Consider the following 144,179-nt stretch of genomic DNA (forward strand, 5'->3'; position numbering starts at 1 on the left):
TTGACACCTGGAGATCTTGAAAGCTTGTTCATGTTTTCCGCTGCCCTTTTGGTTGCCCCTAATAAAGATCCGTATTAATAAAAACACCTTTTTCCTTCTGGCCAACGCAGTTCCGTTTGCTTTCTAAATGACAGATGGTCAATTACTTGCCTCGCCTCGCTGGAACCTGAACAGTCCGTTTCTGAACAGCTTCTGAAATTCCCCACATATCTCAACTCAATGTGCAGCCATATGGACTTGAAAAAATTATAGTTTCAGTCCAGTGCTTTGCTTTCAGTCTATTTTTGCACACCAGTGCCAATTAAGACAGCTACATCTTCAGCCTGAGGGATATTGGGTCATACGAAGATGCTGCTGGGAGATTAAAATATAAAGATGTAGATCAGTGTTTCTCAACCTTCCTCATGCTGCGACCCCTTAATACAGTTCATGTTATGGTGACCCCCCAACCATAACATTATTTTAGTTGCTACTTCATAACTGTAATTTTGCTACTATTGTGAATCGTAATGTAAATACAAGGATGTATTACGAGGATGTATTTTCATTCACTGGACCTAATTTGGCACAAATACCTGATACACCCAAATCTGAATACTGATGGGGTTGGTGGGGGATTGATTTTGTCATTTGGGAGTTGTAGTTGCTGGGATTTATAGTTCACCTACAATCAAAGGGCATTCTGAACTCCACCAATGATGGAATTGAACTAATCTTGGCACACAGAACTGTCATGACCAAGAAAAAATATTGGGTTTGGTGGACATTGACCTTGAGTTTTGGAGTTGTAGTTCACCTACCTCCAGAGAGCACTGTGAACTCAAACAATGAGGGATGTGGACAAAACTTGGCATGAATACTCAATATGCCCAAATGTGAACACTGGTGGAGTTTGGGGAAAATAGACCTTGACATTTGGGAGTTGTAGTTGCTGGGATTTATTGTTCACCTACATTCTGAACCCCACCAACAATAGAATTGGGGAAAACTTCCTACACAGAACCCCTATGACCAAGAGAAAATACTGTGTTTTCTGATGGCCATTGTCGACCCTTCTGACACCCTCGCACAACCCCCAGGTTGAGAAACACTGATGTAGATTATAGCATGTGTATGAAATGAGACTTAGAGAGATTGAACACTTAAAAGCCCAAAGAAACTAAATGAAGTGCAAGAAGAAAGGAAGTCAAAATGCAGAGTAAGGGTGTCAAGTTTTGTTTTTGTTTTATAGTTTTGTACAGCCGGAAAGATAGCTGGAGGAAATGACTCAGATGCCGCAGTTTAATTCATGAACAAAACACACACACAAACCGTTCTGAAATGATTAATGTGAGGTCACAAAAGACCTGAGAATGTGGTGTGTGTCATGGTTATTAAAGGAAAAAAGTAACGCATGCAACTTGTAGCCAGGTCAAATCTGATTTGCAGGGGTTGGTTCATTTCAAGTTAGGAAAGCACAACCAACAAAATCTTAGTTCTATAATAAACCTGAATATTATGTTCCAAGAGAAAATTGTACATAAGGATGTTGCTTCTGTTTTGGCAGAGTGTGATGGAGTATGTAAAAATCAGTTGGTGAGTATGTTAACTAAAAAATGCAAAGCACAAATCTGATAGGTTGGGCTAGGCCCAGAATGCTAGCTGAGCCTGGGAGTTTTGGCAACAGTTACATGCTTAGGTTTTCATTGCAAGAGCTTGCCAAGACAAGTTAGTTTATATATTTTTTGCTTCTGAGCTGTTGGAAGATTTTTCATGTGGACACTCAAGGACCATTTGAATTTCTCTCAAAGGACATTGTGTGAGTCAATGTAACTGCTCATATGACTGTATTCATGTTACTCTGCATAACAATGAGAAAACACATTGTTTACTGAACATATCTGAATATCTTTTCTCTAGCAAGACAGTGTGTGAATTACTTGTGATTTACATTCCGTCACAGAGTTCCTCCTCTCAAGAGGTCCCACTACTGATAGCACATTGTAATATGTATAAACCTAAACTAGAAGCCTGAGTTGGACTATACATCCCAGTAGTCTTAGCTTTCCAGATGTTGGACTATAGTCCCAGCAGCCTTAGCCAGGTAAAGCAATGAAGAATATCAAGAACAGCATTTAGGCAGCAGCTGGAGAGCTGCCTGCTCCCACCCATGCTCTACTACATCATATACCCTACTAAATAATTTATTCTGTGCACACATTTTATTAACTTTAAACTTCAGAAGTGGAGAGAGAAAAGAACTCCAGCAATTGAGAACTGTATTGTCGAAGGCTTTTATGGCCGGAATCCTTGGGTTGTTGTAGTTTTTTTTGGGCTATATGGCCAGGTTCTAGAGGCATTCTCTCCTGACGTTTCGCCTGCATCTATGTCAAGCATCCTCAGAGGTAGTGAGGATGCTTGCCATAGATGCAGGCGAAATGTCAGGAGAGAATGCCTCTAGAACATAGCCATATAGCCCAAAAAACCTACAACAACCCAATTGAGAACTGGTTTATTAAAATAGCAGACTATATGAATATGGACACACTGGTGCAGTTATTAAAAGATCAGAGCAAAAAGCGCAAAACCGTTTGGAAACCTCTGAGAATGTATCTTCAGGAGAAAACAAAACATAAAAAGGAAAAGGGAGTGAATAATTAGAACCAAAGTTTTCCAAAATATAAGGTTGCAGAACATGAAGAAAGAAATGCAACATAGGAATTATATCTCCCTGCGGAATCGACTGGAAGACTCAACCTCTGCCTCCCCTCCCCTCCCAATTCTGTTCTTTACTCATACCTACCCGACTCCACCCCTCTTGCCGATTTACTTACTTCCCACTACCCTACTTTCCTACACACCTATATGTTTCCCCTCTTTTTAATGTACCTTGAAAAGCTCTAATAAAAATACTTATAAAATAAACTTTAAATAGTTGAGTTGCTTTGAGTTTTCCAGGCTGTATACCCATGTTCCAGAAGCATTCCCTCCTGATGTTTTGCCTACATCTATGGAAGGCATCTTCAGAGGTTTTGAGGTCTGTTAGAAACTAGGCAAGTGAGGTTTATATATGTGTGGAATGTCCAGGGTGGGAGAAAGAACTCTTGTCTGCTTCAGGCAAGCGTGAATGTTGCAACTGATCACCTTGATTAGCATTTAATAGCCTTGCAGCTTCAAAGATTGGCTGCTTCCTGCCTGGGGGATCTTTTGTTGGGAGTTGATTAGCTGGCCCTGATAGTTTCTTCTCTAGAATTCCCGAGTCTTTTAAGTGCTGCTCTTTATTTACTATCATAATTTTTTGAGTTTTTAAATACTGGTAGCCAGGTAGCCTCTTTTCTGTTGAAATTGTCCACATGCTACTGGATTTCAATGGAAGCCCTGTGTAGTCTGACATGGTAGTTGTTAAGAGTGGTTCAGCATTTCTGTGTCCAGGTTGGTTCTACAAGTGCTCTACTATGGCTAACTTCTCCGGTTGAATTAGTCTGCTACGTTCAGCAAAGAACAAGAGGGATCCTCTCACCTCTGCAGGAATCTACCGTATACCATGCAGCTGTGGGCAAGTCTACATAGGGACCACCAAACGCAGCAGCATTGCCCAAACACAAATCAAAGAACATGAAAGAGGTACTGCAGACTAACTCAACCAGAGAAGTCAGAGCTGCCAATGAACCAACCTGGACACAGCATATTATTTGAGATCACAGAAATGCTGGACCACTCTAACATCCACCATGTCAGACTACACAGAGAAGCCATTGAAATCCACAAGCATGTGGACAGTTTCAACAAAAAGGAAGAAACCATGAAAATGAAAATCTGACTACCAGTATTTAAAAAACACTAAAATTATAACAGTAAATAAAGAACAACACTCAAACACAGGGGAACTCCAGACAAGAAAAAATCAGGGCCAGCTAATCACCTCTCAACAAAGGATTCCCCCAGGTAGTAAGAAGCCAGACCTTGAAACTGTGAGGTCATTAAATGCTAATCAGGGTGGCCAATTGAAACATTCACTTAGCTCCAACAGACAAGAGCTCTTTCTCCCACCCTGGATATTCCACAGATGTATGAACCCCATTTTCCTAGTTTCCAACAGACCTCACAACCTCTGAGGATGTCTGCCATAGATGTGGGTGAAACGTCAAGAGGGAATGTTTCTGGAACATGGCCATACAGCCCAAAAAACTCACAGCAACCCAGTGATTCCAACCATGAAAGCCTTTGACAACACTTTAAATAGTTGTTCTGTTGATCTTCAGAAAAACAACGGGGAATCTGGATCTTTAAGTCCAAAGAGAGTAAGCATGTCTTTCATTTTGAAGTAACCTGTTAAAGAAGTGGTTAGGGATTACCAATGGCCCTTGGTAGCAACAATACTGCAATAAATGAAGTCTGCATTGAAAGTGGATCTTCCTGTTGCCTGTGATCTGGGTCCCAATTACTGCTGACAGTGATCAAGAGAGGAAAAGCAGGCATGACTCACTCCCATGTTCTGATTCTGAGCCCCCATGGAACAGCTAGCGAGCCATTTGGAACACAGATTTACATAAATCTTTGGTTGGTGTGAAAAAAAGCAAGGGTGTTTGGGTTTGTTTTGTCCTTGACATTTGTCTGGCTTGACTTAACACTGGCTAACAAACACTCAGTGACACAATGAGATCAAAGACACAGGCTGTCTGAAAAGGACCAGTTTATTTTATTGTGGAAAATAAGTTTTTGCATCTTTAAACTTTTTTTTTCACCAATTGAACTCTGGACATAAAAACAGCATCTCTCCATCAAACACAATGCAATAACTCCTGTCTTGCACCCAGCGTATATATTTAGTTCAAATTTCAAAACAGACTTCTGTGTGTGGAAAGGGATGGGGACGAGAGGGGACAGCGGTTGCTGGTGGGCTTTCCTTGACAGAAACCCTTAGTTTTGGCCCTTGGGTCTCCGCTGGCTCCTCCTGCTCCCTTAAGAACAATTTGTTATCCAGATCGGAAAGAGAAGCAGTAGCCCTGTAAACTTGGGCAAAAGACAAACACAGATGACATGCCAAGAGAGAGAAATCATCAGGCAACAAGTGGTACGGGTAGTGACGCAGAACTGTGGGATCCAAGCAAGACAAGAGAAAATCCTTAAGTCAGACTCCTGGTGCAGGACATGCCTTAAAACACTCTCCATTCACTGGAAAACATGTACAGTGATGTACAGATGTATGCTCCTAGCTTCTGCCTCGATTAAAGGAAGAAAGGCAGAGATACAGGCAAATTTGGAGCACTTTGTGGAGGGAAGAAATGATGCATCACCAGCAGTGCTTTCCCCTCTTTCTCTCCAGCAGCTGTGGCTTTTTGTCTGGGTCCAGGAAGACAGAAAGGGAAGAGGAACAGCATACATTGCCTTGTCTCCCTTGAAATCACTATGAAGTCTACTAAAATGAGCTGCCCATCCTCAAAGGTGTTCCTTTATCTGCAGCGGGAATCAGTCTGAACATGTACTCAAAGGCGATGGCACCCTAGATTTGTCTTTTCTTTATATGCCACAGCTTCCAACCTCCCAATTTTTGGCAATTTTTGAATCAGGCAGTTTTCAAAAGCAGGGACTAGGGCCAAACAAATGTGCAAAAGGAAGACAGTGCACTATCACCACATGCTTTATCATCTTCCTAACACAGTGGTTCTCAAGCTGTGGGTCCCCAGGTGTTCTGGTACAACTCCCAGAAACCCCAGCCAGTTTACCAGCTGTTAGGATTTCTGGAAGTTGAAGGCCAAAACATCTGGGGACCTACAGGTTGAGAACCACTGTCCTAACATATATGGTAGCTGTTCTCAAGCTCCAAGTTTCCAACTTCTGGATGTCCCAGTCATCAGGGAGTCAGCAAAAACCCTAGCCCTTGGAGGACCAACATTTGAAGATGACTTGTGAGAGATCATTTTCCCACTAATCTTTCAGGACAGAGGAGAACAAGGTACAGCATATCCGATATATGTACCCCACAGGGCAACTAGGGACCAAGAAGCTTGTGCTTTCAAAATGCCCTTTGGCCAATTTTAGTTTCAAAGAGAGGTCTTGCTTTTAAAACAGAAAGATAACAGATGTTCCTGTTGCCAAAAAAAAAAAAAAAAAAAAAGACTTCTCTGGGGACTAAAATGGTTTGGTCTCACCTAGCAAAAATGTCCCAAAACTCAATTTCTTCTACTAGGCTGAGCCTCCTAACCTCTGCCAGTAGCACCTCCCTCCCCCAGTGAAGAAGAAATTGGGGGTGCCTTCCATGGATCCAGCAATATCACATACAAATCAATTTCTGCCTGCTTTATTGTCATCCCAGGAACTTTACAAATATGTCTTCATTCACAGAGGAACTCCTCTGAGAGAATCCAAAACAATACACTCTGAAAAAATTACAAAACCACAAGGTGAGGATCTTCAGTAGAACAGGTGTCTCCCCAACACATCTAAGGGCTCCGTTGCTGTTTTCCAGAACACAATAAAGCAGATACATCAAACTCATTTCGTTTTGTCCCCCAAGGCACCATCTCCTGTCTTCTCATCCACACTGACTAGAAGAACAGAGACATGAAAGGAAGGCCTCCAACACCCATTTCACTTAAACCTGACCCAGGAAGGAAATTCTTAACTAAAATTAGCCAAGAGAAGTGTTCTTCCTCCACTCACCAAGGAGAGCGTAGTATGTATTTTTTTTTGTTTTTCTTTAGAAAAAAAAAGGACACACAAAAGTAATACAGCATTGGAACCAACAAAATACACTACCCTTTGGTGTGGTCTGAATTTTGGCCAAGTGAGGTCTGAAGTCATTTCTCAATGCCTGCTGCGAGTAAAGTGGCTGTAGAGCAGCTCTGCAGCACCTCAGAGGCAAAGATGGGGAAGGCAGAGTCCGCACCACTGAGTAAGGCTGGGCTCCTTTTCCAGAAAGCCCCTTCTGTGGCACGTTCTGCTGTCCTCTCAGGAGTGTTTCCTCCCTTGCCTTACTCCTCCCAGACACGGCAGTGTCCTGTTCTCATATGGCAGCAACAAACAAATGATACAGTTTGTTTGTGTGTGTGTGTAATCCTTTTTTGGACAACAATCCCCAAGGGCAAGGGTAGTTGGCCAAAGAATTTTTGGATTTTTAATATTAAAAAAACACATTTTTTATGCTCTGGGAAATGCCACTAAAATGACAGCATGCTCCGAAGCTCAAATTTTAGGAAGGAGAAAAGCTTTTCCCTCCAAAAAAGAGAATTAAAGCAGCCTGAGAGGGTGGGAGGGAAATCTTTACTCACTTGGGAAGAAAAAAACATGGCATCTCTGATAGGCCATAATTAAACAAACCAGCCTCTTCTCCTAAATATCCTATAAGAGTGAGCCACCAAAAACACTTAGAACAACAGGGGAAAAAAACTCTAACCGAATGCAACCTGGTGCTATCCAAACAGGATCAATTAGAACTCCTTGCTCTAGAACAAGCCTGCATAATCCGCTGCCCTCCAGGAGTTTTGGATTTCAGCTCCCAGAATTCCTGACCATTCGACAAGCAGGTTAGGGCTTCTGGGAGCTAGGAGGCTCAAACACATGGAGGGCCACAGGTTGTGCAGACCTGCTCTAGAACAGTGTTTCTCAAACCCTGCTCCTCCAGGTGGCTTGTGGACTTCACCTTCCACAAATACCTGGAGGAGCAAAGTTTGAGAAACACTGCTGTAGAATGTAAGAGCTGTAGTTCACAACACACAGCTGAGGAAAGTGGATTCTTCATGACTGATCCTGTACCACCTCAGTCTGCAAATGGGGCCCCAAAAGTCTGCTAGCTTCTCTACATACATCAGTCAGAAGCCTAAGACCTCAGCATCACTCTGTGAGTTTTGCAAATGCAAGGAGAATTCCATGGTGGCAGGGTGTACGTTTGTGTGCTTCCAAACATAATCCACCTGTAAGTTTTAAGGCTTTGGGTCAGCCTCCCTCAGCCTGGTATCCTTCAATGGACTCAGACAACAATGTCCACCATCTTTTAGGCTTTCTGTGAGTTGAAGGAAGCAGTTTGGCAAGGGCTGAGAGGAGAGCTGCTGAGCAACCATCATGTCCTTCTTTTAGCTGGGTGGATGGGAGAAAATGTCTACCCCTTTTTAAGATATCATGTAGGCTCAAGACAAAACAGAGGTCCAAAAAGTTACTCTCTGGATTACAATTTTAAGAATCCTTCAACCATGCCAGCATAGGACATAATGGGAACTGTAGTCCACAAGTGTTTTATTGCTCTGTCTCACCACAGCTCTGTAACACAATTCCATGATATTCCCTTCCACTTTACCCTACTGTTCCTGGTAAATACAAGCCAGAATTTCTTACTTTGCCTCATCATTTCCAGAGCAATCTTCATGTCACTTGAATCAGCATATGCATCCAATCCCAACTGTCCAATACAATGGGGCTAAAAATATAAATTATCCAAGAGACCCATTTTTAAAAGGCCAATATGGTCAATTAAAATAGTCCTTTTGAATGGGCCCAGGGCTCATTCACAAGACTTTCCTATCTTCCAGGCCAGGCCAAGTGAGAACAGAATAGGCCAACCAATATGTGGGGAAAGGACTGAAATTCTTCCCTGTATTTTGAGCCTACAGAAAATGTGACCCACCAGACTGAATGTGGCAGACCAGCTATGTACAGTGAGCTATTGGGAACTTTCTAACTCAATCATTTTCATTTCTGTGAAATCATAAAACACAAATGGGTGAGTAACTGAGCCCCTAACAGACCACACCATAGAGCTGATGAGCTGCATCTGGCATGCTGGTTCAGAAGCCACCCAGAGCCTGTGGTAGCTCAGTAAAGCTGGAGAAACCTTAGTGGGTTTTGCCACTTTGGTCTCAAAATGCACCCATTTGGAGGAGCCACCAAAGAACCAACTGAGTGGACACTCTGCCATGTCAAGGAGGAGAATAGGCACTAGGGAGGTAGAACTGAGAAACCCCAGAATGCTCCGCCTCACCCCATCTTTTGGGGGCATCAGAATCACCTCCACAACGGACCCCTCCAACCCTCATATTTTAAGTGCACAAAGCAACCCTCATCCCTGGAATGCACTCGAATGCCACACAGGAAGAAAAAAATACAGAGTTTTGTCCGCCCCACCCACCCAACCCCAGCACCCCTTTCCTTGTAAGGTCCAACATGCTTAAGGATCAACAGCTGCTAACTCCAGCTGGGGTCGTAACCTGTCCAGTCCGAAGGAGGCGCTAAGTAAACACGCCGCCCTCGATAAAGGAAGCTGACAATGCCCTGGTAGCCAGCACGGGGCACTCCCGACTTGAGGTCGTCCATGACGCCCAAGGCTTTCGCAAAGGCCTTGAAAGAGTCCCGAGTGGTATACTGCACTCGGACTGTGCCCAATTCCCGGCGCTGGTTACCCTGTAGCTCCTCGACTCGAAACTCAGGGGCCCCATAGACCTGGGCCAGGAAAGAGCGATCATACTCTTCCTTCTTGAGGTAAGATAGGTCCATCTGGGTGAAAGGCACGAAGCGGTCATTGAGCTTGATGAACTTCAGGTACTGGTCAAAGAACTGACCATGGCTCACACCCTTGCGGCCAAAAGTCATAGTGCGGGACACCTCGGGCCTGATGCATGAACGGCCCTGCCGTTGTTCAGGCTGCCGCATCCAATCATCCCAGAAGGCCTTGGGCCACTTGGGCTCTAACTCATCCCATAGGTCAGAGAGCAGAAGCCAGCCAAGACCAGGAAAAAAATCCGTACGGTAAAGCAGCTCCGGGTGGGCAACGTCGACCATCTGTTCCTTGCCATTATCATTCCACGCAGAGATGCACCAAAGGCCTGGGTCAGCTAGCAGGAGTGGAAAAACTGCCTGGAAGTATTCAAAGAAATCTGGAGCGACTTCCAGGTCATCTTCCACCACAATGGCTGCTTGGTACTTGAAGGTCCGGAAGACCTGGCTCAGAGCCCAGCGATAGTGCCGGGCAATCTTGTAATAGCCTTGGAATTTGCGGTGGTCAGTGGGCACAGGGATATCACTCAGGTTGGGCTGCTTGATGTGCATGATAGCGTCTCCATAGGAGGCGATGACCCTGGCTGTCTCCTCGTGTCCGCAGTCCTGGCTCACAATGATGGGGAACCGCTCCTTCGAAGGACGGTAATGTAATAGCTTGTCTAGGCAACGGCGGACTGTGCTGCGGTCACAGGCAATGACGACCACCGGCAAAGTAGCATCCGGAGAGATCTGACTGCGACGGGACGAGGGAGCGGTTGTGGAAGGTTTGGCAGACGCTGCAGCAGCTGACAGGTGGAGCTTTTTGGCCTCATCAGCCTTCCTCCTGCTCCAAAGGGCACTGTAACGGTAGATCTGATGCAAGAGGTCCTTCTGGCGCTCGAGTTCCACTTCAGCGTCCTGGGCCAATCGGATGACCTCTTCCGTCAGGTGGCTATGGTCTGAGAAAGACTGAGGCCGTGTCCACAAGAAGAAAAGAATCAGGGCATTCCAAGCCACAAAAAGCACCACGCCCCAGAGAACCAGGCTGATTTTCTTCACCATCCTTCACAGGCACAGGCCCCAACACTGTCTTCTTGTGCAGTTCCCACTGATAGGTGTTAGACCATCACCATCAACCTGGAAAATAGTGGGGAAACATGTCTTTAATTGAGATACCAAAAATAACAAGTTTCTCTATTTTCTCTTTGACCCTTATCACTCCGGTCTGTTTTTTTTTTTAAGTTACCCACTACTCTTTATTTTTCATACTTTAATCTAGATGGCAAAGTTGCATTTTGCTAGAAAATATAGGGCCCTAACTGAAGATCCAACTCAGCAGTAATCAATAGAGGCCAATGGACCTGCTTCCTCAATGGTTCTCAGATATTGTACGAAAAGAAGCCATCTAGACATGTCTTAGTTGCTGTAAGTTTTCTGGGCTGTATGGCCATGTTCCAGAAGCATTATTTCCTGACATATGCTCGCATCTAAAGCAGGCATCCTCAGAGGTTGTAAGGTTTGTTGTAAACAAGGCAATGTCCAGGGTGGGAGAAAGAACTCTTGTCTGTTGGAGGCAAGTGTGAATGTTTCAATTGGCCACCCTGATTAGCATTTAATGGCCTTACAGTTTCAAGGTCTGGCTTCTTACTGCCTGGGAGAATCCTTTTGTTGGGAGGTGATTAGCTGGCCCTGATTGTTTCTTGTCTGAAATTCTCCTGTTTTTGAGTGTTGTTCTTTATTTACTGTTCTGATTCTAGAGGTTTTTTTTTATCCTGGTAGCCAGATTTTGTTCATTTTCATGGTTTCTTCCTTTCTGTTTAAATTGTTCACATGCTTGTGGGTTTTAATGGCTTCTTCTGTATAGTCTGACATGGTGGTTGTTAGAGTGGTCTAGCATTTCTGTGTTCTCAAATAATACGTTGTGTCCAGGTTGGTTCATCAGGTGCACAGCATATTATTTGAAAACACAGAAATCCTGGACCTACCAGTATTTAAAAAAACCCTCTAAAATCAAAACAGTAAAAAAAGAATAACACTCAAAAACAGGGGAATTCCAGACAGGAAAGAATCAGGGCAAGCTAATTGCCTCCCAACAAATGATTCCCCCAGGCAAGAAACATCTAAGCCTTAAAGCTGCAAGGCTTTTCAATGCTAATCAAGCTAGCCAGTTGCAGCATTCACACTTGCCTCAAGCAGTCAAGAGTTCTTTCTCCAACCCTGGACATTCCACAGATATGTAGACCCCATCTGTCTTGTACTGTCGAAGACTTTCATGGCTGGAATTGCTGGGGTGCTGTAAGGTTTTCGGGCTTCATGGCCATGTTCCAGAAGCAGTCTCTCCTGACGTTTCTCCTGTATCTATGGCAGACATCCTCGGAAGTGTGAGGTCTGTTGGAAACTAGGAAAGTTTTCCTAGTTTCTAACAGACCTCACACTTCTGAGATTGCCTGCCATAGATGCAGTCGAAATGTCATGAGAAAATGCTTCTGAAACATGACCATACAGCCGAAAAACTTACAGCAACCCACTTGCCTTGTCTCACAACCTCTGAGTATGCCTGTTATAGATGTTATAGATGTAGGCAAAACGTCAGGAGAGACTGCTTCAGTATGGAAAACTCCCAGCAACCCAGTGATTCTGGCCATGAAATCCTTCAACAACAAATATCTTGTCTTAATTCATGACCCAAGCATTGGTTCCACATTACATGTACATTCACCTCAGTCTTGTGTTCTATGCAAGTTCAATTTCAGAGACAAAAAAAAGAGGAAATAAAAGTTGCCTTAAGTCAAAGAAGAGAATGACACAAATCTATATCTTTATCTGGCACTGTTTTCATTTCCTGTAACAGTCATGTGTTTTCAAGGCACTGTTACAAGAAATGAACAGCTCTACATCACAATCAACATGGAATCAAACGAGTCAACTTAAACAAGGTTATACAGCTTAGTTTGTTTGCAACTCACACATACAAAGCCACTATTATTCATTCAACAATCTCTGCTGAGGGACTGACCTATCCATTGAGGGTCATCTTATGACCAACCACTTGAGGGCCATCAATCCATAGGGGAAAGTGTCACAAGTAAGTGGAAAATCTTGTGGTCAGGTCAAACCAGATGTGTAAGTCAGCTCATCATAGCTAAAAGCCTGTGGTACACATTTACGACCCTGCCTACACCAGTCATTTGTCAATAAGTGGTTTTCTAACCAAATTTTAAACGCTATCACACTTGCAAACACATATTTCCATTCAAACACTCAAAGAGCTCCTTTCATTCATCACAGACTGCCAGCTTCCTCCCACAATTCTTTGCCTGGGCAAGCCAGAAGAATACTTGGAATAAAGCAGTTCTCCAGCCAAGCTTCAATCCCTACCACATAGGGATTTGAGTTGGATGTTGTAAAAGGCAAAGAACTGTTTATTATCTCCACATTTTTTAATCGATTATCCAGAGATTAAGATCTTGAGGAAGGATCATTTTCCCCATCTCTGGTTTGTTGTTATGTGTCTTCAACTCATTTTTGATTTATGAGAACAATAAGGCGAGCCCTACTGAGAGGGGTTTTTTTTGTTGTTGTTAAATGTGTTAAAAGGGGTTCTAAAAGTGCCAAAGTTCATCCAATAGGTTTCTATGCCTGAGCAAGGATTTTAATTCTGATCTCCAGAGGCATAATAATCCTGGCTCTCCCCCATCTCTATTAGGCCTCCCAAATAGGAAATGCACCCTCAATCCTATCACTACTTAAGAGTGAAAAATAGTTAAGCAATGCACAGACTTTTTATTTATTTATTTAGAACTTTTATATCCCGATCTTCTCTACCTCTTTAGAGGGACACAGACCAGCTGACAGCAAGAATTCAATGCTAAACAGGAAAAATCTAAAACAACATATAACAACAGTAAATTAACAATACATATAAAATAAATACACAAAAGCCATTTTTCCATGTCAGGAATGATCTGAGAAACTGCAAGTCACTTCTGGTGTGAGAGAATTGGCCGTCTGCAAGGACGTTGCTCAGGGGATGCTTTGATGTTTTACCATCCTCTGGCAGACTTCTCTCATGTCTCCGCATGAGAAGCTGGAGCTGATGGATGGGAGCTCACCCCGCTCCCTGGATTCAAACCACCGACCTTGTGGTCAGCAGTGCTGCCAGCACAAGGATTTAAACCCACAGTGCCACTGGGGGCTCCTTGCATAGACTGTATACTGGTAAGATCAATGTGTATGTTCTTTTGGGAGGGAGGAATACACAGGAACCCAAAATTTTGTGCCCTTTCTGTATGCCGTCATCATGTCCTTACACACTCAACAACCAATTTAACCAGACCTCCTTCATGAAACTTTACAGGCCTATATTCTGAACAAAGCAAGTAACTTGAGCTGTTACACGCGAGACAATTTTGTACCAGTCATTTGCATAATTTATTTGGAAAACAGAACTTGAGCATTTGGAAGAATGAAGTATGAATAGCTCCTCTTTCAGGATAAGAAAGAGCAGGATTAACTTCCCGAGGAAACCACAAAGTGGGGAGTAGTGAATGTTGGTCTAGGGCCCGAGTTGGCACATAGCTCAACCAATGCTGCTATGGAGCTGTGCAATAAGGGCCAGGACTAATTGATGCCAGGCTAGTTCAACTAGTAATTGCTAGGGATTCAAGGGCAAAGCACACTTCTTTCTTTCTTCAGCCCTAGGTGCCTCTGATCATAAGGAATTAAAGGAGACATGTCCAAGTTGGCTTCCTGACAATGAGCACTAGTTTTTATTCAATCACAAAACATCAAGAAAGCTAACACTTAGAACAGTGCAGGGAAGCAATGCACTAAAAATAATAACATTACTCTTAACAGGTAACCTTGGCAAAAAAAGGACCAGTGCCTATTTTTTCACTTTGAACACTAAAAGGTTAAGGGTTAGAAATGAGTAACTGATTTTTTTCAGGGTCATGGAAGAGTAGTTTGCCATTTTTTATTTTAAGAACCTTTTCAAAATAAATTAAACCTTTAATATCACTCTATCCTCAAATCATATCACTAAATCAACGCAAGCCTGCTGAAATTCCACATAGATTTCCCTTTATAATTTCAGATTTTTCAAGCCAGTCATCACAGATTTAATAGCTATGGTGGGCAAGTAAAAAAGGATGGTAGATGGGTAGCTATTAGTCATGGGCCTGGTATCTATATAATCCGTTTAATTTCCGTTTCATTCCATCCATTTGGATGGCACAATACAAAAGATCCCCTCCCGGAATTGAAAGTAAACTCGATAGTGGGAAACAGCATCAGCCCTACAACTACGGAGAAGGGGAGACATTGTATAGGATCGCCTGCCCATTGCTATCAATGGGACAAAAATATTCAAATTTTTTGGATGTGGGACAAAAAAGCTCATTTGGGAAGGCGCCATTTTTGGAAGTGGTACTCAAAAACGAAAACAGGAACATACAAATCAAACAAACAGAAACAGACAGCGATCCTATACAAATGCACGAGACTACTAGCTATTACCCAACTGGGTCAAGCTCTGTTAGGAGAAAGGGACTCAAGAAATCAGAGGAGTACTATCTCACAAACCATCCTGTTCTACCACCACTAGCTCATTAAAGTAGAAAGGTAAAATATACAAATTATTCTAACATGAGTTATTCCAATGGAATAAGTTGATACATAGAAGGAAATCTTGGGAAATACCAACACAGAATGAACTCTTTTGAGATCTAGTAAGTCCTTTAACTTATTAACTCTTTGTTGGGGGAGTGAGTGAAAGATTCTCAATAAATGTGAAGCTGAAAAAAAATATCAAATACTTGTAGTGACAAAGTTGAATCCATTGACAGAGCTGCATTTTTCAGTATGGAAAAATGCATATGGGAATTGAGAGGGGGAAAGGGGCCTTGTTCAACATGCTCTTTTTCAGTTTTTCACACTTCCAAGCTATGTGGCAGAAGCTGGAATGGCCTATAAATCCTATCTCTCTCTCACACACCCATTCTGCAATTGACTCCCAGACCCAGTCAGTTCCTTAGACATTAATCCATGATCCTCTAATCCTCTTGACTCCCCTTTGGCCCCTGCAGCTTATCAGTGGCATCAGTAGCCTTCTTAATCCCCACTCAGGAAGTGCCCTGGTTGTGTATTTATGACGGAAATATATTTATCATATACATTTGCTCTTTGCTGCCAGATCCTAGTTAGAAATATGCAAAATTCGTCATTCAGAAGTCCCGAGAAGCTCACTTATTGACTACCTACACCAGGCAGCTGTTATCAGCTGCTTCCAGTTTTTAGGTCACAGCCAAATAAAGGTGTGATGAAATGTAAACTGCAGTAGAGCGGTGTAAAAACACAATCCCGTAAGAATACTCTGTGCAGATTGACCATGGGGTATTGCTGGTGCTACCATGCTAAAATACACATGTGTGCATGCACACACACAAACACACACACACACACAATCATGGTCGTTTCAAACACAAAGTGTACAAGTTCCTTAAAAATCAGAGATGCCTATTTAAGAATAAACATGTTTCTAATGAATGCCAGGTAGTCTAAGCTACATTTTAGAGGAAGGAACTAGTAAAACCACCTCCAGGTAACCCTATGAAATTAATTGAGTTGCCATAAGTCAATAGGCAACATGAGGGCATACACACACATACACAATTCTTACTATATGAGCAAGGCAAAAAGGCCACTAGGATTTCCAAGGCTGAGGAAACTGTTGCTCATTTCACAGTCTCTCCTCAGGGACTTTTTCATCAACATTGCTGTCACACAAAACAATAGTCCCTCAAGTTATTCGAAGCCATGTTATTTTTTGTTCCAAGCTCTGCAAATTATCTACAGGAGACAAAAGCATGCATACTATACACATAATCATTTTCTACTATATATCTGGAAAATAGTTAGTAACTGCAAACTACTTACCTACTGAATAGCTTTACAAAGTATGGAAACCTTCATAAATGAGCCTCTACTGCTGGGGCACAATCATATGGCAGGTGAAGCATCTGTGTGTCCACCACAGATGGTTTGAGATAGGTTTCCACACCAAAAGGAATGGTGTGGAAACACCAACTGGCATACAGAGAAACATTTTTAAAAGGATTCAGGAAAAATTCTGTTGAGTCTTGCAAGGGGTGGGACAACAGGTTCCCATTGGAGAGCAACCAAGAAGGCAAATATTGATTCTAGACAAAGCATTTTGACAGTGAGGCTTACTCACCTCCCTTTTCCCACAAACTGCCTTGGATGCCCTTTTTTTGGCAGGAAGGGGCAATATAAATTAAAATAAATCACTGACACAGAAGGGGGAACCCTACTAGCCACCTGGCGTATTGGAACAGGCTTGCACTAACCTCAAGAAACTTGTCAGATTTTATTCACATGAGTAGAGTTCAATGCCAATGCCAAACAGACTTTCAGCTCCATTCAGAAGATGACTTGTCTGTAGTAATCCAGGCTGAATTGCCCAAATACACCCAGTTCCTGAAGCAAGAATGCTGTCTAAGAATACTGAAGAGCTTTTTTGGGTCTGAAAGTAGAGATGCTGCATGAAGGTCCTCAAGATCTGAGTTAGACAAAGGCATGTCTAAGCGGGGTCTACTGGGGTCCATCTGTCCTGCTCAGCAAAGCTCTCAAGAGGATTCCTACAACATCTGCTAATGTCAAGTTCCTTACATGACCTTCTTGTGCCCTGTCAGGGGTTAAAAAGAGTACAGCCAGCCTGGCTGGTACCTAGACTGATCGATTCAGAATACATGCTACTAAGGGAGGGGAAGAGGGAGAACAAAAAGGTCACAGAATACAAAAGGGAAGGTTCGACCAAGTTCATGGGGAAAGATGGCAAGTAGACAGATTTTTAAACGATTCTGTACTTGAGAGAAACAAGTGTAGCAAATGCTCCAGGGACCTCCACTCCGAAGGACAAACCTTCTCATACACTTGTGTGACAGTCACAGCCTTTTTTTTCCCTCCAAAGTTTGGGCACTTGAAAAACAAAGCTAAATTGGCTGTTTGTGCCACACAGCCCATCAAACTCTGTCACCATAGGGCTGCCATTCAAGTGGATCCCATGGGAGTTTAAAAAAAGAGTATTTTGGATCAGGTTCAAGATAGATGAAGTTAGGTGCTGCATACAGATTTCATCAGTTCAGGATCAACTTGTTGTTTAACCTCTAGGTACTATAAACATAAAAACAGTAATCCAAATATTGAAGAAACGCCTACATCCTATGTATTCTCGAAATTGTTTCATAAGCAGTTTCATGCATGTGTTAAATGCAATGGGAGATAATAATAATCCAAATTGAACCCTGTAATTCTCAGAAGTAGGGAATTCTCCTCCATCATCATAATCACACAAATGTTGAACCACTGCCACATGGGAGGAAAAAGAGAGCCTTCTCAATGAGAAAGAAGAATGTTCCACTGGAAAAAGTCATCCAGGATAATCATGGCAGTTTTCTTTACTTAGGATTGTTGACACATGCCTTCAAGTTGTTTCCAATCTACAGTGTCCCTATCGCAAGGCAGGGCTTTAGCAAGGGCTGGGCTTTAGCAAAGCAGGTTAAGTCACCAGCTGTAGTAAATCTTGTCAGTCAAAAGGCTGCCAGTTCGAAGCCCGGGTCAGGATGAACTCCTGGCCTTTAGCCCAGCTTCTGACTAACTAGCAGTTCGAAAGCAAAATATGAATAGAGAAATAGGTACCGCTTAAAAGTGGGGAGGTATTCTAGGGCACCCATAAGGAATGCCGGAGATTTGATCAAAGGAGGAAGTTACAAACAATTTTTTTTGGCAGGGAGATGGAGCGACAGCACCCCTTGTGGCCGGAAGCAAACACAAAGCCTCCAAGATGCTGAAGATGGGGAAAAGCCAATATATACCTCTATCGATGTATAATTCCCTGTCTTGTTTGTGTATAAAATGGCATTGAATGTTTGCTGCATATGTATGTTCTGAGTGAGAAGGGCTGAGTAAATAAATAAATAAATTCTAGGCTTGAGTATGTGACTTGCTCAATCATACAGTGGGTTTTCATTGCAGAGCAGGGATTCAAATCCTGGTCTCCAAAATCATAGTCCAATACTCAAACCACTGGGCCACACTGGTAGTCAGGCAAAAACCTGCTCCAGAGCGGAAAAAATAAATCAGCACAAGAGAGATTTCACATGACAGATGTGAAACCAAAACTTGGGTTCTTCAAAAATGTCTTAATAATGGTCTTTTCCATTGCTTCACCGCACAATGAGTCCAGATTCTCAAGTATGGGGTGACGCAAATAATGACACAGTTCAAAATGCTTAAAGTTCTTAGACTAGAAACATCTGTATGATTTTAAGGCTCTTTTCTGAACAAATTTGAGGTATTGGTGGAAGACCAGCAAAGAAACTGATTTCAAAGGAGCTCAGGAGCTGGCAGGGCATCTCTCTTTCTAGACAAAGAAGACACCCAATAGCCACTATTCTTGATTTGTGGCTATTTGATCCCTGGCACTGTGATGCCAACATCATTTATATCCGTGTATTTACATTAGTCACCAAGATTGCCATCTTCACTGTTAAAGTACCCACAGAAATGACATGGTACACTCCAAACTATTTGGTTGGAGTTTGTTTGAAATATCCACAGCTTGCAATCACCCCTTCATTTTCTGCAGTCTTAAAAAAAAAACCCAAACCCAAAATAAAAAAAACCAAGCCTTTTGTAAGAACCTAGCAGAACTGGGAGGAAACCAATGACCAATCTCGATAAGATAGTGAAGAGTAGAGACATCACACTGGTAACCAAGCCCCTATATTCCCCATAGTCACCTACAGATGTGAGAGCTGGACCATAGGGAAGGCTGACCGAAGGAAGATAGATGCTTTTGAACTGTGGTGTTGGAGGAAAGTTCTGAGAGTGCCTTGGACTGCGAGAAGATCTAACCAGTCCATACTTCAGGAAATAAAGCCTGACTGCTCATTGGAGGGAAGGATATTAGAGACAAAGTTGAAGTACTTTGACAACATAATGAGGAGACAAGAAAGCTTGGAGAAGAAAATGATGCTGGGGAAAATGGAAGGAAAAAGGAAGAGGGGCCGACCAAGGGCAAGATGGATGGATGACATCCTTGAAGTGAGTGGCTTGACTCTGAAGGAACTGGGGGTGGTGACGGCCAACAGGGAGCTCTGGCGTGGGCTGGTCCATGGGGTCACAAAGAGTCGGAAGTGACTGAACAACAGCAGAACCGAATACATAAGAGCTATACCAACAACTGGTTCATATTCACAAAACCAACCAGCTTTCAAGACCTACAAGAAAAACTTCCAAGGAGCAGTCCATAAAAATAACTGATCTAGATACTACTACATCAGATAATTTAAATAGGTTTCCTTGCCTTAGTCATGAACAAAGAGCTAAAATTCTTTGCAAACACAAATAACTTTTTTTCTCATGGCTCATGGAAAAACAAATAGAACATGCGACTTGCGTAGCATGTGGGGCCCAAATGAATTGTAACAGTCCTCTGGTTGTCCTGAGTTGTACTAGAAAAGAAGATTAGCAGTCTCAAGGACTAATAACGTTGGGGTCCGCAAACAGGAAGTTCATTTGCAGAGTAAGTTAATAAGTGAGATAGCTGAAACAACAAAAGATTCAATCTGTTCTTGTAGCTGAAAGCATGAAAAACACATTCTATAAGCACCCTTTGCCAGACAAGGCACCTATGCAATATGGTGGAATATTTTGCCAGTTCCTCCTCAGCATTCAAGTTAGGCTGGTTCCTTCATATAGGATTAGATCCTAAATTAAAGTACTGTAATTTTATTTAAGGCTCATCAAGCTGAATTGGCAACGGGAGTCAGTACCAATAGAGAAATGGTTCTTAACCTGTGGGCCAAGGTCCACGAGGATGAAAATCTGGTGCGCAAGTCTCCTTCCTCTTTATTTATTTTATTTCTGTTCCTTTCGCACTGCCTGCCATACCTTCCCTGTAGCTGACCATGGTATATGTTCTGTATCAGAAATAGTCTACCAATGCAATTTTCTAAATCAGCACCCCAAACCGAGTCTAAAGTTGACCAAAAACTGATTCCTAATCCTTTGGTACTAATGTTGGAGAGTGGTTCCTGGTCAAAGTGGTTCCCTGGTCAAAAAAAAAAAAAAAAAAGGGGGGGGGGGTGGGAACTATTGCAATAGAGGAAAGACAGGAAAAGGATGGAACAGTCATTGGCTGAATCGACACTCTATCAATGCAGTTTGACACCACTTTAACTGCCATGGCTCAGTGCTATGGAATTATTGCAGTGTGGTGAGTAACCAGCACTCTTTGGCAGAGAAGACTAAAGACCTTGTAAAACTACAATTCCCAGGATTCCATAGCATTGAGCCATGGCAGCTTAAAGGGTAAATAATGGAATGGCCTCAAGTCCCAACAGAGCCTGGATGAAGTCTCTTAAAAATGAGCCAGAATTAAAACAGCAAAACTAAAAAGCATTAAAAGAGGCAAAAATAATTATCTCTTCCCACCCAGTTACCATTACTCATTCTATCAGAAACTCATTACCAAAAGGAAATATATTTCATAACTCTGCACATGGTCATGAAAGCAATAGAACAATACTCACTTCCAGACCACCTCCAAGTACCCTGCATTTCCATGTAACTGCTAGGCAGTTCTGTGTAGATGGGTAGAAGAGCCATCAGGAGAACAGGTCTAGATATAGCTGTAGGTTTGCCCCATGAAATCTCAGTGAAGGTCTAACACCAACCAAGGCAAGTCTGATGCAACAGAACTGAGATTTGCTTTTGGACATCCTTTGCGAAACTGATTTTTCCCCAGCTAGAAACCAGGCTGCACTTCCTTCACAGGACAGGAAGTTGTGTATTTTCTATACGCCTTGCAAGCAAAGATTAGATAAGAATCTGGAAGGGGGTGGTTGCTGACATAGCATTGTCCTTCTAGACATTTACAACAATACCAGATTTGAAGGACAATTCACTTCAATGAACTGGGGTGACACAGGCAGCAGCTGAAACAATATGTTGGCCTGAGAAGGAACAGGACGTGAGGCTTTTGCCAAGGCAGCCATGTCTACGGATCATGGTACAGATGAGCCGAGATTGGAAACAGTCACACATTTTCAATTTAGTGAAGCAGAAAGATGAGAAAACTGTTCCATTTTGGTATTCCTCAAAAAAAGTGAAGCCTGTAGACCACAAGTATAGTTTACATTCCACCTGTGGTTGCCAGAAACAACAAAAAGAAGCACGAATCTTTGGTAAATTCTCAGTTGCTTGGCAATGTGAAAGTCAGAAAAGAATGGTCCTGATTGAGATGTATACCGATTCAACTTCTTTCCAATCCACTGCACAACAGAACAGAGGGAGCTACCTCGTACTGAGGATGCATCTACACTGTAGAGTTTATGTAGATTGATACCACTTTAACTGCCATGACTCAATACTATGGAATCTTGGGATTTGTAGCTTGATGAGGCACCAACACTCTTTGGCAGAGAAGGCTAAAGACCTTGCAATACTACAACTGCCTTGCTTCCATTACACTGAATCATGGCAGCTAAAGTGATGTCAAATAGTGTTAATTCTACAGTGTAGGAGCAACCCTGAATCAGATTATTAATTAATCTGATTTAAAAGTGTCAACATAAGCTGGCAACAGCTCCTCAGAGTTCCAAAGCAGGGCCATTCTCAGTCCTACCTGGAGATGACAACGATAAATGGCATACTTTTTTCTATAAAAGGTCCCAAATTCAGACCTTTGGTATAAAAAGCATGTGCTTTGACCACAGAGTAATGAACCCACCCAATGTGCAAGACATAAGATCAACTTTACAAGGAGATAGAGATAGATTATCTTAAGTACTCTCACTGGATATAAATGGGGCAGCAGGCCAGCCATATCCCTTGTGGCCCCTAACTAAAGCAGCACAGCTTATAATCATAGAGGGAAAGAACGGTTTACTTACAAGCAGAGCAGGGAGCAATAACGCACAAAGAATTGCAATCCCTGTGGGAAGGAATCTTAAACCCTACCCTGGAAATGACGGGGTTTATACAAATAAAGAAATTGCATAACTGATTCTGCCTGCAAAGGACTGTACATACAAGCTATACACATCATGGTGGGAAGAAAGAAAATAACCAGTTGAGAACAATAGATAATTCTGGTACAGTTTTACACAGAGAAAATTTCATTTCTCTCCCTCAATGGAACTGGTTCTCTTCTTAGAACCAATTGATGTGCACCTGGTTATGAGCAAGGCAAGAGGATGGAGCGTCCATCATTGGGATTTTGGTCCCATCTACACTGGTAATTTAATGCGGTTTCAAAAAGATATTAAAGAAAGGTTTTGCTGTGCAGATGATTACACAGGAAATCCTGGAACCAGTTTGCGGCCCGGATGGTGATTACACAAACTAGAGAGCACTGATGTGTATTCAAGGGCCTTATTTTGTGCAGTTTGAATCTAGCTTTATAGTGCATTAAATGGTCAGTGTACATGGGGCTGCTGGCACTATTTGTTATTAGGAATACAAACTTCTCAGTACTTACTAGCAGGTTTTCCAACTATTGCTATACTGTTCTCTAGCTACGTTATTCATACATTTCAGGAGAATTGCTCTGAAACTGTGAGATGATGTCTAAAGATTGAAGAACCATTTAGAGCAATGGATCCCAATCTGTGGTCCGCAAGAACTAAAATATGGTCTGTGGCCTCACCATTACTACATCGTGACTGGTCTTGCGGAACCCTCTTATAGTGCCGAGGCTTATTAAATATGGCTTTCTATGGTCGAGCAGATGGTGACTACTGAATGGCATATGTTCTGTATCAGAAACTAGAGCTAATGTGGTCTATCCAATACAATTTTCTGAATCAGCACCCCAAATAAACAAACCGAATTTAAAGGTGACCAAAAACTGATTTGTAACCCTTTTGGTACTAATGTTGGAGTGGTCCCTGATCAAAGTGGTCCTCAGTCAAAAGTGGTCCGTGATTTAAAAAAGATTGGGAATCACTAATTTAGAGTGTCTCCCTTTTCCATCGCATGCTCTCTCAGTCCTCTTAATACTCTGCTAGTGTTTACTTTCCTGCTACTAAATTGCTCCTTGCCATTCCTCTGTGAATGCTGAACACAATGTCTGAGTTTTCTATAATGTAATTCAGCATTGGTGGGGCGAGGGCTTCTATTTATTGATTTGCATAACTCTTGAATTTTCCACATACAATAGGAACAGCTCTGCTATTAAGAGAATAGCCGTAGGTTAGTGTCTGGGTAGACACTTTGAAAACAGAAACTTCCAGGTGCAAAGCCTGACTAGTTAAAACAATCTCAGGTGAGTAGCGGAGCGAAGAAAAACACAAAATTCTTGATGAGTTGATGCGAACAGAGTAGACACTGTGGGTATGTGGTGTCTAATAGTCTAATGGGCGTATAGGAATTATTATTCTAAAACTTTAGATGGTGTGACACATAAATCTTCATACAACACAGTACCTGTCATTCTGAGCAAGCAAAACCTTGTCCTAGAAATATTTTACAAATTTAAAAAAGAACCCCTATTTCATTAGGATTTTTTTTCTAATTGTTCTCACTGAAGCCAGCAATAATCGTGTTTATTAAATTTCATTTAAAAATTGTATTAACAATACAACTGTGAAGGCAAAAGGAAAAAATACCTCAAAGTAAAACACACACACACACAAACAACAAAGCACTTATACATAAAAAGATAACTTTCTGCTTTTCTATTATAGATGTATATTTTAACAATATATTAACTACCACTATGTTTATACATTTTTTCACCTTCTCAACTCCTTAATTGTGAGCGAAATTCAATGTTCCAAATTAGCAGCAGTCATCTTATTCCTACTCTCTCTCAAACATACAACAGACTTAGCTACTCTATCTATTTCTGAGTTTTCAGATATTTTGTGGATCCATCTGTTCACCGAGAGGATCTCTATACTTTCCCCCCTGCAGGCATCGTACTTCTGCCACCTATACCATTTGAGCGATCACCTTACCAATCCCATTCAAAACACCTTGCTCTGAAAGCCTCCTCAGAACAAGTCACTTGGGTACAGTTGGGCTCTGGAGACCTTGCAATGTGTAAACATTGCCAGCTGTTTCCTGCTGCAGTCAGAGGGCAATGGAGCTTTCTGGAGCAGGGAGCAGCAGGGACAGGGCTCTTTGGGAAGCCAGCTATCTATTGCTCCAGAACATCCACCTGACTACTTTCTGCCTGTGGCATCTACAGTCAAACCAGATTCTCAGAGCAGCACCAAGGGTCCTTCCACCCACAGAACATAAAGAAAATTCAGCTGTCCCTCCACACTTGCTGTTTTGACTTTTATTCATTTGATTATTTACCGGTTTGAATTTTTAAAATCTCTAGGTCCGCCACTGTGATTCTATTATCAACTTCTTGAAGTAATGCTGGAGGACCTAGCTATTTCTAGGGAGAAGACTTCTCTAGGACTCTTTAGATCTTCCAATGCAAGTCTATGTTCAGTTTCCAGTGGAGGTTGACCACAGGGCCCTTAAAAACAGTTATATCTGCTTTGAACTGGGTCATTTGAGTCCACACTGCCATATATTCTAGTTCAAAACAGATAATGTGGGATTTTATTCAGCTTTGTTGAAGGGGTCTCAGAGATTTTTTTTCAAAAAAGCCATTTCTTTATTCATGTTTTTTCACTTTCACTGGAGTCCTGTGCCACATAAATTTTGTGTAACACATAAATCTTCATACAACACAGTCCCTGAAATTCTGAGCAAGCAAAAACCAGAGTCCTGTGCCCCTCACCATAGCAGAAGGAGAAGGAAAAGAATAGGAGGAGGAGGAGGAGGAGAGTTTATTTATATTCCACTCTATCTCCATAAATGAAGAGAGATGGTTGAACTCAGGAGGAACATTAAATGTACATTGTAAACTAAGGTATTTAACCTGAAATGTGATGTGGAACTCTTAACATATTCTAAGATCAACATCTGAAGCCCTTCTCTAAAAGCCCATCTGAGGCAGGTTCAGAGGACTGGGAGAATAGAAAGGTTTCTTTGGCTAGCCAACTTTTGGGATGGCTTATGGAACCTTATCCTCAGTGATGCCTCCCTATCTTCATTTTGGTTCCCATGCATGTAATCATATATAATGAGCCGCTTTAATACATCAGCCTGGTCTGTTGTTTGCTTAGGCTTTTCACTGGCATTTTTATTATGTGAGTGTGTGTATATTTTATTTTAATATGATGTGAATTTTCACTTTAAAATGCAAAGTATTTAGAGCAATGCTATGCTGCCCAAAGTACTTTTTAAAAAGTTGTGTAATAATGTGGATTAATAATACTAATCATCATCATTATCATCACAAATTTGTACCCCATCCTCCTATAAAATAGGGACAGTCCACTTTCTTCATAGTATCATCATCATCCAATAATTCTTCTTGCATCAAACTGAAACTGTTCCACACCAGATAGGATGCACTTTAAGAACACGTTTATCAGCTTAATAATACTCCTTCCACCACCTCCAACTTCTTTCATTTCAACCCAGAGGGAAGGCAATGAACGATGAAGCAGCAATGAATGCAAAATTGTTGCCGCTACTCATCTTCTGCCTTATTTCCCCAACTATATTTCCTTTTCCCAATGACGTAAACAAGTTCATGAACTCTGGGATCTTTTCTTGAAATACAAACTGTCATCTGGACTCTGCAAAACTAGGGTTGGGCATCTTTTTTTTTTTCACTCTAATAATGAAGAACTGGGTACAAATTTGGGAGCACGCAAGACATGCCATGCAAAGTCTACAAAACCATTTTGTAAAGGACAGCAAGTAATAACAGACATAATGAGACTAAAACTACAAAACCGGCCCAATACCATAGGGAATTTTGCACTTGTTTGCTTGGCATCCCTGAAGTGTTTACTGTTGACACAAAAGCTTAATATTGGAAATTTAGGAACAAGAAAAACACATGCACTGATCCAGAGAGGCCTATTTAAGGCCCCAAAGTAAATAGAGAAGTTCGGGCATGATTCTAGTTTTACAACTTTTGTGGAATTCAAATGATTTCTCCTTGTATCCCATCTTGGGAGAAAGGTGGGATATAAATCCTATAAATAAAGAAATACCTTGCTTCTTTGGTCACCTTGTTAAACCTTTACTCCTGCTGTAAAATCAAACTTTAGATCTACGCTTCCAAGTTCAGCCAACTCACCTGGCTCCAACTTTGATTAGAAAATACCTTTGACTCCATCTGAATGAAAAGGGGCTTGATATGAACAATTCCTTTAAAATTGAGCACAGAGTGTTTCCTCTTGCTGAGAAAAAAATCGCTTAGGAATAGGAGCAAGAAAGAAATGAAGACTACTCCTGCAAGATATTAATTTAAAATTCATAGAGAGGTCCAAGTTTAAGTTGGCATCAAAATACCAAAAAGAACTTCATAAAGATCTTTCCATTGTAGATGAGCTGAATGAATAAACAGCATAAGAGCAGATGAGATTAAAAGAGTAATGAACCGTGCAATGGGAGAAACAAAATTCTAGCGCTCTGTACACTAATGAGATTACAACTGGTTGTGACTACCTCAGATGAAATCATGAATCATGGTGAAAAAATCACTAAAGATTTTATCTTAGTAGATGGCGTCAATTAAAAGTAAATGCTGCAATTAGTCAGGAAATAACAACAGTGGGCATCACAATTCTACCATAAAAAAACACAAGATAATGTCAGTGGTAAGAAAATTGTGCCAATTCTGTGTCAAAACATTCCAGTTGCCCCCAAAATGAGAAAAACGCAAAACAGAAACATTATGACCCCCATACCAGCAGGATGGTACCTGCTCCCTAAGAATTTTCTACATATTCCAAGAGATCCTGTGGTATGCTTCCACAAGAAGTTGCCATAGAGTTTTGTTGGAAGACCTATCACATTCCTATAAAGTCTACATCTCTAGGAATTTGTATGTTTTCCAACACTAACCTCTAGTCCAGTGTTTCTCAACCTGGGGGTCGGGACCCCTGGAGGGGTCATGAGGGAGTGTCAGAGGGGTCGCCAAAGACCATCAGAAAACACAGTATTTTCTGTTAGTCATGGGGGTTCTGTGTGGGGAGTTTGGCCCAATTCAATTGTTGGTAGTGTTAAAAATGCTCTTTGATTTGATCTATCATTGGTGGGGTTCTTTGATTGTAAGTGAACTATAAATCCCAGCAACGACAACCCCCAAATGTCAAGGTCTATTTTCCCCAAACTCCATCAGTGTTCACATTTGGACATATTGAGAATTCATGCCAAGGTTGGTCCATATCCATCATTGTTTGAGTTCACAGTGCTCTCTGGATGTAGATGAACTACAACTCCAAAACTCAAGGTCAGTGCCCACCAGACCCTTCCAGTATTTTCTGTTGGTCATGGGAGATCTGTGTGCCAAGTTTGACTCAATTCCATTGCTGGTAAAGTTTAGAATGCTCTTTGATTATAGGTGGACTATAAATCCCAGCAACCACAACTCCCAAATGAGAAAACCAGTCCTTCCCCAACCCCACCAGTATTCAAATTTGGTCATATTGGATATTTGTGCCAAATTTGGTCCAGTGAATGAAAATACATGCTGCATACCAGATATATACATTATGATTCATAACAGCAGCAAAATGACAGTTATGAATGAGCAACAAAAATAATTTTATGGTTGGTGGGGCGGGGGGTCACCATAACATGAGGGAGTGTATTAAGGGGTCGTGACATTAGGAAGGTTGAGAACCACTGCTCTAGTCGCTTCCAAGAGAAGTAATTCATTTTAATAGGATTTGCTATTATCCATGGTTTCCTGTTTCCACAATACATTCAGGAAAAATCTCCTGAGGATACAGGGATAGTACTGTGTTTAAAAGGGATGAATGAACTGAAATCAGAAGCATTAATGATATTGGAAGAATGGAAAACTGATACGTAATATATGGAAAAGTCCTGTGCACAGAATAGTCCTTTGCACATCCCCTAGGCATCCTCAAGGCATCCTAGGGGATGTGACAAATTCATGGAGAATAGGGGTGTGAATCATGATTAATATATGCAACCCCACAATGAGAGGTAGTATATTGCTGGAGAAGAACAGCACAGAAAGACTTGTAATTTTATGGACCACAAACTTTACATTTCTTACAGTTTAGACTACTGATTATACAATGCAGAATGCACATACAGATGAACAGGCCTGGGAATCAAATTAAATTATATGTTTAAGGTTTTCTCAAAGTAGTCTTCTGGATGCTTATTGACTTCAGCTCCTAGAAGCCCTAATAATTGGCAAAGATAAGTCGAAGCTTCTGGGAGCTAAGGTTCAAAACACCGGGAAAATGAGAGTTTGGGGATCACTGGTTTAAGGTCTGTACACATTAACATGATCGGTCTTAATTTTAAAACGAATAATTTTAAATTTTAAATTTTAACAATTTTAGCCTAATTTCAGAGATTTTTAATGATATTTTAAGGACTTAATACATTTGTAATTACGTGTAGTATTGTGTTACATCTGGAATACTTAAGTCATTTTGTAATTTATTGAGTTGTTTTTTATTTGTTTATATATTACTGTTGGCACTGAATGTTTGTCACTGTGTATTTTGTTATAAGCCACCCTAAGTCCCTTCGGGGAGATAGAGCAGGCTATAAATAAAATTTCATTCATTCATTCATTCATTCATTCATACTAACATTTTGGAAAGACCTCTAACTAAGCAGTCTGTTTTTAACATCTGAACACAGTGGGGTTGATCTATAGTAGGCCCTTCATATTTGTGGTTTTGAGATTGGCAGCCTTTAGGAAGAGCCTGAAGACCTGGCTGTTCCAGTGTGCCTTTCCAGAGTAGGTAACTCCTGGCATCAAGTCCCAAATGCACTTTGTTTAGAGATTTAGGATTATCTGCACATTGCACCTACCTCCAAATACCTCTACATATCACTTGTCAAATCCAGCACTTTTAAATTTTCTCTATTATATTTGGCCCGGCCTGAGGTTTTAAATGTGTCACAGTGTCATTGTTTTTACTGTTTATTGTTATGCTTGATGTTTTATTATTTGTTATGAGTTTTATTGTTGTATTTGTATGCTGTTGTTGTTGTGGCCTCGGCCTTTGTAAGTCGCATCAAGTCCTTCGGGGAGATTTTGCGGGGTATAAATAAAGTTAATAATAATAATAATAATAATAATAATAATTTGATTATTCACGAATTTACAGTAATTAAAATGTTCTATATAGGAACTAGGTCCTCCAATGTGATTCTATGCTCAGCTTCCAGAAGAAGTTGATCATAGAGTCATGCTAGAGGGCCTAGAAATTCCTAGAAATGTGTTCTCTCAGATGAAAAACAGTATGTTTTTTAAAAAATTATAATTATTGAGGGTTTTTTTTGTGTCAGGAGCAACTTGAGAAACTGCAAGTCACTACTGGTGTGAAGAATTGGCCATCTGCAAGGACGTTGCCCAGGGGATGCCTGGATGTTTTACCATCTTGTGTCCCATTTATATATTACCAATAGACAAAAACATAATAAAAACAGTAACTTTTAAGTCATAGTTTCAAACTTTCATGAGGTTCTGTGCCATTAACCCCAAAGAACGTGGAGGGCTGACTATATTGTACTTTTCTCGTGACTAGGCCCTCCATAGGAAATACCAGTTTACCCTACTTTTGATTTCCCTTTCCTAGAATTCTCAGCTTTCTATATCACTGAGAGGCAGTCAATCAACAGAAATACACTATCCATTCCTTGTCTTCACGTCTTTTATATACACAAATGCAAAGATCCTTTTGGGAGGGACCTTCAGGCAATAAGGATGTCTTTAGCTAAGCAGGGATGTTAAACTGAAAGGTCTCATGGCCAAGCTCCAGCATTGCTCACTAGAATGGCTTCTTGAGCTTGGGCTGATATATCTCCCTGGAGGCTATCTAATGCATTAGCTTCTGTCCCTAGCATAAGGGAAACATTCCAAGTTCAGATACTCTATGAGTTACAAACATTTGACTTACAAACGGCTCACAGTTACAAACGGGGGTGGGACAATAGGAAGTGAAAGAAATCTACCCCTAAAGAAGGTACATTAACTCCTGAAAGAGTTATCATGGGGGAAAGGTACCTCCACTGAAGTTTTATCATTGTTTCCACGACAAGATTTTTTTTCAAAATTCGATTGTCACAGGGACAGAAAGTGAGATGAAATCTTCTGAACAGGGGCACAGACAGCAAAATAAACACCACAGGGGTGTTAACCCTTCCCTATGCTATCCAAAGATAAAAACATTTTGCTTGGATTTACACTTAAAAATGTACCTGTTCCGACTTACAAACAAATTCAACTTAAGAACAAACCTACACAACCTATCATGTTTGTAACTGCCTGCACATGAACACATTTTTCAGTGCAAGCTAGCAATTCACACGTCTTGACGCACTGAGATTTGGAATCATAGAAAAATTGAGTTGGAAGAGACATTGTGGGCATTCAAAGCACCTCGACAGATGGCCATCCAGCCTTTGCTTAAAAGTCTCCAAAGAAGGAGTGTCTACCACACTCTGGGGAAGAGAGTTCCACTGCTGAACAGCTCTCACAGTTAGGAAGTTCTTCCTAATGTCCAGGTGGAATCTCCTTTCCTGTTGTGTGAAGCCATTGTTCCGTGTCCAAGTCTCCAGGGCAGAAGAAAACAAGCTTGTTCTTTCCTCCGTATGACTTCCCCTTACATATTTATACATGGCCCACATCATGTCTCCTCTCTTCTTCAGGCGAAACATGCTCAGCTCTTTAAGCCGCTCCTCATAGGGCTTGTTCTCCAGACCCTTGATCATTTAGTCGCCCTACTCTGGCAAGATTTCCACCAGTTTCATGTTTCAGGAACATCAGGCTAGTTTTGCAACTAATACTAAGGGCCCTTCCACACAGCCATGTAACCCAGAATATCAAGGCAGATAATCCACAACATCCGCTTTGAACTAGATTATCTGAGTCCACCCTGCCATATAATCCAGTTCAATGTGGATTTTATACAGCTGTATGAAAGGGGCCTGGGAAGCTTCTTCCTTGTTTCTCCCCAGAATCTCTTGGCTTTCCTCCAACAACATGTATAGGCAGACACAGTAGAATCTAAACATCTTTTCCCTCCAAGAAATGTGAACCACACCTTATACTCCCTTCTGCCCCCAATTCATAGGGGAAGGACCACTGCCAAGAACCTGAGCTACTCACCTGATCGACTATAGCAGTGCCAAATCAACGAAAGAGTACAAGGATTTCAGATCAGCTGGATCTTTTCCAGCCTCGGCACAGACAGACACCTTGAGCAATCTGTTTCTAGTAATAAAAAAAACAAAACAAACAACCAGAGACTGATTGAACACAGCTTGAGCAAATAAAGCCAAGCCTCCATTAAACTGCCAAGAACCAAGGTCCAGATACCTCTCTCCCATCTCCACACTCTGTTGCTGAATTAACAACTCACACTACAATATCATCCACAGCACAGATTAAGTTGCTAATGAAAATCTGTGAACAAACGAGTTTGACTGCCTAGAGCCGAACCCTGGCCTGGTTTTCAAAAGAAAAAATGGAAGGTCAACAAGTCCCTGTCTCTGTTTAGTCTAGCTCCAGTTCTTCCTATAGGACGAAACCTCTGGCCTCAAAGGGAGCCCTGGGACACACTCTGGTTGCATCTATACTGTTGAAGTAATGCAATTTGACATCACATTAACTGCCATAGCTCAATGCTATGGAGCACGGGAACTGCAATTTTAGAAGTCCTTTATTTATTTTTATTTATTTGCCATTTTTATACCCCGCCTTTCTCTACCCCAGCACGGGAACTCAAGATGGCTTACAATCCTCATCTGCTAAAGAGTGCTGGGGTAACACCAAACTACAAATCCCACAATGAAATGTACCTTCTGAGGGTCTGACAATCTGAGTCTTCTTTGACTCCTTTGAAATTTTCCTGACAGAAGATGGGGAATTCTGAAAGTTTTTTTTTTAGTGTTTATTACACAAATATACATAGACATACACACAGATGCACTAATATAATTTAGAGCTAGACAACTTAGTGCCAGATCCCCAAAATCTTGAACACTGGCCATGCTGTCTGGGGCTGATTAATTTATTTACCTTATTCGTATACCACCTTTCTCTACCCCAAAGGGGACTCAAGGTGGCTTAAAAGTGGTGCTTACGTAGTGCCTTAAAATATACAATGTTAACTTAAAAATAAATTTGATTAGAATACATATTAAACAGAATTAAAATTCATTCAAATGTTAAAAACACGACATCCAGGGATCAGAATCTAAGGCCATTCTGTAGTCAACTGCACATATTCCACATTAACATTGTTGCACTGCCTTATTTTTCAAAAGCCTGCTCCCAGAGTCAGGTTTTTACTCTCCTTCTGAAGGCTAGGAGGGAGAGGGCTGATCTAATATCGCCTGGGAGGGAGTTCCACAGCTGAGGGGCCACCACTGAGAAGGCCCTGTCTTGTCCCCACCAGCTGCGCTTATGAAGAAGGTGGGACCAAGAGCAGGTCCTCCCCAGACAATCTTAATCTCTGAGATGGACCACAGGGGGAGATATGTTTGGACAGGTAGACTGCACTGGAACCTTTATGGCTTCATAGGCTAAAGCCAGCACCTTGAATTGTGCTTGGTAGCAGACTAGCAGCCAGTGGATGTAACGGGGGGGGGGGGGGGGGGTTGTATGCTCCGCGTACGCCGCTCTGGTGAGCAACCTGGCTGCCGCCCGTTGGACCAACTGAAGCTTCCTAACAGTCTTCAAAGGCAACCCCACATAGAGTGTGCTGCAGTAACCTATATGGGATGTAACAAGAGCATGGACCAGTGTGGCCAAGTCTGACTTCCCGAGGTATGGACACAGCTGATGGGAGCTACAATTCAACATTGTCTATGGGATGCAATGTTACCTACTTGTAGCATAATTGTGTTTTAGCTTTGGATATGTGCTCGAAGGCTGAGTAATTACTGGAATCGGTACTGGGAATCTGATAATATTTATGACTTTATAGGTACAATACTCCCCTATCCTGAAGGCAAGTGGGAAGAGTGGGATCCCACCAGGTTTCTGGGATCAAAGGCCTCTAGATAAGAGAGACAAGCTGTAAAAGACACCTCTCAAGACCAGCTGTTTCAGATGATTGAGTCTCAAGAAGAGAGACCTGATCTGCTGTAGCTGAGAAAATATGCCCAAATCCTGTGCCAACTGCAGAATAACTTAATCCATCTAAATCTTTATTATAAAACATCAGAAGAGGGAACAAAACGCCCTTTGGTAGTATCAAGAAAAAGTCCCTATTCCACAGGAAATAATAATATCCTCCCACAACGGTCTTCTTCCAGCAAGAGATTAATGACAGGCACCCTTGGACTACTAAAACATTTTTCAAGCAATGTAGCTGGAGACCTTTAGTCATCGGTTCTGAGAATTCAAGTCACTTTCATTAGTATTTCAGAGTTAAGGGAAGAGGCATGTTTAAATTTCAGACTATGGGGCATTTCTGCACTTCTAAAGGGAAGACCCCAAATTCAGGGCCAGGGCTGATCAAGGCCATCAGACAGAAGACAAGGAAATCAAACACCCAAACTGAAAGAATCGCTGATTTAAAAGGTTGACCAAGCCATAATCCCTAGATTTGTGGCTTTTTTCATTTGAGAAATAAATGGACTTTTGCCTTGACTGGAGTATATAAACCCAAGTATAAAGGAGGTTGGTGCAAATTAAAAGGCATTGAAAACAGCTCTGTATGACTGGGAACTTTGTTTTTAATCCAACAACACAATTGGGGTGTCAAGGTAAAAACAGAATCAAAATGTATACACTGGACGTCTAAAAAACTTGACTCACTGACTTAACCATGTTTCACAGAGTCCACTGAAACATTATTGACGGACTGTAGACCTTTAGGATTCAATGAGATTATTTAAAACCAGAGGTAAGAAATTTCCCATTTAAATAAACCTTAATGGTAACGACCTGCAATTCTGTTTTCACACTTTAGTGAACCTGAATGCACTGAGCTGTCTTTCAGGAAGTCAGTGCAGCTGCAGATTCATGACTATTGCTATCACTGTACACAGAACAATAACGGTTAACTCCCTCTTTCATGCTGGTTTTTATATCTACAGAAACCAGGTCCTGCTTTCTCCTTGACTACCCTTATGGGTCTGGAGAAAAGGCAAATCAATTCAGTTTTCCCCAGCTAAAAGGTGAGAATGACAGCCTTGCAAACTCTGTAAAGTCGCAGAAATAAAAAGCGTTAGACTTTGTCCTGACACTTTATAAAATCTAATGTTCATATTGTACTGGGTAACAAGATAGATAATGGGAAGCAAAGCTACCAGTAAAAGAAGATGCAAAAAGCCATGATCAGTCACTAATCTCAGGACACAACAGTCTAACAATCTATCACCACAGTGTTATCATTTAACCTTGGACTTAGAGTTGGACTTGGACAATGCTCTGTACAGAGAGATTAGCAGGCTCAGCAGGTCTGTTACAACAACAGCTCAGCCAACACTGTGTGCAATTGTGAGACCTTAAGACAGCTTCTGAAATATTAAAAGAATAGTATCTTAAAGCTTCCCTGAGGAAGCTCATTGGGATTAAAAGGTGTGGGGTGCTAAAGTTTCTTGAAATCCATTTCTACCATCATCAATTCCTTTGGAGAAGAAAAAACACTAAGAGAAGACAACCAAGAACCATATCAAAATAATTACTTTTCCTTGAAACAATTCTAGGGAAAGCTTTAGTCCATTTTACAAATTTGTATATGCAGTTATTTGTTAACTGGGCGGGAAACATACATAAATCATAAACACGCACAATTAGTTTTTATAATCATCTATGTTGTTGAGTGCCTTCAGGACATTTCTCACTTACGACAATGCTAGGGTGAACTTACCGTGGGAATTTGTTCAGAGGGGGTTTGGCCTTGCCATTGTCTGACGCTAAATGCATACAACTTGCCCAAGATCACCCAGTGGCTTTCCATGGCCAAATGGAGGCTCAAACCCTGGCCCTGTAGTGTCATAGTCCAACACTCAGACTACCGTATTATGCTGGCTTTCATACACACACAGAGAGAAACATACATTTTACACGCACATATACGACCTAGTATTTATATGACTGTATTCACAGCCACCGTCTATTAAGTTCATTATGTGTGCATAGACATCTAATTATTGGAAACAATTAAGAATTTATAAATTTTATGTTGACCTTACCACGTTGAAGCTTGACTGCAATGTTCTTTACAAGCTCCTTCTGTATAAAGCAAATGTTCCAGTCTTTTAAAAGTTCAACTTGTAACTTTGCCACCATTATCTCGCTATGGTCACACGCTCAGTGCCAGAGTTCCTTCCTTAATCTCACACTCTGCGAAGCCAAAATGTGCATACTGTTGCCCCGAGCCCATTATAAAGTCCGCCTTCGGTGAGACAATTCCTGGCCCATGACACAGAGATAAGTCCACCTCAAACACGCTGCTGCTATTAAGCAGTATTTAACTTTCCTCTGGCCCACCTTTTATCTTACTCCAATCAACAGCCCTAATCCAATGTTATGAACTTGCCGTCTGTCTCTCTGGCAGGTTTAATTGCTTGGGGTGGAAAATCTTTCTACCAGGATCCGATTTCCAAATGTGGGAGGATGGCACTCTGTCAGACCCGTTTGGCGGCACAAGCAGAGAGAACTGGAGAGAACGGCACGCTGCTCTGCTGAAGTTTGAAGCTCTGAGTGATAGTTTCGCTCCCTCCCAGATATCTGAAACTGTGACTCCTCCTTTTAGGAAGGATGTGGGCAGGGTTAAAGCAGTTGCTATAGGGTGGCCCTTTCTATCGGGATTCAGGAAGCTGGGGGGCCTCTGCTCTTCAACCTGAAGGAGGAAAGCTTAACTCGAACACACCCAGAATCAGTGCAAATGAATCATTCAGAAGCTAACAAATGTTTAAAGAGTGACTACAAAGGACTGGAGTTTGCCCTTGTGTGTCTATGTTTCCACATAGGACACTGTGAGCCTGAAAATGCTATGCTAACCAGTATGGGAAAACAGGAGGACTGGATTCTAACCTCAGTTTCTTAGGATATTCTTCATTCATAAGCAATGTCCACTGAAGTTAAAGTAGGGATTAGATTCTGAACTCAGCTACAAAAGTCAAGTACCATTTATGCCAACCGACAAATGTGACCTCTTTCATGGCCAGAATCATTGGGTTGCTGTAAGTTTTTCAGGCTGTATGGCCATGTTACAGAAGCACTCTCTCCTGCATCTATGGCAGGCATCCTCAGAGGTTGTGAGGTCTGTTGTAAACTAGGCAAGTGGGATTTATATATCTGTGGAATGTCCAGGGTTGGAGACAGGGCTGTTGGAGGTAGTGTGAATGTTTCCATTGGCCACCTTGATTAGCATTTAATGGCCTAGCAGTTTTCAAGGTGTGACTTCTTACTTCCTGGGGGAACTCTTCATTGAGAGGTGATTATCTATCCCTGATTGTTTATTGTCTGGAGTTCCCCAGTTTTTGAACCAACCTGGACACAGCATATTATTTGAGAAGACAGAAATGCTGGACCACTTTAACAACTACCATGTCAGACTACACAGATAAGCCACTGAAATCAACAAACACGTGAAGAATTTCAACAGAAAGGAAGAAACTGTGAAAATGAAAAAAAAATAGCCTGGCAACCAGTATTAAAAAAACTCTAAAATCAGGACGGTAAAGAACAACACTCAAAAAACAGAGGAACTTTAGACATGAAACAATCAGGGACAGCTAATCACCTCTCAACAAAGGGTTCCCCAGGCAGTAAGTCAAGTCACACCTTGAAAACTGCTAGGCCATTAAATGCTAATAAAGGTGGCCAATTGAAACATTCACACCTACCTCCAACAGACAAGAGTTCTTTCTCTCACCCTGGACATTCCACAGATAGATAAACCCAATTTTCCTAGTTTCTAACCGACCTCACAATCTCTGAGGATGCCGGTCATAGATGCAGGAGAAACATCAGGAGAGAATGCTTCTGGAACATGGCTATATAGCCTGAAAAACTTACAGCAACCCAATGACCTCTTCTGTTAACAGTGAGGTAGAACTGGACAGGAATATCTGGAAGGAACATGAGCTAAGGCTGAAGGATGGTTGCTAAAATGCTGGGAATAATCTTTGGAAGGAAAGAAACCAGATTTCCTGGAGATGATTAGCTAGCAAAGCAAGCAACAACCACAATGAGCTAATTTCTGCTGCCACGTTTCCCCACAGAGGAGTGTTAACCATTAACTGTTCTCTTCCCAGCCTGCTGGTTACCTGATCTCTGCTGGGGAAGGAGAGAGAGAAGCAGAGAGGTAAACAGGATACAGAAGAGGGAGGGCAGAACCCTGTGGAAATCAGTGAAAAGACATTAGTCGGCCTGTGCATTAGGGGGGTTCAAAGACACTCCTACATACATAGACCTTCTGTCATGGGAAGGGGATTAAAGAGAAAGTATTGGCAGGCTCCTCACAGGTCCCAATGGGGGAAGACTGGGAAAGCCAAGTGTCACCTGTGGCTGGGAGTAGTTTGGTCTTTCACATACTGTAGATAAGGGAAGAAACTGCTTGGAAGGAAGGAAACAGAGATAAAATGGTAGATAACATATTGGAGCTTTACAGTGGACACGTTTATATGCAGTTCCTGGGTTTACTATAAACTCTCCTCAACCAAAGGTGGAATAGGGGGAGGAAAAATCCAATTAACTGCACAGGAAGCCGATGTAGTTAAAAGGACAGAGGTTAAAATCCCCACTCACTTCCCCAACTCACTTGGCCTCGGTGATTTCATGATGCCATTAAGGAAGCAAATCAGATTGTAGTACACTTAGAAGTGCAACATGTACAACACCGACAATGAAAACGCTTTATTGCTTCGGCAGATCAAGGCTGCAAGTGAACCCAGGAAGAGCCAGACACAAAATTAGGACCAGCTCATGCAATCCATCCTTACCGCAGCTGCCTAACCCTTAATCAGAAACAGAATTTTGTATCCCAGCCCGCCTAGTCCTTGCATAATTATGTAAAAGGAAAGGGGAAAGGAACAGAGTGGACCAAACAAAACAGGAAGTTAGCACAACCAAATTCAGGAGGCAAAAGGAAGTTCTAGGAAATAGTTAGAACCAAAGAAATGTGGAAGGAGCTAAATGCTGATGTTAAAATTAAGGATTCTCAAATACTCCCTCCCAAATTTTCCTTTCACAAAGAAACTTGCAGTAGCATGCATAGGGTTTTAAGAAGATCCAAATCCATTTCCTTTCTACAATGTATGTCTTGTGCATACCTAGAGCAAATCCAGCTAGGCAACCATGGTCTATTATTCTTTCACAAAGTTACACAGAGACATCACACTGGCAACGAAGATCCGCATAGTCAAAGCAATGGTATTCCCCGTAGTCACCTATAGATGTGAAAGCTGGACCATAAGGAAGGCCGAGTGAAGGAAGATAGATGATTTGAGATGTGATGTTGGAGGAAAATTCTAAAAGTGCCTTGGACCGCAAGAAGATCCAACCAGTCCATCCTTCAGGAAATAAAGCCCGGCTGCTCATTGGAGGGAAGGGTATGAGAAGCAAAGTTGAAGTACTTTGGCCACATCATGAGAAGACAGGAAAGCTTAGAGAAGACAATGATGCTGGGGAAATGGAAGGAAAAAGAAAGAGGGGCCGACCAAGGGGAAGATGGATGGATGGTATTCTTGAAGTGACTGGCTTGACTCTGAAGGAGCTGGGGATGGGGATGGCTGACACGGAGCTCTTGTGTGGTCTGGTCCATGAGGTCACAGAGTCGGAAGTGAATGAAAGAATAAACAACAAAGGTTATATAAATATAGTCTAGTGCAGGTAGACTTGGACCCTCCATCCAGGTGTTTTGGACTTCAACTCCCACAATTCCTAACAGCCAGTAGGCTGTTAGGAATTGTGGGAGTTGAAGTCCAAAACACCTGGATGGAGGGTCCACGTTTGCCCATGCCTGGTCTAGTGATTAGAGCAGAAAAGCCAAAGGACAGGATGAGAAGTGGAAACAACCCATCATCATACAGCAGAAAGGTGCAATTTCAACACAGTATTTTCTCAACCTTTCTCAATTTTGGAACCTTGGGCTGGTTCCAAAACAATCTGAGGGAGAGACAGGTAAGCGGCAGAGAGAACTCAGTCTGAAACACAAAGGCTTTCCATCTGGTCTCCAAGGCCAGCATTCCTCATTAGGAAGCTCAGTCACTTTCATCTATGAAAATGTCAGGCACTGACAAACCACAGGTCCCTTGAAAAGGGCAACGTAAGGCTTTGGCAGAGTTCTCTTGAACTTAGCTCTGTTTTGGCCCTTGAAGGGGAATATGCAGATGTGACACATCATAAGGAGAGAGAAATTCCAAAATCTGTGTTCACACACTGAGACAGACAGGGAGGGTTAAAGAGTCTCTGGCCTAGAGCTTAACTTGTTCTGGAGCAATGCAGTGGGGACTGGCAAAATTGTTTAGTAGACAACTATTGCTCACTTCAAAATGTATCCCCTGGTATGACGCAAAATGCAAATCTGAGCTTTTGAGATTTCAAGCAGTCTCTTCCTCCCTTGATGGCACCCGGCTCGTTCAGAAGATTATTTTCCTTATGAGTTGATTCATATTTTGGCAACTGCCAAGACTAAAATTTGGAAAGTTACATTGAGACTAGCCAGAATAGGTGATTCTAGAAACTATCATCCAAAATTACATGTCCAAATTCTGACATCATTTATCCTAGGGAAGAAACAATGCTGATCTCCAAACTGCAGTTTTTCAGAGCATGGAAAGAGCACTTGAAATGAATGCCAATGAGCAGAGCGCAACCCAGCCACAAAATATGGCTTCCATTCCAAGCATCTTTAAATCCAATTCCAGGGCTTGAAGACTACATATCTAGGAGTCAAACAAAGGAAATTACAGACCATGTGTTCCCCTGCCTAACAATGTCACGGGATCCAATGACCTCAATTTAGCCTTGCTTTCCAAATATGAGGAAACTCTTAAGGGAATAATCTTCTGGATAATTCTGGGAATAATCTTCTGGACAAACTGGATGCTGTCAGGAGACCACCCTGAAAGCTCACATAGAGCTAAGCAAAGCAACAGTGTCAGCCTTGTTCACAGGTGTACAAAAATATGCCTTCCCTTGAGATTCAAAGGATCGGGATGTTTTTGTCCAGCTGGTTTGCTCAGGATGCCAAATTCACTTTTCTACGACTATCAGCAGCTTAATCTGGGAAGAGTCAATATAAAATATTTTACTAAAAGCAGTAACACAAAGCCTGGATTTCCATCTGAAGTGTGGCAAACAGAGTAACAGAAGGTGAGGAGAATTCACTGACCAAAAGTTGGTTTGTTTTCAACATGGCTTGGCTTGGTTGATAAGTGGAATCAAACAATACAGCATTTTTGCACAAAACAGGAGGAATCCCCAAAATAGCAAGTAGAAGAAAGAAAAGATGATTTGTCATCTGCTCACCAAGACCAACAAGAATGAGGAGGACCAATACTACTGCTACAAGGATAAAAGAAAAGGGAAGAAAAATTGTGTGGGCAACTAAAGAGATCTGGGAATGCCCTATGAATACTTTTTGTTATGTCAGCTTTGTGAACCAAGCAGTCCTTCAAATGCTGAAACTCACAGCAGCCTTGGTCAATAACCAATGCCAAATATTGTGAAGTGTTGAAGCCCAAACCATCTGGGGAGACAGATTATTCTCACCTGTTTTATTCTTTTCAGGAAGGTTCAAGTTCAATTGAGCTTCAGGATAAAAGAAGAGAGACATGTGAAGGCTATGAGGGAAAAGCTTCTGCCATTTCCTAGCTTACAGATTGCTTCCCATTACAGAATAGCTACTCACCATGAGTTACGGATTACCCCAAAGAAAAATAATCTCAGAAATTAGTTCCTGCAATAAATGCAAGTTTCAATGCCAACCTCTCTATGCAATATCACCTCAGACAACATTATAATGGGACCTAATAGATGCCTTCACTTGCCCTTGAGTGTACTGCAGAATTAATGCAGCTTGATACCACTTTAACTGCCATGGCCCAATGCTATGGAATCAGCGATATTGGAAGTTTTACAAGATCTTTAGCCTTCTCTGCCAAAAAGTCATTGTGCTTCTCCAAACTACAACTTCCAAGATTCCAGCGCATACAGCTATGACAGTTCAAGTGGTCTCAAACTGCATTATAGTGTAGTTGTAGCCCTTGATATGCCTAGCAGAAAAGATGTAGGTAGCCAGGACAAGGAAGCCCATATAACCCATCCCTCAAGTGTTTTAGCAGTTCTGCTCCACTGGTTACAGAGCAATCTTTCTGCATTTTTATCCACACCAACAGATACACAGTCAAGACACAAAATAATACACATTTGTATATAGAAAAAGGTGCTTCTGAATGTTCTCTCTGAATAAAATGTTTTTATTTGCATCTCTTTTGTTCTCACCCATTATCGGCACTCCCACGCCCTTCCTCTGTTAGATTCACAGGAACTGCTTCATATACTTCAATGGTGAAGAATGCAGGGAGTTAACATTCAACAACACCTGAGGGTCATGATTCCTATCCCTATCAAGAAAGGCACAAACACCAAACAGAATCAAGTTTCTCCTTCTGGCGCTTCAAGTGGGACTGCACAGCAAGAATTCTTTCTAATCTCAGTTGGCTATTGTCTGCAGGCTGTAGCAAGCTGGCAGCAGGTCAATTCATAATTACCCCCTCTAGTAGTGTGTCATCGTATTTCTGTTCTGTTTCTGGCAATCTATTTAAAAATACATTTTTCAGCCACACACAGAAATCTCCCTGTGCAGAGCAGACAGCACGCACGCACACACGGTATATGGGTAAAGAGCACTTCCTCTTTGATATTTCCTTTTTGAATGTGTGCCTGTTTGGTTCCAGGACCCCCTGCTAGATACCAAAAGCCATGGATGCTCACATTCCATTATATAGATAATAGTGCAACAAAATGCAAAATAGATAACGTCAAAATTAATGCTTGCTTTTGGGGAAAAATCTGGAATATGGAACAACAGACTGGTTCAAGATTGGGAAAGGCATACGGCAGGGTTGTATACTCTCACCCAACCTATTCAGCTTGTATGCAGAACACATCATGCGATGTGCAGGGCTTGACAAATGCAAGGCTGGGGTGAAGATTCCTGGAAGAAAAATTAACAACCTTAGATATGCAGATGATACCACTTTGATGGCCGAAAGTGAGGAGGAGCTGAGGATCCTTCTAATCAAGATGAAAGAAGAAAGCACAAAAGCTGAGTTGCAGTTAAACATTTAAAAAACCAAGATTATGGCAACAAGAATGACTGACACCTGGGAAATAGAAGGAGAAACGTGGAGGCAGTGACAGACCTTGTATTTCTAGGTGCAAAGATTACTGCCGACGCAGACTGCAGCCAGGAAATCAGGAGACGCTTACTTCTTGGGAGAAGAGCAATGTCCAATCTCAATAAAATAGTGAAGGGTAGAGACATCACACTGGCAACGAAGATCCACATAGTTAGCGCAATGGTATTCCCCATAGTCACCTACGGATGTGAGAGCTGGACCATAGGGAAAGCTGAGCGAAGGAAGAGAGATGCTTTTGAACTGTGTTGGAGGAAAGTTCTGAGAGTGCCTTGGACTGCGAGAAGATCCGACCAGTCCATACTTCAGGAAATAAAGCCCGACTGCTCACTGGAGGGAAGGATATTAGAGGCAAAGATGAAGTACTTTGGCCACATCATGAGGAGACAGGAAAGCTTGGAGAAGACAATTATGCTGGGGAAAATGGAAGGAAAAAGGAAGAGGGGCTGACCAAAGGCAAGATGGATGGATGGCATCCTTGAAGTGACTGGCTTGACTCTGAAGGAGCTGGTGGAGGTGACGACAGACAGGGAGCTCTGCCATGGGCTGGTCCATGAGGTCACAAAGAGTTGTAAATGACTGAATGAATGAAGAAGAAACATGAATAGTTGATTCCATGGATACAGAGGGCCAACTGTATATGTGTGTACACGTGTGTGTACCTCACATGATGCCTCCAGATAGGAAAAGGTTGCGTTACAAAGGAAGCAGGAGGGCATAATTGAGTCTGCTTCAAAAGTATTGCATGTTGGCAGGCAGCAAAAGTACATTCTCTCCATCCCACCCAATAAAGATTTTTGCAAAATTAACAGTATTTTCAGGAACGGAAGCATTGGGACTAGGACTCCACGTCACCATGGATCAAATCGCTGCTCAGCTATGAAAACCCACCAGGGAGCATTAGCCAAGACATACTCTTTTACTGGAAGCTAATGTAAAACCTCCATTGCAGAAACCTTGCAAAGAAAATTCTGGGACAGGATCAACATTAAGTCAGAGCTGGCTTGAAGGCACGTATCCGTGTTTTCTCAGAAATATATGTAGCCGTGCCTGTAAATTCCAAGGTTTGTTGTTCTTTCCTAACCACATAGGGGCCAGTCACTGCTTGTCTGATCACATCCCTTTAGATCAGCAAAAATCTGGGATCAGGGGAATTTGTGGCAATTTCACCATCATCAAGATAGAACTACAGACAGTCCATGAATTACAAACATCTGACTTACAAATGAATCATAATTAAGACAAAAAGGAGAGAAATCTACCCCTCAGAAGGGAAATTCACTCTTGAAAGAGTTATAATGGGGAAAAGAGGTCTCCACTGAAGCTTCCTCGCCAATCCTTGTTTCCACAGCAAGCCAAATTTTTCAAAATCCAGTGATCACAGAGATCAAATTGTTGTGAAATCTTCTGAAAAGGGGCACAGACAGCAGAACAAACAACCCCGGGGGAATTAACCCTTCCCTTTGCTATCCAAAGATAGATAGATAGATAGATAGATAGATAGATAGATAGATAGATAGATTTGGTCATGTCAGGAGTCGCTCCTGTTGTGAGAGAATTGGCCGTCTGCAAGGACGTTACCCAGGGGACGCCCGGATGATTTGATGTTTTTATCATCCTTCTGGGAGGCTTCTCTAATGTCCCCGCATGAGGAGCTGGAGCTGATAGAGGGAGCTCATCCGCCTCTCCCCGGATTTGAACCTGCAACCTGTCGGTCTTCAGTCCTGCCGGCACAGGGCTTTAACCCACTGCGCCACCGGGGGCTCCATAGATAGATATGGCTGGAGTTACATTTTAAAAATGTACCTGGTTCCAACTTACAAACAAATTCACCTTAAGAACAAACTTACAGAACCTATCTTATTCATAACTTGGGGACTGCCTGTACTTGGATCCTAATGCTTAACTTGGCGGTTTGAATCTTGGCAGTGGGGTGTGCTCCCACTGTTAGGCCCAGCTTCTGCCAACCTAGCAGTTCGAAAACATGCTAATTTGAGTAGATCAATAGGTACGTCTTCTGGGGGAAGGTAACGATGCTCATGCAGTTATGCTGGCCACATGACCTTAGAGGTGTCTATGGACAAGGCTGGCTCTTCAGTTTAGAAATGGAGATGAGCACACCCCCCCCCCCCCAATAGGACACGACTAGACTTAATGTCAGGGGAAATCTTGACATACCTTTTTATGTACATCCAAAAGAACATCTTCACTGATAATTTTATTCCGCCTGCTAAGAACTAAGCGGTGAAATATCATGTAATAAAGCCCTTTGGGGGGAAAACACAGCCTTGTAAAAATAAATGCAACACTCCAGCCATAGCTGGATTCTCTTCCCAGGGAGCCTTGCCAGCATTCAGCTCTGGGCCCTTAAAAGACAAGCGAGACTTGCATTTAGTGCATCGTACTTTTTAAAACTTGATTCTACAGTATTACTTATTATATTGTGACCACTCCCTCGTGTGCTTTGTTGTCTAACTAGCATCCCCTTTTGGGAAAAAAGGCAAAATTAAAATCCTAGGAATATATATAAATAATGAATGCCACAGGCAGAAATCTCTGCCTATTATTCTGAGAGAATATGATCTGTTGGGTTTTCATCACCCATTGTCTTGTTTCATAGTTCCTCTGTTAGCCTTTAAAAGGACTAGACAGATACCTTCCATGGACACAATGGAGACATAATATGCACTGAATCCATCCTGCCCTGCCTGGGACACTGTGATTCATGTACCGAGAAGAAAGAGGGTTTCATAATGGGAAACTGAGGCTAAAGTCAAGCGAAAGGACTCAACTGAGTTTTCAGCCCTGGCTAAAGACAGTATTTGAAAAAGAAAGCAGTAAAAATTAATTGGGGCGCAAGGAAAAGGTTAACTATATTTTTCAGCTCTCACTGAAAGCTGTTCAACGGTGGCACAGAATGCTTCAGAATGTGGTGGGTCCTACCTCACTAGAATCCTTTAAGCATAGACCAGATAGCTAACTGGTAAGGATGCTGGAGTTGAAGCGACTAGATGGTCTTCAAGATTCCCCCTCCCACCTTATGATTTTGTTGCCTTCTAAGGATCTGCACTGTAAATGGAATTACAGCACAGCATTATTCTAGAACTAATGAATGAATTCTCTAGGCACAAAGGAGTACAGCTGGACTACTATCTCTACAAGAAGTCTGTAGACAATCTGCATGGTTCAGCTTCAAGCAGATTACGACTTGTTTTCTCAAATGTGAAACCTGCCATATAACAGCAGGGAAACCCCTGCTCGGATAATTTTAGAAAACTTGCGTGAAAGAGATAAAACTACTTTGTTAATTCCTCTGTGATATACCGAAAAATGAGAAGAAAACCTTAACTTTTTCATTTGAGGTCAATAATTTCTCAAAACTTCCCTATCTCCATAAGAAGGAGTTCCTCATGATGTTAATAAACAACAGGCCTTCGGGTAAGCTGGCATATGTACAAAGACAACCAATAATGACAAGAATAGGAAAGGACAATGACAATGCTAAATGGTTTACGGACTTGGATTTGGTGAACACTGACCACAAGATGTTTTATTGCTGCTAGTATACTGTCTGATTGTTTTAATCAGTTATAACTGTGATATTATGTGGTAAATTTGTGTATTATATATTGCATTGTATGTTGTAATTGTTAAGCATCGAAATGTGCCTTTTGTAAGCCACCCTGAGTCCCCCCTAGGGGGTTGAGAAGGGCGGGGTAGAAGCACCCCAAATAAATAAATAAATAAACATAAGACCCCAAAATGTGCCTTTTAAAATGCCACCAAGTTGGCCTTGTGTTGTCGAAGGCTTTCATGGCCAGAATCATTGGGTTGCTGTGAATTTTCCAGGCTGTATGGCCATGTTGCAGAAGTATTCTCTCTGATGTTTCGCCCACATCTATGGCAGGCATCCTCAGAGGTTGAGGGGTCTGCTGGAAACTAGGCAAATGAGGTTTATCTGTGGAATGTCCATGGCCATTAAATGCTAATCAAGGTGGCAATCTGCAAGGTTCGCAATTGCCTCAAGCAGACAAGAGTTCTTTCTTCCACTCTGGACATTCCACAGATATACAGATCTCACTTGACTCGTTTCCAAGAGATCCCTCAACCCCTGAGGATGCCTGCCATAGATGTGGGTGAAATGTTAGGAGATAATGCTTCTGGAAAATGGCCATACAGCCTGGAAAACTCGCAGCAACCCAGTCACTGCCTTGGTTGTTGGGGCAAGCAAAAAATATGTCTAGAAGGGGAATCTGGAAAGCTTCTGCAAACTGAACAAGGTATGGCCTCCTATTTCTGGAGGAAATAAAGAGCTAATGTGGCACAGGGGCAGCTAGAAAAACATGTTGGTGGGCTAGAAACGTCTGCGAAACTGTGGACAATGCTAGTATGGACAATATGTTACCCAACTCTCCTGGAAGCATTAAAGATATATAGCTACCTCAGCCCTAACTTCACCTAACACTGGAAACTGCAACTTGGATGTGCTGCACAGCATCTGGAAACTTTGGTAATACTTTAAGCAGACAATCAGGTTGCTGTGGCTGGGTTTTCTTTAAGCACCACACAGCGCAATAGGCCCAATTATAAGACCTGAGACCCTGGTGCTATCTCACAATGCTGTTTATATTTCATTATGGTTTTCACTTGCAGGCTACATCTTTCTGTATTTTATTCCCTCTACCTTCAACTCTTTTAAGCAACTCACCAATTCTAGAGAACATTTGAAGATAACAGAAACATTCACAAAGGACAAGCTTCAAAGTGGAAGAAAAACATTGTGCCTGACTCTAGGAGAGAGTTAGCAGACAGCATCGAGGCTATGCAGCAGCCCTCCACTGTGGCAGAAAAGAAATAAAATGGAAGATCAAACTGTAAATATAGGACACGATTTTCAGCACACCAGAGATTTTTTTTATAAAAAGGTAGGAATGAAGTTCAATATATTGAGTGGGTTAAAGACTGTGTAAGTAGCCTAAAGAAATACAGCTCAGGATTTCTTCAGGAAGCCACAGAGACTGTATATCCAATCTTATCGCCAAAAATCACATTCATGAGATTTTCTTCTCCTCTTAAAGAAATTCAGTTATAATAATAATAACTTTATTTGTATAACCCGCCACCATTTCCCCAAGGGGCCTTGGGGCGGCTTACAAGGGGACAAGCCCAAAAATTACAGATAAAACAACCACATTGATCAAATAAAAACATAACACAATCACAACAACATCATAAATACAGTATCATAGCTGAAAACAAAATTGGAGCTGGGCCTGGGCTTGAGTAAGTGCAGTGAATTCCTAAGTAGAGCCAAGGGAAAGTGCAAAATAAACATAGCGCTCAATGAATTATACAAACAATGCACTAGATTTGTACTAGTTTGCCGCTCTCCACTGCAGCAACAGGATGGGAACATCAATACCTCAACCGGTGCAATACTTATGTAACAATTCATAAACCCATCAGTTATTCTGTGAGAATGCTTTTGGAAAGACCTTCTAAAGAAGGCATGGGCAAACTTCAGCCCTCCATGTATTTTGGACTTCAACTCCCACAATTCTTAACAGCCAGTAGGCTGTTAGGAATTGTGGGAGTTGAAGTTCAAAACACCTGGAGGGCTGAAGTTTGCCCATACCTCTTCTAGAGGAAAGCTCAATGTAACCCTTCTGGGACTAAAAGCCTGGATAAATTATAAGCTGTGGTAAACGTATTCCATAAAAGATATACAAAACCTCTCAGGAAATAAATCCAAGTATTTCAAACATGAAGCTAACTTGTAAAGAAACATTCATGACAATTTAAATGTATAGCCAATGAACTGGTGCAAGTCAGTCTGAAAGCACCTGTGCTGCACACAAAGATATATATTAAAGGTTTAAACAGAAATCAAGTAAGTATTAAGGCATGATATCACCATATCAAAACCATAGCATAAGAAAGGTTTAAAATTTTACCTCCTTCCAAGACAGACTTCTGCCAATTGGGAACTAATTGCAAAAGTAGGTGTGTTTGACCAATGGCTGGGCTGAAATAGTAGTAGTAGTAGTAGTAGTAATAATAATAATAATAATAATAATAATAACTTTATTTTTGTACCCCGCCTCCATCTCCCCGATGGGACTCAGGGCAGCTTACAAAGTGGCAAGCCCAATAGTTAAAATGTAACATATTAAAATATATTAACAATAGCATAAAACAAAATAAAAACATTATAACAAAACATAAAAGCAAACATCAACCAACAACCAATGAATATATCAGGATGACCTCTATTCTAAGCTCTTAAAAAATGAGGTATCTATAGGACAGGGGTTTGGACTGGATGGCCCACGACGTACTCTTCCACTCAATGATTCTATGATTCTATATAAGCCTTTGTATATAAGCCTTGAGTCCTTTTCGGTATTGAGAAAGGCGGGATACAAGCATGGTAAATAAATAAATAAATATGATTACAGAAATTCAAGATCTGCCATAGGAAAGTCACCTATGTATTGGAAAATCATGAAATGCAGATTTTTTTTTTTGGCCAGATAGCCATTTTTCCTCATTAAAAACTAGATTTGCACCTCAACATTTACACATACATGCACTCTCTGCACATTTTTTTAAATTCACACTTTTAAATTCAAAAGACTCAAGAAAGAAGCAGGTTGCAATAAAAATAGGACAAAACTTCATAATGAAATGCAGAGTTCAAACCCATTCATTTTAGAGATTTCTGTACATTGCCAGGAAAGGAAACATCTTTAAAAAAAATAGAAAGCAACAAAGGCAGGATGTTCACACTCTGTTCAGGATCATCTGCTGAAGAATGATAGCAGCCAGTAAGGGTAGAATCAAAAGCATGAAGCAAACACACCAAGTCTAGTGCTGCTAAACAGACAGAAATTTATGGGCTTGGATGACCACTACAAGAGGCTGCAAAGCAAGAACGATCTAGGAGAGCAGTTTCTGTTATTACTTTGCCCGTGTGCAAAATTATAAACATGCACAGAGGCATCACATGGGGCAAGTAATGGCATTCGTAGTATAGCACTCACAGAAAGCTTTCTGCTGTGAGTGCAAATGCATCCATGCTGTGGTGCTCCCTAAGGCTATGGCTCTTAATTGGAGGAGGCTGGGGAAAACTAGATAGTTCAATTTCGCACACTCAATTTGGAGGAAACACATAAATGGATTTTGGTCTCATGGATGCATCCAAATACCCTCTTAGCGGAACAGCCACCTCACTCCAAGCCATCCTTTCAGGCAAAGCATTTGCAAGGCAACTGTCACAGTAGGCAGGCAGAAAGACACAGAACACAAGAGACCTAATAAGCTCCAGGCAAGTAAAATAGCATTCAGGTCCTCTGAACATGCCACAAGCACATCACCCTTATCTAAAAGCCATTTTTAAGGATTAAGAGAGCAAGAACAAAGCCTGTTCATTCTCCTAGGTACTTAGCATCTGGACTCTCTATCACTCTCTCTTTTTTTTTAAGCAAAGGAGGCAACATGAATGTCCAGCAGTCAGAATTACCATAGGCTCAGCAGCATCAGAGGAAAGAAAAGGCCTCTGTATAATTCATTTTTATTCTTTACTATCTATACCCGGCCATGCATTGCTGTGGCCCTGTCTGGTTAAATGGAAAAAAAAAAAAGAGAGAGAGCGGGTTTCTAATATATTCAATTTCATGATGCTTGTAGATATGCAATATGTTTTGTTGTTCCACTGTCTGTGCAGATATAGAGATTGTATGGCTTGCCAACTCTAGAACACACAACATATAATTGTCCATGTGAGAAGCAATCTGTGTCTAGATTTTAACCGCTGAATTCTAAAGCACACAGAGCCCAAGAGGTGAGGTCTGCCTTACCTGGCCAAAGAAGCTTGGGTGTGTGGCCAAGGTAAGCTCCCTCTCCCTCTGGTGCAACTTTGGACTGAAGCAGAGAAGCAACATTGAGGGGGGAAGGCAAAGGTGCGCCCCCAAGGCCTGCCCTTGCTGCGCACCACCACACAATCCTACCCCCTTTAGGACAGAGCGAGCAGCACCGAAGCGAAGGACAGACTACTCTCACACAGAGGTTTGGACTGAGGCAGAGAAGCAGCGTTGAGGGGGGAATGTAAAGGCATGCCCCTGCTGCACCCCCCACCCCCCGCACAATCCAGTCTCCTTTAGGACAGAGCAAGCAGTGCCAAAGCGAAAAAGGACAGACTACTCTTATACAGGTAGAGACTGTGTGTGTGTTCATGCACAAGGAAGGTGTATGCTAAAAAAACTATACTCATAAAATGAACGTTATGTTAAATGACCCAACAGAGGGGGCCTGATGGCCTGGACACACAGCCAAATAAGCACACAGATCCCAAGAGGCGAGGCTTGCTTTACCTGGCAAAAGAGGCCTGGGTGAGCAGGTGAGTGGCTGAGGTGTGCTCCCTCTCCCTTGGGCGCAACTTTAGACTGAGACAGAGAAGCAGCATTAAGGGGAGGGAGGCAAAGGCACACCCCCGTGGCCCACCCCTCACAATCCTGCCCCCTTCAGGACAGTGACCAGTGCCAATGCAAGTAGCCATGCACCTGTCTATTGAGCTGAACCTTTAAGACTGGGGTTGCCCTCAAGACCATTTGAGACTCCTGACTTCCTCAAATCCCCCAGACTTTTTTTCTGGTAAGAATTGATGAAATACCTTTCCAAGAAACCTCCAAAAGTGAGACTTCGTCTTTTCAAAATAAGACACATAACTGCTCCTTCCCACACTGTTCAGCTTTTTCCCTCCGGTTTTTGGCCACTTTCTTTTGGTTTAGGGAACTCCATGCAATCCTCAAAAGGTCCAGGGCATAAAACTGACTCCCTTATTAGGTGGAATTCCCCACTCATTCTTTAAGACTCAGTTCCATTTCTTCATTAGCTTTTCTCTGGGTCAATTCCAAAGGACCTAACATTACACTATGAACAGATGGCACTGCCTACAGATAAAGGAACAAGTGATGCTGCTAAGCCATCAGTTGCTAAATGATCTTGACAAAACTTAACTAGAGTTTTGCTTGATTTGGAGTGGCATGCTAACGAAATTGGAATTAACTGCTGTCATGGCAACAACTATAGAACTACTATCAGATATGGCTCACCAAGAGAGAATCCGTCTTTTGTATAGTCTGGTCCTTCTTTACACAGAAGCTGGGCATATTGATAAGTCAAACAAAATCACACTCTACCAAATTGGGGGGAGGCATAACTCTCCCCACAAACCACTCCAATAGAAACACAGAATAACAGAGTTGGAAGAGACCACATGGGCCATCTAGTCCAACCCCTTGCCATGCAGGAAAAGCACAAAGTACCCCTGAGACATATTCTCAGTATTTTTTAAACACGTTGTGTGTTTTGCTCAAAACCATGGCATCATCAGGGCAATGTCTTAAGTTTAAATACCTTCCTCGAATTAACTCAAAGCCATAACAAGCTTAACTGATTTGAGAGAAAGGCAGACCATAATTGGGGCTCTTGCTCCTTCTCAGCAGTTAATGATTATGTAAACAGAAGCACAGTAATTATTCCAGGTAAACAGAGATGGATGGCGTCCAGTATTCATAGCAAGCAGCTGGTGGAGATACTCAATAACAGGGCGTGGTTGGAACAGCTTGACTGTACTACAAGCTTAACCAAGCATCACTGAAGCCGCTTCGGAATCGCTGACCTCATTAGCCAAAAACTTCAACAAAATAAGCTGCAGTTTATTGCATATACAGTGTAAACACTGTGGTGCACAGAACTAGATCCTATTCAGAACCAGTGTTGACACATGGAAGAAAATATTGGTTTGAAAACAGCAATCTGAATGACTATCCTACTTCTCACCAAATGTGCAGAACACAACCTTGTCATCACCAACACGCTCTTCCACCAGAAAAGCAAGCTTAAGACATTATGGAAGCCCGGTCAAGGCATTGGAACATCTTAGATTATATAATTATATGTGCCACAGACCGCCACAATGTGCTTCCCACAAAAGCCATGGCAAGCACTGATGACTGCTGGACAGGCCACAAGTTAATTCGATCCACAATGACCATCAAGACTGCGTCCAAACGTAGACTCCAAGGAAGAAAAATAGGGCATAAAATAACCACCCAAGCCCTTCAGGAGCCCTCTAAAGGGCGCTTCTCCAAACAACACTTAAGCATCATCTACCCATAGAACACCCCGAAAAAGTTGAGTAACAGTGAAATAAACTGAAGACCTCTATGAACACAACCTGTGAAGAAACCACATGTTTCCTGTTTTGGATACCAAAGCAAGAACTATCAAGACTAGATTGATTTGGATAAAATCTGATGCCCTGACAAATTTGTGAACATCCTGCAGCTCCTCCATGACAATATGATGGCAGCAATCTTGGACAGCAATGGCTCCCAAAGTGACCCTTTAAAGTAGAATTAGGTGTCAAACAGGGATGTGTTATTGCTCCAAATTTATTTTCCATCTTCAACCTTGTTGATAGGAAGCTTCCTATCAGTGTGGAAATCATCTATCAGTTTGCAAGGTATTTAAACTCAGTAGACTGAAAGCGAAAACTAAGGTCACAACGACGTCTGTTATAAAACTCTAATATGCTGATGATAATGTGGTCATTCAGAATAAGACCTACAAGCCAGTCTAAACTCCTTCACAGAAACATACAAAAAGCTTGGCCTCTCACTGGACATTGAGAAAACCAAAGTGCTCTTTCAGCAGGCACCAGTCAATCCCTCTGCAATGCCAAAAGTACAGCTTAATGGTGTAACATTAGAAAACGTTGACCATTTCTGCTACTTTGGCAGCCACCTCTCCACAAAAGTCAACATCGGCACTGAAAAAAAAAACTGCCTAAGCTCTGCAAGTGAAGCATTTTTTCAAATGAAACAGAGTGTTTGAGGATCAGGACATTTGTGGGGATACCAAGATGCTAGTTTATAAAGCTATTGTCCTCTCAACCCTATTACACAAGCGAAATATGGACCATCTACAGACATCACACTCAACTTCTGAAATTATTTCATTAGAGTTGCCTCCTGCAAATCTCTTAGGAAGACAGGTGGACAAATATCAGCGTGTTGGAAGAAGCAAAGACCACCATCATTAAGTGACAATCCTCCACCATCAACTTCACTGGTCCGAATGCCCGATCACCGTCTCCCAAAGCAGTTACTATACTCTCAACACCAGAGCGGAAAACAGAACCTCACAACCTCTGAGGATGCCTGCTATAGATGCAGGAGAAATGTCAGGAGAGAATGCGTCTAGAACATGGTCATATGGCCTGAAAAACCTACAAACCTTAAAACGGTGGCATAGACACCAAGATCTGGGAGGCCCTGGCTCTCAAATGTTCTAATTGGAGGTCAGCTGTTACCAACAGTACTGTAAAATTCGAAAAGGCACAAATGGAGAGTGAAAGAGAGAAACGTGTCAAGAGTAAGGCACATCAAGCCAACACTTGTCAGGACTGTCTTCCATCTGGAAATTGATGTCCGCACTACGAAAGAACATGCGGATCAATAATAGGCCTCTACATCACCTACAGACTCACCACTATGACCTTACACTTGGAAAGCAATCATACTCGACCATGAGTGATAGCCTATGATGATGATATCAACACATTCTAGTAGCTTACATATTGGACTAGGATTCTATGACACTAGGGATGAAATCCTGATCAGTAATGGAAACTCACTAGGTGGCCTTGGGGAATTTTCACTCTCTTAGCCTCAGAGGAAGGCAGTGGCAACATGTCAGGAAAACCTAAGTAGAGTTGGCATGAAGGCACATATCAGTAAATCTTAATGTTTCCTCTCCTAGAAGAGAGGAAAATTGTGAATCTGAACACTAGGTGAGAGTTAAGAAAGAACCTTACTACTGAAAAACCAATTCAACCCTCTGAATACATTATAGACATTGTAGAACTTCTTGTACCCCTGCTTACACTAACCATTTAAGGCAGTTTGAAACTTGGCTTCACAGTACATATGACTACATAGAAAATCCCAGAACCAGCTTGAGGGCCAATGGTGATTACACAAACCAGAGTACTGATCCCTATTAAGGGCTTTCATTCATGCACTTTTGTGATGGTTTGTTGTCTGGCTGCAGCAGTTTGAAGGTAACTTTCAACTGCATGAAGTGGTCAGTGTAAATGGAACCTAACCTGACCATAATTTTCTCAAATCTGGATACTTTCAACTACGAACAGGAGCAAAAACGTGCGGGGCGGGGGGAATGGGCAGCAAGAGTCAGGGAGGAACCTTCAAGGCAAAGTATTGCAGTCCAAAACAATGACAAAACTCAGTCTCCTCAGATCCAACAGATGGCAAGATATAATATTCACTAGCAGGTTGGCTATTACTTGAACCACCCTTCTTCCAGTACAAAGCTATGACTGCAAGATTTTTGAATATTAACTCAAGAATATGGACAGCTAACATTATAGCTGATACAAATAATAGGGCGCTGTAGTGCATGGAAGAAAACCTACTAGTTACAATAAGACTGCCTCCCATATTATCTGCCCCGTACACCTGAGTCTTCTGATTTTACAGCAGCTAACTAAGAGTAGACTGGCGATGGTCACCAGATAACTTTTTCTTCAGCCGCCCCCAAATTGTGGAAAGACTGGCTGGAAGAGATTCAATATCTGAATTCACTGCCTGAATATAAAATAGCAATAAAGGCCTATGTCTTTTTGCCAGGTTTATCCAGGTGATTTTTAAATTATGATTTCTAAATTGGGTATTGATAGTTTTAAAGATATTGTAATTGTCTATGTGTTGATTTTTTAACTGACAGTTCATGTTGTATTTTAAGATTTTGCTTTCCTCTGCCTCAATCTATGGGGAGAGGCAAGTAAGAAATACGGACTACTATTTTTATAAGACACCAAAGAACTGAGCTCCTAATTCCTATCAATTCTAAAGTGGTAGCCAAAACCTACAGACACTTATGAATGTATGTAGTCTCAAATGGTCTTATATGTAAATCAACATGCTGAGAATTGTAAAGTATGATCGTAAAGCCCTTCCATCCAATCTCAGTTCTTAGATTGATCAACTGGTGTCTTCAGACAAAGTGTTATATCTTTGTCTCACATCCTACATTGTCTTGTAGGGGAATGATACTGTAAAATTGTACCAAAAATATGAAATACCTTGAAAATTAACCTACTCCATTAAGTAGATTTAATCTGTCAAGTAGATTTAATGTCAATCATTGTATGACTGATAGTGCATTAGAAAATGGAAGAGACCACTTCAAATTAAAGTACACACATGCCCAATGGAAAGGCCATACTAAGAGGACGTCATTTTCATCCTAAATTAAGCCACTTGACATATCCATTGCAAATCATAGCCAAAACTACTACACCATAAAGCACTATTAATATCTCCAACATACTTTATCAGTCATGCTAACTACACAAGTGACTTTTTTTTCAGGAATACACATCACAGTTCAATACATTCATTCAAACCTGTCTATACAGTTATTTGTTTTTGGCTTTTTATGGGCCTTATGAGTCTCATATTTAAAGCTTATAAAGGTCCCCAGACCCTGATTTACTGCATAGAAGTGGTAAAAAAGACTGCACAGATCAAGCATTCAGAAGACACTCACATCCTTCCTTTAGAAAAAAAATCAATAGAGGATCATATTTATCAAATTCATTGCAGATCATCCCTAAGAAAAAATCATGAAAGCCAAACAGGCACATACAAATCTACCTAACTTACATTTTTGTAATAGAAAGGAAATAAAATATTAGGGAGAACAATAAGTGCATGCTACAGAGACAAACATACCTCATATTCACAGGTCCTGCTCACCTTCAGACTTTACTATTGCGATTAGAAATATGGGTTTCAGTCCACTTGTTTCATACTTGCATAATACAGGAATACTCAAAGCCTACAATAAAGAATATTCCAATGTGTAACAAATGTTAACATCTCCAGTAAATCAAATCCCATCACAAAGTAGCAGCTCTCACCTGGTAGGCATCGCCTCTCCACAGATGTTTGGCAGCCAGTCTAAAAATGTCTTCTGGGGGAGGGGGGTCTCTTGGCACCCCCCTCCCCCTCCAAAGATCCCACTTGGAAGAGTCAGCGTAAGAGGATAACCCAGAATATTTCTTTGTTTCTTTAAATGTTTTATGCAAATCCTGTTACACCAGGAAGTGATAGGTGGAGATTCCTCTAGTTCTTGCTGCTACTATTAAGAATAGCAGCTTGTCCTTCTGATCCTAAGATCATTTCCATCATGTCTTTAAGGCTCTTGCAGAATCTTCCATCACACAGAAGGGATGACTACCCTTCACCACCAGCCATCGAAGTTGCTCAAGAAAAAACACAGGTTATAATGCTCCATTGCCATTAGCATCCAGTTGTGCTCCTCAGACGCCGTTCTGAAGTCCAGCTGCACATCAGTCAATGGAGTTGTTTCTTCAAGCAAAATTTCAAGAAAACTCAGGCCTTCTCCTGGTTCTATACCATCTTGACAGGAACGGAGGTACTACATGGCACCTACAGTTGTTCTGGTCTCAGTTGTTCCTGCATAGCATGTAAATCTGGATTAGAAAGTCCCTCCCAATTTGCAAGCAAGTCATCCCCACATGGCCTCGATCACTGTTGCTAATATTATCTGGATTAGAAATGAGTTTAGAAATTCCTTTTGAGCAACACTATTACTTCACACAAACTCTAGCCTGCAGCAGCCATTATAAACCATTCTCCTAGTCCAAAGAGCATCAAGTGTTCACAAGCTCTACAGGTGTGCTAACCTAAATAGAGAACACCAAACAGTTTTTATTCTAAAACAAAAGCTCCTCCTGCAGGAAGAGAAGAGGAGGATGAAGTACTTGTCACTCCACCCCCTTCCCAAAGATATACCGGTATATATATATAATGAGATGAGAGGAGCAAATAAATATAAAATTACAACAACCAGCACCAAGTGCATTAAGTGTTCACATATTCCACAGATGTGCTAACCTAAATAAAGAGGCTGCCAGTATTAAATCTACAATGCAAGCTCCTCCGGTATGAAAGCAGAAGAATGAGCTACTTGTCAGTCACCTCCCTTCATATATATGCACATACATACACACAAAAATATACATCTATACCAAAGAGGATTAAGTGTTCACAAACTGCTAACCCTAATAGAGAACCAAATAGTATTTACTCAACAAAATTTCTCCTGTATGAAGGCAAAAGGATGAAGCACTTGTCACACACCTCTCTTTCCAAAAATATATAACAGTAGACTCTCTGTAGACCCTCAGTTAATCGGAACTCAAATAATATTTTAAATAAAAATAACATCGGATTGCTGTGAGTATGGCCATGTTCCAGAAGCATTCTCTCTGTATTATATTTTGTATAACATACGATACATATTATATTGTATAACATACAATACATATTATATTGTATATTACACAAAAAACATCAATTTGTAAAATATAGCAAAAACAATTTTGATGATATTTATTTATTTCCATGTTTTATATGTTGCCCTCTCTCCCTTGTTGAGGGACTCAGAGCGGCTAACATATAGCATCATATGGCAAAAATTCAATGGCATTACATATAAATACATATAAATAAAGCATATCAAAACTTATACATTCACCAAATACAATAATAAGAAATAAAACATTACTAAACAATCTCAATTAGAAACTGAAGTGGTCTTAAAATTATAATTAAAGCCACATCCAACTCATAGCCATGTTCCATATCCATTGCACTTAACCCAGCCTATAGCTGCGTGAGATTAAGTTGGCCTTTCATTTGATTTTCATTCCTCTTATCTCAATATTAATGTCATATCAATACAGAGCTTGTGCTATGGTGTAGTAGAGGCATGGGCAAACTCCCGCCTGTTAGGAATTGTGGGAGTTAAAGTCCAAAACACCTGGAGGGCACAAGTTTGCCCATGCCTGGTATAATATCAACCAGGCCTATTTTTAAAAATAACTCTCAAGCAACCAGAAATTACATTTACTAGGAATCTACCCAACCCCATGGGTGCTGGTTGAGGGTCTACTACAGGCATGGGCAAACTAGGGCCCTCCAGGTGTTTTGGACTTCAACTCCCAGCTGTTAGGAATTGTGGGAGTTGAAGTCCAAAACACCTGTATATATATACAGAGAGGTGCAAATATATCTAAAACTACATCTATTTATTTACGACATTTATATGCTGCCCTTCTCACCCCAAAGGGGACTCTGAGAAGCTTAACATGCACACACACACACACACACATACATATATAGACAGAAAGGTGCAAATATATCTAAATCTACATTTATTTCTTTATTTATTTATGACAATTTATATGCCGCCCTTCTCACCCCAAAGGGGACTCTGAGAGGTTTACAAGATATATACATACAATATATTATATTATTAGCATAGTACAATATCAGTATTATATATTACTATATTGTACTATACCATTATATTGTATTATTAGTAATGTTACATGACATTTCTTTATTTATGACATTTATATGCCGCCCTTCTCACCCCGAAGGGGGCTCTGAGAGGCTTACAAGATACATACACATAATATATAGTACAATATCAGTATTATGTATTACTATATTACTATATTGTACTATACCATTATATTGCAATATTATTAGTAATATTACATGTAATATAAAATATATAATTATAATAGCATATTATTAGTAGTAGTAGTAAATAATAATACAATATATTATATTATTAGCATAGTATAATATCAGTATTATATATTACTATATTGAAACATTATTAGTAATATTACATATAATATAAAATATAGAATTATAATAGCATATTATTAGTAATAGTATCAGTATTATGTATTACTATATTGTACTATACCATTATATTGTATTATTAGTAATATTACATGTAATATAAAATATATAATTATTAAAGCATATTATTAGTAATAATAATAAAACTTTATTTATACCCCACCATTATATTGTATTACATTATAATATTATATTGCATTAGTAATAATAATAATAAAACTTTATTTATACCCCACCATTATATTGTATTACATTATAATATTATATTGTATTACATTATAATATTAAAATATTATATGTATATACATCAGGCAGTTCAGGCAATATTGGGCTAGAGGGACCAATAGGTAGGATGTTCTAAGCGTGCTGTGTTTACCTATCTCTCCCAACGGCCTTTCCCCATTCCTGCTTACTTCAACTCCTCAGGGGCCTCTTCCTTTTTCCCAGCATATTGTAAGCTTTATTAGGTGGAATAAGAATTAACGTAGGAGGGGCCACAGAAGGGCTGCGCTTGCTTCATTCCCGCCTTCCTCCTCAGGCTCATCTATCCTCCATCTTCCTCCTCCAAGCGAGGCTCGACACACATCCTTCCCTTTCTCCCTCCTCGCTCCAACTGACCGTCAACCAGCGCCAGAATTCCAGCCACTTCCGCCCGGCAGCGCCGGAAGCGAACCCATGGCAACCGCCCGTCCCGCCCATACATCCGCGCGCCGCTTCCTATCCAGGCCCCGCCCCTTTCTGCCTCAGGTTCTAAAACCGTCACTGAAGCCACGCCCCCTTTTCCTCCTCCTCCTCCCAACAGGCGGGATGGTTCTTTTCCGAACCTCCAGGTGGCCACGCCCCGCTTCTCCAGATCTGACGTTTCAAACTACGTCACCTCCTGCGTAAAGAGAGTGGCCCGAGGGGGAGTTCGATGCTCCTCGTAGTGACGTCAGTGGCCCCGCCTCCTCTTGACTGCTAGCCACGCCCACATTGTGAGACTCTTTCCTTGCCTCGCTTCCTCCCTGAGAGGTTCAGTCTGCGTGTCTCTCTCGCCCCCTAGCGGTGCGGGTCGGTAATTGCAGAGGTCGGTTTCAACACGAGGAAGGGTGCATGGAAAGCAATACAGTGGGAGGCTGTGAGTTTTCCAGGCTGTATGGCCATCTTCCAGAAACATTCACTCCTGACGTTTTGCCCAGGCATCCTAAAAGATTGTGAGACATATTAGAAATTAGGCAAGTGGGATTATTTATATCTGTGGTATGTCCAGGGTGGGAGAAAAAAACTCTTGCCTGTTTGAGGCCAGTGTGAATGTTGCAATTGGTCAGCTTGATTAGCATCGAATGGCCTTGCAGCTTCAAAGCCTGGCTGCTTCCTAAAAAACATGTCAATTAGAATATAAGAAAACGTATAAATCAAGTTGGAAGCGGTATTTAGCACCGAGAAGGCTAAACATTATGAATAGAAACTATAATTATGAATTATATATAATAATACTGGAAGAAACATTAACAACCTCAGATATGCAGATGACACCACTCTGATGGCCGAAAGCGAGGAGGAGCTGAGGAGCCTTCTAATCAAGGTGAAAGAAGAAAGCACAAAAGCTGGGTTGCAGCTAAACATCAAAAAAACCAAGGTTATGGCAACAAGAATGACTGACAACTGGAAAATAGAGGGAGAAAATGTGAAGGCCGTGACAGACTTTGTATTTCTAGGCGCAAAGATGACTGCAAATGCAGACTGTGGCCAGGAAATCAGAAGACGCTTACTTCTTGGGAGGAGAGCAATGTCCAATCTCGATAAAATAGTGAAGAGTAGAGACATCACACTGGCAACAAAGATCCGCCTAGTCAAAGCCATGGTATTCCCTGTAGTCACCTACGGATGTGAGAGCTGGACCTTAGGGAAGGCTGAGCGAAGGAAGAGAGATGCTTTTGAGCTGTGGTGTTGGAGGAAAGTTCTGAGAGTGCCTTGGACTGCGAGAAGATCCAACCAGTCCATCCTCCAGGAAATAAAGCCCGGCTGCTCACTGGAGGGAAGGATACTAGAGACAAAGTTGAAGTACTTTGGCCACATCATGAGGAGACAGGAAAGCCTAGAGAAGACAATTATGCTGGGGAAAGTGGAAGGCAAAAGGAAGAGGGGCCGACCCAGGGCAAGATGGATGGATGGCATCCTTGAAGTGACTGGACTGACCTTGAAGGAGCTGGGGGTGGTGACGGCCGACAGGGAGCTCTGGCGTGGGCTGGTCCATGAGGTCACGAAGAGTCGGAGACGACTGAACGAATGAACAACGACATATAATAATAATAATAAATAATAATCTATTGTCGAAAGCTTTCATGGCTGGAATCACTAGGTTGTTGTAGATTTTTTCGGGCTATATGGCCATGTTCTAGAGGCATTTTCTCCTGACGTTTCGCCTGCATCTATGGCAACCATCCTCAGAGGTAGTGAGGTCCTAGTTCCTAGTTCCAATAGACCTCACTACCTCTGAGGATGCTTGCCATAGATACAGGCGAAATGTCAGGAGAACTGCCTCTAGAACATGGCCATATAGCCCGAAAAAACCTACAACAACCTAATAAATGATCTGTCGACGACACATCCCAAGTGTAGACTCTGCAAGGAAGTAGATGGAACAATAGATGGAATCCTGAGCTGCTGCAAGAAGAACGCGCAGACAGACTATAAGCAGAGGCATAACACCATTGTTCAGATGACTTATTGGAACTTGTGCCACAAATACCATCTACCTGCAACAAAGAACTGGTGGGATCACAAGCCGGAAAAAGTTATCGAGAATGAACACATCAAGCTACTCTGGGACTTCCAGATTCAGACAGACAAGAGTTTTGGAGCACAATACTCCTGACCTCACAATCGTGTTAAAAAACAATGTATGAATCAATAATGTTGCAATCCCAGGCGACACCAGGATTGAGGAGAAACAACTGGAAAAGCTGACATGATATGAGAATTTAAAGATTGAACTGCAAAGACTCTGGCACAAGTCAGTAAAGGTGGTCCCAGTGGTGATTGGCACACTGGGTGCAGTGCCTAAAGACCTTGGCCTGCACTTAAACACAAAATTACCATTTGCCAGCTGTAGAAGGCCACCTTACTGGGATCTGCACGCATTATTCGCTGATACATCACACAGTCCTAGACACTTGGCAAGTATCCAGCATGTGGTCCAATACAACAGCCAGCAGAGTAATCTTGTCTGCTGTGGACTCATCTTGTTGTGTTTCAAATAATAATAATAATCTTTATTTATAACGCGCCACCATCTCCCCGGAGGGGACTCGGGCCAGCTAACATGAGGCCAAGCCCTATTTATTTATTTCTTTATTTATTTTCCTTACTCATATACTGCTGTTCTCAGCCCGAAGGCGTCTCACAGCGGTTTACAACAAAGAAGAACAGCAAGAATTCAATGCCAGTATAAAAACAATTAACAGCCTACACACTACACAGTTAATAAACAATTACTACAAAAGCCATTCACTATCATCTCAACAGAGTTTTAATGTAAATATACAAGGTCATAAATTGTTGTTCATGCTGCTGGACTTAAAAAGAACATCACCATTTTGGAAACCTTTTTTCAGGGTTTTTCTCCATTGTGCAGAATGCTAAGAATTAAAAGTTGATTGATTTCCCATATTTGGAAGAAGCTTTTCATAGAATCATAGAATCAAAGAGTTGGAAGAGACCTCATGGGCCATCCAGTCCAACCCCCTGCCAAGAAGCAGGAATATTGCATTCAAATCACCCCTGACAGATGGCCATCCAGCCTCTGTTTCAAAGCTTCCAAAGAAGGAGCCTCCACCACACTCCGGGGCAGAGAGTTCCACTGCTGAACGGCTCTCACAGTCAGGAAGTTCTTCCTCATGTTCAGATGGAATCTCCTCTCTTGTAGTTTGAAGCCATTGCTCCGCGTCCTAGTCTCCAGGGAAGCAGAAAACAAGCTTGCTCCCTCCTCCCTGTGGCTTTCTCTCACATATTTATACATGGCTATCATATCCCCTCTCAGCCTTCTCTTCTTCAGGCTAAACATGCCCAGCTCCTTAAGCCGCTCCTCATAGGGCTTGTTCTCCAGACCCTTGATCATTTTAGTCACCCTCCTCTGGACACATTCCAGCTTGTCAATATCTCTCTTGAATTGTGGTGCCCAGAATTGGACACAATATTCCAGGTGTGGTCTAACCAAAGCGGAATAGAGGGGTAGCATTACTTCCTTAGATCTAGACACTATGCTCCTATTGATGCAGGCCAAAATCCCATTGGCTTTTTTTGCCGCCACATCACATTGTTGGCTCATGTTTAACTTGTTGTCCACGAGGACTCCAAGATCTTTTTCACACGTACTGCTCTCGAGCCAGGCATTGTCCCCCATTCTGTATCTTTGCATTTGGTTTTTCCTGCCAAAGTGGAGTATCTTGCATTTGTCCCTGTTGAACTTCATTTTGTTAGTTTTGGCCCATCTCTCTAATCTGTCAAGATCGTTTTGAATCCTGCTCCTGTCCTCTGGAGTATTGGCTATCCCTCCCAATTTGGTGTCGTCTGCAAACTTGATGATCCTGCCTTCTAACCCTTCATCTAAGTCATTAATAAATATGTTGAACAGGACCAGGACCAGGACGGAACCCTGCGGCACTCCGCTCGTCACTTCTTTCCAAGATGAAGAGGAAGCATTAGTGAGCACTCTCTGTGTTCGTCCACTTAACCAATTACAGATCCACCTCACCGTAGTTTTGACTTGTTTTTGATAAATCCATGTTGACTATTAGCGATGACCGCATTTGTTTCTAAGTGTTTGCAGACCACTTCCTTAACAATCTTTTCCAGAATCTTGCCTGGTATTTACGTGAGGCTGACCGGACAATAGTTGTTTGGGTCATTCTTTTTTCCCTTCTTGAAGATTGGGACCACATTGGCCCTCCTCCAATCTGCTGGAACTCCTCCCATTCTCCAATAACTCACAAAGATGGTTGCCAATGGTTCCGAAATGACTTCCGCTAGTTCCTTCAGTACTCTTGGGTGTAGTTGATCTGGCCCTGGGGACTTGAACTCATTTAGAGCGGCCAGGTATTCCTGTACGACTTGTTTCCCAATTTGGAGTTGGATGTCCTCAAATCCCTCATCCACTCCGTCTTGCTGAGGTTGAAGATGACTTTCTTTTTGTGAGAAGACCGAGGCAAAGAAGGTATTTAGTAGTTCTGCCTTTTCCCTATCCCCTATCAGCATTACCCCATCTTCTCCTCGAAAAGGCCCTATCGCCTCCTTGTTTTTCCTTTTTCTACTGACATAAGAAAAGAATCCATTTTTATTGTTTTTAATGTCCCTGGCAAGCCTGAGCTCGTTTTGTGCTTTAGCCTTGCGGACCTTTTCCCTACAGGTGTTGGCTATTTGTTTGAATTCTTCTTTGGTGATTTCTCCCTTTTTCCAGTTCTTGTGCATGTCTCTTTTGTGTCTCAGCACAGTTAGAAGTTCTTTGGACATCCATTCTGGCTTCTTTGCACTTGTCCTATTTTTTCTTTTTGTTGGCACGGTTTGCAACTGCGCCTTGAGTATTTCACTCTTGAGAAACTCCCATCCATCCGTAACTCCCTGCTGAATGCTGCTCAGTGTTTCCTTTATTTTTTGGAAATCAGCTCTCCTAAAGTCCAAAATGCAGGTTTGACTTGTCTTAGTTTCGGCCTTCCTTTGTACCTCAAATTGCAGGAGCACATGGTCACTTGCCCCTAAGGATCCTACCACTTCAACCACATTGATCAGGTCCTCCACATTTGTTAGGATGAAATCAAGAGTAGCCAATCCCCTTGTTGCCTCTTCTACCTTCTGGACCATGAAATTGTCTGCAAGGCAAGCGAGGAATTTGTTGGACTTTGTACTCTTGGCCGAGTTTGTTTTCCAGCAAATATCGGGATAGTTGAAATCGCCCATGACTACTACATCTCTTCTCTGTGCCTGTTTGGTCAACTGTTGGCAGAAGACTTCATCAAGTTCTTCCTCCTGGCTTGGAGGTTTATAGTAGACTCCTACAACAAGATCTTTTTGAGACCCAGTTCCCTTGATTCTTATCCAGATGCTTTCAAGCTGGTTTCCCGGATTGCAGTCATGCATTTCTTCTGCAGCATAAGAGTTTTTGACATATAAGGCTACTCCGCCTCCTCTCCCCTTTGTTCGGTTTCTGTGAAAGAGGTTATAACCCTCGATGTCTACATTCCAGCGATAGGAGTCATCCCACCAGGTTTCAGTGATGCCTATGATATCATATTTGTGGTGTTGTGCTAAAAGTTGGAGTTCGTCATGTTTATTTCCCATGCTCTGTGCTTTAGTGTAAAGACATGTGAGCCCCTGAGATCTTCCCCTGAGCTGTTTAATTGGGATTATTGTGCTTTCGGTACTTGGTCCTTTTTGTGTTTGTGCAGCCCTCCGTTTAGCCTTCTGGCAGTTCCCTGACATTGTGGGTAAAGTAGTGTTCGCAAGGCTGTTGTCCCCCTCCCCCAGTGGGCCTAGTTTAAAGTGCGCCTAATGAGGTTTGCGAGTCTGTGAGCAAAAAGGTGTTTTCCTACTTGTGTGAGATGCACCCCATCCCTTGCCAGTAGGCCATCCTCCTGGAAAAGCAGGCCATGGTCAAGGAAGTCAAAGCGTTCTTCCTGACACCATTTTCTAAGCCAGTTATTGACCTGTACTATTTTTCTGGCCCTTGTAGGACCGTGTTTTATGACTGGGAGGAGGGATGAAAAGACCACCTATACATTACATTACTTTAGCTTTGTTCCTAGAGCTCGAAAATCATTTGTGATCTTTTGAAAAGTATGCCTAGCAGTATCATTGGTTCCTACAGTATCATTGGTTTTCCTTTTATTTAATTCAAAAATTCTCTGTAACAATTCTATAGAGGAAAAAATGGAGTGGGTATTTTTTTTACCTTTTGCTTCCCCAGTTATTTCTTTTTAAATGCATCTTTTCAACTGATTGATGGCTAGGAATGAGGAATTTTTAGATCAGCACACCTGGAAACTGATCAGTTGCAGAAAGCAATTTTTCAGTGTTAAAACATGTGATCTAACAAATTGTTCACTAAATTTGCATCTCTCTTCTCCATTCGCTCACCCACCACCATCACAATGTATGCTGTTCATTCGTCCGTTGCATGCAGTGGATTGTTTTTCTGGGCTGGGAGAAATGAATATGAAATTAATGTGTTCATTCAAGTAACAGGACATTGATCCACTTTGCCTTGTATTAGCAACCCTTTCCTTGTTGGCGCCGTTCATCTAATTAGGCCTTGCATCAGATTCTATCCTATTTGTGATATATTATCTGAAGCAGGGCTGTTATGACTGTGGAGCTCCAAGGCTATCCATTTGAATATTAAAAAGAGAAAAATAACATCCAGAAATAATTTACATAATGATCAAGTGGGCAATGAAAGCTTTGACATATTTAAAGATCTCCTGTACTGTGACTCAGTCGTTAATCAAACCAGAGATTGTAGTCAAGAAATCAACTGAGGCCCCCATCTACACTGGTATATAATGTAGTTTCATAATGCACTTAAACTACATTAAGAAACAGCATTATATGACAGAGTAGATGAGGCCTAAGATGGACAGCCATGAAGGAACTGGATAAGACCCTCAAATGTAACAACATAAGATTGAATGCCAAACTCAAAATCATCCAAACTAGTATTTCTGGGTTGCTTTGAGTTTTCTGGACTGTATGGCCATGTTCTAGAAGCATTCTCTCCTGACCACTGCTAGATAATCTGGGATAAGAAGATAATCTGAAATCATATCCTGGTATATAGGGGTAGTGTAGAAGGGCCCTTATGTCCCTTCCACACAGCTATATAAAATCCACATTGAACTGGGTTATATTGATGTCAAGCATGATTTTAGGGGGCCCTGCTTTAGCAGAAGCCAGCAAGACCCAAAAAGAGGATTGGCTAGATCTGGCGAGACAATAAGCACCAATAAAAGTTTTTCCTATTTCTCAATAAATCTCACCAGGATGAAGCAAGCTGCCGAAGTTTATTTTCTATTCCAGCTTGCAAGGATGATGATCGCAGTAGTCTGCCAAGGAGCCGACATGCTCCTGAGCAGGGAAACACAGAATATATACAGCTGTCAAATTCAAATTTCCCATTCCCACCCCCTGAACCGACTTTGCTGTGAATGGTCATGATGTCGGTGAGCTGGGAGGAGCGGCCAGGGGTGGACGCAGCCCCTCCAATCAGAGCCCGAGCCACGCTTCAGCCGCTCAGCCAATGAGGTGAGAGGAGGCGCGACCACAAGGAAGACAATGAAGAAATGTCCATATGATTGGATTATGGATTGTCCTTCCTGGACCCAAATGACAAGTGATCAAGGATGAAAGCCCTCAGCCTCAATCTGACTATTGACATAGAATTCTGAATCCACATCCTTGGTTGGCTCTACAGAGCCAGCCTATTGTCAAAAGTTTGGTAATACTGGCTTTGTTGATAGGATCTTTGGATTTTCTTCTGGATAGGGGAAATGGCTTTGTTGGAAGGAACGGCGGCATCCCCTTCCCCTCCTGGTTGGAGAAATGCCTTTGTGTCACGTGATTACCATGTCCATGGGACCCCAAATCCTCAGGTGGCCTAGTCTAAAGGACCCTCCAAAGCCTATGGAAAGGGGCCATTTACTTATTGTCCATGCTTAAGAGTTTCTGCAAAGTCCTTTGTTTAAGGGTGATGACCCAGGAAGTTTTGCAATACCTGAGCCCTGAGATGCTGGACATAGTTCATAAAGAGGTCACCTTGCTTGATATTTTATATAAGCATACATATATAATAAATGGGGGATATGGGGCATATACAGAGTTCATATAGAGAAAAGGGAACATGCAGGGTTTGGGGAAAAGATCTGTCTTGGTCACCCAAAGTTCATAAGGGAGGATACAAAGTTTATATAAGCAGCCAAAGTCCATTCATAAAACAGGAGGTTCATTCATAAAAAAAGGAACCCAATTCATAAAAATGATCAGGATGGCCTGATGCTGGCCTGGGGTGTAGGGGTGACATACAAGGAATTTCTGGGGTCTGCAGGCACCATCAGGCACCACTCAAAGCAACGCTCGCAAGAAAAGAAGGTGGACACAGAGACCTTTGTCATGCAGGACCATGAAAAAGAACTTAGGTTCCCACGTGGGAGAATTGGACAAGAGAGGTGGATCTGAGGGGCATAGGGTCCATTCAGCAGAAAGCGAAATGGCAGTTAATAATATAATTCATCAAGGAGAAAGATGGCACCGATTTGGAATGGATTGGTTAAGCTGTGGATACCAAGACCGGGTGGTCCCCTGTATCCACAGTTTGTAGGAATGCAGTTCCGTGCTCCCCAGGATGCTGCTGGAGTGTCCCGATCGAGCCAGAGGGGCTTTGCGGCTCAGGAGAGGGAAAGTTCATGGTTGGAGCAGTGTTAGAGTCAGTTTGTTGTTCAGTCGTCTCCGACTCTTCGTGACCTCATGGACCAGCCCACACCAGAGCTCCCTGTCGGCCGTCACCACCCCCAGCTCCTTCAAGGTCAGTCCAGTCACTTCAAGGATGCCATCCATCCATCTTGCCCTTGGTCGGCCCCTCTTCCTTTTGCCTTCCACTTTCCCCAACATAATTATCTTCTCTAGGCTTTGCTGTCTCCTCATGATGTGGCCAAAGTACTTCAACTTTGTCTCTAGTATCCTTCCCTCCAGTGAGCAGCCGGGCTTTATTTCCTGGAGGATGGACTGGTTGGATCTTCTCGCTGTCAAAGGCACTCTCAGCACTTTCCTCCAACACCACAGCTCAAAAGCATCGATCTTCCTTCGCTCAGCCTTCCCTATGGTCCAGCTCTCACATCCGTAGGTTACTACAGGGAAGACCATGGCTTTGACTAGGCGCATCTTTGTTGCCAGTGTGATGTCTCTGCTCTTTACTATTTTATCGAGACTGGACATTGCTCTCCTCCCAAGAAGGAAGCGTCTTCTGATTTCCTGGCCACAGTCTGCATCTGCAGTAATCTTTGCGCCTAGAAATACAAAGTCTGTCACGGCCTCCACATTTTCTCCCTCTATTTTCCAGTTGTCAATCATTCTTGTTGCCATAATCTTTGTTTTTTTATGTTTAGCTGCAACCCGGCTTTTGCGCTTTCTTCTTCCACCTTGATTAGAAGGCTCCTCAGCTCCTTCTCGCTACAGTCAGTAAAGGACAGGAAAAAGTTAGAATAGGATACTTTGTATTGGGGGGATTGTTACAAAGAAGCCAAGGGAAACTGACTGAGAGGGAAAAGAAGTACAGTATTTCTCGTTGCAGCTGTTGCTGGTGCCACTGGCCTGCAGATACTTGAAAAACTCATACTCCCAGGAACTGTGGAACTCCCAGCTGTGGTCAGATTACTTTGAAGGCGGAGATCTCCATGTTTGGTGACAATATGGCAGTGTGGACTCAGATAACCCACTTCAAAGCAGGATATTGTGTATTATCTGCCTTGATATTCTGGGTTATATGGGATTTTACATAGCTGTGTGGAAGGGGCCTATGCCTGATGATTTCAACGCCTGTGCAGGCTCATACAAAACAATGGCATTTGCAGTGGTCTCAATCATGTGATACAATCATATGAAGGACTTCATCACATTAAGATGGGACGTGTTTGAAAGAGGAAGGTGAGTTGTGTCTGACTTGGTTTACTTTTCCAGTGAACTCAGATTTCTTTGGAGGGTATTCTGGCCACCAGGGGAGCTGTTACTTCACTGTCCATTTGTGACACTGATGGAGTATTCCTTATTCTTTGCACGCTAGCTGGAGATTTTATGGTGTATCGTAAATTAGTTAAATTAGCCTCCCTGCATAAGTGGTACCTAAATTTCCTACTTGACAGATGCAACTGTCTTTCAGGCTGCAAAGGTCGACAGCAAGCTACACAAATGGTTGGAAGCTCATTCCAACCCGAGCTGGCTCCGAATTCATAACCTTTCGGTCAGTAGTGATCTTATTGCAGCTGACTCCCGGCCAGCTGCGCCACAGTGTATGAATCGTGTGTGTGTGTGTGGCTGGATGGCTCTTTGTCAGGAGGGCTTTGATTATGTTTTCTTGCCCTGGTGAAGGGAGCTGGACTGGATGGTTTTAAGGCAGCATTTCTTAACCAGGGATTGGGACCCCTACGCGGGTTGCGAGGGGGTGTCAGAAGGGTTGCCAAAGACCACCAGAAAACACAGTATTTTGTGTTGGTCATGGGGGTTCTTTGTGGGAAGTTTGGCCCAATTCAATCATTGGTGGGATTCAGAATGCTCGATTGTAGGTAAACTATAAATCCCAATAACTACAACACCCAAATGTCAAGGCCTATCCCCCCCCCCCCCCCCCAACTCCACCACTGTTCACATTTGGGCATACTGAGTATTTGTGCCAAGTTGTCCAGATCCATCGTTGTTTGAGTCCACAGTGCTCTCTGGATGTAGGTGAACTACAACACCAAAACTCAAGGTCCATGCCCACCAAACCCTTCTAGCATTTTCTGTTGGTCACGGGAGTCCTGTGCGCCATGTTTGGTTCAATTCTATCATTGATGTTCAGAATGCTCATTGATTGTAGGTTAACTCTAAATCCCAGCAACTACAACTCCCAAATGACAAAATCAATTTTTGGACTGATGGTCACTCCTTGGGTTAGTAGGTGATCTCTGGCCATATTTGGTAGCAATTCGTCCAGCCGATTTTGAGTTATGTTGTCACTCAAAATGAACAAAGCATTTATATATTTAAAGATTTCCTATTCCTGCCCTCCATGTATATAGAACCGCATATCCAGCCAGCAGCAAAAACTGCCAATGCAAATTCAAAGCACTTTAAGATGCCATTGAACAAATAAGACTATTTATTCTAATTCAAGTGTGTAACCATCAGGGTGGTGCAGGAGGTATTGGCCCTAAAGCCAAACACTCAGGAAGACATTGTCCTTTGCGTTCAGTAACTGTTTCCTTTTACGAGTCCTTTGGCAAGCATGTTTTGTCAAACTGTTTGATCAAGTTTCTTTTTGATCAAGTTTTGGGGATTTCTTAGTTTAAACAGGAAAGACAACAGAGGTGGAGTAAATGACTCAGAAAGGATGGTTTTGTAGAACTTACGAAATGCTGTGGAAAGATGAAAAAAGTGATTTTCCCCATTGCAATGAGAGTGACTGGTCTCACAAAACTCTCTTATAGTACCAAGGTGGCAGGGATGTTGGGAGGGGAGAGGCTGACTACCCACGAATGATTACTGCTACCAGATTAGCTCTACATTATTAAATCTGGTTTTAGACTGTGGGCAAGCAGGTGGCAACTACTGGATGGCATATTTCTATATCAAAAACTAGAGCTGATGGGATCTATCCAATTCAGTTTTCTGAATCAGCACCACAAATAACCAGAATGAATTGAAAGTTGACCAAAAACTGATTGGTAACCCTTTTGGTAATAATGTTGGAGAGTGGTCACTGGCCCAAGTTGTCCCTGTTCAAATGGTCCTTGTTCAAGTGGTCCCTGGTCAAAGTTGTCCCTGGTCAAGTGCTCTCTGATCAAAAAAAGGTTGGGAACCACTGAGTAAACAGATCAATGCTAAAGGTAGCTGTTCTCAATTGTCAGCTCAATGGCTCTCAGGCGGCAGCTAGCAGTTCCTTACCAGTGAACTGGTGACTGCTGATTTTACTTCACATTTCAAAAGAAGTGTATCCAAGGTGCTGGACCCTGACCACCCCCACCCCCCACACACATTGGCTCAATTCCTTCGAGAGCTCTTTAAAATTCAGATATGTGCTGGAACTGCAAAAAGGCCAAAGAAATCTGGAAACAAAGTCATGGGGTAATCCAAGAAATTCTTTAGACAAGAATCAGCTTCAAGCCAAAGTTTATATTACTAAGACTGCTGGTGATAAAAAAAAGATCACAAGAGAATACTGTGCTGCATGCTAATAGCAGCGAGAATTTCAAATGCTCAAAAAGGGAAAAACAGCAGAGATACCAACTGTAGAAGATTGGACAGTAAAGACGTGGGAAATAACGGAAATGGACAAGTTAACGATTCTCTTGAAGACACATTAATTGGACTTATTCTTAGAAGAATGGAAACCTTTTCCCAATATATGAGGGGAGCCCCCCATGACACAGTGGGTTAAATTGCTGAGCTGCAGAACTTGCTGACCAAAAGGTCTACGATTTGTGTCCGTGGAGCAGGATGAGCTCCCACTGTTAGCCCCAGCTTCTGCCAACCTAGCAGTTTGAATGCAAGCAAATGTGAGTAGATCAGTAGACAGGAAGGAAATGGCATTCCATGCAGTAATGCTGGCCACCTGACCTTGGAGGCATCTACAGACAACGCCAGCTCTTCATCTGAGAAATGGAGATGAGAAGCATTTCCCAGAGTTAGACACGTCTAGACATAGGGTCAGGGAAAAACTTTACCTTTTTATCTTAGGGAAAGACTTTATGGATAGATTTGGCAATTGTGCTGCATCTCTGCTTCAGTACAGAAGATATAATTCTCTCTCGAAATCTCAAGATCCCCGATCATAACCGGAAGAAGTGGACCATAGACTCACTTTGGAAGAGCTAGATATTCCCCAAGAGAACATTGTAACCACATTTGTGAATAATATAATCTGCAAAAGTCAAACCTGCACATCTGGAAGTCTGGGTATATTAAGTTTTATTTTTTAAAACAAGAGAAAGGTGGACACTTTGGGATTCCACACCCTCTACTCTTTTTATTTCATGACACTGTAACTCAACATCACCTAATAAGCTGGCTAACTGGCAGGAGATTCAGGACAAACAAATGGAATAATTGCAGAACAAACAGTGCATAATCAACTTCAGTCATGCACAAAGTCGTTACGGCCAGATGCCCAGTGAGATTGAAAAGGGGATTAGACCTGTGTTCGGTAACATTGCTTTTTGGACAAGAGCTTTCAGAATTTCCCAGAATGTTTGACCACTTCTACAGTCTCAAAGCTCACTGTGCTAAGGGGCCAAGGCATTGATGCTTCTGTCAAAAACATATTCTAAGGATCATCTACACTGATGAATTAATGCATAATCAACTTCAGTCATGCACAAAGTCGTTACGGCCAGATGCCCAGTGAGATTGAGGGGCTTGAGGGGCTTGAGTCCCCCCCCCCCCCCGAAATTCTCAGGGTGATCTGCGAGAAGGCCTTACTGGTACATTATTTAAACTGTTATGTTTATTCATCTCATGATCTGATCACCATGCTCAATATATCCCATATGAATGGGGGTATTGGGATAACGATACAAAAGGTTTGCTAGGGTAGATCCTCAGCCCCCCCCCCCCCCCCCCGAATCAAAATCCTAGCTACGGGCCTGGCCATGGCTCATGACAGTTTCTTATGCAGGAAAGGAAAGTACATCTTGGAAGTAATCCATATTCCATTCTAATTTGTGATATTTTTTGTTTCATCCACATTGTCCAATCTCAAAAAGCAGTGTTTACTGGAGCTGCTTTCATGCTGATTGCCAGGACCATTGTATGATAATTTGTTGTCTGGGGTCATGAAGAGCAAGATGATAGGTGGTTACATAGAGGCTGCTTTCACCCAGAGAAGACGAGAGAACCTGTAACTGTTTTGCATGCAGAAATTCCCAGGTTCACTAGCATCTCTTGATTTTTATTTATCTCATGTCAAAAGCATTACATAAAATAGTTTATTTAAAACGGATAAAATAAAGGGATCACAAGCTGCTAGAGAGTTTTAGACCAAAAACGGGCAACAGTGACGGCATTGTCTGTAGCTTTAAATAATTCTTCCTCTGTGCATGAGTCTGGGCGTTGTGGGCAAGCATACAGATGCTGAGTTGTTTGTTCTGCTCCACAGTCATGTAAAGTGGAGGGTATTGTCGAAGGCTTTCATGACCGGTATCACTGGGTTGTTGTAGGTTTTTCGGGCTATATGGCCATGTTCTAGAAGCATTCTCTCCTGATGTTTCGTCTGCATCTGTGGCAAGCATCCTCGGAGGTTGTGAGGTTTGTTAGAAACTAGGGAAATTGGGTTTATATATCTGTGGAAAGTAGAAAGAACTCTTGTCTGTTGAAGCTAGGTGTGAAAGAGTTCTTTCTCCCACCCTGGACCTTCTGCAGATATATAAACTCAATGCAGGCGAAACGTCAGGAAAGAATGCTTCTAGAATATGGCCATACCACCCAAAAAGCCTACAACAACCCAAAGTGGAGGGTTCTTCTCGGTAGTGCCATTTTGCCACGTTGTCTTTTGATCTGCCCACTCCACTTCTGAATCTATTCAAGGACTTCCAAGTTGCCCATTCTTGACTTTCCCATGGAAGAAAACCCTTGGGGGGGGGGGGATCCAGTTGAATTGCCTGATTTTGCTGCCCACAGGGCTACTCTTGCTGTTGCTGGAGGAACATTTAGAGGAGTGGTGGTTCTCATGAAACGTTTCCTTGATTTAAGTCTACTGGGAGGAGGCTGTTAGTCATATAGTGGCTGGCTTTCACAGTGTTCAACTTTCTTTCTCTCACAATCGGCAGTAACTTCCCATCAACATGGGGAGTGGGGGAGCAATGCCAGCTAGCTTTTAGAGTCTATCAACTAGAACTAAGGCATCCTGTGATTATTCTACATGTCTCATTTAGTGCTGTTCACACAGTATTTCCTAAATGTTAGCATTCGGTCTAAGGTGATGCTGATATATTTAGGGTGGGAACAGTGTTCAGGCTCTTGGCCTTCCCAGGTAACAACTTTGAAACAGTTGAAAACCAACTTATTAATGAAATATATCTCCAATTGCAAAAAGATAACCACCTGAAGCCTAGACACAACTTTGTATTTTCCATCTATGTAATCGTGAAGCCAACAGGAAACTGGAGGCATCTTTTGATAGAAATGGGAAAGAATCTTCTGAAACCCCGAAAAACCACCACTGCCAGCCAGTGTTGCCGGATCTTGGAATTGGGGACCGTTGGCTTGATGCAGCATAAGGCAGTTCAGTGTGTTCCTCTTATTGGCAATTGAGTTTTTCCTTTTCCTAAACAAATCATCCCTTCAGATAGTAAATCTAGTTGAGGAAGATCTGACCCTTTCTGCTCGCCCTTGTTTTGTTACACATGTGGTCGTTTTGCGGAGGATTTCTTTTCACTTACAGGAAGAACTGAGTCCAAAGTCAGATCCCTCTGCTCCTCCTCAGATGTCATTAGTTTATAACCAAAGACTTCCATGGCTTCCTTGCAGATGGCTTGAACATCTTGGACCTTCTTGAAGCTGAGTTGCTGCCTCCATGCCTGGGAAACAAATTTGGCATTTTTCTCTATGCTCAGAGGCTCCTTACGCTCACTGCTGGTGGGCCAGTGAGTTATGTTGTAGACCCATTTCTGAAGTTTGGGGGTAGAAGTTAGGCCCGTGAAATTGTACCACTTGGCTAGATGCCCCAAGGGGTCTCCCACTAGGTCTTCATAACGTGTTAGGAGATAGCGTCCCCTCCAAGCTGAGGGCATATGGTACAAGGCTGTGAAGTACATCTCAACTTGGCTGTGGCAGACCTTGTACATGACCCTACGGATGTCAGGAGTGCTGTTGGTAGTCTTCGTGATGAACTGATTATCAGCAAGAAGAGAGATAAAGCGGCGTGAGGCAAAGATTGCCCGAGGATCTCTGACAAGATGGATAATGTGAAGGCTAAGGGAGGGGTCTCCCAGGAGTTGATACAGAGCTTCCAGTTGGAAGAGGCGAACTACCTTCACTACCACATGGCTGTAGGTAGCACAGGCTTCAGAAATCTTCTCAAAGGGGGCATGGCCACATTGAGCAATGCACTCCATTTTGTCCACAATGTCAAAGCGGCTAAAGGCTTCACAGGCTGGTGGAGAGCACAGTCCCTTGCTCATGGGCCACATGAAAAGATGAGAGACCTTACTAGCGTTTCGGATGTAGAAGCGGAAGGCCTCCATGTCACACAGGAAGACAGAGCGCAGCAAGTCCCGCATGGCCCCCTGAATGAGCTCGGGGCTCCCCCAGGGCATGCTGTTCCACAAGTGTTTGGCCGGCTCCATCAGGTAGAAGACGTTTGGGTTCTGGTTGAAGAGTTGCCCTGCAAAGGTGGACCCTGAACGCCAACTGGAGAGGATCAGCACATGGATTTTGTGGGGAGCTGAAGTTTTTTGTTCTTCTTTGTGGATTTCCAATCTTTTCCAAGTAGAGTAGAAGAAGAGCAAGAGCAACACTGAGGCCAGGAGAAGTCGGGTGTTGGTGATTCGCATGGACATTTCACCAGGCTGAGGAGAGGAACCAACAGGACAGAGTTAGAGTTTTAACCATTGTAAATCATCTTGATTCCCAAACTGAGAAAATGGATATTATGAGATGGTTAGAATACTATGGCAATTTGGAATATACTGTATATATTCATGTATAAATACATGCCAAAAACTGGCTCAAAGGATATATGAGTCTGTAAGTATTATGCCTTAAAAGGAATGATCCTCTCTCTGAATAGAGTAGCAAGAAAAAACAGGCATGGGCAAACTTCGTCCCTCCAGGTGTGTTGGACTTCAACTCCTACCATTCCTAACAGCCACGGGCTCTTTCCTTTTACCTCTCAGCTGCTTAAGCTGCTTAATATTCTGATGTGAATGACAAAAACTGTTGCATTATTTCTCCAAGTATCCCTTTGCAGGACTGAGCACCTATATGTGTGCCACAACATGCTCCCAGTAATCTCAGACCTCTTGGGCTCTGGGACATAAATCCAATTAATAGTCCCAACTCAAATAGAGCCCTGAATACTGTGTCCAGTTCTGGGCACCAAAACTTAAGAAGGATATTGACAATCTGGAATGTGTCCAGTGAAGGCTGACCAAAATGATCAAAGGTCTTGAGACTATGAATCCCTATGAGGAGGAGCAGCTAAGGGAGCTGGGTATGTTTAGCTTGAAGAAGAGAAAGTTAAGAGGGGACATGATAGCCATGTTTAAATGTTTGAGAGGATGTCACATGGAGGAGGCAACTACTTGTTATCTGCTGCACCAGAGACTAGAACATGAAGCAATGGAGTCAAACTGCAGGGAAATAAATTCTGCCTAAACCTTAGGATGAACTTCCTGGTGGCAAGAGCTGTTTAACAGCAGGTTATGCTTCACCTTCTCTGGCATTTTTTAAATAGATTCTGGATGACTCTCTGATTAGACTACTTTGATTATGTGTCCATGCATGGCAGAACGGGGATGGACTGAATGGGTTTCTTGTATCTTCAAACTTCTAGAATTGAACAATATTTATTCTGTTAGCCCATTGAACATACCATACTGAAGCCAGGAATCAAAATTTACATGAAAGTGCAATAATCATTCAAACTTAATAATAATTTTAAAACCAATTAGAATGGTTAAAAGTAATAATAGGTTAAATACTGTAAATACTCGAGTACAAGCCTCGTTTTTCAGCTCTTTTCTTAGGTTGAAAAAGCCCCCTTCGGCTTATACTTCAGCTCCACACCTTCCTGCCAGGACCCTCACCTCTCCACACAGCAACCCAGCTCTCCTTCTTCTCCTCCTCTCTCATGCAACTCACCCCTTCCTCTCTTTTCTTTCAGCACCAGTCTTTCACACTTTTTCTTATTAATATATATATACAGCATTTCCCCCAAAATGTATAGTTAAAATAAACTGAGGTGATTATTGGAAGGATACATAAGCACATTTACATTGAAGAAGGTTAGAATAATGATTTAATCAGAGTTGGACAGTCTTATCTTAAATTACAGTTTTATATAAAACATTTAACCCACTGATGTTTCAATTAATGCAATTTTATTGGTATCTATTTTTATATTGAAATTTACCAGTAGCTGTTGCATTTCCCACTCTTGGCTTAAACTCGAGTCAATGCGTTTTCCCAGTTATTTGTGGTAAAATTAGGTGCCTCTGCTTATATTTTGGTCACCTTATATTGGTACATTTAAAAAAAAAAACAGATAGCTATGAATTATATAGCATAAGGTTCTCTTAACAAGAGAGCAGACAGAAAGTTTTTAACATATGTCAAGATATTGTTCTCAGACTTTAAGGTCTTCAGGGTAGTTTATGAGATGGAAATAAATAAACCATATATTTTTGTCCTTGTTTGGAATTATTTAAAGAAAAATAGGTGGCATTCCTTCCCTGCATTGCTGACATTTTAGTGCTGTCTGTTTCAAATTTTTCAGTGACAGGACAGGGGGGAAAGCAAAATATGGACAAAGTAAACAATAAAATAGTTGTTTGTAGAAAATCCACATATCCAGAAACCCCATTTATTTTAGAAATTGATCTATGTAACAATTTCTAATACATAGCTAGCAATCAAAGATATCTGATCCCTAATCATTCAAAACTGGTTCCTTACAAAAACAGAGTCTTTTTCATAACAACCCACTAAACTGATAAGAGTTTCATCAACTAACACATAAATTCTATTGCTTCAATAGTTCTACTCCATTTGGGGCTAATATATGGATCTGGGCCTGAATGTCTTTTCAAAAAATCCGCAGTAATGTATAAAAGCTATTATGTTTTCCCAGGATATATTGTAAATTAATGTTTTACCTTTTGTCAAATCAGTCCTGCTCCGATCTCAGGTGATTCCACTTCTTATCTGTGAGAAGAAGATCCGCTGGAGGACTTGCCATAATCCCCTTTCCCACTGTCTCTGCTTTTGTGTGCTTAAAGGGTGGTTCGGGACTTTTTGGATACACAGACCTGAGGGTAAATTATAATCCAGCGCCAAGCAGGCATAACACATGCTCCCGGCATACAACGATCTGAGTTATCTGCTGAGAGGAGCTACAAAAGATACTTCAGTATCAGTCATCATGTTATCTAGCCATGCTACCCCACCTCCCCAAAGGTTTATAGTTCATCAAGAGACTACAAGCAAATCTATTAATTTATTTTCTTTTTATTCAAAACCTTTTCCAGAGGTCCGGAGTTGCAAAATTCCAAAGCGTCACAGGCTCCAGAATGAACCTCGCAGCAGCTGTACCCTACAAACGATCCATTCTAAACATCAGGAGAAAATGCTGCTAGAACACAGCCATACAGCCTAGAAACCACACAACACTCCAGGGATAAGTATGTTTGTCTGTTTTAAGGGGGGGAAAATAAAGTCTTGTGGTACCACTCTAAAACAACATCCAGTTGGAATTGCCTGATTTTTCTGTCCACAAGGATATTCTTACTGTTGTTGGAGGAACATTTAGAGGAGTGGTGGTTCTCATGAAACTTTTGGTTGATTTATGTCTACTGGGAGGAGGCTGATAGCCATATAGTGGGTGGCTTTCAGAGTGTTCAGCCTTATTTCTCACAATTGGCATCAACTTCCCATCGCACATTTGGGGGAAGGGGGGCAATGCTAGCTAGCTTATAGAGTCCATCAACAGGTGTAGGTGTAAGGACACAGAAATAGCCTCCTCGAAGATTGAGTAAATACAGTCAGACGTACCCTAGGCAACGTTTCTTGTAAATGGCTAATCTTTATTTATTTATTTCAAATATTTATAACCCACCCTTCTCAACCCCCGGGGGAGGGGGGACTCAGAGCAACTTACAGCCGGCAATGATTCGATGCCCCTATATACATATAATAAAACACAATAATTACATATAAATAAAACATAATATCAATTCAATTTTAAAACTGTTTAAAACATTATGGCCTGGTGGCCCTATCTAAGCCAAATTCTGTGACCAGAGGCTCTATTGGAAGCTTGTCCATAATCCATTTCCATAGTGAATTGTCATCATTACCATTGTCATTGTCAGCGTGTTACCCGAAGGCCTGGTTCCACAACCACGTTTTTAACTTCTTTCTGAAGGAAAGGAGAGATGTGGATAACCTAATTTCGCTAGGGAGCAAATTCCACAGGTGGGGGCCACCACCAAGAAGGCCCTGTCCCTCGTCCCTGCCAAGAGTGTTTGCAACAAAGGCGGGGCCAAGAGCAGGGCCTCCCCAGAGGATCTTAAACTCCGAGGTGGGATGTAGAGGGAGACACATTTGGACAGGTACTCCAGCCCAAAAGCATTGCTGTAAAACATTGTGTATTGGACATTGCAATTTTTGAGTTTCCCGTTTACGACAAGTTGCCTTCTCATGCTGGATTCAGTCTGTTTGCAAAGAACCCTCTTGGAAAAATGTCTAGACAGAGAAGAGAAGAATCCAGTAGGGATTGGTTGATGACAAAGTTTGCAAGAATGTTCTCGAATAGATCAATTTCTCATTGGACTCAGAAGAACCATCCGCCGTCTTGCCCTTATTCAGAGGTCCTGTTTATTTATAGAGGCAAAGGCTGTATGTTTGGGAGAAAAGTGAGTTCCAGCTAAACCACTATTGTGCTCTTTATATCCTTACAAGTTTTTATTCTAATGAAACTCCATAATCATAGAATCATAGAGTTGGAAGAGACCTTATGGGCCATTCAGTCCAATCCTCTGCCAAGAAGCAGGAAAATCGCATTCAAAGCACTCCCGACAGATGGCCATCCAGCCTTTGTTTAAAAGCCACCAAAGAAGGAGCCTCCACCACACTCCATGGCAGAGAGTGCCACTCATCCAGAAAAGGTTATGAAAATACTTCAATTGCTTTTGTTCAATTGGCTGATTATATTGGTCCACTCTTTAGGTAGATTGAATGTTTAGGGCTTGTTTAATTGTCTGAAAAGGGCACGGTGGTTGTAATGGCAAGCTGCTCATTCACTTAGAATTAATGAGTTCAGATTGGTCTGATATTGATCTGATATTGGTCTGATAATGCGGTAGAAGAAACCTGTTCTTCTACCGCATTAAAGTATATAATACCATATCTGAGAGCAAAATGCTTCTATCAAAACTAGAATAATCTAGTTGCTTGGTTTGGATCCATCTCTTTCCTTTTTGGCCACAAACCCCTGGAAGGTATATACAGCATTTTGTACGTACAAGCTGAGTGTATATGGTTGCTTTACAGCATGTTAATGGGCTGTCTCCAATTTTTCCCAACTTCCTTCTCTAGTTGACTACAGATTATGGGATCTTCCAGGTTAGCCAAAAGTCTCAGGATCAGGATGAACTGACCTGTATTTAGTTTGTATTATTATTTATTTAGATCGTATTATTTAGTTTGCTACCAGGCAGAATTCAAAGTGCTGGCTTTAGCCTATAAAACTCTAAATGGTTCTGGCCCAGATTACCTATGTGAACGAATCTCTCTTTATGAATCATCTAAAAGTTTAAGATTATCTGGGGAGGCTGTGCTCTCAGTCCTGCCTTCTTCGCAGGCGCAACTGGCAGGGACGAGAGACAGGGCCTTCTTAGTAGTGGCCCCTGTCAGTGCCGTTATAAACTGACAGGACAGACACAATACACAGATAGAAGTATGTAGGTTTTTCCCATATTTGGTGTCTTGGAGGTTGTGCTCGATTCCAGCCACGAGGGGTGCTGTTGCTCCATCCTCCATGTTGAAGAGCCCTGTTCACAGACTTTCTCCTTTTTAATTGAATCGCTGGCTTTCTGGCATTTCCTTATGGTGCCATTAAAATTTATCACAAGTGAAGTTGTTGGGGACGAGGAGCAGGGCCTTCTTGGTGGTAGCCCCTCGCCTGTGGAATTCACTCCCCGGAGAAATTAGGTCATCGACATCCCTCCTCTCTTTCAGAAGGAAACTAAGAACATGGATATGGGACCAGGCCTTTGGGTAATCTGGCAGGCAGACAAAGGACAATGACGACTAGAGTTGGATAGGATTATGACAATGCGGAATGAATTTACGGATTTTGAACTTGGCGAACGTTGATCACTGGATTGGTTTTTATTAGTTGTTATTGTACAATTGGACTGTTTTAACTATTTATAACTGTTGCTGCTATGTATTTTATCTTACTATGCGTATGTTGCATCCCAGATCAAGAAACGAGACCATAAGATTAAATCCACCACACTGGTCTGTAGGAAAAACAATCCTTTTTTATTGATGAAAAATTGGTTACAAAAGAAAGTTAAATGCAAAGTCAAAAAGCCACCATAGAAACACAGCAATCAGGAAAATCTCTGAATTTGAGCAAAAATCCAAAACCCACAATACAAGAACCAGGAACCTGTTGGCCTCTTGCTAACCATGTACTTGAAAACTAGAAGCCTCTGGGATTACTGGCCATGGAACACAGGAATTCTGCCAAGGCACAGCCACAGTCCCAAACGTTGCTTGATCTGAGGAGGCACCCAGCAGGCGGCCCCTTAACCCAAAGAAACTATTCTTTGAAACGCCCCTTGACTTTGAAGCCTGTCTCTCCTGTAATCTACTTGACCTCCGCAGGAACTGTGAATCACTCCTGTCTCTCGTTATCTGTTCCCTTTGGTTCTTATTAACAAACCCAGGTGGAGAGCTATCATGGCTGGATTCCAAAACATTTTCATCCAGCTGTTCAGTTTTGTTTTCCCCATCAACACCAGTTTCCACATTGTCAGGCAAAACTACTTGGTCAGTAGCTTGCTCAGGTGGAAATACTATCAGAGAATCAGGTTTACACAGATCAGGGTCAGGTTAAACACAGATCAGGCTGAACCCCAACAGTATATTGCTGGCATCGAATTGTGCCTTTTGTAAGCCACCCTGAGTCCCCCTTCGGGGGTTGAGAAGGGCAGGGTAGAAATGTTCGAAATAAATAAAATAAAAATAAATAAAATACCTCGCCGCTTAAGTGGTACCTAATTATCTACTCACAGCTGTTTTCAATCTGCTAGGTGGGCAGTGAGCTGGGCTGAATGTAGGGTGCTCACCCCCAACCTGGGTTTCAAACTGCCAACCTTTTGATTGGTAAGATTTATTGCAACTGGTGGTTAACCTGGTATGCAAAAGCCCAGCCCTTAACTTGTTGAATTGTGCCTCATGTTTTGCCCAGATAGTCCTTCCTGAACAGTGTGTTTGATCTTTCAGGTCCTTATCTTCCCCAACCCAAGAAACCACAAATGGTTTTTATTTGTTCAATCTTCCTTTTGTTCTTAAAATGGAAACGAATAATTTAGGAATGCGGACATTGCCCTACCTACAGCCTTACAAGGCTGCCTCTTGCAAAGATCAGATCAGGGCAACTCATTTCGCTCCAGCAGTCATCAATGCTAAATTAATATAGCGAGCAAGATACGCTTCAGAGAGTGAAGGGTGTACTTTGATGAGACAAAACCAGGGTGTGCGTATATTGAAACAGAGTGAGTAATTCCACATGGCTCAGGCTCTCCTTTTGGCTGCTTTGGCTTCACTTTGCTTGGGATTTGTGGTGGGTAAGTTGTAATTATGACTTATTTATTGCTTACTGATGTTTACTCCACCCCCCCCCCCCCCAGAGTTACTTTTTCAGATTGTTCAGTTTTGTTCACCTCAAAAAAGTTGGTAGAGCCTGGTGAATGTGCTATCTGGGAGCTGCAGTCCATAGAATCATATTTGGAATAGACCTCAAGGGTCACCTAAAATGGATCTACACTGTCATATAATCCAGTTTCTGAATCCAGATTATCTGCTTTGAACTAGATTATAGGAGTCTACACTAATATATAATCCAGTTCAAAGCAGATAATCTGGATTAGGAAACTGGATTATATGGCAATGTAGATGAGGCCCCACTCCAACCCCCTCACGTACAGAATACCCCAAAAGTAACATTTCCATCATCTAACTACAAACACAGCATTAAATGATGAGGTGTGTAATTTGGAAGGTCACCTCCAATTTTATTAGGATTTTAATTAGTTATTTGTCACATTTCTATCCTGCTTTCCCCCAGTGAGGAAGGATAAGCTTTAATTGAATATTCAGAAAAACCCTATAAAGGAAGTTGTGCAGAGAAAAAGTAATTAGTATTAATTACTGAAAGCCATCAATCCCACCTGATCTTGGAAGCTAAAGCAGAACCACCTTAGTAAGTACAGAAATTGGGACCACCAATAAATAGCAGGTGCCGTGGAAGGAACAGTATTTTAGAGGAAGGAACTCGCAAAACCACCTCTGAGTATTTCTTGCCTAAGAAAATCCTGTGAAATTCATGGAGTTGCCATAAAATCACTGGTAAGCTGAAACAACATACACTCACAAATTCAAACTAACCTGGGTCTCATTAGTACAGAGGTAGCAGACATTAATTTAGCAGGACTTACTTTACTTAACTAAAACTATGTGAGAACTCTGTTGCTGCCATTGTTCAACAATTAGGAATCTCAAAATCTTATGCATGTTGTGCAATTTTATGTCAGTTATATTTGATTAAATCAAAATAGGTTCTTGTGGGTTTTTTCGGTCTATAGGGCCGTGTTCTAGTGGCATTTCTCCTGACGTTTTGCCTGCATCTATGGCAAGCATCCTCAGAGGTAGTCACTACCTCTGAGGATGCTTGCCATAGATGCAGGTGAAAAGTCAGGAGAAATGCCTGTAGAACATGGCCCTATAGCCCGAAAAAACCCACAAGAACCTAGTGATTCCAGCCATGAAAGCCTTCGACAATACATTAAATCAATATAATTTACATAAAGTTGTTACATCTCAAATAGACTACTGCAACCCACTATACATGAGGTTGCCTTTGAAGACTGTTCAGAAGCTTCAAGTGGTCCAATGGGCAGTAGCCAGTTTTCTCACTGGAGCGGTGTACAGGGAGCACACAATCCTCCTGTTACACCAGCTCCACTGGCTGCCAGTCTGCTACCGAGCACAATTCAGAGTGCTGGCTTTAGCCTATAAAGCCCTAAATGGTTCTGGCCCAGCTTACCTGTCCGAATGTATCTCCCTCTATGAACCATCACAAAGGTTAAGATCTTCTGGGGAGGCCCTACTTTTGGTTCCATCTCTTTTGTAGATGCAGTTGATAGGGATGAGGGACAGGGCCTTCTCAGTGGTGGCCCTTGGGCTGTGGAACTCAATCCCCCTCCCTCCTGACCTTCAGATAGAAATTAAAAACATGGACATGAGGCCAAGCCTTTAGACAGCAATATAGTGCAATAAGTGAAGATGGAATATGTGCAATCATGACCGGAACAGCTCCTGGATGATGATTTCGGATTGTGTCATTTTTAATAACTGGTTTTAATGGTTATATGTTTTTTAATTTTATGTTTTTAATGTACATGTTTATTTTATTATATGCCTGTTTTATGTGGCATTGAATTATTGCCTCTTGTGAGGCCACTCTGAGAAGGGCAGGATATAAATCCAGTAAGGAAATAAATAAATAAATAACATGTTTTTGGCTTTTGCTTCCTTTGGAAAGATTCACTGACTATATTCACACAGCTTTTCAGAGCTCTGAAAAAGTTAGTTTGGAGGGAATCAACTCCAGGAATCCTGGACTTTCCAGTCTCAGTCACACTGTTTCCTGTTCTAGAGAGTTTGAACTGCAAAGAGTGCCTCATGGAAACAGATGAAGATGGGTGCCTCTTCACTGTCGGAATTTGCAAAGCTGTGGAGTCCTGTCGGACATTCATTGTCAGCGATGGTATGTTAATATTGGGTTTTTGTGCTTTTCCACGTTGGAAGTCGATATAGTTCAGTTACCAACAGCTGGGAGGATCAGGGAGGGTCCATATAAGTGACAGCACACTCCTTGCATACTCTAGAGCAAGAATAGGCCAATATGCTGGGACCATTTATATCCCACTGCTGCCTCATTGGGCCATAGTGTGATGCCTGGCCTGACTGTAGTACATATGAAAGGGATCTTGGAGTCTTGGACCACAAGCTGAAGATGAGTCAACAGTGTGATGTTGCAGCTTAAAAAGGCAACATGATTCTAGGCTAGTGGTTCTCAACCTGTGGGTCCCCAGATGTTTTGGCCTTCAACTCCCAGAAATCCTAACAGCTGGTAAACTGACTGGGATTTCTGGGAGTTGTAGGCCAAAACACCTGGAGACCCACAGGATGAGAACTACTGTTAGGCTTTATTAAGAAGAGTAGAGTGTCAGGTCTGAAGCAGAAATTGTTCCAAATAAATTGCTTTGGTTGGATCTCACCTGGAATACTATGTCTATTCATGGGCACCACAATTAGAGAAGGATATTGACAAGCTGGAAAATGTCTAAAGAAGGGTGACCAAGATGATTAAAGGTTTGGAAGTCATGCCCTATGAGGAAAGACTCTGAGAGCTGGGAATGTTTAGTTTGGAGAAAAGGAGGCTGAGAGGGGACATGGCATCCATATTTAAATGTTTGAGAAGTTGTCACTTTGAGGAAGGGAAAAGCTTATTTTCCACATTTCTAGTGACCAGGGCATGGAGCAATAGATTAAAATTGCAGGAAAAGAGATCCCACCTAAACATTAGGAAGAATTTTATGATGGTAAGAGGTGTTCAGAAGTGGAATATGCTGCCTGGGAATGTGACCGAGTTTCCTTCTCTGATGGTCTCTATGCAGAGACCCTCTGTTAAGAGTGCTTTGATTGTGTGTTCCTGTATGACAGAATGGGGTTGGACTTGATGGCCCTTGTGGTCTCTTCCAAATCTGTGTTTCTACCTCACAAAAACTTTTGGAAAAAGGAAATCTCCATAACCTTTTGGAAAATGGCTATTCATAACCATTTGGGGAAAACAGGAAGTTTTGGAAAGGCATGACCTTGTTAGAAATCATAACTTTTTGTAAAGTATGATCTTCCTGAGAAGAGTTAAAAATTTGCTTGAGTCAACCTTCTCCTTAGTAGTAAATATCCACTAGCATTCATGCAAAGCAAATAGGTTTCTCGGCTGCTAGACTGATATACCTGGTTATCTCTCTGAACTGTTAGGAACAAAGATATGCCAATGCGCAAAAAATATAGCAGAATTTCAGAAGCATTATTTCAGTTGCCTAAAAAAATACCTACTCTCCCTTAAAACATCTTGGTTTAAACCATGCTCTCAAGAGACCAAAATAATGTAGTCTTCGTTAAAATAACATAGTTGGTTTACTCACAAACTTCATGTATTCAACATATAGGTACTTTTGCTTATCAATCCAGTTACAGATAGATTTGAAGTAGCAGATAACACAGGGCATCTTTCTTATAATCAACTGTCCAAAGTCTAAAGCATCTCTCTGCTCTGAGAGTCTAATAGAGTCTCTATACAGTCTGGTTCTACATAATTCTGTTTCAAAAATGGAGTACGAGTCTGAAAAGTCCCAGATCTGATCACATGGTCTGAAGCCCCTTCCACAACATAGTTAAGGAAAACCGCATACCAGCACACATATATACAATACAGTAAGCAATCCTAAGTATATACATAACAAATAACTAGTATAGGAGGCTTGTAGAAGGTTGCTATTTCCAACAAAAAACTGGGAGTGATATAACATCATCTCTGATTCCATTTTTGGCTGAAGGGGGAGGGTAGAAGACGTGGTGAGGTTGGGAATAGTTAAGTTAAGAGACAAGATCAGATGGCTTATTGAAAGCTGTGCTGGTCTGTATCCATATACAAAGGGATGTTGTAGCACTTTTGAGACTAACTGAAAGGCATTTGTAGCACAAGCTTTCATATACTGAGTTTCATCAGATGGAATCTCTTCTATGGAGTCTCCACTCTTTCCCACAGAAGAAAAGGTGCTATTCCGTGTCTATGGCTGCTTCGAATCTGCTTCCTATCCCTGTGGGATGAAGAAGAAAACAAATGGTCAAACATTAAGTGTCAAGTGCTGCTCCCAGGGTGACCTCTGCAACAGAAAAGTTTTGAACTGATATTTGCTAATTTCAGATGAGCTAAAATATTCACGTTGCCCCACGCTGTACTGTCTGCAAAACTAGATCTTTTTGAAAGTTACTGTTAACAAATAAATTGTTTCCATTACCTTTGGAAGTGTTTTGAAAGGCATTAATTGTAACACTAAATTGAAAATATTACTCATTACTCTTTTGTGTTTGGCATTTAGTTTGATGAAGAGAATGTCATAAAACCTGAAAATAATCCTATAGCATTGTCTCTGAAAAGGCCTGAAATGCCTTTTCTTACTTAAACTTAGAAGTAACAAAATTAACTAAACTGATGCTTGAAACTTACTGGGGCTTGTAAGGCATCATAAAATGGTGTCCCTTATATATAAAAAAATATTACAAAATCAAAGTTTGCTTCTTTTTTCCATGTATTTTCAAGCCATGGATGGTTAGATAAATAGATGCGGGATTTCATGGATGCAGAAGGCTGGCTGTCAACATTATGTTTGCAACTCTCCTTATTCTATGATTGAATTTCTGTTAAATTCAATTTTGTATTGTAAAGATATTTTACAAATAAAGAAATTGTGTAATTCTGATTGAGAAGTTCTTTCTGATAGGTAAACATTGGCCATGATCCTACATGTGGATGAAGTTTATTTATTTATTATTTATTTATTTGCTTTATTTCTATACCGCATTTTTCAGCCCAAACAGGCGACTCAATGCGGTTTACATGGTACAAATTATCAAACAATGTCAGTGCAATTAAATTGCAACAAATGCAACAAACAGGATCAACAACATCAATCCACAACAATTAACAAATCAAAACAAGACAAGTCAACAAAACAAAACATAACGCCTCAGTGAAATCAGATCCGTTCTCATAATCCTTGTGCCATTCCTATGTTCCATTTACCGTCTTCCTTTGATTGGTTGCACTGCTTAACCAAACACTTGTTCTTTCTCCTAAGCATCTATTACAGGTATGGGTAAACTTGGGCCTTCCAGGTGTTTTGGACTTCAAGTCTCACTATTCCCAACAGCTTACCTGCTGTTAGGAATTGTGGGAGTTGAAGTCCAAAACACCTGGAAGGCCCAAGTTGGCTCATGCCTGATCTGTCAAGATCCCAGAGACTTCAGCTACTGTTACTCACAAGTGGGAAGAAGAGGGAGGGAATTTGGACCATGGAGAAGGAGCTGGCCTTAGCTCAGTCAAGGGGAAGAAATTACAACATGTCTCAGCAGGGGCGGCTCAACCCATTACGCAAAGTAAGCATTCACAGTATAGTTAATTTTTCCCAGGGGCGCCCTTGAGGCGCTCTGGGGGGGAAATAGATCTTGACATATGCGAGTTGTAATTACTGGGATGTATAGTTCACCTACAATCAAAGAGCATTCTGAACTCCACCAATGATGGAATTGAACCAAATATGGCACACAGAACTCCCACGACGAACAGAAAATATATATCAGTGATTGGTTGGGGGGGAGGGGTGCCAAAATACTGTTTGCTTTCCGTTGAAAATTACCTAGGGACACCTCTGTGTCTCAGGTAGAATGCACCTTTCTTGCCCAGGTTTCTGTAGACTAATCCTGACTTTTAAAAAGTTGAGTCCTAACTCCATTTGAGTTCCTCTAACATTCTAACTCAGTGGTTCTCAACCTGTGAGTCCCCAGATATGTTGGCCTTCCAGAAATCCTAACAGCTGGTAAACTAGCTGGGATTTTGGGAGTTGTAGGCCAACCTGGGGATCCACAGGTTGAGACTCACTGGTCTAACTGAATGTGGGTGTGTGTGTGTGTGTGTGGGGGGGGGGGGATTGTGTCGCTTGCCACCTAGTGGCTGTTTCAGGTATTTACATGAATCTGTTAGTATGTACTGGCATTCAGCAAATGCTTCAGCTGTGCATAATAAAAAAAGGGAAATCAACCTGCCTTGTTTAGCAAACCCTGCAAATGCTGGTTTTGCTTGATGGCTATATTTTCAGTTTTAGAAATATTTCCCTTCAAATATTGATTCTAAAAAAACTAAGTTGTGTTCATATGTCATGCTCAATCGAAATGTTAAAAAACACTCTCAGTCACCTGCCATTAAAAGTTCAAGAAGAATTTGCATGCAACCATGTGCAAGGAGGGAAAGTATGATGCCACCTATTTGTTTTGTGGGGAAGAAAGGATGATGGGAACAAGAGGGAAGTGGATGTTGGCCCATTTAAGGTACATGACCCCACTTTGCAACCCAGGTCCTTTTAAAGTTGGAGGGATGGAGCCCTAAAACACCCCATTGTGCTCTCCCAATTTAAGAGAAAAAATGGGCCACAGTAGCGCAGTGGTTAAAATTGCTAGCTCCAGAAAATCTGCTGTCCAGAGGGTTAGAAGTTCAAAGCTGCGAGTCAGGGTGAGCTCCCAGTTGTGAGCCCTAGCTTCTGCCTACCTAGCTGTTCAGAAGCATGTAATGCGAGTAGATCAATAGGTACTACCTCTGCAGGGAGGTAAAAGGGTGCCCCATGCAGACATGCTGGCAGCATCAGAGAAAGTCTATGGACAATAGGCTCCTCAGTATGGAAAAATGGAACAAGAGCACCTCCCCATGGCTGAAGATGAGCATCACCTCCAGATGCCGGAGATGGAAAGAGGGAGGCCTTTACTTCTGTCTGTGTTTTGCATGTTGTTTGTTCACTATGTAAAAAGGCATTGAATGTTTGCCTTATATATGTAAAACTGTAATCCTCTCTGAGTCCCTCTGGGGAAATAAAGCAGAATATAAATAAAGTGTATTATTATTATTATTATTATTACATGCCGAAATATCAAATATTCGACCAAGATTTAATTCTTCATGTAAAAATAAACAAATGCACCCATCTCATTAGTATGTATGTTCGCTTTCATCTTAAATAAATGGTAACATTATATGTAAACCAAAGAGTTGTTTTAAAATAAATTTCTTTCAATAAACATTTGCTTTCTATATCTATTTTATATACCTATATATCTGGGGTCATGTAAAAAAAAGTTCAGGGGAAAAGGGGCTGCAAGTGGGAAAACTTTAAAGAGCTCTGGCCTTGTCCATGCTTGTATTGTGCCTTCATCATGCCTCATGAATTCTATAGGGCTTTCTTGGGAAAGGAATACTAAAGATAGTTTTGCTGGTTCCTTCCTCTGAAATAGAGACTAAAGCATCTAGTATTTGTTGGTGGTACTTCCGTCCAAGTACTAACCAGGGCTGAGCCTGCTTAGCTTCCAAGATTTGATGGGACAGACTGGATGTGTTTTGATAATCTCCCAACTGAGATTAGCTTTGAGGAGAAAAGTATACTTTAAAAAGGCACAGCTTTTTTTTTCCAGAGTTGGTGCCACCTTGTGGCATTATTCAAATAAATGGCAAAAACTTCAGTCTGAAGCACTGAATACACTTTTTAGGGAATATGACTGACAAAAATGCACAAAACTTTTGATATGCAGGAGGAGGTAATGTTCACTTGTAGCAATCTGCCAAGAGAGATGGAAAGTGATAGGAAGCAAAGTGATAGACAGGAATGGAATGGTAGCCAGGCCTGAGAATGCAGTGATTTGAATGGTTTGTTAATAATACCTGTATCTTATCCTAATAACACATTGGTTCTTAAACAATTGGGCCCAACCTCAAATGTGGTCCCCTGAGCTCAATGCTGGAGTGCCCCCCCCCCTGCAAATGGCAACAGTAAAAGTCTTTCTGAATGCCATTTACATGAATCTGTTGTGCAGTGTTTACAGTAGTCTCTGCAGAAGATGCTTCAGCTGTACTTCATAAAAAGGAAACCCAGCATGTTTAGCCAACCTTGCAAATCCCAATTTTCTACCAGTACATTTTTGATGTTTATACCAATTTTGTATACCTATATATCTGGGGTCACATAAAATATGACTGGGCTAAAAGGGGTCTCCTAGGTGCAAAAGTTTAAGAAGCCCTGCTATAACATAAAGTCCCCAGGGAGAGTGAGGCCCCTTCTACACTGCCATATAAAATCCAGATTATCTGCTTTGAACTGGATTATATAGCAGTGGAGAAGAGGCCTGAGGCTGGATCTACACTGCCCTATATTCCAGGATCTTATCTCAGATGATCTGCTTTGAACTGGATTATATGAGTCTACACCGCCAGATAACCTGGGATAAGCAGATAATCTGTGATACAGGGCAGTGTAGATCCAACCAGAGAAGTAGAGAGAAAGATTGAGACAAAGTGTCTCTAGATTGGTTCCACAAAATGTGTGACTGAATGCCTCTTTACATCTGTTGATTGTACAGTAGGGTCTTGCCATTCACTGGGTTTTGGATACCAAAATCCATGGGTGTACAAGTCCCATTACACTATTTTTGTTCGTGGATTATAAATGTCATTTTCTAATTGGTTCTATCATAAGATCGTGGAAAAGGTTTATTAAACTTCGTTTTTTGCGGGACATCCTGCAACACATCTTGCTATAGTTTTTCAATTTCTCATCAAATCTCAACCAATTCAACACAGTTCGTGGCAGTCACAAAAAACGAAGTTTCTGGACTATGACAACTACTTTCAAGTAAGTACTGTACTATTAAACAGGAAACACTTTCAAACCAGAAACAGATTTTTTTTTTAAAAAAATGTTACATAGTGTTATATACAATGTCATGGTGAAATGTCACTTGCCTAAAATGGCAAAAACAAAACTTGCTTCTGCCTTTGTTTGTGTTTATGTGTCTCATTGTATATGATTGTAAATGCATTGACTATTTGCCTATGTTTGCCTGCTACTAAGAAGGATAATAATAATAATAATAATAATAATAATAATAATGGCTGTGATGGTCTGGATGAGGGCGAACAAGTTGAAACTGAATCCAGACAAGACAGGTCCTCCTGGTCAGTTGCAAGGCTGAATAGGGCATAGGGTTACAGCCTGTGTTGGACGGGGATACACGGGGGATTGCAGGTTCGCAGCTTGGGAGTGATCCTAGATTCATCACTGAGTGTGGAACCCCAGGTCTTGGCGGTGACCAGGAGAGCATTTGCACAGTTAAAACTTGTGTACCAGTTGTACCCATACCTTAGGAAGTCTGATTTAGCCACGGTAATCCACCCTCTGGCTACATCCCGTATAGACTACTGCAATGCTCTCTACATGGGGTTGCATTTGAAGACTGTTCAGAAACTTCAAATGGTCCAGCATGCGGCAGCCAGGTTGTTAACAGGAGCAGCACTCCCCTGATGCAACCCCCCTGTTGCATCAGCTCCACTGGCTGCCAGTCTGCTACCGGGCACAATTCAAAGTGCTGGCTTTAGCCTATTAAACCCTAAATGGTTTTGGCCCAGCTTACCTATCCAAATGTATCACTCCTTATGAACCATCTAGGACTCTAAGATCATCTGGGGAGACCCTGCTCTCGGTCCCGCCTTCGTCACAAATTTGGTTGTCGGGGACGAGGGACAGGGCCTTCTCAGCAGTGGCCCCTTGGCTGTGGAACACCCTCCCTAGGGATATCAGATCGGCCCCACCCTCCTATAATTTCGCAAAAAAGTTAAAACTTGACCTTTTGAGCAAGCATTTCCAAATGCAGTGTAGCAGACAACTCTGATCTACGGAACGACAATGCAATTGGATAATTATTTATATATCGTGTCAGGAGCAAACCAAAACAGTTGTATTGCATTAAACACAAACAAACAAACAAACAACACACAAAGTTTGCATACTTGGTATTCTACTGGATAATGATTGGATAATGATTTTAGTAATGAGATGCTGAGGATTTTGGTTTTTATTGGTTTTTACTATTTATGCCAAATGTTTTTAATTGTTTTATGTTGTTGGGGGCATCGAATTGTGCCGTTTGTAAACTGCCCTGAGTCGCCCTCGGGCTGAGAAAGGTGGTATATAAATATGGTAAATCAATCAATCAATAAATGTAGATGCTGTAATCTGCTCTGAGTCCTCTAGGGGAGAAGGGCGAAATATAAATAAAGTGTATGATGAGTCCTCTAGGGGTGTATGATAGTTATTATTGCTTTTGAGATTTTGTTTTAGTGTGGAGGGGGGAATATTTTAAATTTATGTTTGGCTGGATCCGTGGAAACAGAACCCGTGGATACAGAGATCTGACTGTCTACAAAAATAAAAAGAACTGGGTTGTTGTAGGTTTTTTTGGGTTATATGGCCATGTTCTAGAGGCATTTTCTCCTGACGTTTCGCCTGCATCTATGGCAAGCATCCTCAGAGGTAGTGAAAAGTAGGAAAATGGGTTTATATATCTGTGGAATGACTGGGGTGGGACAGAGGACTCTTGTCTGCTGGAGCTAGGTGTGAATGTTTCAACTGACCCCCTTAATTAGCATTTGATGTCTGTTGGAACTAGGAAAAGGGGGTTTATATATCTGTGGAATGACCAGGGTGGGACAAAGGACTCTTGTCCACTGGAGCTAGGTGTGAATGTTTCAACTGACCACCTTGATTAGCATTTGATGGCTTGGCAGTGCCTGGGGGAATCTTTTGTTGAGAGTAAACAATCAGGCACATCTAATCAGCTCTCAACAAAAGATTCCCCCAGGCACTGTCAAGCCATCAAATGCTAATTAAGGTGGTCAGTTAAAACAATACAATAAAAAAGAACATTTGAATCCCGATTATTTGGAGAAAGGAGAATCAAGACGGAGGGGAAGAAGACATTGAGTGTGTTCAAAGGGACAGAATACTAAACTAAATAATCAAACGTGCTAAGCTCCCATAGAACTGGCTACACTGTATCTCCGCTTTGAAACAGAGCGGAAGTGCTCATGGAGTGGAGGCGCTCTAGCTCAAGTTCCCTCCGAGCTCGTCTCTCCGAGAAAGGAAGTGAGTTCTGCCTGTGAACCCACGTGGAGCACCTGGATTAGAGTCGGTAAGAATCAGGGCTGTTCATTAGATTAGGCTCAGAGCTTACTTAAGATTTTTTGCTTTTTAGGTGTGCATCTACACTTGGGATTTGAAGTTTGGTGAGACACCAGCTCTTAAGGCAGGCATGGACAAACTTGGGCCCTCCAGGTGTTTTGGACTTCAACTCCCACAATTCCTAACAGCCTACGGCTGTTAGGAATTGTGGGAGTTGAAGTCCAAAACACCTGGAGGGCCCAAGTTTGCCCATGCATTCTCTAATCCCAATGCTGTATATACAATGGCATAGTTGCTTATATAAAATAGTAAAATCAGGGCTCTTGCTTTTTAAATTATGTGTGTGTGTGTTGGTGCCATGTGTTGTTGTGGCCCAGTCTAGTGATCTGGAAAACAAAGTAATGAGAAAGTGTTGGTTTCTAATATATAACTAGCCGTCCCCTGCCACGCGTTGCTGTGGCCCACATGGGTGTTCTGTGTGGGAGGTTTGGCCCAATTCTATCGTTGGTGGGGTTCAGAATGCTCTGTGATTGTAGGTGAACTATAAATCCCGGCAAATGTCAAGATTCCATTTTCCCCAAACTTTACCAGTATTCACATTTGGGCATATTGAGTATTCTTGTAGAGTTGTGGATCCATCATTGCTTGAGTCCACAGTGATCTCTGGATGTAGGTGAACTACAACTCCAAAACCAAAGGACACTGCCCACCAAACCCTTCCAGTATTTTCTGTTGGTCATGGGAGAACTGTGTGTCGTTTGGTTCAATACCATCGTTGGTGGGGTTCAGAATGTTCTTTGATTGTAGGTGAACTATAAATCCCAGCAACTAGAACTCCCAAATGTCAAAATCATATTTTTTTTTTTAGTGAAGGACATACATTGGGTTGTTAGGTGTCTTGTGTCCAAATTTGGTGTCAATTCCCCCAGTGGTTTTTGAGTTCTATGAATATCAAAAACGAACATTACATTTTTATTTATATAGATAATGATGTAATTTCTTTATGCTTGCAGGTAAATAGTATTTCTTGTTGTTTCTTTGTCAGTGTTGATTGTCTGGTTTGCCTACTCTGAAACATGCAACATATAATTGTTCTTCTTTAGGGACCTTTTGAAAATCTATGATACAATATCTGTCATATACATATGTCTCTGTGTGTATAGAATCATAGAATCATAGAGTTGGAAGAGACCTCATGGGCCATCCAGTCCAACCTCCTGCCAAGAAGCAGGAATATTGCATTCAAAGCACCCCTGACAGATGGCCATCCAGCCTCTGCTTAAAAGCTCCCAAAGAAGGAGCCTCCACCACACTCCGGGGCAGAGAGTTCCACTGCTGAACGGCTCTCACAGTCAGGAAGTTCTTCCTAATGTTCAGATGTGGAACCCTAACCCTAACCCTCAGCTCAGGAAGCTGGGGAAGTTGGATGGCTCTTTGTCAGGAGGGCTTTGATTATGTTTTCTTGCCCTGGTGAAGGTTGTTGGACTAGATGGCCTTAACACAGCATTTCTCAACCTGGGGGTTGGGACCCCTTGGGTGGGTCGTCAGGGGGCGTCAGAAGGATTGCCAAAGACCACCAAAAAACACAGTATTTTCTGTTGGTCATGGGGGTTCTGTGTGGGAAGTTTGGCCCAATTCTATCGTTGCTGGGGTTCAGAATGCTATTTGGTTATAGATGAACTATAAATTCCAGTAACTACAACTCAAGGTCTATTTACCCAAACTCCATCTGTGTTCACATTTAGGCATATGGATTATTCGTGCCAAATTTAGTCTAGATCCTTCATTATTTGAGTCCACAGTGTTCTCTGAATGTAGGTGAACTACAACTCCAAAACTCAAGGTCAATACCCACCAAACCCTTCTCGTGTTTCCTGTTGGACATGGGAGTCCTGTGTGCCAAGTTTGGTTCAATTCCATCGTTGGGAGAGGTCAAAATGCTCTTTGATTGTAGGTTAACTATAAATCCCAGGAACTACAACTTCCAAATGACAAGATTAATTTTTTAGTGATGCTCACTCCTTGGATTAGTAGGTAACTTGTGACCAAATTTGCTGGCAATTAGTCCAGCGGTTTTTGAGTTGTGATGTTACTCAAAACGAACATAGCCTTTATAAATAGATAGATAGATAGATAGATAGATAGATAGATAGATAGATCGATAGATTCAAGTCATGTATAGTTGAATCTGTTGATGTGGGCTCTCTGGATACAGAGGGATTCTAATCGCACAGGAATTATAATTAAAGGATGCTCAACCTATACATCTTCCCTCTCCTACAGTCTGTCTTCTCCTTGGTCAATATGGAACAGAATAGTTCCTGCTTTGAGTCAGAACTAGATTTCTGTCCTGAATGTGGTACAGTCCTTCCATTACCAGGTCTTCAGGATAAGGTGGCATGTCGCTATTGCGCCTTCTTCATTGATGTGCAAGGTAAGGGCTTTCTGCCTCTAGAATATTCCATAACCGGAGGTGGGGTATTTAGTAAACATGTTTTTTAAAAATGGGTGAGTTAGAGTACATATGCTTCTTATCTACACATGTGTTTATTAACTTCACAGAATTTGAAAAGAGAGTTATTGATACATCAGTCACCTTCAACAGGACAGATACCACATCTTCGGAAGTGGATGGAGGAAAAGCAGTCAAAGGACCACTGGTGAGTGAATGGGGAAGTGAAATGAGTAATTATAATGCTAATAATTTCATGTGTCTATAGCAAAACATATGAAATCCTATTTCCTTTTATCATGGCTGGAGAACCTGTGGCCATTTAGACTGTAGTTTCCATCAACCGTAGCCAGCTTGATCAGTGATGATGGATGATAGAAGAAGTCTTTGATCAATATTTGGGGGTGCCACAAGTTCCCCATTGTGCTTTATTCCAAAGGGAGAACAAGATGTGTCAAAAGGACTGGTGGTGTAGTGCCATGTAGGCTGTGCTATTATTTGGGACAGTTTTGCTATACTTACCCTATAGCTCAGTGTTTCTCAACCTGGGGATCGGGACCCCTCGGGAGGTTGTGAAGGGGTGTCAGAAGGGTTGCTAAAGACCACCAGAAAACACAGTATTTTCTTTTGGTCATGGGGGTTCTGTGTGGGAAGTTTGGCCCAATTCTCTCGTTAGTGGGGTTCAGAATGTTCTTTGATTGTAGGTGAACTATAAATCCCAACAACTACAACTGCCAAATGTCAAGGTGTATTTCCCCAAACTCCACCAGTATTCATATTTGAGCATATTGAGTATTCATGCCAAGTTTGATGCAGATCCATCATTGTTTGAGTCCACAGTTCTCTCTGGATGTAGGTGAACTACAATTCCAAAAATCAAGGTCAATGCCCACCAAACCCTTCCAGTATTTTCTGTTAGTCATGGGAGTTTTTTTGTGTCAGGTTTGCTTCAATTCCATCTTTGGTAGAGTTCAGAATGCGCTTTGATTGTAGGTTAACTATAGAACCCAGCAACTACAACTCAACTCCCAAATGACAAAATCAATCCCCCCCCCAAACCAGACCAGTATTCAAATTATGGTTGGGGGTGACCACAACATGAGGAACTGTATAAAAGGGTCACAGCATTAGGAAGGTTGGGAACCATTGCTATAGCTAATAGGATCCTCATCTACTTCATAGGATTGTTATTAATTGCAGAGGAGGAAAGTCGTGTGTGCCACCTTGTTTTGTGCATTTATGTCCCACCTTTCTCCCAGTTTGAGACCCAAGGAAGCTTATAAGATTGTGTGTGTGTACATACACACATATCTCAAAAGTTAAATAAGCCACCCAGTTGTGATTTAAAAGTTTAAAAAGCATTTATGAAACACAATGATGAAAATAGAAGTACATACCTCTATTTATTTATTTATTTATTTATTTTATTTTGTGTCAAAAGCATTGCATAAAAGAATTGATCTAAAACTGATAAAATAAAGGGAACACAAACTGCTAGATAGTTTTAGACCAGAAACGAGCAACAGCGATTGCATTGTCTATAGCTTTAAAAGATTATTCTGCAGGAAGCCTTAAAAGATTATTCTGCTGGAAGCCTGTTAACAGCTGAAAGTCTTGTCTAAGTAGGCAGTGAACAAAAGGCAGATCTACACTGTAGAGTGACTGCAGTTTGACACCACTTTAACAGCCATGGCTCAGTGCTGTGGAATCCTGGGAGTTGTAGTGGGCTGAGGCACCAGCACTCTTTGGCAGAGAAGACTAAAGGCCTTGTACAGCTACAACTCCCAAGATCCTATAGCATTTAGCAATGGTTCAAGTGTTGTCAAATTGCATTTATTCTACGGTGTAGATGCACCCCACAGCTCTCATGGAAACAATAACTGAGACAGCCCACTTCAACAGCATTATCAAACTTTCTGCTGAGCATCTTAAAAGTCTGAGCAGACTTGGATAGGGAAATAGGGTCTTTAAACCTTAGAGGAAATGCATATAAATCACCATGCCAGGATATTGCCACTCCAGCAGCTTCTTGGATGCTCATGAATTCCTCCTGCAGCTCTAATCTGTTGTAGTTTTCTCTTTTTCCTCCAGATTGATCGGAAGTGTCCCCAGTGTGGGCAGGAGGGCATGACATACCATACTCGGCAGATGAGGTCTGCAGACGAAGGGCAGACTGTCTTCTACACCTGCATCCGCTGCAAGTAAGAAATCATCAGTTGCTTGTTCATTTACTGTCTTTGTTCAGACTTTAATTTTTTTATTTAATATATTTTTTATTTTAGGACATACACATATACAAACACAACAGTTACAATTCTCACCACCACTATGAGGATTATTTTCTTTCACATATTAATCCTTTTGGAGACAAGTCTTCTAGATTTACATACTGTATAACATTTGTATTCTATTTCTTATAGCCTGATCTCTAGACTTGTTCATAATGTAATTCTTGACCTGGTTCCATCTTTCTTCAACTTCTCGCATTCTATTTTCATTACATTTTGAATCATTTAATTTTACATCCATAATTTCAAATTCCATTTGGTCCACCATATACTGATACCATTTATGTACTGTCCACTTTGATTTGTCTTTCCATCCCAATACTATCACTGCTTGTGTGCACTCAATTATTGCTTCCTTTATTTCCCTGTTATTTCCTATTCCCTCTCTTTGTACTAGGACTGCCATTTCTTTTGTTATCACCCAATCAGTCCCTAATATTTGGTTTGACACATTTTGTATTGTTTGTCAGAAACATTATACCTGTTCACATTCCCAATTCATGTGCATAAACCACCCTTTCTGTTGGCATCCATGCCAGCACTGACTGGTCCCCTTTTTATAATAGTACGCTAATTGACAGGGTGTATGATACTTTGTTCAGACTTTATTTGTCTTTGTTGTGCAGAACAAAATATATTAGCCTGTCGGCTTGGCTGGGCAGGCAGTCTCTGCTAGGAGGTAAATGCTTCTGTTCTGGACCTCCCATTGGCTTTTCGTCCTTCTGAGTATCTGAGCCTGAGTTTTGGAGGCACTGTTTTAAGATGGCTCTAATTCAGGGATGGGCAAACTTCAGCCCTTCAGGTGTTTTGGACTTCAACTCCCACAATTTCTAATAAGGGATGCTCAAATTGTATATGGAAGAAATATGCACCATTAATGTCAGTCAGGCTCTTGGAAAACGCATATCCTTCATGTTTAATAATATCTACATGGAAGTGGGAAGAGGTTGATCACAATGTTGTTCTATATGTATGCCTTCAAGTTGCCTGTTGACTAATGGAGTTCCTATTAATTTCATAGAGTTTTCTTAAGCAAAGAGCACTCAGGGGTGTTTGTAAAATTGTTCTAATTATGCCAGGGATCCTATGGGTTTCTGGTTCAATGTCTCTGAATGTATGGGTCATTGGCAGGAGGCACTATGTTGATAATTAATTTTTGTGTTGTTTTAATTCCAGGTTCCAGGAGAAGGAAGATTCTTGATTGACCAGATTTCTGAAAAGTAGTAAATGTGAAATGACTCACTTTCTTGTACATCTAGAAATAATCTTTCTAGTGTGGCTGTGGCATCGTAATGCACTCAGTTGCTGTGGAAGTATCTTCTTGATGGATATGGATTATTTGTGGATGGCGTCTGTAGTTATCAGCAGTGGGTCACACCAACAGCCAAGTTTCAAATGGTAGAAGACAAGTCAGGGAGATGGTCATGCCAGCCATCCAAAATCTTATACCCTTATTCAGTTTGTGGCTCTCTTGTTTGGTCAGGGGAATGAAAGAAAAGTAATGCTAAATACATTGAGGACTAAGCATTCTGTTGCAGCCGTCATTCCCATATTGGGAGAAAGAAAATATATATATAACTTATATAAATAAATATTTGCAAGTTTTACTATTGCTAGTGGCATCTCTTATCTCCCAGAACATTGTGCTCCCTCTGGCCTCCCTTCACTCTTCTGCAACTGCAAATTTGTGAGTTTCTTGGGTTTGGTGCTTGTGAGAAATCTTCAGTTATTTTTCTGGGCCATGTTACATTCTATTGTATATAATAATAATAATAATAATAATAATAATAATAATAATAATATACTTCTCCTTGTGGCTCAAAGCAGGATACAACATAATTAAACAAGAGTTAAAACACTATTAAAAGGCATACAACAAAGTCCAACAATACAACTTAAAAATCAATTGATAAAGTGCAGTTTAAAATTCACAACTTAAAATTGACTGGGTAGGTTTCCCAGAAGAGTCTTCAATTGTGTCTTAAATTCTGACAGCTGATCTAATAGTCTTCACCATGTCAACTTAATGTCTGAGTTATAAGCAAGAGCTTCGTAAAAGTGCAGAAGTAGGAGTGCTGTTTAATATTAAGAAAACAAAAATGTTATTTATTATTATCATTTATTTATATAGTATCCTCACTGTACATGGCATTTTACTAATAACAGCAACAAAGCAGTTCCCTGTCCTTGGGCTTGCAATCTAATTAAGACATGACACAAAAGGAAAAAGGGAATGGAAGTGAGGGAGGGAATTGAATCCATCAGATAACTGCCTGCCTTCTCTTCTCTTCCTTCAAGGCCAGGGAAGTGGCCGTTGGGATGAAGGCAGATGGTTTATGTAAACTATCAGATGGTTTATGTAACTTTATAGTGGACAATAGGGAGCCGCGGTGGTGCAATGGGTTAAGCCCTTGTGCCAGCTGAACTGCTGTCCTGAAGACCTGAAGGTCGGTGGTTTGAAGGGTGAGCTCCTGTCTGTCAGCCCCAGCCTCCCATGCGGGGATATGAGAAGCCTCCCATAGGATGGTAATACATCCGGACGTCCCCTAGGCGACATCTCTGTAGACAGCCAATTCTCTTACACCAGAAGCAACTTGCAGTATATTCTCAATTCGCTTCTGACGCGATAAAATAAAATACATTTTAAAAATTTAAAAAACAGTGGATGATGACTTTCTGCACCTTCATTCACAAATGGAGACTGGAGTAAAGAGTCCCTTTTGGGGTTGAGAAGGGTGGTATACAAATACCGCAAATATAAATAAATAATAAAGTTGCCTTCGGGCTGAAAAGGGTGTGATAAAAGTGTGCTAAATAATTTATATAAAGAAAAATGTCATGTTCATTTGTGGGATTAACATAACTCAAAAACCACTGGGCGAATTGAAACCAAATTTGGACACAATACACCTATCAGGCCAACAAGTGACAATCACTCATAAAAACACTGAAAAACACAGATTAAAAGCCAAAATAATAATAAAAAAATACATTACAATGCATTGTCAAAACTACATATAGACACATATACACAAATATATACATACATACATATAAACACACACAAAACACATATACACAGACTGGGCCACAGCAACATGTGGCAGGGGACACATAGTAAATAAATAAATCAGAAGACTGAGACTTGGAAGAACAGCTAGGAATGAACTAGATAAGGTTGTCAAGTGTAAAGTTATATCACTGAATATCCATGTTATTGTAATTATGATTTATTTTTATCATAATGTACAAGGGATCAGGAGAAAGCTAGGATATGGAACTAGAAGTATAAAGATACAGCATTGAATACTAAAATTCCTGAAGAACTTCCTGATGGTATGAGTTGTTTGGCAGTGGAAGATACTGCCTGGGAGAGTGGTGGAGTCTCCTCCTCTGGAGGTTTTTAAGCTAGCTGGATGACCATCTGTTTGGAGTACTTTGATTCCTGCATGACAGAAAGGGGTTGGAATTGATGGCCCTGGCAGTCTCTTCCAACCATGAGATTCTATTATTCTAAAGTTAAGATTGCCCATGCCACTGTATTTCCCATTTCTATGTATTGCTGTGAAAGCAGGACAACAACGAAATCTGTCAACTCATTTGAAATGTATAGCTGGAAGAGAGTTCTACAGATACTGTGGACTCCTAAACTGAACAATAAATAGGTCATTTAGAAGGCCGATTCTAACCAATGAGCATAATGCACACTTACCTTTCAAGGCAGTGCTCTTGCCCTGAGATTCTTCCCCTTTGGAATGAGGACCAGAGCAGCTTACATGGAATGAGGACCAGAGCAGCTTACATGGGTAACATTATGCTTGAGGAGGAAAAGCAGCTTCCTACTGTCTCCATATTTTATACATCTTTTATGTGTTTCCCACATCAAATTGTATGGCATGGAACAATTCCAAATATTTATTTTTTTATTTCAAATATTGGTACCCTTCTCTACCCCCAAAGGGGGCTCAGGGCGGCTTATAGCTGGCAACAATTCAATGCCCCATAAATACAACAGATAAAACAACAGTTAAGGTAAAGGTTGTCCCCTGACATTAAGTCCAGTCATGTCTGACTCTAGGGTGTGGTGCTCATCTCCATTTCTAACCGAAGAGCCGGCGTTGTCCATAGACACCTCCAAGGTCATGTGGCCAGCATGACTGCATGGAGCGCCGTTACCTTCCCGCCGGAGCGGTACCTATTGATCTACTCACATTTGCATGTTTTCGAACTGCTAGGTTGGCAGAAGCTAGGGCTGACAGCTGAAGCTCATGCCACTCCCCGGAATCGAACCTGCAACCTTTTGGTCAACAAGCTCAGCAGCTCAGTGCTTTAACCCACTGCACCACTGGGGGCTCCAAAAACAACAGTTACATGATAAGTAAACAATAAATCAGATTAAAAACCATTTAAAATAGTACAAATAGTCCGAGTTCAACACCTCCCCATATGGACATTGTTCTATCAGTTGATCCCTGTGGATGCTCGTTTCTGCAACTTTTCCATCTCTACAATGTCATTTTTTGACATTTCTTCTAAGTGCACAATATTCTAGATTCAATTAGCATAAAGGCAGAATTGTATAGCAGTGGTTTTATTTTCAAAACGTCTTTTTCTAATGATATCCAATTTAGATACTGTATTTTTAAATGGTTTTTCTATCATAGGGAAAGACTAAAAGTTCTTTGTACAGCGATGAGCAAATCGCTTAAAGTCCTTGTCAGACCGAATCTGAAGAATCTCAATGGCTGCAGGGAGTCAAAGATCAATGACAGAGCGTTGGGGGGATCGCTTAAGCCTGGCTCCAGGATAGGGGCTTAAAGCCTGCAATACACCAGTCTGAATCCTCAGCCTGCAGCCTGACATGAAGGAGACAGTGACCTACTTTACAGCTGGAACGGAAATCTCACCCACCTTAAAAGCAGGGCTATAAATGTAACACGCAGACGGTGCAATAATAAAGGAACAAAAAGCACCTTGTTCATTTTGAGCAAGAATCAAATGCTCACCTAATGATAACTCGATACTGTCTACACATATCCTGCAGAGTTCCCCCCTTCTCCCTGTGGATTCCTTTATAAAGATTATACTTTGCGTATATAATTTAAATAGGAAGATATTTTACCCAAAATTGCCAACTTTGATCCAAGCTTTAAGAATTGGAAAGAAAAAATCCTGCAAAGCAGATGCTGCTGAATTTAAACAGAAATGCTTAATAAAATAAGTTGTCCTCTATTTAAAGCTGCTTTGACAGAACTTGGGAGTTGAGATTTGGATTTCCATTTCTAAATTGACCCCATCCAGCATAGCCAGTAATTACAAGCATTTTTCCCCATGTCAGAAGCGACTTGAGAAACTGCAAGTCGCTCCTGGTGTGAGAGAATTGGCCGTCTGCAAGGACGTTGTCCAGGGGACGCCTGGATGTTTTGATGTTTTACCACCCTTGTAGAAGGCTTCTCTGATGTTCCTGCCTGGGGAGTTGGAGCTGACAGAGGGAGCTCATCTGCGCTCTACCTGGATTCTAACCTCCGACCTGTCAGTCTTCAGTCTTCAGTCTAATCACCTCTCAACAAAATCTAATCACCTCAACAAAAATTTGCTCCAGGCTCTGTCAGACCATTATATGCTAATCAAGGTCGTCAGTTGAAACATTCACACCTAGCTCCAGCAGACAAGAGTCCTTTGTCCCACCCTGGTCATTCCACAGATATATAAACCCATTTCCCTTGTTCCAACAGCTCACCTATTATTATTATTATTATTATTATTATTATTAAACTTTATTTGTACCCCGCTAGCATCTCCCGAAGGACTCGATGCGGCTTACAAAAGCCAAGGCCTCAATACACAACATAACAATACACTTAAAGCAAATTAAAACAATTAAAGCAGTATTAAAACAACAAAACCACAAGCAATAAACAATACATCAAACAAGATAAAACTAGGCCGGGCCAGAGTAAAGGGTACAGGATTAAAAAGTGCTGATGTGACAGGTGAAATGTAAGGGTTATAGGGCAAGTGCAGTGTGTGGCAGTCTTAATTCTACTAAAGTGCTTCTGGGACTTGGTATTGGAGGTTTCCTAATCGGGAAAGGCACATCACAACAGCCAGGTCTTCAAGTTTTTTCTGAAGACTGCCAATGTAGGGGCCTGTCTAAGATCTTTGGGGAGGGTGTTCCAGAGACAGGGGGCCACCACGGAAAAGGCCCTGTCTCGTGTTCCCACCAAACGTGCTTGCGACGCAGGCGGGATCACGAGCAGGGCCTCTCCAGATGAGCGTAGTGAACGCGTGGGTTCGTAGACGGAGATGCGGTCACACAGGTAGGCTGGTTCCAAACCGTTCAAGACTTTGTAGGTAAGCACCTGCACCTTAAATTGGGCTCGGAAGATAAATGGCAGCCATTGGAGCTCCTTGAACAGGAGGGTTGACCTCTCTCTGTAGGGAGCACCAGTTAACATCCTGGCTGCTGCTCGTTAGAATTTCCGAGCCGTTTTCAAGGGCAGCCCCACGTAGAGCGCATTAAGGTAATCCAGTCGAGAGGTGACCAAGGCATGGACCACCCCGGCCAGGTCAGCCTTCGCGAGGTACGGTCGCAGTTGGCGCACGAGTCTCAATTGTGCGAAAGCCCTCCCAGACACCGCCTGAGCCTCAAGTGTAAGCGATGAATCCAAGAGGACTCCCAGACTGCGGACCTTTGGCTTCAGGGGGAGTGTAACCCCGTCCAACACAGGTTGCCACCCTATACCCCGGTCAGGTTTACGATCGACCAGGAGGACCTCTGTCTTGTCGGGATTGATCTTCAGCTTGTTCCTCCTCATCCAGATAGACACAGTGGCCAGGCACTCGTCCAGCACCCGAGAGGCCTCCTTGGAATTGGGTGGAAAAGAGTAGTAGAGTTGTGTGTCATCTGCATAGAGGTGGCACCTAACTCCAAAACTCTGGATGACCTCTCCCAGCGGTTTCATGTAGATGTTAAAAAGCATGGGAGACAAAATGGAGCCTTGCGGGACCCCACAGGTCAAGGGCCAGGGGTCTGAGCAGGCGTCTCCCAGCTTCACCAACTGGGATCGACCCTCCAGGAAGGACCGGAGCCACGACAGAACCATGCCCCCGAGACCCATCCCAGAGAGACGACCCAGAAGGATACCATGATCGATGGTATTGAAAGCCGCTGAGATGTCCAGAGAAAAGCGACTAAAATGATAAAAGGTCTGGAGAACAAGCCCTATGAGGAGCGGCTTAAAGAGCTGGGCATGTTTAGCCTGAAGAAGAGAAGGCTGAGAGGGGATATGATAGCCATGTATAAATATGTGAGAGGAAGCCACAGGGAGGAGGGAGCAAGCATGTTTTGCGCTTCCCTGGAGACTAGGACGCGGAACAATGGCTTCAAACTACAAGAGAGGAGATTCCATCTGAACATGAGGAAGAACTTCCTGACTCTGAGAGCCGTTCAGCAGTGGAACTCTCTGCCCCGGAGTGTGGTGGAGGCTCCTTCTTTGGAAGCTTTTAAACAGGCTGGATGGCCATCTGTCAGGGGTGATTTGAATGCAATATTCCTGCTTCTTGGCAGGGGGTTGGACTGGATGGCCCATGAGGTCTCTTCCAACTCTTTGATTCTATGATTCTATGAGAACCAACAGAGTCACACTCCCCCTGTCCAGCTCTCTACGGAGGTCATCCACCAAGGCTGTCTCGGTGCCGTGACCAGGCCTGAAACCAGACTGTGACTGATCTAGGTAGTTGATGCCACCTAGCAGATCGAAAACAGCTGTGAGTAGATAAATAGGTACCAATTAAGCAGGGAGGTATTTTAATGGCACCGTAAGGAAATACCAGACCATTATATGCTAATCAAGGTGGTCAGTTGAAACATTCACACCTAGCTCCAGCAGACAAGAGTCATTTGTCCCACGCTAGTCATTCCACAGATATATAAACCCTTTTTCTTAGTTCCAACAGACCTCACTACCTCTGAGGATGCTTGCCATAGATGCAGGCGAAACGTCAGGAGAGAATGCCTCTAGACCATGGCCATACAGCCCGAAAAAACCTACAATAACTCTATAGTAGTATAGTTTCGAAAAGCTCTGCCTCTAACTATAGTAGCATAACTATAGGGCCATGTTCTAGAGGCATTTCTCCTGACGTTTCGCCTGCATCTATGGCAAGCATCCTCAGAGGTAGTGAGAGGTAGTAGTATACTAGTCTTGGAAAGCTCTGCCTCTAACTGCGCATGCGTCTGGGTTGCTGTGCTCTTTTCAGGCTGTATGGCCATGTTCCAGTCGCGTTGTCTCCTACGCATGCTCTGTCTTCTTCTCCAGTACGGCGGAAGTGACTTTGGAGTCTTAGCTGGGGGACGCCTTACCGTGAGGGACGGAAATAGAGAGGCGGAGGGAGGCGGAAGCAGGGGGACCGACCGGAAGTGGGCAGAGGGGAGAGGCTTGCTGCACCTGGGAGGAAGGTGGAGCGAAGAGGCGAGTCTGAGTGAAGGTGGCTGAAGCGGGGCCACGAAAATAGCTTCCCCGTGAGCGATTCCTGGCCGGGGCACCCTGCGGATAAGGCCCCCCCCTTCAACAAGAGCCACGGCCGAAAGGGTCCCATCCCGCCCGACCACCTCTTCGACGACCACCACAACAACCATGGCGGAGTCTGCGGCCAGCGTGGGATCAACCGCGACTCTGACCGAGACGGAGGTGACCGAGCCGGTGAGAAGCGAGGGCTGGGCTTGGTGAAGGCCTGGTGTGGCCCTTGTGCCAGTGCCATAGCAACCATGGTGATGGTGCTGATGGAGGAAGAGGAGGGAGGAGGGGGGGGGGCTGTGCTGCGGTTGTTATAGCAACCAGTGGGTCGTGAGAAGGAACTCTTTCTCCCCTGAGAAGGGAGGAGGAGAAGGAGGAAAGGAGGATGATGATGATGATGGTGACAGCCACCAGGTGGGCCTTCCCATTGAAGGCTGCCACTGCCAACGCACTGTGAGGCATGCTTGCTCCATGAAGCGCCCACGTTCACAGGTAAAAAGGGGCTGGAGAGCTTTGAGAGGGAAGCAAATCATAGAATCATGGAATCAAAGAGTTGGAAGAGACCTCATGCGCCATCCAGTCCAACCCCCTGCCAAGAAGCAGGAATATTGCATTCAAATCACCCCTGACAGATGGCCATCCAGCCTCTGTTTAAAAGCTTCCAAAGAAGGAGCCTCCACCACACTCCGGGGCAGAGAGTTCCACTGCTGAACGGCTCTCACAGTCAGGAAGTTCTTCCTCATGTTCAGATGGAATCTCCTCTCTTGTAGTTTGAAGCCATTGTTCCGCGTCCTAGTCTCCAAGGAAGCAGAAAACAAGCTTGCTCCCTCCTCCCTGTGGCTTCCTCTCACATATTTATACATGGCTATCATATATCCTCTCAGCCTTCTCTTCTTCAGGCTAAACATGCCCAGCTCCTTAAGCCGCTCCTCATAGGGCTTGTTCTCCAGACCTTTTATCATTTTAGTCGCCCTCCTCTGGACACATTCCAGCTTGTCAATATCTCTCTTGAATTGTGGTGCCCAGAATTGGACACAATATTCCAGATGTGGTCTAACCAAAGCGGAATAGAGGGGTAGCATTACTTCCCTAGATCTAGACACTATGCTCCTATTGATGCAGGCCAAAATCCCATTGGCTTTTTTTGCCGCCACATCACATTGTTGGCTCATGTTTAACTTGTTGTTCACGAGGACTCCAAGATCTTTTTCACACGTACTGCTCTCGAGCCAGGCATCCCCCATTCTGTATCTTTGCATTTCGTTTTTCATGCCAAAGTGGAGTATCTTGCATTTGTCACTGTTGAACTTCATTTTGTTAGTTTCGGCCCATCTCTCTAATCTGTCAAGATCGTTTTGAATCCTGCTCCTGTCCTCTGGAGTATTGGCTATCCCTCCCAATTTGGTGTCGTCTGCAAACTTGATGATCATGCCTTCTAACCCTTTCGGTCATTTCTACCCCGCCCTTCTCACCCCCTAGTGGGGACTCAGGGCGGCTTACATCCGGCACAATTCGATGCCAACAGTTACAATAAAATGCAATAGCAATAACACAATAGATTAAAAACAAACAATTAATACAGTACAATACAATACAATATCAACTAAAAACCGCTCTATAGCCCGCGTTCATCGAGTTTTAAAATCCGTCAATCCATTTAGCATTACCACAGTCCTTTCCAACTCTAGTCATCGTTACCTTGTTAATCTGCCAGATTACCCAAATGCCTGGTCCCATATCCATGTCTTCAGCTTCCTTCTGAAGGAGAGGAGGGATGTTGACAACCTGATTTCCCCGGGGAGTGAATTCCACAGGCGAGGGGCCACCACTGAGAAGGACCTGTCCCTCGTCCCCACCAGCCTCACTTGTGATAAAGGTGGGGCCGAGAGCAGGGCCTCCCCAGAAGATCTTAAACTCCGTGGTGGGACATAGAAGGAGATACGTTCGGACAAGTACACTGGGCCGGAGCCGTATAGCACAATATTAGTAACATACATTCTCATATTGTACTACATCAGTATACTGTAATATTATTCATAATATTACAAGCAATATGAAATATACAATTATTATATTGTATTATTATTACTTTTGTATTATTGTATTATTATTATTATGGAGCCCCCAGTAGTGCAGTGGATTAAAGTGCTGACCTGCTGAGCTTGTTGACCAAAAGGTCGCAAGTTCGAATCCGGGGAGCATCGTGAGCTTCCACTGTCAGCCCCAGCTTCTGCCAACCTAGCAGTTCAAAAACATGCAAATGTGAGTAGATCAATAGATACCAGTGGAAAGGTAACGGCGCTTCATGGAGTCATGCTGGCCACATGAACTTGGAGGTGTCTAGGAACAACGCCAGCTATTTGGCTTAGAAATGGAGATGAGCACCAACCCCCAGAGTCGGACACAACTGGACTTAATGTCAGAGGAAAATCTTCACCTTACACTAACAGCAACTCTTTCAATGTACAGTGGACTCTCAATTAACCGGGACCCATGGGGATTAGTAGATGCTGGATAAATGTAGTTTCTGGTTGCTTGAGGGTTCCTATTAAAAATAGGCCTATTAAAAAAACTGGACTTCATGTCAGGGAAAACCTTTACCTATTATTATTATTAGTATTATATTGTATTACAATATAATATTATTAATGATATTATATGTGTATACAATATATCAAACTTTTTAAACAGAGGGCAAGGTCACAGTCCCTCAAACTGTTGGAGGGCCGGATTATAATTTGAAAAAAAATAAATGAGTTCCTATGCACACTGCACATATCTTATTTGTAGTGCAAAAACAAACAAACAAAAAAACCCACTTAAAAACAATAAAATAATTAAAATGAAAAACAATTTCAACAAATTTAAACTTATTAGTATTTCAATGGGAAGTGTAGAACCACTTTTGGCTAATAAGATAGGGTTGTTGTTGTTGTTGTTGTTGTTGTTGTTGTGTGCTTTCAAGTCGTTTCAGACTTAGGTTGACCCTGAGCGAGGGCCAGGTAAATGACCGTAGAGGGCCATATCCAGCCCTCGGGCCTTAGTTTGAGGACCTCTGCAATATATTATATTATTACCACAGCACAATATTAGTATTATATTGTACTATACCACTATACTGTAATCTTATTAGTAATATTACATGTAATATAAAAGATATAATTCTTATATTTTATTATTATATTGTATTACATTATAATATTATCAATATTATATGTGTATACAATATATTATATTATTACCACAGCACATCAGTAATATATTAATACTATAAAGTGCAAGTTCGAATAGCAGTAAAAGTGCAACAGCTCTTGGTCTGCAGCCTTTTGCTCCAAAATCTTATGAATCAAGGTCTCTAGAATCCATAGATTGGTAGTATATAAAATAAGTCTAAGGTGAAGGCACTTTCCCCCTCCCAAAGTAGCCCAGGCCCATAGACCAGTCTTCCTAAGTCGTCATCCAATATGGCGGGTGTTGAGGGAGCCACAATGGAGGACGGATCTGAATGCAGCCGGTGGTGATGGTACGGCCAAGAGGTAGGTGTAAAATGGTCATAGGGAACCTGTCAGTGTGATAAACCTCCGAAAGATTCACAAGACCAGCAAGAGGGTATCTGAACAATCAGGCACTGGAGTGATGGAGCAGGCAGGGGTAATCACAGCCGAGAGCAGGAACAGCAATAGCAGATGGCGGCCATGTTGGCTGAGATAAGCGGGAGGCTTCCAGTAATGATGAAGCCTCTAATATCAGCAGTGGTGGCAGCGATCTCCGAGGCTGTGGCAGCAATGATATGACAGCACCTGGGATGGAAAAAACCCTCTGGAGTCACCGGTGCCGATGTCAGGGCACTGATGAGTTTTTCATAAAGCCAGCCGCAACAACAAGGCAAGGTCCAGTCCCAAATGGCCAGCCATGGATGATGGTCTTTAGGCCCCTCAAGGCGGTGAGAGATGGTAATTGGGACCCAAGCTAGTCCCAATGGTGCCTACATTAATGGTGGTAAGTCAGAGACTAGCAGTGACCAGTGGCAGGAGGAAATGGCGGCAGATAATTGTGCCGGCTACAGTAGGTCAGGTCTTTAAGAAGGGAGGGAGCGTGTTTCAGCCACGTTGAAATGGCAGGGCTCAACCTCTTCACCCTTGGTCTTCACCCTTTCTTGCCAAAAACTGTACGAATCTTGCCACAAACAGACAAGAATTCTTTCTCCCACCCTGGACATTCCACATATATATAAACCCCATTTTCCTAGTTTCCAACAGACCGCAGAACCTCTGAGGATGCCTGCCATAGATGCAGGCAAAACATCAGGAGGGAATACTTCTGCAACATGTCCATACAACCTGGAAAACTCACAACAACCCACGTTTGGAAAGGCATTACTTTGTTAGGGATCATAACCTTTTGGAAAGTATGATCTTCTTGACAAGAGTTTAACACTCGCTTAGTGGTAAATATCCACTAGTATTCATGCAAGGCACTGGCTTCTCAGCTGTTAGACTGATATACCTAGGTATCTCTTTGAGTTGTTAGGAACAAAGATATGCCAATACATCATAAAAACAGCAGTATCAGAAGTGCCCCAAAAATCTACTTTCCCTTAAAACATTTTGGTTTAAATCATGCCACACCTGGAATATTGTGTTCAATTCTGGGCACTAGAATTGATGGGAAACGCTGACAAACTGGAATGTGTCCAGAGGAGGGTGACTAAAATAATCAAGGGTCTGGAGAACAAGTCCTATGAGAAGCATCTTAAAGAGCTGGGCATGTTTAGCTTGCAAAAGAGAAGGCTGAGAGGAGACATGATGCGGGCCATGTATAAATATGTGAGGGGAAGTCATAGGGAGGAGAGAGCAAGCTTGTTTTCTGCTGCCCTGGAGACTAGGACACGGAACAATGGCTTCACATGGCAGGAAAGGAGATTACACCTGAACATTAGGAAGAAGTTCCTAACTGTGAGAGCTGTTTAGCAGTGGAACTCTCTTCCCCAGAGTATGGTGGGGGCTCCTTCCTTGGAAACATTTAAGCAGAGGCTGGATGGCCATCTATTGGGTGTGCTTTGAATGGGATTTTCCTTCTTGGCAGGGATGGCTCACGAGGTCTCTTCTAACTCTATGATTCTATGTTCTCAAGAGACCAAAAATAAAATAGTCTTTGTTAAAATAACGTAGTTGGTTTACTCACAAACGTCATGTATTCAGCATAGAGATACATTGCATATCAATCCAGTTACAGATAGGATTTGAAGTAGTTTCTCTTACAGTCAGAAGCCCAAAGTCTCTCCAGTCTGAGAGTCTAATTGAGTCTGTACAACCTGAAAGTCTAATGGAGTCTCTCCATTCTAAAATGGAGTCTGAGCTGAATAGTTCCAGATCTGGTCAAATGGGCTGCAGAGTTTCCCACAACATAGAGTTAAGGAATACTGCATCCCAACCCACACATGTATAATGAGGTAAGCAATCAGAATTATATACAAACAAATAACTAGTATAGGAGACTTGTAGAAGGTTGCTATTTCCAACAAAATTAGAGTCCCTCCAGAATTGCAAGCACTATCTCGACCAAATTTGGATGATTCAAACTGTCATTACGTACCTTTCTACCAATTTACATTGCAATAGCTGACATAGTGGAAGCGACCAAGTTAGTCTACTCACACCTGACAGGCAAAGGGTATTTGACCTTGTAGGTGAAAACTGAGGAAACTGTGGAAACTGCAGTGTCTACAACTGACTGGTTCATCTAATCCAAGCCCTGTCAAAGAAACCATGGAACAGGAGCAAAGAGAAGAAGCTGTGTCATTGTTAGACTTTGGACTTTATGTGAACAAGACTGTTTCTGTTGACCAAGTGAAAGCTCAATTAGTGAAAGCTCAGACTCCATTATCAGGATATGTATTTCCTGTGGATAAGAAGAGACATCTAAGATTTCAACCTAAATGGCTCAACAGATTGCCCTGGTTAACCTACTCATTTCATGCACAAGGTGTACTCTGTAAGTACTGTGTGGTGTTTGGAGGAGAAGTTGGGGTAAAGGTGGTTATCAGCAGCTTGGTGCATTGGTTGCTAAACCATTTGTCTGATGGAAAGATGCAATACAAGACTTCAGTGTTCTGAAGTTGGAAGAGGCCACATGGACCATCTAGACCAGGCACAACAACTTGTGCCTGGCTGAAAAGTTCTTGCTAACTCACAGTGGAAAACGTCTTGTTGATTAAGGAAATAAGAAGAAAGTAGAAAAAAACAGAAAGAAACATCTGCCAATTGTGGAAACTATTGTCCTTTGTTGGTGACAAGAATTGGCTTCAAGAGGGAGCGATGATTCAGGAAGAACCTTTGCATAATGATGGTAATTTTAGGGCCATGTTGAGATCTTTGCAAGATCAGGAGACACTGGCCTGAAAAGACATCTCAGGGACTTTCCTGATTTTTTCCCCTAACTACAGGCCTGCACACACACACAAATTTTATAATCAATCATACTGGCCAACACGCATGTTACTTCTCTTTCTGGCTATATTTGACCTGCCAATTCCAATCCCCCCCCCCCATATATTTCATTGATCACATGAAATCTATGGCCCCTTCCACATAGCTGAATAAAATCCCACATTATCTGCTTTGAACTGGAATATATGGCAGTGTGGACTCAGATATCTCCGTTCAAAGCAGATAATGTGAGATTTTCTGCCTTTATATTCTGGTTATATGTGGAGGAGCCCTAAGAGGCAAAAAGAAGGCCAGCAGGGCATACAGCATGAATAAAAGGCAACCAAAGGACATGTCAACTCACAAACTGGATACCAGTTTGTGCCATCTGAAAGCTGCCCCGAGTTCCCGCAGGGAGATGAAGGGGGGAATACAAGGAGAAAATTATTATTATTACCAAGAGGTCACAACATGACCCTTGGGCAGACCTTGTACTCAGTGGGACAAACCAATGGTTAAACTGTTTGGTCAAAAATGGAAAAGAAAAACACATCATTGTATATTTTGGCAAATGGTAGATTTGCGCGAAGCCCAAAGGAGTGGATCGACAACATATAAGATGGGATAGGATGCCAAAAATGCCCCCCACCCCCCTGTTTCCCACTCTCAATTCCAGTTTTTGAGATACAGAACTGGTAGATATGACATCTACCAGTCACTGTGTGCTTGCTCACAGGAAACTATAATTCTAAGAAACTACAGCAGATGTGGTCTATCTCATGCAATTTTCTGAATTAGTGCCCTGAATAACCCCAGGAACAGGCCTAAAAAACCATAAAACCATAGAATAATAGAGTTGGAAGAAGCCACATGGACCATCTAGTCCAGACACATTAATAATTCACATTATCTGCTTTGAACTGGATTGTATGAGTTTACCCTGCCATATAATCCAGTTCAAAGATACTGGGCTATAGAGCAGATAATCTGGATTCAGAATCTGAATTGTATGGCAATATGGATCTCGCTCAGGCATGGCCAAACTTGGGCCTCCAGGTGTTTTGGACTTCAGCGCCCAAAATTCCTAATAGCCGGTAGTCTGTTAGGAATTGTGGGAGTTGAAGTCCAAAACACATGGAGGGCCGAAGTTTGCCCATACCTGATTTAGTCCAACTCCCTGCCATGCAGGAAAAGCACAAAGTTACCAAGGAAAAAAAGTGTTGTTGTTGGGCTGCAGAATCTTAAACCTACAGAACTACTCTATATGCTCATGTGTAAATGTGTTAACTCATGCCCAGCTTGTGGTCTAATAAGATTCCTAGATTTCTTTCACATGTACTAATAATACGAAAAGCATTTTTAAAGAATACGTAATGTTAAAACTACACAGCTGCATTGTAACTATTACAACAAACGACAAAGCACAAACAAAACACACACCTACATAGACACACGCACTATACTAACAAGTATTTTCACATGATTAAGTGCAGCAGTGCTCTCCTTTGTCAATCACCTCAGGGGTTTCAACAGCTTTTTCTGTATATTTAACTGCAGCCTTTGCTGAGGAACCTGTTGTACCCATTTGCTTTTCCCCATAGCCCTGTCATTTGGGAAGGATAGTCACTGGTCCAACGTCACCTAGTGATTTTTTTTTTTTTGCCTTAGTGGGGATTCAAGCTTGGGTGTGTCTTGTCTCTTCCACATCTAATGGCACCTTAATGATCAGACAACATTATTTCTGTAATTATGGTGATGGTTCATTTGCTGCAAGTGAGAACATTTGTAGGAAGTGGGAACACATGCATTTCATTTGTAGGAAGTGAAAACTTTGGCAACCATAATAGAGAAGTTTTTGCTATAAAGTAGAAGAGCGACAAGAAGAAATATGGGTCTTGCTAATTTTGACTGGAATAAATGGTGGAAGTACAGCATCCATGGATATTCCCTGGGGTTTGCATCTAGGATTCTCTAGATACTAAAATCTGTGGATGCTCATGTCCCATTATATGCATTGCCCTAGTAAAATATTGTTCCTTAAATAAAATGGCAAAAATCAGTTTATGCTTTTAGAGATACATTATTTTGGGGGAAATTTAACACTGTGAATCAGTTCAGTCAATGAATACACAGGGCCAACAGTGAAGATCTTGATCTTAACCAGTCCTAATTAGAAAAGTCCCCAATTTTCTCAAACTATGCAAGAAAGAATAAACAACTTCAAAAGCCAGAGAACCTTATTCGTCACCATGGTTGTTTCCAATTACTGTATTTCTCCTCCACTAGTTATCATCATCCCTCTTGACCTCTGGTCTTGTGTGTGTGTGTTTGTGTGCTGTCAAAATGAGAGCAATGCACGAGTATATATAGCATGATTAATAAGATATAGGATCAAGACTCTGAAGGCAGTAGCAAATGGAAATGCAGATAGTACCTATAATAAGAATCAAAGGTGCTTCCTTGTTCCATGGCTAGTACGCTGCAGGCACCATGGCAACATGGAAGAGGTTAGGAAGTTCAATCAGGCCTGAATCCAAAACCTACTGAATTTTCTGGCTAATAGAGCCATTTTATTTGCACAGAGAGCAAGATTGTAATTGAAGAGAAGCCGTGTCAGCCCAAAGACAGGATTTTTTTTTTTTTTGTCGTGTCAGGAGCATCCTGTTGTGAGAGAATTTGCCGTCTGCAAAGACGTTGCCCAGGGGACGCCCGGATGATTTTGATGTTTTATCATCCTTGTGGGAGGCTTCTCTCATGTCCCCACATGAGGAGCTGGAGCTGATAGAGGGAGCTCATCCACCTCTCCCCGGATTCGAACCTGCGACCTGTCGGTCTTCAGTCCTGCCGGCACAGGGCTTTAACCCACTGCGCCACCGGGGGCTCCAAGACAGGAATGGAACTGGGAGAAACAGCTGCTAGGAAGGATGAAATCTATCCCATTCTTTGGCATTTCTTTGTATACAAGGTGCAGGTTGATACATATTTGCCTCCATGGATATATTCTGGTGTGACTTGCATTATGGTGGTCTTTTTCTTCTGGTTGGTTTTTTTTTTTGGACTTTTCCATTGTTTAAATCAACGGATTTTATCCCTAGTGAAATATTTTTACATACACATGCATTGTGAGTGATTACTTTCCACTTAATTACTGTTCTTCCTTCTATTTCAAGAATGAGCTGCAGAGTTTGTGCTTGAAATAGAGACTCTCCTGCTATTATTATAGTTACTATTCAGATCCTACCCACTCTGTTCTGTGGTGTCTTTATGCCAAGCAACAGCTTTTCCTTAGCCACCGAGTTATAATACATATTATTTATTGATAACCAGCCATCCCCTGCCATGCATTGCTGTGGCCCAGTCTGTATATGTGTTTTGTGTATATATATGTGGTTTTGCACATGCTTTATAATGTATCTTTTTTGTTTTTTGGCTTTTTAAGTCTCTTCTGCTCTATTTTTCAGTGTTTTTATGAGTGATGCTCACTCGTTGGCCTCATAGGTGTATGGTGTCCAAATTTGGTGTCAATTCGCCCAATGGATTTTGAGTTATGTTAATCCCACAAACTAATATTACATTTTTATTTATATAGAAGCTTCTATGTACTAGTTTATGTAGTTTGGAGCTGCTGGCAGCACAGCAGAATAAACCACTGAGCTGCTGAACTTGCTGACTGAAAGGTCAGTGGTTCAAATCCAGGGAGAGGGGTGAGCTCCCGCTGTTAGCCCCAGCTTCTGCCAACCTAGCAGTTTGAAAACATGCAAATGTGAGTAGATCAATAGGTACCGTTTCTGCAGAAAAGTAACAGTGTTCCATGCAGTCATGCTGACCACATGACCTAGAGGTGTCTAGAGACAACGCCAGCTCTTCGGCTTAGAAATGGAGATGAACACCATCCTCCAGTGTCGGACACGACTAGACTTAATGTCTTTACCTTTTACCTTACTTAGTTTTTGTATTTACTTCAGGAGCATATTTGTCCTCCTTGAAAGTAAGGAAGGGTGATTGGTAAATTTTGGATGAATGCTAAGAATACTAATTTTACTTTCAGATCCAAGGTGTCCGTAATATTATATTATTCTTTTTAACAAATGTGAAAATCTTGCCAACACATCATCGTAGTCGTATTGCTAGAACAAAATCCCTAATGTGGCAGTATCACAAGATGGTCGGAGAACATTCCTTGAGGAGAGGAAAAGATTCTTCTTCATTGATGGCAACACTTTAATGCTTAAAGTAGAGAGACATTCTCTTCTACTTGATATTTAGAGGTATGAAGAGTGCAGTTTAAAGGCATTTCTATTATATATTCTGAGATCTGCAAAAAATTCTAGGCCAAATACTGTAGCCTGAAACTAGTTTTAGTAGAAGCTGTTTCTAATGTCTTTCCTGTTCCAAAACAATAAGATCTTTCTCAATGTTCAGAACTGTGATTATGTGGCAGCATGTTTCATGCGTCCTCTTCCCCACTGAAAGAGAAGCAACCAGATAATGTAGCACCTTAGCAAAGAAAGATGGATTTTATGATAAAGGCATGCATCTCGTGAAGAGATAGCCTCAAAATTATGACTGACGTGATCAGTGAGATACTTATAAATGTGGTATCTTGAGTTTTATCTGTCAGTTCATTTATATCAAGACATCTAATATTGGAAACTTATTTCACTGCTGCATTTCATTCACACTTATTTAGAGGCAGGTGTCCTATAAATAAATATTATGAAATGGAGAACTTCTGTTGTTGAACAGATAGCCTGTAGCTACAGAAAGGCATGTATCAGTGTAAATGCAAAGCTGTTCAATTATCGTGCTATAGTTTCAAGAGGGCCATTATGCAGCCCATTAGAATGAGATCAGAGAGTGTTCTGAAGCTTGGTATGAGCATTAGCCATTGCACTGATACAGTAAGTGAATAAATTCACATCTTATATTAAATTACATCAAGGCTCTATGCTTAATTGCTACTCTGCCGATGCCAGTATATATAAAAAAATGAAAATGGGAGCCTAAAACCCTGATCTCGTATTACTTGAGACAGATTTATCTTAGAGTTCTCCATTGATTTCCGTCGGGCAGCTCTCATTTCTGCTCTTGAGAAAGGCTTCTCTAATGAGAAGCTGGAAATTTCCTGCATAGGCAATGAGCTGATTCTCTGGCAGATTTTCTTATCTCTATGGAAAGTTTCATGGCTTTGAGTTATTGTGGTATGGGTGAGTCTTGATAAGAAAGGTGGGAGAAACTGCCCTTGTAGTCTCCTTAGCCAGACAGGTTTATGCAGAAAATGTTTCCTGAAGTGTTTGGAAATACTATATATGGAAATTCCTTCCTTCCCTCAGGAGAATCGCAGTCTGACTATCAAATTGAGAAAACGGAAACCAGCCAAGAAGGTGGAATGGTCAAGTGACACGGTGGACAATGAACACTTGGGACGGAGATCTTCTAAATGTGAGCTACCACTATTATTCTGAAACATTTCCCACTTCACTATGCCCATATTACTGTATTTCTTCATGCATTTTCCTGGAACTTTGTTCACTAGTTAAATTGTTGAACCCAGCAGGTGTACTCTCCCAGATTTTCACTTTTTTTCCAGATTTCTAGAGGCTACATTGGGATGAATATATATTCATCCCAATGTAGTCATCCCCTAGACTTCTCCAACTAGAATAGCGTCCCCTTCGGAGCTGAGAAAGGGGGGGGGGGGGATAAATAGAGTAAATAAATAAATAAATAAATAAATAAATAAGCCATGGATGGAAGACACAAAGAGCTGATTCCTTTATATCAAGATTTAGCACCAGTGTTAAATATTGGTGTTCATATTTGTATGTAATATTCAACCACAGTAGATATGTTCTACTGCTGTGAAGGCTTTGTGACTAGATGGTGCCATCAACAGACCAGAGGTTGAGCTTTGTTGGCAATGCACCTGCATCTGCCCCTGAGGCTAGTGTCTAGTGGTCTTGGAGGCCATGTGGTGGTCAGATTCACACCATTCCTGTTCCATTGTTGGGTGTGAGTTTATATTCCTGGGTTCAGGAGGAATCTTGTAAGCTAGTGTAAATGAGGAGAAAATCCTTAGTAGGATAAGTGCAAGAAACTCCTGGGTCTTGGCTTACCCACTCTAACCTCTTCCCAGGCTAGTTGATAGGTCCCTGTAAGGGAGGTGGTCTATAACTGTCTTCTAATATGTCCTCACTGTACCTAACTCAAGGGCAGAACTTTGATTGGAATTGATAAGCTTTGGAGACAAAAGGCTGCTTATGCTGTTCTCCAGAGAGAAACGATTACTGTGGGTGGTTGCCAGCAGGAATCCTAGGCACTCAGCAGTTCTCTCTCGAAGCTGGAAGAGAGAGCATCATGTGATGGCAGCAGTTAGATGGGAGAGTGTGGGAGAGACTCTGCCATCACAGCATCTGCATTGATCGAAGAGAGGAGCACTCGCAGAAAGGGAGGCCAGGAAGGAAAAACCTTGCAGTGCTGTACCAGAGATGATACTGAAGCACAGCCAGCCACTTTGAAGGTTAGAACAAGGATAGAGGGGCTGTAGCCTTCCAGCTATGGTTGGGATCGCAACTTCCATCAGCACTGTCTATCAAAGCTAGTATGGATTATGGGTGTTGTGGTCCAACATCTGGATAATCATCCCTGAGTTAGATGCAAAAATAATGTTTCAAGGAAGAAGTGAGCTTCATATATTATATCTTGCCTTTTCTCCAAGGAACTCAAAGCAACACACATGGTCTACCTCTCAGTTTTATCCTCACAACTCTTCCTCAGAGTGTGGTGGAGGCTCCTTTTTTGAAGGCTTTTAAACAACCATCAGTCAGGGGTGCTCTGAATGCAGTTTTCCTGCTTCTTGGCAGTGGGGTTGGACAGGATGGCCCACAAGGTCTCTTCCAACTCTATGATTCTATGAACCAGGGGAATAAGGTGGACAGAGAATATAAATCTAGAAGGAAGCATTCGTTCTTGATGTTAATAATGTCATGCGTCTGTACCCCACCTTCTTGCAAAACCTCAGTGGGGCCACTAATTGAGATGAGCATGTGTCTCTTTCGTCCTCCCCACAGACTTCCAGTAAATCACTGCTTGAATGATGTTGAAATCCTTATTGTGGGGGGCTAAAAATGTTGCTGTTGTTTGGCTCTTTATTCAGTTTTCTTCCTGAGGATATACTTTGCATTGACCATGCTGAGGAATCTTTTCCAAGGCACCTGGAGGCCTTAGGGAGAAAGAGTCTCGTTCTCCCCTTTTCCTTACCTTTGGAGGCACTTTAAAAAATCTCCTCTGTCTCCTGCATCTTTTTTCTTCTTTTCTTTTAGTCTTTACCATTTGACTTATTCCCTCTTTCACATCTTTTCTTTTCCATAGCAATGTGTGGCAGGGAGGCAGGAACTGCCACCTGGTTCTTCTGGTCTTAGGGTCTTTTTGCTTCTGTTTGAGTGCTAGGCATTGTACCAAAAGACTAGCAAGCTGTTACTGATGCTTGACTCCCAGGACTCATAAGTAGCTAGCTGGATTCTCATTAGTAGTTAGCTGAAGATTGGCATGTTGGCGAAACAGCAAATCAAAACAAAATCCAGACCCACAAAAGAGCAATTCCTTTGTTGGTCCATCAAAATGCACAAAACAGTTTTCAAAGATCCACTGGTTTCTTCACTGGCCTGTAACCTCAACATTGTCATTCTTTTTTCTTTCACCCATATGTTTTTTTTAAAAGCATCTTGCCTTATGAAGGAGCTCCCAAAGCTTGCATGATATGTTTGTGCATTTTGGCAGGCCAATAAAGGTATTTTGGATTTTTTAAATTTTTGTTTTGATAGAAATGTTCTGCAGTTGTCAGAGGTATAGTTATACTAGTTTGTTTTGAAACCTTCCAGTGTTACTGCACATCAGGACAAATTTAAAAAGTTAATTTTTGGTCTAGAATTCCCAAAATCCCATAGCTGACTGACTGGAGAATTATGAGAGCTTTGAAATGGCTGATCTGATCGTTTCAATACTTAATTCTAGCATCATTATAACATTGCTTTAAGGAGTTTCAAAAAGTACTTTAATGTGTTTTTATTGTTTTAATTGGTTTTTATTTGTTCATCACCTTGGGAGCCCTTGTGGGCTGGGAGGCAATACAGAAATTCTGTAAGTGAATAAATTCAAAAAAGTTGCTGTTTCGAGTTCTGTAAACTGTAGAAAAGTTGAGAATCCCTGGTACAAAGTAGGGGCAAGTAGCTCATCCTCGGCTAATTGTCCTCTGAATGTCAAGTATTTTATTTCATGGCCATTTCACTTTTCTCCTAAGAAGAGACCCAAGGCTCTGGAACTCTCTCCCCAGGAATATTAGGTTAGCACCCACTCTGTCTACCTTCCGTAGGGACCTCAAAACATTGATGTTCAAATGTGCATTTGAAAATGGTTAGGCCCTGCCTATGATTGCCCAACCCTAATTGACCATCAGATTGAATCTGAGCACTTTACCCCAATCCTGACCCTATAATCTGTTTTTGCATAAACCCATGCCCAGCTCTCTCTAATTTGATCTGCCCACAATAGTCCTGGTTCTAGATATTGAGATTGGGTTTGATTTTATTTTAATGATTTTAAAATATATTTTACTGCTTTAATTGTGTAATTATACTGTCATTTTTTTCTTGTGTTTTTAATATGTTTTTACTTGTCTAACTTAGTTGTTATTGGGCTTGGTCCTGCTTGTAAGCCACCTGAATCCCTTCGGGAAGATGGTGGTGGGATATAAAAATAAAGTTGTTGTTGTTGTTGTTGTTGTTGTTAAACCAGTTTTTAACAGACTTGTCAGGTCCTATTCTCCTGTTTCTTTTTAAATCCCCTCTTGTGCCTTTACTTTTGTCCTTAATCATTTACCGTTTTTGAGTTGCTTCTCTCATAATCCCTGACTGCCACTTCTACTTTATCTGCAATTCCTCTTCTCATTGTCTTTTACCCCAGCGCATCTTGGACTTAACAGTATTGCTGTTCCTCTCCCCTGGTCTCTGATGAATTGCTTTGCTATCTTCCATGTTCATATTTCTTCCTCCACGTTTATGGTGTTCTTCCCAAACCTACTTCTCCCTTTGGGGCCCCTGATCTTCTTTTTCCTTCCAAACTCTTCTTGTTCTTCATAGTTTCTTCTCCTCTTCTCCCACCCTCAGGTTGCTGCATCTATGAGAAGCCTCGAGCTTTTGGCGAGAGCTCGACAGAGAGCGAAGACGAGGACGACGAAGGCTGTGGCAATGCCCATTGCATCCGGGGCCACAAGAAAGGCCAGCGGGGGAAGGCGCAGGGTACATCGGGAGACCCTGGCCCATCAGAAGGTTGCTCCCGGAAACCAGAACCGCCTGACCAGAACCACTCCAGGGCCATGCAGCACTGAAGCCCACCCTGCCAGGGGATGGGGGAAGAGAGCCCCCGCTCCCACCTGGAGCCAGGGACTAATGCTGCTCCAACTCCGGGGCGAAGGGGAGGGAGGGGAGGGCCCACGCATCCAGCTACCCGTCTGTCTCTCGTGCCGGTGCTGACACTGCCTCAACACGGGGTGGGGAGGGGGAGGGAGGGAGGGGGAGGGCCCACGCATTCAGCTCCCCATCTGTCTTGTGCCAGTGCTGCTGCTGTCATCTATCTCCCCATCCATGGCTGGTGAGTCCATCTGGTGCCACCCATCCACACCCCACCTAACGTGGAATGTATTGACAGAGCCTCTGTATTGACAGAGCTTTTTCCTCCTGCTTCTTAATTAAATATTTGTATCAGTGATGAACAAGGTGGGAAATCAGTACTGCTTTGGAAAAAGCAGCAATAGAGCTGCGTCCAAGACCCTTCTATTGGGCAAGGGTACCTCTGTCCTTTTTTCCCTATAGTTTCAACCATTAGGACAATCCACTTCTCCCTTGCTGTTCCTGAATTCCACTCAAACCCTTCTCCTTTCATCCCCTGCCTGGTTGATTCCTGTACTGTCTCTCACTCCGCCACCGTTGCACTCACTGATCCCTTTGGGTCTCAACCCCACTGCCTCCTTTTGTATCCAGGCTCCTAATTCACCAAAGCAAGGAGACTGCTTTTGCCACACAACTGCTTTAAGGCTGCAGCCTTCAGGCCTTTCTGTTCTCTTTCTGCCCACGGGGAAAGTGTAAGTCTTGACTTTGGCTTTTTACTCTTTCCTGTTTACAGTCACGGTTCTCTTCAAGTGAGTTTTTTTTCTAAAAAGAATCCCACTTTCTGTTTCAGCTTTTAAAAAGAATGAGAAACCATTTTTCATTATGCTTTGGGAAATTGTGAGCTGTTTCTTTTCAAGAGGGATGAAAAAAAAGACATAAAGAGATGAGCCAAGTAATTGTGGAGTGTAGCAGCTGTTACTGGGTTTTGTGCATGTGGTGGATGTGGAAAGAGGCTGAGGATTGTGTGTTTTTCTGGAATCTGACATCTTACCTTTAAGGAGCTTGTGATCGGTTGAAGATTGCCCATGGCAGAACAAAGCAGGTTTCGTCCTCTTCCATGCTGAAACAGAAGCTCAGCTCCACTTTTTAGGCCAAGCAATCATCCTGAGTAAGACCTCACCATCAAGTCACATATGGTACCACAGGGTCCTGGCATGATGTGAGGAGGAGGCACCATCTTCTCTTGCATGACTCACAAATCATTTCCTTGCTCTTGCCTACCTTTGGTTTGATATGGGAGGATAGACAAGGGCCTGTCCTCAGAATATCTTTTTTATTTTTCCTCCGGATGTCAGAATCAGTATGCTCTTGATTAAAAAGAAAACTTCAACAAGAGAAGCACAGAACATATTTGGTGAGGCCGTGATCCTGAGGCCAGTTCAGAATGTCTTTAAGGTGTTCTGCAAGTTTCTGGCTAAGGTACGTTTCTTCTCTATTGCAAGCAAGTATGGTCCTGAAATAAAATATTCTTAAAAGTATGAAAGCAAGCAACCACTTTGCCCACAGTAGTTCCTCCCTGCTCCTGGTGGTTGCTGGTTTCCTCCCTCCCTCCCTCTTCTTTCTTTTTTCTGAGCATGATTTCTAAACAGAGAACAAATGGGTGAGAAGGCAAGCAGAGAACCAGCAGTCTGCATTGTATAAGGTTTGGCACATCATACTAATATTTATGCTGCACAGCATGTAATAAATAAAGTTGCAGAAGGGTGCCCTATGGGTCCAACACACATGCATGCACACACTATTGTGATAGCCCTCCATGGGTACCGTGTATATTATAGGTAAGAGTTGCCACATTTGGTAAATTGTGGATAGGAGGAATCTGAGAGTAAGGCATCTCTGCCCCCCCCCCCCCCCAATCTCACCACTAGCCACAGCCAAATCAAGGGTTCCAAACTATAGGCAGCAGGGAGAAACTTTGTGAATCAGGATTTTTTTTAGTTCTGGTGCAATACAGTAGAGTCTCGCTTATCCGACCTTTGCCTATCTGACATTCTTATCCGGCGCCCTCTTTTCCTTCAGCATATTCCCTTCAATTAAAGCAGTGCTTTCCAACTCTCTCTCCATTCCCAAGAAGTTAAAAAGGCAAGATGAAGAGGAGGAAGGAAAGGGGGAAAAGAGGCAGGACCAGAAGCAGAAGCGTCCTCCCTCCTTCCCTCTCTGATTTCCACGCTCCTCTTCCACATCCGGACACTTCCTGCTGGACCTCTCTAGCCCCGAGGCAATACCTTGCTTTAACTCTTTGAGTCCCTGTTGTTAGTATTCTAGGTGTCTAGTGCCGCGTCAGATGGGTAACAGTAGGAGACTCTGTATTCGACATTTTCATTTATCCAGCGTTCTGCTGTCTCATTTATGCCGGATAAGCAAGACTCTACTGTATTATCAGTCTCTCCTGCATGAGCAAAGAGAAAGATGGCTCATTTAAAATTCTCATGTTCATATTGGGTGCCTGAAAAATAAACTGAGGGTATCCCCCCCCCCTTTTGCTGGCATCAGAAATATTCATTGGTGAAAATAAGATACTGTTTTAAGAGGGACCAGCAGAACAACTGGCCATAATTGTGGCATAAGTAACTATAATTACACTCAAGAATATGTTAGGTAAAGTGCTTCACAGCAACATGTCCTCTTTCTATCTCCCCTTCTCTTAAAACACCTTACTTTGAAAAAAAAAGTGCCTGAGCATTAGAATCCAAATGCCTTGGCATTCAAACTTGGATCAGAGCTCCCCAAGTCACTCCCTGCACTGTTTTAACGAGTCGATGAAGCAGTCTCAATGTAATGTGATCTGAAATGCCAACATTTTGTCGAAATATGTGCAAATGGCATGTGTGATGCAAGTGCTGTGTGGTTATTTGATCCACTGATTAAATTTTGTTTCATCTAAACACAAATCCTGTCCTGCAGATGTCTAGAGTCAAGGCTTTGCTGCTCGCAACATATGAGGAACGTTGCCCTAGTTATGGAAGGGAGCTGTAAGGGAAGAAAGCCACCAGAGGGAGAATTTGGTAGAGGAGATGTTGGGAGGCAGGTGAAGGAATAGAAACAAAGCCATTCACGAGCCACTTAATACCTGCTGCAGTGCCCCCCCCCCCCCCATATAAATCATCCCTTGCAGCTGTGAGAACTAGTGTTTCCAAAAGATCAAAATAGGTGTTATGAATCCAACACATGCATTTTTTTTCACTGCAAGATAGTGTGCTTTTCATTGGATAATGGAGACTGCACTAAACCAGTGGTTCTTAACCGGTGGGTCCTGAGATGCTTTGGCCTTGAACTCCCAGAAATCCTAACAGCTGGTAAACTGGCTGGGATTTCTGAGAGTTGTAGGCCAAAACACATGGAGACCCACAGGTTGAGAACCACTGCACTAAACTAGGCTGCTTAAGCATACAGATGATAAAGCAGCCCAAATCAAATTATGGCATGAAGGCACGTCTTTCCACAAACCTGCTAAAGAGCAGAGTCTGATCAATTCTGGGATGGAAATGCTACCTTGTTCTTCATGGGATGAGAGAGTGTGTATGTTTGTGTATAGATATATATGTAGATAACATACACATATACAATAAACGCAGGTACCCTGAATTCTAAAGCAAATGGCAAATAATAATAATCAAAAGACATAAAAATTTAAATTAAAAGTAAAATCAATTTGTAGTGGAAATGTTACATTAAGTTTATCTTCATTTTCTTTCAATTACTGTATTTCAATATTATTGTCAAGTCAATACAGAGTTTATGATATGTTATAGTATTAGTTATAGTATTAGTTAGGCCTATTTTAATAGGAGGGCTCCCTGGTGGTGCAGTGAGTAGAACCGCTGAGCTGCTGAACTTGCTGACCAAAAGGTTGGCTGTTTGAATCCAGGAGTGGGGTGAGCTCATGTTGTTAACTCCCGCTTCTGCCAACCTAGCAGTTCAAAAACATGCAAGTGTGTTTAGATCAATAGGTACAGCTTCTGCAGGAAGGTAATGGCGCTCCGTACAATCATGCTGACCACATGACTTTGGAGGTGTCAATGGACAATGTCGACTCTTCAGCTTAGAAAAGGGGATGAGGGCCACCTCCCTGAGTCAGACAGGACTAAACTTAATGTCAGGGGAAACCTTTACCTTTACTATTTTAATAGGAATTCTCAGGCAACCAGAAGCTACATTTTTCCAGCATCTACCATTTGCCATGGATACTGGTTAACAGACTATTGTATACATGTATGTATACATGCACCACAAAATGTATACCACCAAAAAAAGTCTGTTAAAGGACTTGCCATTGGAGGGCAGCAAAGGGCCCTGCTAAGTAAGACTTCATGCAGAGGTAATGCTATCTATTATCTTGACTACCGGTAGCTTTATTTGATAATTTGCAACTCTTCTCTCCAGAGCAGTAAAAGGAACTTCCTAAGGAGATGTAGGAATGTCCTAAGAGAACATGGTTTTCTAGATGTAGATAGATTACAACTCCCATAATGCCTTCGGATGCTGAACCTACAAGCATTGAGACTTGGTGCCCAACCTTTTCCAGGTGTTTGACTTCAACAGAAGCCCTGGCTCGCTTATCCAATGGCTAGCTTATCCAAAGGTAGCAAATACCATATTTGGTCAGCATGATCCTTCCCTTTACTTCTGCTTTCTTTCACAGTGCTACATGGTCAATGGTTTCTTTTGTCTTCATCTCCCTAATGCTTAATAGGTAAAGGGACAGAAAGTAATGGTGAAACTGTCTATATAGAACAGTAGTTCTCCCATCTCATCCATTTTGGCCTTCAGTGGCCATGTTGGTAGGGATTTGGAGTGAGTCTACACCAGGCATGGGCAAACAAGCCCTCCAGGTGTTTTGGACTTCAATTCCCACAATTCCTAACCACCGATAGGATTTGAAGTCCAAAATACCTGGAGGGCCCAAGTTTGCCCATGCCTGATCTACACTGTAGAATTAAAGCAACTTGGCATAATTTTTATTGTCATGGCTCAATCCGTGGAAGTAGTTTGGTGAGGCATCAGCATTCTTTATTAGGTAAAGGTAAAGGTTTTCTCCTGACATTAAATCAAGTAATGTCCAACTCTGGGGGTGGTGCTCATCTCAATTTCTAAGCTGAAGAACCAGCATTGTCCATAGACACCACCAAGGTCATGTGGCCGGCATGACTGCATGGAACATTGTTCCCTTCCCGCAGATGTGGTACCTACTGATCTCACATTTGCATGTTTTCGAACTGCTAGGTTGGCAGAAGCTAGGGCTAACAATGGGAGCTCACCTCGCTCCCTGGATTTGAACTGTCAATCTTTCGGTCAGCAAGTTCAGCAGCTCAGTGGTTTAATCTACTGCACCACCAGAGGACCACTAGTAGAGAAGGCTAAATACCTTTTGAAACTGCAACTCCCATGATTCCTTAGGATTGAGTGACAGCAATTAAAGTGGTGTGAAACTGCATTCATCCTAAAATGTAGATGCATCCTTGGGGAGATAATGTTTTAAAAAATACTTGAAAGGGAACAGGAGAGAGAGATTGAAAATCATCGTGCAATGGTGGGGCACACTTTTGAAAAACCTGTGATATTTTTCTCACCTCAATGAGAAAAGGCACAAACAAGCAGTCCCCATTTAAAGAAAAGCATCTTCAGTAATATGTGTAACCACTTTCTGCACATTCTCTTGGTAGCCTTCGTGCAAACATCTGACCAAAGCTGGAGCCTGGACTGACCCAACATCTGGCTGGATCCCTTTTAGAAATGGCTCTATCCCTCTCCCTGCAGACATGTCAAGGCAGAGAGGCTGTGCTAATGTAGGAAGAATCCAGGTGAGGTTTCTGAACAACCACCAACCTCTGGGAAACATTTAAATCTTGGCTTTCAACACAGCGCTGCAGCTTGCAAAGGAAAGCTCTTAATTACAATAGCAAGATCTGGCCTGAAGAGCATTAGAAAGATGCATCGTGCTTGAAAAGGAAGGGGGTGTTGCGTGCAGCAGGTGGAATATTGTGTTTGGCTTGCCATTTCCCAAAGCAATATGAAAAAGGCCTGCATTATCTGATTTCATTGTGGCTGTATTTCCTTCAAATAAGGTAAAGGTTTCAGCAACTACAACTCCCAAATGTCACGTTCTATTTTCCCCAAACTCCCTCGGTGTTCACCATTTGGGCCAATTGATTATTTGTGCCAAGTTTCGTCCAGATTCATCATTGTTTGAGTCCACAGTGTTCTCTGGATGTAGATGAAAAACAACTCCAAAACTCAAGGTCAATGCCCACCAAACCCTTCTACTATTTTCTGTTGGTCATGAAAGTTCTGTGTGCCAAGTCTGATTGAATTCCATAGTTGGTGGAGTTCAGAATGCTCTTTGATTGTAGATAGACTATAAATCCCAGCAACTACAACTCCGAAATGACAGAATCAACCCCTCCCTCCAACCCCACCAGTATTCAAATGTGGGCGTATCGGATATTTGTACCAATTTTGGTCCAGTGAATGAAAAAACATCTTGCATATCAGATATTTGCATTATGATTCATAACAGTAGCAAAATTGCAGCTATGGAGTAGCAAGGAAAATAATTGTATGGTTCTGGGTCACCACAACATGAGGAAATGTATTAAGGGGTCGTAGCATTAGGAAGGTTGAGAACCACTGTCCTAAGTCAACTCTCCTTTCAAGGAAAAGCCTCTGATTTCTTTTGGGATTATACTTTTTTATTTCCATGGTTTTATAATACCACTGAAGGACTCAAGCAAATCTTCACTGCACACACACAAATTAATATTATTATACACATTATAATGTAATTGTTGTTACACATAATAAAGATAAAAACAATACGGTGCTCATCAGGTTATAATTCAGTCTCTTATTCATGGATGCCACCAGCAAGACAATATATTATGGCAAGAGCTTTGGAAAAGAAAGAATGGGGTTGGAGGAGACCACTCAAGGACGACTTAATTCAAACACAATGCACAATTTACTCCTAAGAGATGACCATCAAACATTTGATTTAAATGCCTCCAAAGGAGAGTCCACCACTTTCCCAGAAATCTTAAGTCTATTATTCAATAGCTCTTATTAATAAAATATTCTTCCTAATCATTTGCTGAAATCTGTTTTCTTGTAATATGGATACATTAGTTCTGGACTCCAGAACAGTAGAAAACAAGTTCTGTTGTCTATGCGACATCCTTTCAGGAATTTAAGTATGGCTATGTCATCTCTCAACCATCTGTTCACTTGTTTACACATATCCAGCTTCCTAAGTCATTCCTCATAAGGATTAGTCTGTAGACTTTTTCACAACCTAGTCATCATTTGGTGATTCAGTTCGTCAATTTCACCTCTTGAACTGTGGGCACAGGAAATGTGTATTTTCCTGCTAGAATCTAGTCTAATGTCCGAGGTTTTTATAGCCTCTCCCCAACCCTACGTTTGCATGAAATGATCAAATACCACTGTCCACATGCTTCATATTTGGAAAAAAAGAAGACACTGCATCATAATGGTACATTTTACTAGCCGAATCCCCAGCACCTGGTGATGGTTTGAAACAAGTCAGTGATGTGCACTTCAATGTTTACTGAACAGCAGTTATGCATAATGTTGAAATTTTGGCTGTGTGTAAGGTTAGCCAAATCTTGACCATTAGGAGCATGACCTTGGATCTATTGTTTATGGAAACCCTTAGGTCTACCACAGACATGGGAAAACTTGGAGCCCTTCAGGTGTTTTGGACTTCAACTCCCACAATTCCTAACAGCCTAAGGCTGTTAGGAATTGTGGGAGTTAAAATCCAAAACACCTGGAGGGCCTAAGTTTGCCTATGCCTGGTCTACCAGATGGAACCAGGTGAAAACATCTGGCTCCAGAAGTTGACATCAAATTTCAACAAAGATGTTTTACTGAGAACAGCAGGTTCAGCTCAGTTCATTCTCTGTACCAGAACTGGAGAGTGTTTCCCACCCACCTCAACTCCAGTTCCCTTGTACAGTACCTTCCTGTTTTCTTGATTGACTTCCAGAGCCCAATTTAGCAGTGCTGGTGAGAAAGAATGCTTAATGGTGTTGCTATCCTCATAAGAAATCATCCGGCACTGATCTGCTAATAATAACATAGAGAATTATCAGTTGGCTCCAACCTACCTTCTGTACATTCTTACTATAAATTGCATATATATTATGTGATTATTGTCTGGAAAGCTCACAATTTCCATCAGGCAATGAATTCGGTTTTGGGAGACACCAAAGACTGCTAAATCGAAAGAATAGTGTAAGGAGGTTAGGTAGCAGAGGAACATCGCTAAGCAGTCTTTTACCACTTCCGTTCTGTAGATAGCCATTATGTTTGTGTTTCCTTTTACTGGGAAGTGGAGTGAAAAGAGGAATGTTGTTGTATGAACTATTTTGTCTGTTTATATGCACAAAGTCACACAATGCCAACACAACGCCCACACCCTCTATTTCCATGGCTCCGGATAGAAAATGCACAGGATAGAAAATCAGCAACTCTCTCCAAAAAGATTTGGGCTGAAGTCTTTTTCCATACTGGAGATGTCAAGACAGGATATTTTCCCCCTGTCAAGTTGCTGAAGGCTTGGCTTAAGAAAGCAAATCCAGTCCTCCTCCTCTGATGTAGTTCAACCTGAAATCTGCTCTGTCCAGTTATGGTGTCATCATTCTGAATCAAAAGCAAAGCTAACTTTTCAGTTGAATTCTGTCAGCAAGGTTAATGAATATGAGATCTGACGGTGAGTCAAGGGGCCCGGGGCTTGCCTAGAATTTCCTCTCTGGGAGAGGAATGACCACAGTGAGAACCTCTCTTCAAAGCTGAAATTAAGTCCTGTAGGTTCTTTGTAGGTCCTTTGCTAAGTCTGGAAGCCAAGGCCAAGGCACCCCTTTAGCCTTTCCACCCTCTCCCTGGATCTGGATGCATCTGTTTTGTTGCCGGAGCCGGGGGAGACTTCTTTGGGCCATTTTGTTGCTGCTGCTGCAACCAACAAGTCTTTGCAAACCAGGGACCATTGAGAGGGGGACTAGGCTGAGTTTCCAGGGTGTCAACACGAGAAAGCGTAGCAGAGGCTGCTGGCATCACACTAGCTGTGGAGAGACAAAATGGCAAAATATTAAATGCACAAGATGTATTTTTTTCCATGCATCAATCATTCACATCGCATTTGGTATATAGGGACCCCCTATTTGGGAGAAGTCTATGTCATATGGACAGTTGGCTCTGGGGTACATGCACAGTACACAAATACAATGCTTTGTTACAATTCTAACTAGGCTTGTGTGTTTTGACTGAACCTCGATCCATTTCTGTTGGTTGGATTTCAGTAGAGTCCCATATCCATTTTTGTGAACCTCCTGAAAATGGGTGAGTAGCCGGATAGTGTTTTCGGTCCGCAGCTGAAAAATGTGGCTAGATCTCAGCCATTGGCAGCAATGGGGAAAGGTTCCCCTTTCCATTACTAGGATCTTTTCCTTTCTTTCTTTCAAGGGGGCCTGGGTTTGAGGAACAGGGTTAAGGAAGCACCCTTCCTAGGAGCCTTTTCTTTCTTCCCTTCAAGGGAGCCTGGGTTTCTGCAATGGGGTTAAGGAAGCAGACACAGCTTGCGTAAGACACATCACAATGTTCTTCAATTCCAGTTGGCCCAACAAGCAGGGCTCACAAGGAAACCCCATGCAAGCAACACGTGGCAGCCTCTTTACGCACCGCATGATGGCAGATAGGGGAGATGGAGCCGTGATCAGCTGCCATGTGGTCCCATTATGGACGGAAAAACGTGAAGGCTGGGCCCTTGCCATTACAGCCATCTAACCAAGCTGAACAAGCCAGATTGGCCAAAGGGAACCAACCACTCTGAATCCGTGCACAAGCCGAATTCTAACTATCATGACTAATACTATGGGATCCTGGGATTTGAAGATTGGAGAGTTCTCTCTACAGTTGTGATTTTACAAGAATGTAACAGAATAATTGAAAGCAGGCTCCTCCTGATATTTTAGGGTTGGAATTGTAGAATGCCCTTTCCTTGGAGGCCTGATTGGCACTGAGACTACAGCTGGCCTGCCACATTCCAGGTTTGACTTTTGATTATTCATGGCTGTTATTTAAAATATTCTCTCTGTCAATAAAACTGTGAGATGTGAAACATTAACAAGTCATGTAAATGACTAATTAATGTGTGTGTGTGTGTGTGGCCCAATTCCTGTCTGCATCCCCCCCCCCCCCAATAAAATTGTTACTATAATTATAATAGTGATGGACAATGTTGAGGAAAAACCAATTTCCTTGAAATAATTACCCATATTTACTCGAGACTAATACATGACTGAATCTAATGCACACCTCAATTTTCAAAACCCTGAAACCAAAAAAAGTATTTGCTGACTAATGCAATGTGCAGTGGCAAAAAGTACACTCTATACTTTGGCCAAAAAAGGTGTGCATTACATTGGTCACATGCTTATAATACCTTTTTTAAAATTGTCAGAACACCAAAGCTTTCAGCAATGGAAAAAAACCCCTTGAGGTGCATCTATTCTGTGGAAAGAATCCACTTTAATTGTCCTGACTCAATGCTATGGGGTCATGGGGACTACCAAATAATACTGATACCGCACCAAACTGCATATCCCAGGATTGCATAGCATTGAGCCATGGTCATTAAATAAGGGAGGATGTTCCAGAAATAGGAGCTCTAAGTGCTCCTGAGGCAGTTTTCCCTTTGTCTTTGTCTCAGCACTAAGATTACTGTGTTACTTAATGCACAGCCTAATTTTGACAAGGTAATTTGGCCAAAAAAGGTTGAGCATTAGAATTGAGTAAGTACGATATCTGCAAGTGGAGGGTTGCAATTTGCCCTACAGAAACCATTCATCCCGAGTAGGTCATCTGCCTGACATCCCTGAGTCCAACTTCTGGGGAAAGTTTCAGTTTCAAAGGACCCTGAAGGAAGAACATGGGTAGACTCACCATCTGCAAACTTCTCTGATGCCTTCCTGAGAAAGTTTGGGAGAGGAGGGGGAGATGAGAGAGAGGGAGAGAGGGAGAGAAGAAGAATGAATAGCATTAGACCAACAGATTCAGATGATTATTAATTTTCATATATTGACAGATGAGAAACTGAGAGAAAAGGAGGTTTTTTGGTTCCTCTCTGGCTATCAGAGTGTAATTTGCCCAAGCACACCCAATGGGTTTCCATGGCTGACCAGAGATTTGAATCCTGGTTTTCTGAGTCCAATGCTTTCACCCAGAGGAGGCCCTAGGTAATTTTCAACGGTAAGCAAATAGTATTTTTCCCCACCCCCCACCCCAACCAATCACTGATATATGTTTTCTGTTCGTCGTGTGCCATATTTGGTTCAGTTCCATCATTGGTGGAGTTCAAAATGCTCTTTGATTGTAAGTGAACTATACATCCCAGTAACTACAACTTGCATATGTCAAGGTCTATTTTCCCCCAAGAGTGCCTCAAGAGCACCCCTGGGCAAAATCAACTATACTGCAAATGCTTATTTTGTGAAATGGGTTGAGCCGCCCCTGCTTTCACCACTACACCATACTGGCTCTCTGTGGTTTACCATGCTTTAAATGGCTGACAAAAGTCGAAGCTCAATGCCACATTGAGACCAAACCCAGAGCTGGGGAACCTTAGCTCCCAATATCACTGCTTGTGTGAGTGTTGGTCCAAAGAAGGGAACTTTCTCACGTTCTGAAACCATGGCTGCAATCCAACACCCTTTCTACTTAGCATAAGTATTTGCATGTGAAAAGATGCTATACCAGAATTACAGGCAGAATAGCAAACTTGCGCGATACATCTCAATGCACAACTATATCCCACATTATTCAATAATACACAAGTATCAGAAGCAAACCTATGGTACAGTTGTAATTTATTTAAAAAACACAAAGTTTTTTTTTTAAAAAAACTTGGTATTATACTAAATGTCCTTTGACTAGAAGCTGGCCACTTGGAGTGCCTCTGGTGTTGCTATAAGAAGGTCCTCCACTGTGCATGTGGCAGGGCTCAGGCTGCATTGTAGTAGGTGGTATGTGGTTTGCTCTTCTCCACACTCGCATGCCGTGGACTTCACTTTTGCAATGCTCGATACGAAGCGTTGCTTTCTTCACTACTAGCCAAATAAATCTGTTATGCTCTGTTGAAAAGTGTGCCCTGCATGGCATAACTTATGCATGAGTATTGAGTATGTCACCAACAGAAGGCCAGCCACTGCGTCACTGCACAACAGTGCCTTTCATCTTTGTCAAAAGACAGCACACGTACAGATGGCTACCCAAGGATGAAACCTTGTGTGTTTTGAAGGGAAAGAGATGGGCAGAGCTAACATGGAAGTTTACCTTGACATTAAAGGCAAAAATAAAAACCAAAACAGATGGTTCAGATCCACACTGACTTGCATCTGGTTCAGTACAGAAAATGTAAAATATTACTTTGGACAAACATTATTCAACACATCACATGACCACTAACTCAAGGTGAGACACCAGTTTGATACCTCTTTAATTGCCACAGCTCAATGCTGTGGAACCATGGGAACTGCAGTTTTAGAAGATCTTTCATCTTCTCCGATGGAGGTCCCTTCCACACAGCAGTATAAAATCCCATATTATCTGGTTTGACTGGGTTATATGACAGTGTGGACTCAGATAACCCAGTTCACAGCTGATATTGTGGATTATCTGCCTTGAAATTCTAGGTTATATGGCTGTGTGGAAGGGCTCGGAGACTGCTTGTGTTTCACCAAACTACAAATCCAAGGATTCCATAGCATTGAGTCATGGCAGTTAAAGTAATGCCAGACTGCATTAATTCTTTTTTATTTTTAACTTTTATTTATTGTAGTTTTAACATATTTAGTGTCTATACGTTCTGATACTTATCACTTCCCCTTAACAAATTGTACAGAACATATATGTCTTAGTTCCTATATTTCATCCTCCCACTTTATTATATACTAGCCATCCCCTGCCACGCGTTGCTGTGGCTCGGTTTGTGTATATGTGTTTTGTGTGTGTATATATTTGTGTATATGTGTATATACGTGTGTTTGCGTATATATACGTGGTTTTGCGCATGCGTTGTAATGTATTTGTTTTATTCTTTCACTTTTTAAGCCCCTTCCGCTGTGTTTTTCAGTGTTTTTATGAGTGATGGTCACTCACAGGCCTGATAGGTGTATTGTGTCTGAATTTGGTGTCAGTTCATCCAGTGGTTTTTGAGTTATGTTAATCCCACAAACCAACATTACATTTTTATTTATATAGATTGTCCAATCACCCAGTGCTGACTGTATTAATTCTACAGAGTGGTGTTAAACTCATTTTCACCAAGGGCTATGTGTTGGTACAGCTGTGCCAGAAGCTCCCACTTTATTTGCTTTGTATTAAGTGTTTGCTTGCAGCCCAAGGCTTGGGATTCTGCAGAAGGGTGGCTTCCTGTTAAAGTTTGCAGTTATAGGGCAGTCCCCCTGTCCATCATCGTTAAGTTTGGTTCCGCCCCCTGTTCAGGACAATTGAGAAGAGAAGGGAGCCATTTTCAGTCAGTCTCAGCAAGGAAAGTCAATGTACAGGACGTGCACAGACTCTCTCCTGCACAAAGGCTTCAACCCTTAAGACTTCCCGGAGGAGAACAGTCTTAAGAGCAAAAGGATTCCCAAAGATTCCCAGGGAAACAGCCCTAAAGCTCTGCAGAATTTCGGAGGGAAAAACAGCTTTGAACATCTAAGCATTAGAGTTGAAGTGACTACAGACCTACTGATAGATCCACTCAGTGCTTTGAGACGCAGTTCAACCCGGTAGTGGATCCCACATCAGTTAGGTTTAGGTTCACAGTTAGCCTGGGAGAAGTTTGGAAAGGGATTTTCCTTTAGAGTAAAGTAACAGTTAGAAGCCACCAGTTGCACAAAAGCCTGGAAGCATTTGTTTAACCTTTTGAAGACAAAAGAAGTTTCTGTTGATTGTTCACCAATAAAGACTTTGTTATATTTTACAAGCCCTCTAAAGACTGTTTATGGTGAAAATCCTTAAGAATTTCTCTTCGGGCCACCCGGCTTCCCACTGGGCTAAAGTTGCACGTCCTGTTTTAAAAGCAATTCATTTCAAGCCCAGCGTGCGACAGAACAGGCTACATCAGCATTATGGTTGACTTCAAGGGCCATTTGTAATTGTTAGACTGCATAAGTGGAACAATGGCATTGAAAGCCTTGCGGGCCACATTAAATGACATGGTGAGCCAGATTCGGGCCACAGGCCTTGCATTTGACCCACATGTTCTATAGTGTAGATGCACCTGTATTAATCATAGTCACCAAGAAAGAGAGGTTTGTCATGCTTATGAAGAAGTAATAACCATTATCAAATGGCAATATGGAAGATTCACAGGGACTTCTGTATTGATGAATATATGACACAGTTTGGGAAAGTTTTTGCTTTTATGCCCTGATTGTGGAATTCCTGGTGGCATCTCACTGATGATCATGGAAAGAGGGAGATTGGTGAAGACAAATAAGAGCTGTGCAGCAACGGAACTCTCTGCCCCAGAGTGTGGTGGAGGCTCCTTTAAGCAGAGGCTGGACGGCCATCTGTCGGGAGTACTTTGAATGTGACTTTCCTGCTTCTTGGCAGAGGGTTGGACTGGATGGTCCACGAGGTCTCTTCCATCTCTATGATTCAATGATTATTCTTACAAAAATGTTCTCTAAGAAGTGTCAGTGTTATTGTAATGCAGAACCTTTCCAGAGCTCGGAAAAGTTACTTTGAAGGACTACAACACCAAGAATACCACACCAATAGTGCAATCTGCTAGTTCATTCATAGAGCTGTGTTTCAAAAAAGCCAATTTTTCAAGTTTTTCCAAGCCCAGAGGTTTTTAGTTCTTGGAAAACCCGGCCAGCATGGCCAATAGCAAGGGATTAGGGGAGGCATTATCTAGCACATCTGGAGGGCCGTTGATTATGCAATCTAAGAAACATTGCTCACAGCCACATAATCTTGACCAGGCAACTAATTATTCTGTCAAAGCTGAGATATGACAGCACTGCAGGACAACTAGGCTCACCAAAGTGGAAACACTAAATCCTGCAGTGTTTCAATCTATGCAAGATACTTATCAAGACATGTTATTACAGCTCCCAAATTATCCCAACAATTCGTTCTTCTTCCCAACAAGGGCAGAGCTGTTTGTACTATAAGCTTGTCAAATGGAATGATCTCATCAAGCTCAGCAAAGGCTTGAAATCATGTGCCGAAGCAAACAAACACCTTCCAAGAGTTCATAGGTGGAAAATATGGCCATGTTTTTAATATCCCCTTTCTTTTTATGCCAAGGACCATTGCTCAAGAAAGCAAGATGAGACACTGGAAGCAGCCCAAGAAAGATGGAAAGCAAAAGGAAACAGTGAAAGGAGAAGATATGCCCAATTAAATGCACAATTCCAGAGATTAGCCAGAAAAGATAAGGTACTATTTTAAAACAAGTAATGCATGGAAGTGGAAGAAGACAATAGAATAGGAAGGACAAGATACTTCTTCCAGAAAATTAGAAACATCAGAGGTAAATTTCAGGCAAAAATGGGCATGATCAAAAACAAAGATGGCAGGGCTCTCACAGAAGGTGGTGAGACTATACAGAAGATCTGTATAGGAAGGATAATAATATCAAGGATAGCTTTGATGGTGTGGTGTGTGAATTAGAACCGGACATCCTGGGGAGTGAGGTCGAATGGGCTTTAAGAAGCATTGCTAATAACAAGGCAGCAGGAGACAACTGGATCCCAACTGAACTGTCTAAAATCTTGAAAGATGATGCTGTCAAGGTGATGCATGCCATATGCCAGTAAATATGAAAAACACAAGAATGGCCATTGGAGGGAAGGATATAAGAGGCAAAGAGGAAGATTTTGGCCACATAATGAGAAGACAGGAAAGCTTGGAGAAGACAATGATGCTGGGGAAAATGGAAGGAAAAAGGAAGAGGGGTCAACTAAGGGCAAGATGGATGGAATGTTATCCTTGAAGTGACTGGCTTGACCTTAAAGGAGTTGGGGATGGCGACGGACAATAGGGAGCTCTGGCATGGCGTGGTCCATGAGGTCAGGAAGAGATGGAAGGGACCGAACAAATAAAGGGCGGGGTAGAAGTGTATGAAATAAATAAATAAATGTCCACACATCTATTTTCCCCAAAGTGCCAAGGGCGATTCTCACCTCACTCTGTGCTGCATTCCCCCCTCCCCCCAAGCTTTCCAAATGTGTTGGGCTACAACTCCCACTTTCCCCTGCCATATGGGAGTTATAGTTGAACACATTTCAGATGAAGGTTGGTGAAGCTGGCAGTAACTTAGTACACTCTCTTTGCATGTCCTCTAAAGATGTGCGTGCCAAAGAAAAGTTTGCTCTTTTGATTTATGAGAAAGTGCTTCTGTTCAGAATACTTACTATTGTTTTTAACTTAGCTTTTGTTAAGATAAAGACAATATTTACATTTTAACTGGAGGTCAGCTGCAACCAGCAGTTCTGCAAAATTCAATGAGGCACAAATGGAGGGCAAAAGGGAGAACCATGCCAAGAGGAAGGCTCATCAAGCCAACCCTGCTCGGGACTGCCTTCCATCTGGAAACCGATGTCCTCACTGTGGGAGAACATGCGGATCAAGAATTAGGTTCCACGGTCATCTATGTATCCAGCGCCAAGACACAACATACTCGGACAACGAGGGATCGCCTAAGTACATAAAGTAATAAATGTTGGTAACGGCTGTCCTTAAAAGGCCCATCAACAATCCTGGATCACACCCTTGTTATCCTACGTGTTGCATTATCAGTGCATATCTTAGCAAGCAGTCACTTTAAGGTGCAGAGGACTGACAGGGCCTCTTACATTAAACAAAACATCACCTGCTGGTCCTGCAATCTTATTTACATGATTGAATGCAGATGTACAAGATGCCATCTGTAGCATGTGGTGCAAAAGAACCACAGACCGAGGTATGTGTTTCTGGAATAACAAGTCTGGAATCCTGACAGGAAGCTTGAGTAACCAACACCTGAATATTTAAACTTAGAACATGACTCTCTCTTTAATTTGTCTGTTTTAGGAATTGAGGTGCCATCCCTTTCAAGTACTTTTGATCCACAGACTTGGAACGTCAACATTTCATGGTTTCAGCCTAGAGGAGAATGTGTAACACAATCATCCACTTAGGAATCCTGAACCAATGCTTGGCAGCTGTGACGATTGGGATGAAATTAAAATTAAATCCAGACAAGACAGAGGCTTGGCCCAGCTTTGGCCCAGTCAGTTGAAAGGTTGAACAGGGTATAGGGTTACAGCCTGTGCTGGGTGGGGTTATATTCCCCCTGAAAACACAGGTTTGCAGCTTGGAAGTTCTCCTGGACTCATTACTGAGCCTGGAATCCCAGGTCTCAGCGATGGCCATGGGAGCTTTTGCACAATTAAAACTTGTGCACCAATTGCACCTGTACCTTGGGAAGTCAGACGTGGCTCTATGTGGGGCTGCCTTTGAACACTGTTTGGCAGTTCCAAGCAGTCCAACGAGTGGCAGCCTGGCTGCTCACTGGAGCAGCGTACAGGGAGCTGACATCCCTCCTGTTACATCAGCTCCACTGGCTGCCAGTTTGCAACTGAGCACAATTCTGTGTTCGCTTTTGCCTATAAAGCCTAAACAGCTTTGGCCCAACTTAGCTGTCCAGACACATCTTTCCTTATTAACCAGTTAGAGTGCTAAGATCTGTTTTTATCATCCTTTTGGGAGGCTTCTCTCATGTCCCCATATGAGGAGCTGGAGCTGATAGAGGGAGCTCATCTGCCTCTCCCCGGATTCGAACCTGTGACCTGTCCTGCCGGCACAGGGGTTTAACTCACTGCATCACCGGGGGCTCCACCTTTGAGGATGCCTGCCATAGATGTGAGTGAAATGTCAGGAGATAATGCTTCTGGAACATGGCCATACAGTCCAGAAAACTTACACCAACCCAGTTTTTGTGATGTTGCAAATACTCGAAGAGCTGTTATCAAAGGAAGGCAGGAGTCTCTTGCAAACATGTGTGCCTGCAGGTGCCACTTGTTCACCTGCTATCCCAGGTACTGCTGGTTCTTTCGGCCTAGGAAGGGCTGGTTTCACTTCTATTCAAGGCAAGGGGTAACAGAAACCTGCTGTCACTGCCTTGGGTGGCCTTAACTAATTATTGCCTTACAAGTTATCTGTCGCAGGGAGTGTGACAGCAGACCTGAAGGGCTCTCCATTGTTTCCCCACATTCTGACCCTGAGCTGTCCCAATTAAATTGCAGGTTTGCTGCTCGGCTTCATGACTCGCTCCAACCATTCCACGTGTATGAGTTCACTAGGCTCAGCCAGCTCAGTCCACTAGGAATTTACAAGCTGCTCGTGCTAAGAAAACCTTCTGGGGCACAGATGCCAGGCCATGTCGCAGGTTTTGTTCCAACCCCTCGGGCTGCCTCTGAACCACAAATGAATGCTTTCCTAAAGAGCAAGAGGCTGTGCCTAGCCGTTGTAGCTAAAGCAATGAAGAGGCTCATGACCTTTTTCTATTATAGGAAGGTTTTTAGCAGCTAAGTTCCCACTTCACGGGTGAAGTTGTGGAGTGAAAGTCTCTTTTATGTCTGTTGGGAAAACTCTTTAAGAACCCAGTACTCTTTTATCTGGATGATTTTTCTAATGTTTGGAAGGAAATTCTTTTCCTGTTGCTTTAATCCATTGCACAGCCTTGCAGTTTCAAAGCCTGGCTGCTTCCTGCCTGGGGGAATCTTTTGTTGCGAGGTGTTCCTTTACCCCAGAGAGGAAGTAGCCTGGAAAACTCTCAGCAACCCTTTGATTCTCATGTTCCCTCTCTACCTTCTCTTTGTCCAGTGAAACATCCCCCAGGAGGAAAGGAGGAAGGAAAAAGAGAAGGAAGGAAGGAAGGAAGGAAGAGAAGGAAATGGAGGGAGGGAAGGAATGAAGGAGAAAGGAAGAGAGGGAAGGAGGGAGGAAAGAGGGCATGAAAGAAGGAGGAAAGGGTGGGAGGGAAGAAAGGAGGGAGGGAGAAAGAGGGAGGTAAGGAAAGAAGGGAGGGAGGGAAGGAGAAAGGAAAGAGAGAAGGATGGAAGTGTATGTATTGTCGAAGACTTTCATGGCCAGAATCACTGGGTTGTTGTAGGTTTGTAGGTTGAGATCTCACAACCTCTGAGGATGCCATAGATGCAGGCGAAATGTCAGGAGAGAATGCTTCTAGAACATGGCCATACAACCCAAAAAACCTACAACAACCCAGAAGGAAGGATAGGATGGTGAGAGAGAGGTGGGCCTGAGAAAAGAGCTCAAGGGGCCACATCTAGCCCCCAGGCCTGGGTTTGCCCATACGTGCTCTATACCCTCTCCTATTGATGCAGCCAAGAATCACATTCAGTTTTCAGATGCTGTTCTGGAACGGCTGTTCCAGGGGCTCCAATTTTGTGTTTTCCACTGAGTGCTTGTTCATAGTCCTAAGTTGCAGGGACTTTGCAGATAGGTGGCTTCCTTCGGCTGCATTCATAGGGCAAGCCAGCTGTCAATAATAGTTAGGATCCCTGATCCCGCCACTCTCTGAGTTTTTTGGAGGGAAGGGGCCATTTTTCAGTTAGTCTCAGCAAAGGAAGTGAATGCAGAGGATGTATACAGATGTCCTCCTGTACAA

At 42.1% G+C, this 144,179-nt stretch overlaps 5 protein-coding genes across 10 annotated transcripts in view; 2 read left to right on the forward strand and 3 right to left on the reverse strand.

Moving 5' to 3' along the window:
- Window positions 1-4,655: 4,655 nt before the first annotated feature.
- MGAT1 (alpha-1,3-mannosyl-glycoprotein 2-beta-N-acetylglucosaminyltransferase) lies at window positions 4,656-60,439 on the reverse strand. Of its 5 annotated transcripts, none has more exons than XM_060759369.2 (4): window positions 60,185-60,439; window positions 56,948-57,506; window positions 56,760-56,865; window positions 4,656-10,584 (listed from the first exon to the last, which is right to left on the reverse strand). In XM_060759369.2, exon 4 carries the CDS (start codon window positions 10,507-10,509, stop codon window positions 9,157-9,159), a length of 1,353 nt encoding a protein of 450 aa, XP_060615352.1. In that variant the 5' UTR covers window positions 10,510-10,584; window positions 56,760-56,865; window positions 56,948-57,506; window positions 60,185-60,439; the 3' UTR covers window positions 4,656-9,156. The 5 variants fall into 5 exon arrangements, with proteins under 5 accessions (XP_060615352.1, XP_060615351.1, XP_060615356.1 ...); XM_060759368.2 differs by having other exon boundaries at window positions 60,148-60,439; XM_060759373.2 differs by lacking the exons at window positions 56,760-56,865; window positions 56,948-57,506; window positions 60,185-60,439 and adding an exon at window positions 35,761-36,277.
- A 15,444-nt stretch (window positions 60,440-75,883) lies between these two features.
- On the reverse strand, window positions 75,884-77,044 carry LOC132765655 (carbohydrate sulfotransferase 6-like). The gene has a single exon (XM_060759934.2). The coding sequence runs from the start codon at window positions 77,042-77,044 to the stop codon at window positions 75,884-75,886; it is 1,161 nt and encodes a 386-aa protein (XP_060615917.2).
- Window positions 77,045-95,274: 18,230 nt separating this feature from the next.
- Window positions 95,275-101,696, forward strand: POLR1H (RNA polymerase I subunit H). Its single transcript, XM_060761044.2, has 5 exons — window positions 95,275-95,354; window positions 97,628-97,778; window positions 97,907-98,004; window positions 99,888-99,997; window positions 101,261-101,696. Exons 2-5 carry the CDS (start codon window positions 97,649-97,651, stop codon window positions 101,283-101,285), a joined length of 363 nt encoding a protein of 120 aa, XP_060617027.2. The 5' UTR covers window positions 95,275-95,354; window positions 97,628-97,648; the 3' UTR covers window positions 101,286-101,696.
- Window positions 101,697-108,424: 6,728 nt separating this feature from the next.
- PPP1R11 (protein phosphatase 1 regulatory inhibitor subunit 11) lies at window positions 108,425-127,368 on the forward strand. The gene is made up of 3 exons (XM_060759344.2): window positions 108,425-108,789; window positions 120,365-120,473; window positions 124,196-127,368. Exons 1-3 carry the CDS (start codon window positions 108,724-108,726, stop codon window positions 124,414-124,416), a joined length of 396 nt encoding a protein of 131 aa, XP_060615327.1. The 5' UTR covers window positions 108,425-108,723; the 3' UTR covers window positions 124,417-127,368.
- Window positions 127,369-131,164: 3,796 nt separating this feature from the next.
- RNF39 (ring finger protein 39) overlaps window positions 131,165-144,179 on the reverse strand; it is a 28,500-nt gene continuing 15,485 nt past the window's right edge. Inside the window, exons 2-3 of one of the 2 annotated variants that reach the window (XM_067463352.1) lie at window positions 135,437-135,458; window positions 131,165-133,557 (exon numbers count right to left, since the gene is read on the reverse strand). In XM_067463352.1, the coding sequence (XP_067319453.1) occupies window positions 133,358-133,557; window positions 135,437-135,458 (222 nt within the window). In that variant the 3' untranslated portion in view covers window positions 131,165-133,357. Of the gene's footprint in view, window positions 133,558-135,436; window positions 135,463-144,179 lie in introns of both variants that reach the window. The other variant, XM_060759343.2, reaches the window with a different exon arrangement.

The sequence above is a fragment of the Anolis sagrei genome, chromosome 2 (assembly GCF_037176765.1).
Source record: "Anolis sagrei isolate rAnoSag1 chromosome 2, rAnoSag1.mat, whole genome shotgun sequence".
Lineage (NCBI taxonomy): Eukaryota > Metazoa > Chordata > Lepidosauria > Squamata > Dactyloidae > Anolis > Anolis sagrei.

Coding starts and splice junctions, on each gene's coding strand:
- MGAT1 (XM_060759369.2), bottom strand. CDS start 10,509: ATGGTGAAGAAAATCAGCCTGGTTCTCTGGGGCGTGGTGCTTTTTGTG.
- LOC132765655 (XM_060759934.2), bottom strand. CDS start 77,044: ATGTCCATGCGAATCACCAACACCCGACTTCTCCTGGCCTCAGTGTTG.
- POLR1H (XM_060761044.2), top strand. CDS start 97,649: ATGGAACAGAATAGTTCCTGCTTTGAGTCAGAACTAGATTTCTGTCCT. Junction 97,779..97,906: donor CTTCTTCATTGATGTGCAAG/GTAAGGGCTTTC, acceptor TTAACTTCACAG/AATTTGAAAAGAGAGTTATT. Junction 99,998..101,260: donor TACACCTGCATCCGCTGCAA/GTAAGAAATCAT, acceptor TTTTAATTCCAG/GTTCCAGGAGAAGGAAGATT.
- PPP1R11 (XM_060759344.2), top strand. CDS start 108,724: ATGGCGGAGTCTGCGGCCAGCGTGGGATCAACCGCGACTCTGACCGAG. Junction 108,790..120,364: donor AGACGGAGGTGACCGAGCCG/GTGAGAAGCGAG, acceptor TCCTTCCCTCAG/GAGAATCGCAGTCTGACTAT. Junction 120,474..124,195: donor GGGACGGAGATCTTCTAAAT/GTGAGCTACCAC, acceptor TCCCACCCTCAG/GTTGCTGCATCTATGAGAAG.